The 144,179-nt window shown below is 40.6% G+C and overlaps 1 protein-coding gene across 3 annotated transcripts; it reads left to right on the top strand.

Annotated features, from left to right (window-relative positions):
* Positions 1-42,913: 42,913 nt before the first annotated feature.
* Positions 42,914-111,303, top strand: Satb1 (SATB homeobox 1). Of its 3 annotated transcripts, XM_035451731.1 has the most exons (11): positions 42,914-43,124; positions 46,750-46,926; positions 47,680-47,806; positions 48,554-48,677; positions 65,672-65,783; positions 68,375-68,829; positions 76,452-76,664; positions 83,779-83,934; positions 108,279-108,482; positions 109,019-109,114; positions 110,685-111,303. In XM_035451731.1, exons 1-11 carry the CDS (start codon positions 42,914-42,916, stop codon positions 111,195-111,197), a joined length of 2,388 nt encoding a protein of 795 aa, XP_035307622.1. In that variant the 3' UTR covers positions 111,198-111,303. The 3 variants fall into 3 exon arrangements, with proteins under 3 accessions (XP_035307622.1, XP_035307623.1, XP_035307624.1); XM_035451732.1 differs by lacking the exon at positions 109,019-109,114; XM_035451733.1 differs by lacking the exon at positions 83,779-83,934.
* Positions 111,304-144,179: the final 32,876 nt, after the last annotated feature.

Raw genomic sequence — 144,179 nt, forward strand, 5'->3', positions numbered from 1 at the left:
GGCAATGTGCAGTTCTGAGGTAGCAGGTCTAGGGTGTGGCTTAAACACCTTCCTTTCTCACTCTCTTCTTTTATCTTTTGTTGTTTGTTTTGTTTGCATAGAGTCTAGGATGTGATCCAGGCTGACCAAGAACTAATAACCTTCCTGCCCCAGGCTCCTGAGGGTTGGGATTACACCCACTACCTTTGACCAGGCTCCCCAGTTTGTGCTGCTAGCTGTTTTTGACAATCAAGGTTAACTGCAGAGATTCTTACACTTTCACCATGCTTGCTCCCCAGGTTTGGAGCAATAGGGGGGACAGAGGTGCCATAGGGAGGTGACAAACCAGCTACCTTTGTTTGATGGAAACTGTCCATTTCTTTCTCAGTTGGGTGTGCTGGAGCAGGCCTATAATTCCAGTGCATAGGATAGCCCCTCAGTGTAGACAACTGGAATACCTATGCCCTCACTGGCCTGGATTTCTCATTTAACAACCTCAGCTACTCACACCTGCTCCCTGGGTCCCACACAGGGACTTCTGAGTCTTCCTGTTCTGACTCATTTTTCCAGTAGGATAAAAGTTTTCCTGGAAGCTCATGTCTCCTCCAAGAAATGTAACCCAACCCCCACCCTAGCATGTTCTGCAGGCAGAGGCCTAAGGCTGCCCTATTCAGGGAGGCTGAGGTCTCTCTTTTCCACTGAAACTCCATCCTTCCTAGACTTTGCAGACCAAGCAGTGTCCCAGGGCCTGGCCATGCCTGCTCCCCTCTGGCCTAGGTGATCATGTGGATGTTATTTGGAATTAGAAAAATAAATACATTGTGTTCTCTAATGTTCCCATGCGGCTTTTGTTTGAATTGGGGTATCCTTATGCATCCCATGGGGGCCTGCAACTTGCAACCTGGAACTTCAATTGTCCTTTTTAAGTTAGACAGAGTACAGTCAGTGTCTTTTTAGCTATATCCTCCTGCCTGGAGAGCCTAAACATGACCTTGGCTGCGACCGCTCACATCTGAAAACCTCCATTAGCATGGAATTCACAGCACAATCTAACACAGAGATTGTGAAAGCAGACTGCTGTGCCCCACCCTGAGGGACAGAGTCAGTAAGTGAGGGTTATGTTTCTTTTAAGTCCTAGTGATAAGAATGCTTCAGGCCCACAGACCTCACTGCTGTCCCCTTCTGCACCTCTACATTCCTGACGCCCAGCTGTGGTTCACATTTCAGAGATGAAGTCCTCCTTCCCTGTTTTAACAGCAGCTCCCTACTCCTGGTTTATTTGGTTCACTCATTAATTCACTACTCATTCATGGATTCATGCATTCAACAGCTTAGTATTTCATCCAACAGTTCAAAAATGCTAATAACTTTTTAAAAATTGTGTCCATGTTGGAATAGGGAACAGTAAGTGTATGCTAAGGCCCATGTGTGGAGGTCAGAGGGCAACTTTCAGGAGTTGGTTCTCTCCCACCACCATGCAGGTCCCTGTCTGCTGAGCTATCTCATTGGCCCTCACCCCCCCCCCCACATATATATATATATATATATATATATATATATATATATATATATATATGTCATCTTATAGCCCTGGCTGGCTTGGAACTCAGGGACCCACATGTGTCTGCCTCCCAAGTGCTCGGATTAAAGGTGTGAACCTATATACCCAGCTCAAACAGTTTCTAAAGAACAAACACCCAACTTCAGCCTGACTCCACATGCTCCCTCTCCCATTGTTTCTCCACCCGGACACAACGCCATCAGGAATCATCCCTGGTAACTGCATTTACCAGTCTTTACCCTGTCTGCTGCCTCCTCTTCCTCCTTGTTATAACCAGAGCTCCCAAAGGTCTCCAGTATCCTTAACAGCAATGCCTCAGCCCTTCAGTCTCTCACAGGACACAGTTCTTCTGGAGCACTGCCCAGAAACAAGTGAAAGGAAGATGAGAACATCACCTCTTTCCAGACTAAGAGTTTTGTTTATCAGTTGGCCGTGATGGGAGGTTATTGACTAGTACAATTCCAGCACACAGGAGTCAGAGGCAGGCCATGAGTTCCAGTCCAACCTGTCTACACAAGATCTGACTCAAACCAACAAAAGCTAATCAATGGCAGGTGGCATTGTCTCATCTCAGAACAGTGTAGGAAAGCCAATCATAGAACCTGTTAAGGGAGCTGCTGACAAACCCAGAAAGGCTTCCAGGAAGGAGCCTGGAAAAAGTAATAGCTTTAGGAAAACACAGCATCCTGATATTAAAGCAACAGGCTATATATTGACCACAGTACAGAACTTAATTATTAGACAGATTAACCAAAGGGCTTATACCAATAATGCCAGTCACAGCACACCAGTGAAATAATGAACTTGCCTAGAGCTCACAGTAATTCTACATGGAATCTCTGGAAATAGCAGAGCCCTGCAACATCCCATAAACCCAACAAATTCATTAAAGGTGACTGTTGTTACAGGTAGAAGAAATCACTGTGTGAAACCTTCCTTTGTGATTTTGCAACAGACTCTGGTTAACATCAGTTAGTTTAATTGTTAATCAGTTAGTTTAATCAGAGTTGTTACAAAGTCTTACCATTTCATTAGCCAACAAGTCAGCTAGCCATAAACTTTGACATCAATAGATTTAAAGATATATATATATATATATATATATATATATATATATATATGTTTTGGTGAAACTGTTTCAAATAATGAGGACATGTTACCAAAAGCTTCCAAGACTTTCCATCTTCTACAGTGATAGAAAAAAGTGTCAAAATTTCCTGTTTTTCAGGTGCTCTGAAATATTCAATTCAGACACACTTTGATTCACAGCAAAGGTCTCACTTTTGTCTGTTTGTTTGTTTGTTTGTTTTTTGAGGTAGGATTTCTCCATGTAGCCCTGGCTATTCTAGAACTCTCTCTATAGACCAGGCTGGCCTCAAACTCACGTAGATCTGCTTGCCTCTTCCTCCCAAGTTCTGGGACTAAAGTTCTTAACTTTTTCAACAGCTTTTCCTGATACTAATTGAGCCCATCAGCTCTGGGTGCCAGCAGCTGGGTGAAGGCGAGTCCCCATCTAGTGCTGGTGGTATTGCTATGACACTGGCCTCCAGGTTGCTTCAGTCACTCATGTGCAGGTGCTCAGAGATAGGATGCAAGCAGACAGCACTGAATGCTTGCAAAACAAAACCCAAAACCCCAGATATTTGATTTTTGTCAGTTTTTTAGAATAAGTTCACAAACAGCCACTCAACCAATGGCAGGTTGGTTGGTTCCTAGAAACCTGTGTTGGAGAATTTATAGTATGCATAAATTGAGAAATATATAAAGACACAAAAGTTCTTTCTAATTGGTGTGCCTACCTGGGGACCAGTTGGGAGAATGGTCATTTCTGCCTTGTCACCAAGGTTCTCTAGAGAAAATAGGGTTTGCTTATAAAAGAACAAGTTAGCCTGTGTTAAGACCCAGGATGAGTTTTACACATTTGAAGATGGATTTATGCTGCAACTTTCTCCTTAAGTAGTTACTGAATAGTCTTCGTTTTTTCCTGTTAACATGGGAGTCTTAGGAATGAATGGTCACTTGCTGAGGTCATACAACAAGTCAAGGAACTCAAAAGCTATATACACCCTAAGCCCATGCTCTTGCCTAATATACTTTTATGATGTGCATAATACATGCATTTCCAATGTAAGAAATAAGAATTACTAAATTTTTGAGAAAAAGAAGTTGCTGTGTTACTGTCCTCATATTACCATGGTTAGCCTTTTCATATATTTTCTTTCAATCATATTTTTCCTATGTTGTAGCTAAAACCCAGGCATTATATGTCTTAGGCAAGTGATCTATCTTAGTGTAGGAGTATGTCATAGTTTTATGATTTTGTTTTTTTCTATTTTCTTTGTATTAGAAGCATCCCTCATTTTAATAAAAGTATTCAGGTTTTTCACTCCTCCTTCCTTCCTTCCTTTGAGACAGGAACAAGAGACACAAAGAACTGCCATTCCAGGTTATATGATAGCTTTGTTAGGGTTTCTATGGCTGCAATGAAACAGTATAACTAAAAAGCAAGTTCGGAAGGAAAGGGTTTATTCTGCTTACTCTTCCATATCACTGTTCATTGTCAAAAGAAGTCAGGACAGGAACTCAAACAGGGCAGGAACCTGGAGGCAGAAGCTGATGCTGAGGCCATGAAGGGGTGCTGCTTACTGGCTTGCTTCCCATGGCCTGCTCAGCCTCTGGGTCTTATGGAGGCATTTTCTCAACTGAGGTTCCCTACCTTCTAGATGACTTTAGCTGTGTCAAGCTGTCATAAAAACTAGTCAGGACATGTGGTACCAGAGATGGAACTTACTGCTCTGGGCATATCAATTGAACCCCATCTCTAGCCCTAGTCTCCATCTCCAGTCCATTTTTAAAACAAAAGACACACCGATTGGGTATACATGGTTCTTGTAGCAACTCTGGAGGTGCGAAAGTGTTTCCAAAAGCCTAGGGTGAATCAAGTGCCTCGGGAGCCAGGCAAGCCCTCCATCCTTGACTATATCTTCTTGATCAACTTCCTCAGTTTTCAGTCTCAGTTTTCTCTGTAAGATGGAGTTAGTAATGAGATTGATGACTTCTCTTTATGCCATCCTAGAGCCCTCATCCAGTGGCTGATGGAAGCAGAGACAGACATCCACAGATATACACTGAGCTGAAATCGGGAATTTAGTTGAAGAGAGGGAGGAATGAAGAGCGAAGGGGTCTGTACCAGGTTGGAGAAACCCACAGAAACAGTTGACCTGAACAAGGGAGAGCACATCGACCCCAGAAGCTGTCTGGGAGGCCAGTACAGGACTGATCCAGACCCCTGAACATTGATGTCAATAAGGAGGCCTCTTCACTCCAGGGAGCCTCTGGTGGTGGATTAGTATTTTTCCCTGGTGCAAGAAGGGACTTTGAGAGCCCATCCCACGTGAAGGGTTACACTCTGACCCTGGACACATGGGGAAGGGCCCAGGCCCAGCACAGGAAGATTTGGAGGACTCTGCAGAGCCCCTATTGAGGGCCCTACCCTGCCAGGGGAGTGGTGGGTGGATGGGGTGGGGGGTAGGTTGGTGGTGGGGGAGGAGGGATGGGGGTGAGGGGAAGGAGAGGGAGAAGGGACTTGCATGTGAAACAAGCTTGTTCCCTAACTTGAACTAATAAATAATAATAATAATAAAAGATGGAGTTAGTAACAGCAAATCCATATGGGGTTGTTGTGAGCATTAATGCACCAAGGGAGACAAGGGATGCCAAACACAGTCTTCAGAAAGCCCTTCCTTCCAATCAGGATTAGTATGAGTGGTTATCTTCATGCATAGGACATCACACAGTATTTCATAAGGAAATAGCTTAAATTTCTCAGAGATAAGTTTACTGAGTCAAAAGATAAGAAACTTTTGGTTGTTCTTATTGTTTAGTTGATTTATGTTAGTTCATTGGCGGTTGCCGTTGTGAGTCTGCCCAAGCTCATGTGTAATAAGTATATTGATCTTTTCTGTTATGTGCAAATGTTTGTGGGTAGCTACTTTTGCTTCTTTTATTTTGAAATGTAATCAAGTATATTTTATTTTCACTTTGTACATATTACAACATTCTAAGCCTATCAAACTAGCCCCATTAGACTTCCTGTACTTTAAGTTTTGATTCTTTATTATATATGTATATATATATATATATATATATATATATATTATGAGTGTAAACATTGACTTTTCTTTTTTGCAAATTAATCTGTCTGTATTTTGCAAAATGTTTATCTTGCCATTGATTTGTGCTCCTGTCACTATCAAACACTTCATTCTTTTGTAAATTTTATTTGGAACATATTTTTGCCTCATTAATCTATTTTACTGCCAGTATCACATGGTTTTAAATTTTATAACTTTATAATGCATCTTAATAATTTGGTAAGGATAGTCCTCCTTATTCTCATTCCTTCTCAAATCCTGGTTTTGCTATTTTTAATTATTTTCTCTATCATAATTCTATTAAAGTTTCCTTCACCACCACCCCAATCTATAGAGACAGACAGCTATCACGTTGTCACTAAATTCATTCTTTAGAAAAAATTAACAATATGAAGATATAGTTTAGGTGAGTGTATGGCTCATACTTTTAATCTAAGCACTCTGGAGACACAGGCAGATGTATCTCTGTGAGTTAGAGGCCAGCCTGGTCTACAGAGTGAGTTTCAGGATAGCCAGGGCAGTTACAGAAAAACCCTGTCTCAAAAACAAACAAATGAACAAAAGATAAATTTCAGGTGGGATGTGGTGCACACTGAGAATCCCAACACTTGGAAGGCAGAGGCAGGTGGATCTCTATAAGTTCAAGGCAGCCTGGTCTACAATTGTGCCAAGCCAGGCAGGGCTACACAGTGAGCCCCAGCCTCAAACAAACAAAATCTTTTAAACTTGGAGCCAGACTTTGGAGTAATTTAAGGTTACTATAACGCTTAAAATTTTTGTTTGGGTCAGGAGTGGTGGCCCACAACTTCAAGTCCAGCAGTGCAGGCTGATCTCTGTGAGTTCAAGGTCACCCTGGTAACTTAATTCCAGGCCAGCTAGAACTACCTTGTCTCAAACACAAAACAAAACAAAAAAAAAGCTGAAATAAAAGGACTTTTGTATCTGCAGGACACAGATTTCTGGGTTAAAATCAGTCATGGAGCTTCGTGTATTTTGTTGTGCTTGCAAAAATGAGTCTAAATTTTGTTCCAATTAATGGTTGCCCTTGTTTACAAATACTGTTGACTTATGTTAATATCTATGTCTTCTAATTTTTACTAATTTATTAAGTTTGTTCATGTTTTCATTAAGGTTTTGAACTACAATTTTTTGCAGTACATACTAACCAGCGGCATCATTTTCACTCTGGATAGCTCCTCTTTCATTTCTTTTATTACATTAATCAGGTTTTTTTTTTAATTCTATTAAGTAACATTGTGGCAAAACTTTTATAGTCCTCTTCAATAACATACTTCTAGAACTTTTGCATTAATTCTAATATTGATAACTACAAAACATTTTATTATCATGCTGAAGAAATATTTTATTTTTCTTATATTTTCCTTTCTATCAGGAATTGATGCTTTTAAGTATAATCCATCAAGGGCCAGTGAGATGGCTTAGTGGGAAAGGCACTTGCTGCCAAGACAGACCACCTGAGTTCAATTGCCAGGACCTACAGAATGGAATCAGAGCTAACTTCTAAAAACTGTCCTCTGACCCACGCACCTCTGCTTTCCCCACAAAAACTAAACATAATAAAAGGATTGTTAAATTCATCAAATTAATTATTTATGCTATTTCTTTAACCTATTGCTATTAAATAGCTAAGTATAATTTTGTAGCAGCTTAAATACACATTATTTGCTGTGATGAGCTCTAGTATATTTTTTAAAAAAAGAATAATGGGCTGGACACTGTGGCACATACCTTTCACCCCAGCACTGAGGAGGCAGAAGCAGGAGGATCTCTGTGAGTTCAAGGCTAGTTTGGTCTACAGATCGACTTCCAGAACAATCAGATATCTATGTAAAGAGAACCTATCTCAAAACAACAACAACAAAACAAAACAAAACAAAAACTGGATAATGGAAGACTGATCAGGCCTGAACAAGACATTGATACCATCTTTAATAAGGTTCAAGGACCAATCTGGAGGAGTCAGTGGAAAGAATGTAAGAGCCAGAGATAGGAAGAAGAGCTACAAAATTCATCTCCTGAGCTAATCACAATCATTACAGTCATGAACTCCAAGGCACAGCAACTAGGGATGGCTGCCCTGGGTGGGGAGCAGGAAACCATGCCTTCAGCTGTGTACCTACCACTGCTTACCCTACTCCAATAGTTCTAGTTCACTTGGATCACACTAGTTAAACTAAATGTGTAACAAAATAAAACAAAAGTCATGAATCTGGTAAAGGGGTTGGTGTGGATGGGGGAGGACAATAAGAGAAACAAGGAGAGGTAACAATCAGAATACATTGTGTACATGTATGGAATTGTCATAAAATTAAGAAAAGTTTAAGAATAGAATATGTAATTTATAGCCCGGTTGGTGGTGCATGCCTTTAATCCCAGCATTAGGGAGGCAGAGGCAGCTAGATGTCTGTGAGTTTGAGATCAGCCTGGTCTACAAGAGCTAGTTCCAGGACAGCCTCCAAAGCCACGGAGAAACCCTGTCTTGAAAAAACAAAAAACAAAAAAAGAAAGAAAGAAAGGAAGGAAGGAAGGAAGGAAGGAAGGAATTAATTAATTAATTTAAAAACCTACTACCTACGAAAGGTATCCATATGCATTCCTTCATTTTGCTATAAAGAACCTTACAATGTTAGCAGTTCTTTAAAAGATTTATTTTAAGGCTAGACATGGTAGCACACACCGTTAATCCCAGCACTCAAGAAGCAGAGGCAGGCAGATCTCTGTGAGTCTGAGGCCAGCCTGGTCTACAAAGTAAGTTCTAGGACAGCCAGAGCTATGTAGAGAGACCTTGTCACAAAAAATCAAACACAAATTTACACACACACACACACACACACACACACACACACACACACACACACACGAGTGTGTGGGGGTATGTACATATAAGTGCAGGTGCCCTGGAAGACCAGTGTTGGATGTCTGAGGGTTGAAGTTGAAGTTCCAGGCAGTTGTGTGCTGCCTGACATGGGTGCTGGGAACTGAACTCAGGTCCTCTGGAAAAGCAGCAAGTGCTCTTAACCACTGAGCCATCTCTCCAGCACCAGCAGCACAGTTTTTGTGCACAAACTGATGTCTTCTGTTGTAATTTTCACTATTTTCTTCCAGTTTGTCTGCTTAATTTTGGCGGGAGAATCCTTTATTTTACTCATAAATTCAAGACACACTTAAATAAAATACAAGTAGTATACATGATGCAATATGTTGTGCTAACCCTGTTAGTGGCAGGGTTGTAGGAAAGTGACATTTGCTACCATGAGGGAGCTCACATTCTACACTGAAACATACAACCTGTCTACCTAGGGTCCCTCTTTTTCTTTTAATTTTTATTTATTTCTTTTTAAATGACTCAGTCATTTTCCCCTCTGTACCTCTGATATCTACAGAAATTTACTTACCGTATTTGTCTCACTTATCAGGACCTATTCTTATTTTTACCTGTTCCTGCTTAATTAAAAACAATAGTCTCTCTTGCTACACTGTTCTAATCACATTGCTAAGAAGCCTCAGATTATCAAAAGGTTATTGCAAGACCAATTATTTCGCAGGGGGCAATGGCCCAAGGCTAAAGTTTCAATGATCAGATTTGTCTTTGACTACAGTCCTTCAGTAATGTGTCTTCACATGCCAACTCAAAGTATAGCTATTACATTTATAAAGCAGTAAGTCTTAACCATAACTAATCATATATATGCAACAGTAGATCTTAGGCAGAGTTTCTAGAGCCATAAAACAAGTTATGTCACAGTTTTGAACTGGTCACCATAAAGACCAGTGTTGAACAATTAACCATGTACATTGATCTGTTCCTGGTCATGGAGATGCTCAGCCAGGAAAAGCACTTGCTGCCAGGCTTGATGACCTAAATTCAATCCCTGGTATCCACATGGTGGAAGGAGAGAACCAACTCTCACAAACTGTCCTCTGGTCCCCACGTGTGCCTTGGCATGCCCCCAACCAATAAATAGGCAAATGTAAAAACAATTTAAAGATAAACCAATCTGTTACAATCTTTATAATGGAACACTCCATTTTCTACTTCAATAGTTCAGTTCTCATATTAAACTAACATCAAATACAGTGCAATTATTTCTCTTACTGAAATATCTCTATTTCTATGTCTAAAACCTGGGGACATCATATGACTGAACTCTCACACAGGAAGCAGGTGTAGTCTTGTGCTGTGCTGTGTTTACTGCTCCAGTGTAAGGAATCCCAACCTACTGTGAACAGCTGAAGAACCTCAATCCAATGCTTCCATGTGCACCAACCAAATAACATTCCTTTTTGGTTAAATTCAGAATACACTTAGCCTTCTACAACTGGAGGGCTGAGGAGAAAAGAACAGAGGGGCTAATATATTTCAATCTGCTGGCACACTTCATCTAGAAGTCCTCACATACTCGAATTTTCTGTCTGACCAGAAAGGTACAGAAATGCAGTTCCAGCCAGGGGCAGCTTGATTTTGCAGGCACAGGAAGTCCCAGGGCAGGTGAAGGGCCACAGGAACACACTGGAAGCCAAACTAGAGTTGAAGGAGCACATGTCTCATCTGCCCAACATCTAGAAATGCTTATTTCTTATATTTTTATTGCTGATACATAAAATGATTTTTCAGACGATTCTAAAGCTTTTAAAAAAGTGATTCAATAGAATAGTGTTCATAGACTGCAACTCACTTGGTATCTTTCCAGAAGTTCCCCAAATTGGAATCTTAAAATATGCTTACTGGGATGAAAAACCAGCTTAAAAACAGTTTGTCAAATAAGTCTGGGGTTTTTCATTCAATGAATGATTTTAAAAATTAGCTTCATTGTTTTTTAATTTACCATCTGTTAACTCAATAAATACGAGTTCTTAAAGTTAACCTAATTGTCTTGGAATTTGCTGGTTTTGAAGTTGATTAAAGTTATTTAAAATAATTTTATTGTATATTCAGACTGAAACAAAGCATGTCTGCACGTGGATAGATCTTGGCTAATAATTTGCAAATAAATGTGCCCATTTGTAAAATGAACCACTTATGTTTATGACTCTGAAGACATATCAGTCAATACGTGAAGATGCAGAAGGAGATGCTGATACCAGATCATCAAGGAAGCAGTAATAATAAGGCCTTGAGAAACTTCCACTATCAAGCGCACCCTTCCCCACAGCCCCTCTCTGCTGCAGAGGAGATGCAGAGTGAACATCAACTGCAAACGCCATTTTTAACCCTACCTTCTCATGGATAGAAGGTGCAACACGCCTGTCTGAGTGTCATCCTCCTCTGCAGTGTATTAGACAAAGGAGGACCATGGACTTAAGGTGCCTGTCAGATTCTTCTCTGGGCCATGTGAAAGTCAGGGAAAAGGCGTTTGCTCTCTGTAGCTAAACTGTAATGTGCAGCATGCGGACCAAGCACTCTTACCAATTGAGCCATGTCACCTGCCCCAAAACGTCTACATTTATTCTAGATTCTATGACAAATGGAACTGGAATTTGAAGCAATGTGGGGATCGAGCCATGCCCTGCTCCTCCCAGAGATCTAGCTATTCTACCACCATTGCTTGAAGATCTTCTCTTTGTTGTGTTGCTTTGATGAAGGTGGAGGAGTGGGGAGGCTGGTGTAGCAAAGTCATTTGAATCTAATCAGTTCTAAGAAGAAGACTATACATATTAATTTTAGAATGAGTTTAAGAAAACCACAGTACCGTCATTAACAAAAAAAGGGCTTAAAATTCATTGAGGGAATTTGCTTTTTCCATGAACTCCCAGGAAACACACAGCTTAGATGTGTCTGACAACAGGGAACAAGTACTGTTTTGTTCCAGACTGCTGTCTGCTTATCTGTTCACTGCTGAAGGGTCTCCTTTAGGTTCCAAACATGTAAAAGAACCAGGCATGAAGAGATACTATCTGGGGAGGATATTACACGTAATGGACTATGTCAGCCAACAATTATTAAATAAATTAAACAGGGCATAGTGGTACATGCCTTTAATTCCAGCACTTGGGAGGCTGGGCAGGAGAATCTCTATGAGTTCAAAAGCACCCTAGTCTCCGCAGTGAACTCTAGACCTGCCTGAATAATCATAACTAGAGCTTTGGTTGACTTTTCAATTGCCTAAACCTACTTCCAGGTTATTTATTTATTTATTTATTTATTTATTTATTTATTTATTTATTTTACTTGCATGTTTTTTAGACAGTGCTTCACTGTGGTTCTTAGTCGAGAACCTTATTCCTCTGCCTCCTAAGTCTGGGGTTACCTGTGAGTGCTATCTATCCTAGCTTGTGTGAGAGGGTCTCAAAGTAAGAATGAGTATCAAAGCCCATTGACTGGCAAAGCACAGATCACCAGGGGCTGTGCCATCTTTATGGCACATTGTGGTAGTTTAAATAGAAATGCCCCCATAGGCTCATATTTTGAATGCTTGGTCATCAGGGAATGGCACTACTTGACAGGGATTAGGGTGTAGCTATGTTGGAGGAAGTATAGCACATGGGGTAGGCCTTGGAGTTTCAAATGCTCAAGCCAGGCTCAGTACCACTCTCTTCCTGCTGCTGCAGATCCAGATGTAGAAATTACTGCTCCTCCAGCACTATGCCTGCGTGCCTCCAAGCTTTCCACCATGCTAACAATGGACTAAACCTCTGAAACTGTAAGCCAGCCCCAATTAAATGCTTTGCTTTATAGGAGTTTCTGTGGTCATGGTGTCTCTTCACAGCAATTGAACATTGACTAAGACACACACATAGAAGATGCTTAATGTTTACCCTCAAATGATGAGGTCAGCACTGCAGACTGGGAGCATCCCAGGCACTCTTCCTATCCTGAGTTTACTACTGCAATGAAGCCTTTAGGGCCTGTCTCATCTAAGTATGTCTCAAAACTGTGCAGCAGTGGATGGAAGACTGTTGGCTAATAAACATCCACTTTGCCATTTTTAGAAAAGTTTGCATTAATTTATTCTGGAAAGCAATCCTTATTGATTTAGGTAGAGTGGCTACACACCCTGGTTTCAGCTAATTGAGCCCTGACTGCTGGTAGGAGGACAGCAAGTGACCACAGTGGTGAGGGCAGGTGAGGACCACAGCACAGGAAGATGTTCCCAATCAGACACTGTTTAGCTAGACACACAGAGGAGGGGGAATGGAAGCTGCAACAGCTGCCAAGCTAAGAAAGACAAAAAAGTCAGCAGATTTTTTTTGTAAAAAAAAAAAAATGTAAATTTTGCATTCTGATCCATTATATGTGAAACTCTCGTTTTAATAATAAAATATCTCATCTAAAATCTTTACATAAAAAAATTTAAAAATGAGCTAGGTGGTGGTGGCTCATACCTTTGATCCCAATACTTAGGAGGAAGAAGCAAGGGGATCTCTGTGAGTTTGAGGCCAGCCTAGTTTACAGAGTTCCAAGACCGCCAGGGCAACACAGAGAACCCTGTCTCCAAACCCCCTCCCCGCCAATCCCCCACCCCCTGCTGCCCACACACAAAGAAAACCTCTCAGAAATGGTGGCTCTACTAAGTATCAGACTGTGTCCTCCAAGCACACCCTGGATTCATACTGGTAGCCCCACCCCCACCTTGTACCATATTCAGTTCACTCTGCTTTTCTTGTTCTGACCTTGGAATTCCATTTCCATTAGAAGAATAATGGAACCCAGAGCCAATGACCAAGGAACAGCTGTTGTCTTTGAGCTCAGCCTCCATGGCTGAAGCAATGTCTATCCAGCAGTTCCTACAAATCAACAAACCACTATCCCTATCATACTATGGGGAAACTGAGGCAGTAAGCAGCCTTGCTCAAGGGTACACAGGAAGTAACTAGGGTTTCAATGCAGGCAGTTGAACACCTTAAGCTGCCTTGCCCATGTATACTTATTTTATTTAAAATATAATTTGGTTATGTGGCCCTTCACCTTCAAAATTCATGAAACACACAAAGGGGATAGTTCTTACTATATATATTTTACACTATAAAAGTTGCCAGGCAGTGGTGGTACACGCCTTTACCCAGCACTCCTGAGGCAGAGGCAGGCTGATCTCTGTGAGTTTGAGGTTAGCCTGGTTTACAAAGTGAGTTCCAGTACAGCCAGAGCTACACAGAGAAATCTTGTCTCAAAAAAACAAACAACAACAGTAACAAAACAAAACAAACAAACAAACAAACAAAAACACACAAAGTCAACATCGGTGATGATTTTAAGTCAAAAAACCTGAAAAAAATTATGACCCTTGGAGCCAAGTAGTTAAGAATTAGAAGGCCCAGAGCTGAAGAGATGGTTCAATGGTTAAGAGTGCTTGCTGATCTTCCAGAGGGTCCACGTTCATTTCCCAGCACTCACACCATGGCTCACAACCACCATGGACTCCAGTTCGAGAGAATCTAACGGGCTCTTCTGGACTTCCAGGACACAAGTACACACATACACAGACACACACACACACACACACACACACACACACACACACACACACACACACACACACACAAAATCTTTAAAAGAAAAATAAACTTGGATATACTAAATTCACAAGAAACTGCAGAACATGCTCTATGAAGGCTGTGGTTCTAATATTTTAGGGTTCATGGAAAATGTGGGATGTTATCATACATTTCTGCTGTTTGAGTAGCTGATAAAGATAGCCTCAAAGCAAGAGAGAAGGAAAGAATAAGCAATTAATGAAATTACTTTTTTCTTGGTTAATTTTATTATTTGACTTTTTTTTTTTTTTTGGTTTTTTGAGACAGGGTTTCTCTGTGGCTTTGGAGGCTGTCCTGAAACTAGCTCTTGTAGACCAGGCTGGTCTCGAACTCACAGAGTTCCACCTGCCTCTGCCTCCCGAGTGCTGGGATTAAAGATGTGAACCACCAACACCTGGCTTATTTGACAATTTTATACATGTATATAACATATTTTGACTACTTTTTCCTTATCTCCCTTCCATGCCTGTCAAACCTCTAATCCCATTCCTATCGGTCCTTTCCTAGCTTTATGATTTTTAGTTTTACTTTGTGACCTGTCTAATTTAGCTAAGGCCATCTGTGGGGTATTGGATTGGTCCTATCCACTGAAGCCTGGAGGTGGCTAATCCCTGAATCTATCAATAGAAAGCAGTGCAGCTGTGAAGGGTGGAGATCCCTGAGTTCCCATCTCCACACATGTCTAACTGTTGAGGTATTTTTTTTTATTTATTCATTTATTTTTGCAATATAATTTTTATTACATTTCTTTATGTATGTAGTATGTGTTTATGAGTGTGTGCATGGACTGTGGTATATGTGTGGAGGTCTCCTTCTAAGGTATAGGTAGGACATAGGCATTCAATTCTGATGATAAGGCTTGGTGGCTAGGACCTTTATCTGTTAAGCCATCTTGCGAGGCCCTGAATCAATTTTTAAAATTAAAAAAAAATACACCCTCAAAAGTCTAGGGCATATGACTATAAGACAATCTGAAGTAAAATATAATTTGACATTATTACTGGAGAGTCCGGCCTCACTAGAAATGTACATATATAATCTTCACAAACATGTCTACAGGCCAATATCAGCCTAACATGTGTACTTTAACATGTAGTTAAGCTGACAATATTTATTATTTCAATTTCTCATATAAACATGGGATTTAGCTTATCTTTAGAAATTGGAAGATCTGATGTTTTGCTTGGACAGAGTACATTCTTCAGACCACTGTAATTCTTCCTTTGATGGTTAATCTTATCTGTCAACTTGACTGGATTTATAATCACCATGGAAACTTACCTCTCAGTGTGTCCATGAGATTGTTTCCAGAGAGGTTTAACTGAAAAGTGAAGACACATATTGAATATGGGCAACAGCAGACCATGGTCCAGGGTGCTGGACTGCATAAAACAGAAAGTGAGCTAAGCCCAGCATTATTCTTTCCTCCCTCCCTCCCTCCCTCCCTCCCTCCCTCCTCCTCTCCCTCCCTTCCTCCCTCTCTTTCTTGCTTCCTCTGCTTCCTGACTGCAGATGTCATGTGACCAGATGCCTCAAGCTCCTGTCACCATGCCTTCCCCATTGTGAGCCAAAAGAAATACTTAAGTTGCTTTTATGAGATGTTTTATTACAGCAATGAGAAAAAGTAATTAATATGCATCACTGTTTGTTATCTTAATTTGACCAGTTTTGTTCATTTTACATTTATGCTTCGCCAGGTGAAAATTAAGAAGTTTCGATCCTAGGAACATGGAATGATCAAACTGCAAAGCACATATGCAAACCCCTTCACAATGTAGACTACTTTGGGTTCAGTCTTTACATAACACTCAGTGAGGTTCTCTATTTACTGACCTCCTTACAGACCCCCAACAAGGGCTAGTGCCCACACTGCTCTCTGCTTCAGAGATCCTTCTCTCTATGGTTGTTGTTGTTGTTCCTAAAGGAATCCCACTGAGCCTCAAGACTTAATTCTTGTCAGTTCCTCTATGGAACTTTTTAAAATGTCTCCAGCTAGAATGTTCATCTCACCCTAGGTGTTCCCATAGGCCCTGGTTCCTCTATTAGCATTGCAATGACTTTTTCCTGCCCAATGGGAAAATAGGTTTTGAAGAGAACTCTTAATGTCTTTATCCCCAGCCCCTAACAGCATTCCTGATTTCTACAAGGTACTTAATGAATATTTATTGAATGAAGAAAACGTGAATAAATGGTGAATGAACAAATATTTTTGTGTTACATTTGATAATAACAATGTGAGATGTGATTGCTAGAGGTCAATGTTCAGATTTTGAAGTATAATGACATCTTTAGATAAATGTTGCTTACAGTTCTATTTTATCATACTTTTGCCAGGAAAACAAGTCTTGGGAAAAAAGAAAACGTATAACATTAGTCAGTATAAAAGACTAACGTAAAATTGACAGAACAATTCAGCTGGCAGTCTATCAGAGCAAGGGTCACAAGCTGTTTAGGAGCCCTTGAACACCACAGCTCCCTACATCATAATGGGCACTACCTTGTGATCACTCCGTGGAGCCACATGAGTCCTGGCAGAATAATGCTGAGCCCAAATGATGATGTCACCACACAAATGCCAGCATGCCACCCTCCAGATTGCTGTAGTAAAACATCTCACCAAAGCAACTGAAGGATTTCTTTGGGGTCACAGTGGGGAGTACCTGAAACTCTTCAGCTTGAGTCCTGGAGTGAAGGACACAGAGCAAGGAAGCACTTGTGGCTTATCACAGGCTACTAGAAATTTGAATTGTCACTCAAGACAGAAGCCCATCCTGTTGAATTTGCTCTATTCTGTTACAAATACCAGACTAAATAATAGCTGTGTTTCGAGAACACCAATTCTGTACAGTTTGAGAAAAAAAAAGGTACACAAAGATAGAATGAATGACCTTGAAAATTACTTACTCATTCCCATAATATTCTATATTCTGTGGTAAGCTCTGAGCCCCACATCCCTGCCTTATATGCACTTAAGACATCTGAATAAATGATCTCAAAAGGTTTGACAAGATGAATCAGCAATTAAACAAAAAATAAAAAACAAAACAAAACAAAAAACTTCTAGTCCAGATCCTGGGCCTTTATTTTCTTTTCCTTAAAAGAAAAAATTCAAGTTATACTTTTTTATTGTATGAGAAGGTAGGTGTGGTTCCTGTGTAGAGGTCAGAGGGTAACTTTCAGGAGTTGGTTCTCTCCTTCCACCATGTGGTACCTGGGGATCAAAGTCAGATGGGCAGGTTTGGTGGCAAACACCTCTACCAGCCATGTCAGATCACAGGCCCAAGGTAAGGGAAGAAGTCTCTCTCCTTGATTCAAAGCCTTCGCTGACTGACTCCCTCAGTTATCTTCCCATATTCTCAAGTCATTTTCCCACTGCTAAGGCCAGTGTGCCACAGAGAGGGCCTTACTGTACTGTCTTCTGAAACAATCAGTGAGCTCTCGGTATTAACTACTATTATCTGTCTTTGGAAGGTTTCAGAGTTACTTGTCTTTCCACTACTTACATGACATTTGGATTTGTTAGAGAACTTTGACGGGAGCTGCTGAGATGTTCAGTGCTTTAGAGCATCATCTGTTTTTCTAAAAGACTCAGGTGCAATTCCCAGCACCCACGTGATGGCTTGCAACCACCCACCTGTAACTGCAGTTCCAGGGGATGCAGTGCAGATACCCTTTTCTGTCTTCCACCAGCATGTTGATGGTGAACAGACATACATGTAGGCAAAAGACCAATATACATAAAATAAGATGATTAAAAATATCTTTAAACAAGTATACCGCTTCAGGTTGGCTGCTATAAAAAAAAACTTAGATTTGGTCATTTTTCTTAAAGGTGTGTATGTGCATTCCTGTGTGTGTGTGTACGCGTGGGTGTGTGTTTCTGTGAAAGTGTATGGCACCTCAGTGCGAGTGCCTTTACTCTGAGAGAGCCTAGACATTGCCTGTACACGACTCTTAGCAATGGAAGAAAGGAAATTCGGAATGTTGGGAGCAACATGCCCTCTTGCTTTAAGGTAGGAGAGATCTTGCCCTAAATTATGAGACTTAATCAATAATCTAAACTACTAGGTAAACACATGGGTGTATAAACAAGAAAAAGTTAATATATTTTTGAATATTAAATTTCTGTTAAGCCTCACTTCAGGGTTCCACAATAAATATCAGCAGAGGCTGAGCATGTTCGGCCTCCATTCCTATCCTGCTGCCCTCAGTGGAGACATGGAGTAGTTAGACAGTTCAGCATTTTGGCAAATAAAGGCAAGAGAATTTGATGTCACCCAGGATTTGTAGGGGAAAGAAAGTGAGTCAAGAAGGGGAAACTCTTTATTTTACTTTGTTTTGCCCATTGCAATCACTCATAGCTGTTTGCTTAGCTCTGGGGAGTGGGGTGGGAGTGAGGTGGGTGGGGTGGGGTGCAGTTTCCCAGATGAACACACCAGTTCATACTTGTTTATATCCTTGTGTCTTTGGAATGGTCTCTTGCATAAAATGATGATCAACTGAAAAAAAAAAAAGACTGGAGAATTCCAGGGAATTTAAGGATAGACAAGGGGAGGGGGCTCTCAGGAAGCAGCCGGCACTGTGCCATTTTGCTTCATTTAGAATGACCTCCTCAAAAAACAAACAAACAAACACACAAACAAAAGAAAACAGCACCACAACAAAAATTACACAGCACTGTCGAAGCGTTTGCTACCAAGGCTCAAATTGCTAGTCACCCACCCGTGTCGTGCTTTATTCACAGGCAGCCGACAGAGGAGGACCTGACATAGCTTTTAGGAAAAACTGAATTCTCAGCCCAGTCACTTTCCAGGAACTTCCCTGCAAACAGCTCTGCGCTGGAGGGTTGGAACTCCTAGCAATCTCAATCCCGCCACTAAATGCCTTCACTCCACCTACAATTATTTATGGGGACTTAATGAGAGAGCAAGCCTTATGTGAAAGAACTCAAGAAAGTGCAGCTGCTAAAAACAGACCTAGGCAGTTCTACAGTCCTTATTTTTACAACTGAGCTTCTTCAATTCCTGCCTCGAACTTAACAGCTCCACTCCTTGCCAAACACACAAAGAGAAAAGTAAAAACTGTTTTCGTTCAGCAACCCCCTTAACTTTGAGTAAACAGTAGTAATTTTCTGTCGTCATATTCAATGCAAATTTCCCAAAAGCGACACAACAGGAAACAAAAGACTTGTTAGTTGATAGCTTCTTTAGAACTGGGGGTGGGGGTGGGAAGGAGTGGTTGGGCAGTGGGTTAAAGTTAATAGAGTTCAATTTCTCCTTAGCTCTGGGGTCCCGAGCGAGCCTCCAGCTAGTTTGATCTTTCGGAGCTCTTTGGGTTTTCTCCACTTGGAAAGGTTCCTGGGCCTTGCCTCCCCTCCTGTGAAATCCGCATTTCTTGATCCCTTTGCCCATCTTTTGGGTGGGTGGTGGCGGAGGTGATTTAGACATCAGCTTAAACATCTCTTTCTGGTGGGTTGCATCGACCTACAGCTGCCGACACGAAAATGATATTGACACAAACAGCTGGGGCGGAGAAGGGGGTCTGCAAGAGGGTCCCTCATCCTCTGTCTGCTACCTGCTCCTCACTAGGGGTGCGGAGCTCCAGGATTGGGATACTCAGAGAGAACAGAATGGGAAGAAGGGAGAGCCCATCAGCTTGAAGGGAAAGAGGCCCCCTCTAGGAAAGATCTTCTCCATCAAACACTGAAGAGGGGGGAAAACTTGGCCCGCATGCCCCTACTGGGGAGCGACACACCCCACAAGGCTGCCTTGGTGGGAGGGGGGTGCTCAGGGCCTCTCACCTGACTTCCTCCTCCGCGGGCACACACACCAGTGCCCCGCGCACCCCCAAAGCCCAGGCAAACAACGGCAAGAGGAAGCAGCGGGCGGCAAGGGTGCGCGGCGGGGGCAGTGCAGGTGAGGGCCGGGGCGGTGGGGCTCCGGGGCGCGCCCACACTTACCCTGGCGGCGCGCAGGGCCGCTCTCCCGCAGCGACCCCACACCCGGGCGGCGGGCAGGGATGTGGCGGCCGCGGTGGCTCGGGCTCGGCTCGGCTCGGGCTCCACTGCGCGCTCTCGGAGCCACTGGCCGCCCAGGATCCCGCCGCCAGGGGGAGAAGCGGCCGCGGGCGCGGGGGAGGCAGGCCGGGCCCGGTCGCTCCCCGCTGCGGGGTCCTCGAGCCCCCCACGCGGGCGAGCGGCGAGTGCGCCGAGCGCCTCGCACGCGCGCCCCCAGGGCGGCGGTGGGGGCTCTCGCGGGGGCGCCCCGATCGCCCGTGCCGCGTTAGACACTGCGGGCTCTGAGCGGCTCCCGCGCCCCCCCGCGCCCGCCCCGCCCCCGCCCCTTCCCTCGGCCCCGCGCGCTCCCCGCTCGCTGCTCGCCGCGCTCTGCCCCCTTTAAACGCCCACTTCGGATGGGGAGAGGAGACAACTTGAAGTCAAGTTGCCATTAACTTCCGCGGCGGCCGCAGCTCGGCGGCGGGGAGGTGGCAGCAGCTGCAGCCGCCGCCCGGGAAGTCCGCCGCCCGGCGCGCCCGCGCGGGGAGCCGACCCGGCCTCGGCCCGCACCGCTGGCCCGCGCTGCCCGGGTTCCACGCCTGAGTGAGTCCCGCTCCTTTGCTCCTTTCCGGTACTGCTCACGCTCTGGGTCTCTTGCTCGGCTCGCCTCCGTTTTCTGCGGATGCGGAACCGATCCAAACTTCTCAGCGGCCCCGGCTGGGGCGGCTTTGCGCCCCTCACGAACCAGGGTCTTGTTGGCCCTTGTGGCGTGCGCGCAGGCACTCTGGAGGACTGGGCTGGTGAAGTGAGGGACATGGCCGGGACGCGTACTTTCTTGGTGTCCTTGCTTCTCTAGCGCACCTGCCCGGCAGACTCTGGTTGGACACTTTCGTCCAGGTCCTGGGGGCGGCCCTCTTTGGAGGAAAAAGGCGGAGTGGGGAAGCCCTAAGCGGGCGAGCAGGGGAAGGGGAGCCGCTTCGTAAGCCCGGGTGCCGGGAAGGCGGAGAGGTGCCGGGTGCAGTGGAAAGGTCGCGCGCCAGATGTGGAGTCCACTCAGCATCCTATCCCGGCCCATCTCCCCTTATCCTTGCCCGACTTACACTGCTTGGCTGGTGGCGGGCGGTGGTGGAGAGGGGCCCGGGAAGTTTGTGGCAACTTCTCTATCCCGGGAGCCACTCGGGCGCTCGGCGCTCAAGTTGGAGCCCAGAGTTTGAGAGCCGAAGTACAGCGCTTGTGGGAGCCCTCTCCGGCGATCGCGGGTCGGTCCTGGGGGGTGATCCGGGCTTGGGCTTGGGCAGGAGATCGGGAGACGTGCGTGCTGTCTTAGCTGGAGTTATGGCCGCACAGGTGCAGCCTGGGGTCAACTCTACGTTTCCCTGTGAAGGTTCACACTCTGAAAGCAGCGGCCTTTTCCAGTGCTCCTCCACTGCAAAGCTTCCAGGGCGGCCAAATTGGGGTTGGAGAGCCGAAATGCACGGCGCTGAGGGAGCAGGTGGCAGGTCCGGAGAGTAACACGTGTGTGTGCCGGGCAAAAGGCGCTAAAGAGGTCTCTTCTGGCATCACCCCAGAACACCCAGGGAGGAGAGTAGCATGGACTTCAGGGTAGGTTTTGGCCCTGGCCTCCACTAGGGCCAGATTTTACTTAACAAGATGTCAACCACGGGGTCATCTCTCAAAATGCCCGGTTGACAACTTTGACCTCTGCGTCCTTCCTGGGAAACTTTGTCTGAGCCATACCGGATTCCCAGGGTTAAGGCTTGGATTTCACTTGGTTAGGGACAGGGAAGACTCCTATTTCTCTGGAGATAACCTTTCTGCTCGCGATTGATTGACTGGGGTTCCATGTTTGATCTTTGGAGGCCAGAGCACCCAACTTTCCCAAGAAGACAGAGGAGGGGATTGAGTAAGAGTCAGGGGCTCTGCTTTGAGTCAGGTTTTGCCTTAGGCAGTACCTGGAATTTACAGCGTTTCAGCTGCTGACAGTATCTCAACCTTCCAAACTTGACTTAAATTTACACCTTATCCAAAGAGGATTTTCTGAAAGAGTGAGATTTATTCTGTAGTCAGATCCTCCTGCAATAAATGAATGAATAGATAAATAAATAAATCATGACCATACTGTAAGTCTGAGGAAAGCCAGAGTCGAGGTGTTGGTTCTGAAAACCTTTATGAATCTCCCATGTAGAACTTGTGCTATGACTTAGTAGCGGTCCTTTATTTCTATGGCATATTATTTTAGTAGAACAGTAGTAAGTGCATACACTGGCTGCTCCAGTCTGCTGGCAAACATTAGCATTCAAGCTTACATTTTTGACAAATGTGCAGACAGGAATAGCATGAATAGGCATCTTAAATATTAACAACCCAAGCATCTGTTGTGAAACAAATTTAATATATTTACTCAGTCTTTCTCACATTGTTAGGAAAGGTTATAATAAGTGCTTAATTTCAACTTAACTTAGCAGAAGTAACTGGCGGCATCATTCACTACCTCCCAAGCTTTAACACAGTCACCAGGCAGAAATACTTTAATTAACTTGGTTAAAGGCATTGTTAAATAAATATACTTTAAGCAATGTGCATACTATATAACATGCAACAGTAGCAAAATATTCATCCTATTTGTGTGCATTTTAAATGGCCCCCATCTTATAAATATACCAAGTATGTTTATTCTTCAACTCCATTCGACACATATTAGTTCATTTTTTTTCTAATGGAAACAATATTTTAAATGTAGAGTTGTTCAGTCCTATGTAATACATAATACGTAAACAGTAGCAATAAAATACAAAGCATTGTTAAATTTGAATATGGCTACATGTAACAAGGTTATGCAAGAGAAATAAAATCACTGCTCAATTTTGTTTTCCTTTCTGAATAATGAATATAGATGATGGATGACAAAAGAACAAATAGGGATTTCCTCCCTGAAGTAATAGCTTCTTTAAATATATGCGAGGTAGGGGAAGGAGAACAATGATGAAGACCTAGAGAACTTCCCAAATCCACACAGCTATTTCCAGAATCAATGCATTCCTTACTTTCCCACAAGCTGAAATATGTAATAAATAATAGTTCTTTGTATGTAAAAGTATTCAAAAGGAATGTCTTTTGTTCACTTGTAATAAATTAATATATTCTTCTTTGGTTGATAATCTACAAAAGTAGTTTCTTTGTCTCCTGGCATCTTAAACAAAAGCAACAACAAAATGAATATTAGTTTATTCTGCAAAGAAGTCTGTTGCCTGCTATAGGAACCTGTGACTGAATAAGATGCTGCTGCAGAGTAATGGCTGAGAAACACATTAAACTAGCAAGGTCTGAAAATCTAGGAGGGAATTTCAATTATTTTTTCATGTGACAGGTTGTGGGTTGTAAATTAGGCCTAAAAGGTCAGGTGACAGGCACCTGTTCCTCATTATTGTAGAAATCTTTTGGTTACAAACAATGTTAAGCTAAACACAACATAGGTATATAACAGGGGCCTCCAAAGCACTCCAGTGGTTTTCACCTGCTCTGTAAATTTCCAAACAGGACATGCATAGCTAGGCCCTGTTTATAAACACGTCATTTCTTCCATACATGTTATCTTGGATGATTGCAATTAATATTATATTAGTGCTTGGAATTGATGAAGTACATAAATGCATATGACTAAATCAATCTTCTAATTATGTCTAGACATTATAGTTGAATGCAAAAATATTTTCTTTGAAAAAAAAACACCTCTTTTTCCTTTGCAAATTACTGATTGGATATCAGAATTATGGTCATGTTTTACATGGAAGACCTCACCAAGGGCCCTTTTATACTTTTTAGGTGAATTCTCCTTTAAAATAATGCCACAAAATATTTTTCTCAGCACCTATATATAGAAGGGAAAATCAGTTGCCCTATATTGCCATATCTGTGTGCCACACATAAAATAGAAAGAAAACCACATTGCACACAAATGCTGCTAGGAAGGATCCTCAGACCTAGCTGTTCTCTCCATAGTCTTCAGAGTTTTCCCTGCCGAAGTAAGAGACTACATCTTAATTCCTATCAATAGTTTCCCTTCAGACGTTTCAGAGAGCAAACTATGCATGTATATGGAAAAGACCACCCTAGCATAAGGTGACAGAATATTAGTGGTGCCAGTTGCTTTTAATTAGCAGAGGAGGAAGATTTGGAGTAAAGTAAATAACTCAGGTTATTCAGTTCTGTCATTTAAATATGTTCTTTATCCTTTTTGCCTTTAAATAGCTTGTGCTTATTATATGAAGCATTCATTTTTAGTATTTGCTTTTGAAATTGATTTGGTTTTCATATTCCAAAACTCTGTGGTGATTTTTTTTTTTTTACAAATTGATTTACATTTTGGCAGAATAGAGTTAAGTTAATTAATAGATCAGGCACGAAAAGTAACCCACAGTAGGGTATATTTTCTGGTAAAATGAAAGTTATGTTTCAGCATGATGAGCACCAGGCTTCAGTAATCTGCTCCTCGTGTGCAATGAGCACTTCCTACTTTGAGCTAGCAGGCACCTACTGTTTATTTACGCTGCATTAAACTGACAGCTCAGCAATCAGAGGAAAAATATTACTTGCCTTCCTGAAGTAAATACCAGTTTATAGGTTAGTGCACGTATTTATATTCCTGTCACCACTAAATAAGGGCTCCGTCTCTATTCTAATATCTACCTGGGCTGTAACCCAGGGATTCACACTCTTCCTGGCTGGGAAAAAGGAGTCGAGAAGAGTTCCTAGTGGCAAAACTTTAAAGAATCATCTCATCTTCTCATTTCTGTCATGTGAAAACTAGTTGGGAGAAATGTTGGACACTTTTCTTTGCACTCCCACTGCAGCATCAAACTCTCAGCACGTTGGCATGCCACTGAGCACAGTCATCCTGAGGCATCCCCTGGACAGATGTGTTCAAGCACAGTCAAGTATGCGTTTACTAAATTAACTTTCTACAAAGTTCCAAATAGATCAAACTATCTGATTCCCTAGATCAGAGCTGTGATATGGGTTCTTCCTTTCCAGTTCTTGGATGGAATGCTTCAGTTTTTAGTGGAGTTCTGCAAATGCCTATAAAGCAGGGCTTTCCTGGTTAAGTGATTGCTTCTTAGCTCCCCTCTAAATATACTCTTGCCTTCTTATTTTTCTTGTTGTTAATCTGCCATTCTCAAAATAAGGGTTGTTGCTACTTTTATAATACTGAATATACTTGTTTCTTCTTCAATTCAAGGTCCCTCTCTTTCATGGTCCCCCTGAAACCTCAACATCCTGCTAAAGTTGAAAGCCCAAGCTCATGATTAACTTGAGAAATTGCTTATTGTTGTTTAAATTGTCTAAGGAGCTTTTGAGTTTATTGCCTGTACACAGTTGTCAATCTCTAACCACATACTCTACTACATCAGTGCTGAATATGGTCTTAGTACAGCAAGCATGTAAATCAAATCTGTTACACAAGGCTCCTTCCCTCCACTCTCCCAAAGAAAAAGCATCTCCTATGGTAATTTATATATCATTGCTAACTGCTGTTCTCAATGGTGAGTCTATTTAAACTTGATGTCTTCATAGTGTGATCAACACATTAACACACATTATTTTGTACTTTTGATCTTATGCCAACAGTACCTTTTGCTGTTTATTTTTTTAAAATCTTTTTAAAGATCAGATATTTCATTTTAGAGTAAATAGATACAGATTGTGTGTATATGTATTACGGGTGAGATTTAGTAGTTGAGCGTTTCTCTAGCATATTGGCCTATTTTTATTCCTTCAAGTCATTTTGTATCACTTGCACAGTTGTTGCTGTCTGAAGGCTTGTAATAGTAATTCTAACCACCTCCTTCAATGGACTTTCAAGCATGTGATTCTGTTAGTCGGGGATCTAGTTCAGTTATGAGGGTTGAAAAGCAGTTAACTGATATCCCGCTACTTTCTGCTGAAATTTTTTTGGTTCAATTATTTGACATTGAGTGGAGAAATAGCTTGTAATCAAACATTGAAAGTCTGTTCTGTTTCTGGGGGAGGGATGATCATGCTGGATAAAACATTTAATTGTATATTATTTTATTTTACCCATCATTCATTTTAGAGCCACTTATTGTTGAGTATATTTTTGGGTATCTATAGGTGCAGGTCCCAGTAATGAGGTGAGTCCCTTGAAGAGGAGGGAGATGTCTGGCTCCACCTGGTTGTGACTTTACTAGAATGGTTGTGGATCTAAGCCAGACTCCCTCTGCTGCTCCCTCCTCTCCCCCCACCCAGGTGTGCCGGAAGTAGAGGGCGTTGTACCCACATGAAGGGGGTGGACTCTACTCAGAGCTGTGACCTGATTTGTGGCGCACCCTCAGATCTGCAGACATGGTCCAGCCGCTTCCCAGGCAACTGGTAACCACCTCATTTGGGATGTGCCTGCCTTGCTAGCCTGCTAGAGAGAAGTTCAGCACTGTCACCCTTTCTTCTAGGGCTAGATTGGGAGGCCAGCCTCGAATTTGAGAGGGTAAGTGTCAGAAAAGTTACTACAGGCAGTCGGTTCCATGTGGAGAATCAGGGTTGCAGCCACAGTGACTGACAGGCTTTTTGCTCTGGGATGTTGTTGGGTATTTGTCTCTGTGGGATTTGCTTTTTTCCCAGCTGTGGATGATTCAGGATCAGGAGCCAAGGACAGTTTTTCAGTGGGCATTCATTGTTGGGGGCGGGGGGTGGTGGTGGTGGTGGTGGTAAGATACGCTAGTAGCCTCCACGAGGGAAATTCTTAGACCTTCTTTCCTTGAGGTATTTAAAGAAAAGCCAGTGTGTCATCTGTGTGGTGGGGAATTCTTCAGATGCAGTTTTCCTGGAAGCCAGAGCTGATGGCTAGAGATTCCTCTGTAATCTTACTCAGTGGGTTGTGATATACTGTTAAAAAGGTGTACATGACAGTTTGGCCTTTTCATGTTTAGTATAGTAAGGACTTTAAGGTAAAACAAGTTTTATGTCTCAAATATTTCATTGTAATACTTTTATAAATAAAATAACACTCACTGTATGCAGATATTTTTGAAATGAAGGTATCCTTGAGTAGATTGTTGCAATAATTAGCTGTTTGATGTTGAATGCAATTGGGTTTTCCTGTTCCAGTGAACCAGACAATGGGAATCACTAGAGATCAACAACAATTACTTCTATATGATTCTTGATATTTAGCAAGTCGTTCCTTCTCCAAGAAAATATTTTACCATTGAATGAAGGATAAAATACAAATGTTTTCAGTTTTACATTTTAAAAGATTTTGTCGAATCCACAAAATAATCTAAGTGAAACAATAGATGCCTTGCTTAATGGTAGAAGAGTTCCCTAGTCTGTGGGAGGCAGGAACCCTATTTTAATAACTATGCTTCGAAAACTCTGAGAGGTGAGCTACTTTTCTGATGGTTTAAGAGGACTAAGAAACAATTTAGAACATTATCTTAAAAGTTTAAAAATGACGGCCTTAGTGTGTATGGAGTCATTGTATTTTAATCATACTGTGTGCTTATTAGTGTTATTAGAGCAGTAGACAGTTAATTACAGCCTTTTTCTGAGACATGTTAACTGTATATTAGCAACCATGTTAAGAAAGAATGATGTATACTCTTGGATACAAGCTGATGCTTGCTAGATTCTTGAAAAATATCTTTTCAAATGTATGGAGTCACATTTTTGGTAAAGAATCATCAAAGGTTTTCACTAAGACATTTTAATTTTAAAACTTCTGCAAGAAATGGAATGCCTTTGCTTTTCTATTTTTCCATTAGCATTGGGTTCATGGCTTTTGCTCTTGGCATTAGATACAGTTACTGTACTACAGTGTTAGCTTTTCCATCCTGTATTTTGAGATGCCCACATTTTCTTGTTTCTCGATGACTTCGGTCAACACGGACCATTAGACACTTATTAAGTTGATTTAGCCTGATAAATATTTTTGTGGAATTGTTATAATGTCCCTTAGTCAATTTACAGTATTTTCAATTCCATATAACCCAATACTTAAGTACATTTCAACAGCTGACCACAGTGATGATTTTATTGTCTAAATCTCAAATCTAGGTTTTAGCTATGGCTTCTGCCACAGCAAAACAGTAAGTGATAGAAACCACAGGGTTTTAATACCTAAACACTTTCCATGGATTGGTTACCAATTCCCCTGATGAATTTGTAGACCTTGAAACTTCCTAATACAGCATTTAAAAACACAGGGGCATTCCTACTTATGTAAGTTTGTAGACACCGTTATCTATTGTCATACAAGGTATTAAACTACAAAAAGGAATTAAGTATAAGCTATATTTCTGTAACAGATAAAATAGGAGAGACTGAACATTAGCATTCTCTGTCTTGCATATAGTAAGCACTCATTTAAGGAGAGCAAAATTAATAATTGGGTAAATATTAAAGATAGTTCATGCTGATAAAGAGTCATCAAGATGAGGGACTTTTCTTTCTAGTTTTCTGCTGTGGCTGAAGTTATATGGGCATCTAGTCCTCCAATGATCCCAGTTTTGTAGATCATTGAATGCTTTCCTTCTTTAAGTCTGTATTTCGTCGTGTTTTGAACAGCAGCACTAGAGTTTCTGTTTTATCCTCACCAGCTTTCCTTTAGGATTATGTTAAGTCTTTGTTTAGGTTCATGGTCCTTTGATGTTAGGCTATGGTAACAGACTTTACCAGAATTAACCCAAAGCACTGCCCTGAATTTGCTGTTGGGCCACCACATTGGGTCTAGCTGATATTTCAGAGCCCAGCATATGTAGATGAGTGGCTTACTTCTCTACCTCCTCTTTCCAACTACAGTGATATTTTCTCAGGACCCCATTAAGAAGATGTCAGCCATGATGAATGCATGAAGACAAAGAACTGTAGTTATGTATCTCATTTACCAACAGGATAGGATTCAGGTCTTTATATGAGAATTTTCTTCATTCCTTAAAACTTAACTCAGAGTCAACAATAGGGCTCAGTAGCTGGTTGTTAACTTTCAGAAAGGTTACAGGCATGCACTGAAAGTTATCTAAAAAGGACACTTATTTTAAAATTTTTATTATCTTTTTAAAGCATGTGTGGGACTATTTGCAAGGCATTCCTATTTAGTGATACACAAAAAAATATTCTTAAGTGGTGCACTGCTGTGTGACCTATAGTGTTACCACACACATTCTGTCTCTTTAAAAACACACTCTCCTCTATCTGCCCTATTAATTGTTGATATGTTGCCATCCATGAGACAAAAATTAGAGCTGTAATTAAATAATCATGTGATGCTCCTTAGTGCCAGTGAGAGCAAACTCATTTTTCCAGGCCCTGATGGTCACTGATTATTGTATTACCACCGGCTTGCTTGATTTTTTTTAAACGTTTCTCTCTGTAGCTTCCCTAACCACTGTCCTTTTCAAAATTAAAGAAAGTAGCAGACACTGAGTCAGTTAATTGGCTGGAAGTCCTGTGGGATGTAAGGTAGGCTCACCTTCTTTTGCTTTTGGTCACCTGGTAGATTCTTTGGGAAGGCTACATCAGTAGTGTGGTTGCCTGCCATTTAATTTACACTGGTGTTTTGGCTGGGATGGAGGCATATGGGGAATGCCAGGAGAATTACAAAAGGAGCTGGGTATTAAAATTCAGAAATGATTAAAATTGAAATAAAAGGATGCTGCTTCTTTGCCAGTACTCTGGCAGTCATAATGACACATAGAGATTAGCTTCCACCTTCATCCTCTCCTTCTTTCTCATTTCCTCTTGTTTATTATTGACACATTTTCCTTATGTCTGTCTCCGGTCTCTGTATCTTTTGTACTATTATGTGTTTCTCCTTCTCTTGCTTTCCTTAAGCATGGAGAAGCCTACTTAACCTTATTATAACAATAACAGAATAGGTTATTAATATTTAATATGCCCATGATTAAAATTTCTCCCCCTTAAACATAGGTCAGCTGTATTATTATTAACCAGCATGTAATTTTTCATTTAAAATATTCTTACTCTGCCTTGCTGTTTCTGAAATGCCTTCTACTTTAGTAGTGATTTAATACATAATGTTTAGAAAACTGTGGTCGGCTACTGAGAAAAGAACTTACCAGTCATGGATAATCAATTATGCATGAATTCAAATGTAACAGATGGAATCTGGTGAGTTAAAGTTTCTCTTTGCCTTAGTGGCTTTTTTTTTTTAAATTTGTTTGTTTGACACCTGTCTCTTATATACAGATAAACATCTAATACAGCATGTGAGAAATTTCCTGTGTCTTTATTTCCTTTTAAAAGTGAACTTAGTTTTTTACATTAAAGGCAGAGACACATTGATCTGGCCCTAAGCATCTGTTTCTGTCCCTTCACTGTATAGATGTGGAATCATGCTTAGTGAATAGTTATTCAGCTGGACAGTGGAATGGGAAGGAAAACCCACTCCTGGCTTCCCTACCTTTTCTTCAGTGTTTTCTACTGTGTCATATATGCTTTCTGCGAGAGTTGCTTAATAGTAGGATGTTACACTAACTGGGTTTTAAAGAGTTTCTGATGAAAACAATAGCCTCCCACTTTTTAATTGAGTAATCAACTCTTGCATGTTATGCAAGTGCTAACTGTCCATTTATCGTGTTATGTACATTATATACATATGTACATATACACATAGAATGTTTACACATACTTGAATATTATTTCCGTTCTATTAAGAATACCACAAGAGTTGCTTGTATATCCTAAACTGTGGTCCTTGCCAGCCTCAAAGACACATTTACACTTGTTTTGAAGTTTTGTAAACTTTCAGTGATAAATTCCCTTTGTACAAAGTGAACTTAAGACTTGGTCTCAAGGGTCTTAATTACCTCCAAGGAAAAATCAGAAGCTTCATTTTCATTAAATGTACCATGAATGTGGAGCATTGCTTCTGCTGTAGAAGTAATGTGGGAGCCGTTGGCACTGACCATCCTTCTAGCAGTGTGGTTTCCAGACAGTTATGAGCTGGTCCCAATCAGAGTTGTTCATAAATATGCTGTTTATATGTCTGCCACATGTACATACATATATAATACACATGAAAAAACATTTACAAAGTAAGTGAAAATAAATGATTAAAAATAGCACCAAGGCTCTCTAGTTCTGTTTTTAAATAAATGATTTATTTTTATTTTATGTGCATTGGTGTTTGGCCTGCATGTATGTCTGTGTGAGGGTATCAGACATCCTGGAACTGAAGCTACAAATAGGTGTGAGCTGCTATGTAGGTGCTGGGAATCGAACCCAGGTCCTCTGGAAGAGCAGCCAGTGCTCTGAACCTCTGATCTAGTCAGCCCCCTTTAGTTCCTTTTTTTTGAAGTTATAGTATTATTTATAAATCTTTTGCTTCTTATCAGCTATAATATACATGCATGTATTTTTATAGTACATGTTAGTTACCTAATAAATTAAGCTTCACAATAAGCATTAATAATGAGGCACCTTCAAGACAGGTAACTAGGTCTTCTATAGCTATACTGTAAAGCTATTTATAATAATTAATGCTTTTATACATAATAAATATATCTTTAATTTAGATTCACTACATATTAATATTCCTTAGTCATGTGTATCAGAAAAATACATCTACCTAAATATGAACTTGAGTAAAATATAATTTATAAATTAATTTCCAGTTCATTAAAAATTCCACCATTAATTTAAAAACCCCTAATATAAAGTCAACAGAAATAGATGATATAATACTCTATCCAGGACAGCATAGCACAGGAAAGACTGTTTGTACTTGTTGGATAAGAAGTTAACTACTTTGATCCTTATCCCCTTCAGAGGTAACTGACTGAATTTGAAATTAAATTTATATTTAAGACTTTTGTTTTAAAAACTAGAGTCTAAAGTCTTCATATGCTAACAATGTATAGATTATTATGTAGACTACATTATACCATCCTCACAATGATGCTCTCCTATTTGGGCAACTGAAGGAAGATGTATTTCTTTATGAAGTAATTGTTATGCTTTTGAAAAAGATACACAGTTTGGACTGCCCTCACTTATTTCAGTCTCTCTCTCTCTTCCTCCTTTGCTAAGGTACTGGGTTGAGTAAAATATTAAGAGAGAAGTATCTTTTTGCAATGGAGGACCTTCAAAATGAATGAGATATTGGTTGGTGATCACTAGTCCAGGTTAATTAACCCTGGGGTCAGACACTCATCCTATGAATGAATTCTCTAGCACTGACTGAAATGTATCTGTTAGCAGGTAAGGACAAAGCCCTGTGACATTGGGGCAGGGGTGACTTGTTCAGTGTCACGGAGTTCATTGTTTCTCTGAGGTTGGCATGATGTGTAATGACAGTATATGTCTGCTGCTCTCGGGAACAGCTGATTGATTTGTTAACTTTGTTTCTTCTCATAAATATATAACCTAAAATATGCCATTTTGATGACACTAAGGATACAGTTTGGTGACATTGATTATATTCACAAGTTCTGAACAGCCGTCACCACCGTCTCTTCCGAATCCTTTCCGTCAGCCATGTATCATTGTACTTTTGAATTAACCTCCCCCTTTGCTTCATCAAATTTTAAGCACTAAAATGGAGTCTAATCATTTTCCAAGTGAGAAGGATTTGTCTCAGGTTGTGGTTTTCTTTGCAGTAGGCCATCCCCTGCTTGTGTGCTGTGGCATTTGTTGGCTCATGGCAGTACATGCCAGATACCGCTCTTGGCTGATGTCCCCACAGACATTATTTGGACTAGGATTTGGGCCTATTGTGGCATCAAACTCTTCATCCCTTCAACTAAACCAGAAAACATTAATGATAACATCCACATCTCTACGGAAGTCTGGTTATATGTCCTGACTAAAGGTAGGGAAGGGTTACTGTTGGAATTTGTTGGAATTCGAGTCTCCCCAAATTCCTGAGAACCCTCCTTTCTCAACCAAGGCTGGAGTGTTGTTCCTTAGTTAGCTTCAGGGCATGTACAGCATGAAAACTCCAGCTCGCCTAAAATGCAGGGACAGTCTGGAAAACAGAAAGAAAGTTTTCAATTATTTGAAAAGTACACTCAAGGTTAAATAGTGGTTTTGAGGGAAGAAAAAAATCACATTCAGATTTAGAGGAAACTTGGATAGTTCTGGCTCCAGTAAATAATAGACTGGTTGTAGAGCTGAGCTCCCATGTGTAATTTTGTGGTTAGTCGCTTATGTCTGTGATGATAAATCACATACCTGCATAGGATTTCTGGCACCCCGGTAAATCTCAAACAAGTGCCCAGATGCTAATTTATCACGGTTCCTCGGACAGCAGACCCCCTTTTACCAACTCGGTGATCTAATATCCTGTTCCCACCCCCGTATCTGTCTGTTTGAAACAAATGCCTGTACATCTACTTCGAATTTTGAAGCAGTCACTGCTGCTACCTGCAGCAAACCTGGCTTTCTGAGTGTCCCCAGGATTAGGTTAAAAACTTCAGTTCAGAGGTGTCCTAATGGGCCTGTTGGAGTCCCTGTCTCTAAATATTGCCTAAGTTAGTGGATGCCAGACCTGATCATTTATCAGAGACATCCTGGGAATCTTAAAACACTGCCCAACTCACACATTTTCAACTATTCCTTAAATTGCAGTGTGCTGTGATCCCCAGACCTGCTTTTCTTTCCTAAGACTCTTATGCCCTCCTTTCTGCAGTTCAGGGATTTCTTCCCATGGTAGTAGGCACAGTGAAAGAATCCAGGGATATACACACATGTAATAAATTTTCAGGTGCTTGAAGCCTTGCAGTTCGGAGCTACCAGTATAGAATATTGACCGGCACAGCGCTGGCGGGATGGGTACTATGATGGAACATCGGAAAAAGGGAAAATAAGCTATAACTATATAGCCATTGTCACTTTTTTCCTGCAGTATACTAGGTACTGGACAACAAGGCTAAACTAAGCTGTCTATTAGAGATTCCCAAGAGAAAGGAGCCTGAAGTTCATTCAACCCAGGAGCTATAATATAAAACCAGGCAGCTAGTTTTATAGGTGAAACTATACTACCTACACTACACTACCCAGTGGCAACTGCAGGAATCTTCCTCGATCTTTACTCAATTTTAGATCTGGGTCTAGACAGAAATAATAATTTATGAATTTATTTCCACTATACCTTGTCAAAGAAGGGTTCATATTAACGTCTGTGGAAGGAAAGGTAGTCCTAGAAACTTCTGTTCAATAAATCCACTAGTAAAAATTCATTTTGTACGTGTAGAGGCCCAGCATTGTAGTGTTAAGGACCTATCTATTGAAATATCACAAGTTACCTTTGGGCATTTACATCCATCCTCAGAGGAATTAGGGGGCATAATTTTGATCACTATTAGTCTGGTATAACTGAACCCAACTTCCTTGAGATCTGGATTTGAAGTTCATCATCATTATATTTTGCTCTCTCCTGCAACCTTTTCCAGCCTTTGACACTTTTGACTGCAGTGTACCAGGTTTTGGTAGCTGGATACTCTCCCAGTCTGAGTGGATATCTACAGTTAAGCTGTACAAAGATCCACAGTTATGTGGGTATGTGTTAGCATCACGAGGAAGAAGTAAGGGTGGAATGGCTGTGGTTTATAACTTTACATATATGGTATTGAAGCACCCACAGCAAGTAGCATTTATAATAACTGCATATTGTTACAGATATATTACAGGACCCTCTCAAGTGCAGACATGTCTGGAAAGTTATCTTAAATTTGTATTCAGTGGTATACTAGTCTCATTCCATGTAACATTACAGATCTATGGGCTAATTTTAAAATGGAAAATGATCTCCATTCAGACATCATTAGAATGTCTGAAAGCCAGTCAGCACCTGTAAGACTCCTTTGGCTCACTTAGTCATCTTTTACAGTTCTTTAGGTAAGTACTGTCCAATAGGACTTTCTGTAATGGAGAAGTAAGTGTTCTACAGTCTACACTGTGCAATCGTGAGAGCCACTAGCCATGTGAGACCACGGAACACTTGAAGTGGGATGAAAGAGCTAACTTGTAAGTTTAAATTAATGTAATTTTAATTAATCAAAAAGTAATGTAACAAATATCTGCAGTATTCCTGCTTTCTCACTTCTGTCATAATGTAAATATTTCAAGAGTACTATATTCAGTTCTTCATCTATGGCAATTAGTGACAACTTTGGCACTCATAGCGCTTGCAGCTGATTGATAAAGGAGATGTTTGCTTGACTAATAATCACTCAAATGGTTAGTTGATTAAGCATGTGATGATTGTTACAAAGGAGAAATACAGACTGCTACAAGAATATATACTAGGGCCCATAACTTCTTGTAGTCAGGGAATTTAGTAAGAGAAAATCATGCGGTGGTGCACTTGAACTTCCCCAAGTTCAAGGCTGGGTCAAGTTGGCTACTGGACCTGTAGATGTCAGAGTAAGCCAGTTAACACGTGCCCTTCCATGACCTCCAAAATGTGGGCTATAGCTATATGCAGACATAGAATGCAAACTTCTTTCTCGAAGAAAGCAGTTGTCATGATGTTGATCATGGATAATATGAGACAAGAAGCTGCAAATGTTTACAGGATATTGTGTTTTGATGAAGTTGTTTGGGCTGCAACCTCAGTGTTTCTTCCCTGATCTAGCAAATTGGTGTTTGGTCCATCCAAGAAATGATGTGGAAATCATTACTGACATCCCAGACAGACAAAATGAGACATATGACAGCAAAGCATATGGCTTGAATAGATATCCTTATATGGCCAACACAGACCACAGCCCCAGAAATGCATATATAGAAAACAACACGGGCAGCTAAAGCCAAAAAACAAAGAGATGACAAAAAGCAATGTGTTACATAGCTTGTTGCTTTGAGTAGAGGTAGCCAACTGTACTTGAATTGGAAAAGATAAAATCCAAAGCAAACCATGTCCGTAGAAAGTAATCTGCTGGTGAGTGCTGCGTCACCAACAGTCAGCAGAGGAGCTCAGGATCCGAAAGCACTCAGTTCTACATGCTTCCTCTGTTTTTTTTTTTTTTTCTCTTTCATGCCTTTGGCTAGCACCTGAAACATGCAGCAGTTCTTTTATCAAGTTTTTTTTTTTTTTTAACAGTCTTGTGTATTTGTTATGACGCTTCACGCTCATTTCCTTTGTGTATCCAATTTTGATGCCCTTTTCACATGAGAGAAGACAGATGCACTCTGTTCGGACTACATCCAAGCACTGGTGCCACAGGACTGAGGCTGTTGAACTTCTCCAGTTTGCTAGCACGATTTATGAATCTTATTCTGTTTTAACTTTTTCAATACTGGCTTGCATCTTAATGGCTAAAGATAAGATGTCCCTGTAGAATCAGTTAATGCCTGTCCCCACCCCCAATGTGATAGCTTATGCTCACATAGATCTTGGAAGGTGATATAATTATCCTTCTTTTTTTCTTATTATTTGATTGAGTTTTACTGGCCAATATTTGGTGGCTATCGTGAGTGTACTAAAGTATACACACTCTCATGAGCACTGTGGCATGTCACTAGGTATCTGCTGTGTGCCATTTTATCCATTCTGTTTTTAAAAACTTATAGTTTGGGGATAAAGAATGTGCTTTAGGGAAATGTGTGTGACTAATAGATTGATGATTTTACTATATCATTACTCTTTACAATAAAGTCATTATTAGATGCCATTATGCTTGTTTAGTCTATCATTTTCCCAAGGCCATATCAGTCCTTATTACATACTTGCATGAATAGATAGTAATTCCCGACTAAAAGGTGCTGTTCAAATTAAAATTTCCCAAGTTACATTAGCATTGATCAGGTCATCAAGAGACTGAGGTAATCAGGCATTTTGTCATATTTATTTGTGTAAAATTTTTGGAGAAACATTTATAGTATTTTCATTCCTGTGTTGTAATGTGGTATCTTAGAAAACTCTTGTTTTCAGTGTTCTTCTCTCTTAGCTCAAAGTCTGTTCTGACCAGCAGCTAGCCAAATCTGCTCCTTCCTGCTTTTTCTAAGAATTCAACTAAAGTACACTTGCAGGAGCAAGTGACATATTGCTGCCTTTGTAGGCCAGCATAATTTCTTTCTTTTTATTATTGTTTGTTAATCCATCCAGCATGACACCAGAACACACTGTACCTACTAAGAAAGGTCAGGTTTCAGGGAAACATGTCAGGCATTACCAATTGGAGGGACTGAAATTTTAATGCATCCTATTGAAAAACATCATTGTTCTTATCAAGATAATCATGTTTGTTCTTTTAAATATCAAATATCTTTCAAAATAAGTTTAGCCTCCAGTCACAATACAGACTCCCACACAAGTGCTATCTTTGGCTGTATTTGTATTTTCCTTATTGATTATTATACTGTAAATAGCCTCCACATTTCCCACACATTTCAACTTTTAAAAAATGTAGTCCTAGCCTTTGTGGTGAAGGTTGTTTAAATTTCTTCCCTTGTTTTAGATGGTATTTTTCTGTCGCACCATCACGTGTGCTTTTTTTGCTCAAGGCTTTGGTGCCAAGATTCACAGTTGCCTTCCTCGATTTTGACTAACCTTTCCGGTTTGTGGGTAAACCTGGGTGCTCTTGGAGCAATCTATTTTCTTTGTGCTTCTCCTAAACTCATTCTTCCCAGGAAGCCATAATTTTTTATATCTTCTGCTTTTTTTTTTAATTTCTAGTGTAAACAGAGTACCTTGGAGTGTATTGGTCGCTTTAAAGAGCTTCATTTGCATATCTCACCCTTATCTCTGCGGTTGTCCTAACTTGTTGCTTTTAAAAAACTATATCACACAGTGCTTTTTCAAACCTACATATTTCCCCTACTACTGCATTCTTCAAAATAGTTCTTCAAAATATAACATTTGGCTCTTGTTTGGTGAACTGCTTTCAAGTGGAACTAAAAACTTTAGTGATTAAATAATGCATTTTGTATGCGATGTTAAGTTGTTCATTTTTATGTGGATTATTTAGTTTCCTCTGATCACAAAAGTATTTATTGCTACAACAGATGCATTCACCAACCTAAACTTCCTATATTCGCCCGATGGGAAGTATTTTAAGAATGATGACATCTTCTCCTTTGTAATACCAAGTCAGGTGTGTTTCCAGTGACCCAAATTTAGTTTAACTCCAGCACTACGGGCCGCGTGTTTCAGAAGTCCAAAGTATCTGAGTATTTGTGATTCTGACTTGTTCTGAGAGCCCTTCCTCAGTTAGTGGATGTCACTCTAGGCAGTCTAGAGACCACACTCCTTAGAGAACAAGTACTAGAAGAGCGTCTCGCCTTTATTGCCCTACCACTCCTTGGGGCTCTCCACTCCAGCCACATCCGGCTGCGTGCGCCCACCTCTAGTGCCACCTGCATGCCCCCGCCCCGTTCCCCCGGGCCGCTCAGTGTCCCCGGGCTGCCCCTCCTCCGCACGGCCCGCACGCACCTGCCCAGGGCGCCCCCGCGTCCTCCCCGCGCCCCCGGCCGGCCGCCGGGCATTGTGTACACTCGGCCGGCCGCCCGCCCGCCTCTCTCGCTCGCGGCTCATTACGGATGCTCGCGCGCCCGGCCGCCAGCGCGCGCCCCACTCAGCTCTTCCCGGGCCGCCGCCGCCGCCCCCGCCCCTCCCCCGATCCCGGCCCTCCAGCCCGGGTTTTGAGCCCGGTCCCTCCCGGCCCTCCCGCACCCTGCCCCCGCCGCCCGCCCTCCCCCTCCCGCGCCCGGGACTCGGCGGCCCCGCCGGGGTAGCAGGCTGCGGGCGGCCGGGAGGAGGCTGCGCTGCCAGCCGGTGCCTCGCATTAAAATGAGGAGGAGGAAGAAGCGGCAGCCACAGCGCGCGGCGGCGGCAGCAGCGGCGGCGGCGAGGGCTGCAGCCCGGGAGGACGCGCGGAGCCCGGCGCGACGCGGCAGCGGCCACCGCGGCCGGGATGAGTCAACTCCTGGTTTAATGGGGGCAGAGCGGCCACGAGGGGACACGAGCGAGCGAGCGAGCGACGGGCAGCCGTCCGGGGAGCTGCGCTCACAAACGCGCGCAGACCCCCGCGCGCCTCTCCCGGGCCGCCGGCGACACCGGCCTCGCCGCCGGCGTGGGGACCCCGCCTGCAGCCGGGCGCCCACCGCCCTCCACGCAACTCCGCATCAGTTTTGGGGGGCCTCCGGGCGGCGGCCGCGTCCCCAAGTCCCACAGCCATTGTCGAGCTCCTTGTTTACCTCCGACTCGGGCTGAGTGAGAGCTTGGCGACTTTTGGGGGGAGGGGGCGGGGAGCGAGTGGCCGCCGAGGCGGCGGCGGGGTTGCCCTCGGATCTCCCCCTCCCCCATGCTCCTCCCTCCCCGTCGGTGCTCCCGGGCGCTCCGGGTCCCCGCGTCCATGGGTAGGGAGAGGGTCCCCGGGGCTGTTGTCGGCGACGCCGGCCTCCCAAGTGGCCTCCCAGTGCCTTCCCGGGGTTCTTGGCGCGACCCTCTACCCCTCACCCTCTCAGGCCCCTGCTAGACACCCTCGGTAGGGGTTCGAGGCGGTGGGGAAAAAGTTTAAGGTTTGTTAATCGCAGTCGCGATTGTTGAGGGGGGGAGGGGGCGGCTGGGAAGAAAGCGAGGTGGCCTTTCCCTGGCGCTCCGGGGTCTGGCGAGCCTGGCAGGGTGACACCAAGCCGACTTTACGCGCTCTCCCTGGAGCTCAGCAGGAGGGGGGCGAGGGTAACTTCCCCCCCTCCCCACTCTATTTGGGGTCCTTGTCCGCAGTGGTTTTTTTTTTCCTCCCCAGTACCACCAGTGTATAGCTCCTAACGGGTTCCGCTTTGTTTTTACGACTCCCCCCACCCCCAACGAATCACTTGTCAGATCAATTTTACCTTCTCCCTCCTCCCTACTTCCCACTCTCCCCTCCTCCCCTTCCAAACCCTGTTCTCTGAGGTTAGACATTTTACAAGCTAGCTATGCTGTTTTCCGAATTGTGACTTTTTAACACCCCCCCCGCCCCAATATCTACTCTTTAGCTGTTTATTTTTGCCCTTCCCCCGCTTAGCGGGGCGAGGGTAAGGAAAGAGAAAATAATACAATTTCAGGGGAAGTCGCCTTCAGGTCTGCTGCTTTTTTTTTTTTTTAAATAATAATAATAATAATAATAATAATAAAAAGGACATAGAAAACACCAGTTTTGAACTTCACTTCAAGAACCCGGGCTGCAAAGGAAATCTCCTTTGTTTTGTTATTTATATGCTGTCAAGTTTTGAAGTGGTGAGTTTCAGGTCGGTTTTGCTAATTTCACTCTGTAAAACTGCAGCTTTGCTGTTGCTAGATAGTAGTTTGTTTCTTTGTCTCTTTAAAAGGTCACAGCGAAAGCTTGGCCTGGATCGGGCCGGCCATATGGAATGGATAAGGGCACGGGTTCTTAAAATGTGCTTCTGGGGTTCTTTTGGGAAGAAACGACTCTAAGAGGAACTCTTTGAAAAGGGATCCCACGATGCAAAAAAAAAAAAAAAAAAAAAAGAAAGAAAAGAAAAAAGAATATATATATATTATATATATATATATATATATATATATACTTGAAATTAGAATTTTGCAATTTTTATTTCCTGCTTTTTAAAGGAAATAATTGCTGAGATGGAGTTCACCAGCTCGTTCCAGGAAGGCTCCCCTGTGGTCTTAATTTATGGACAGGGAATGCTTTCTGTGTGCCATCCATACACTGCTCTAAAATGGGTTTTAAAATACGTAACTCAAGCTCTTGAGATGGGCATGGTTGTGACCACAGTTAGTCCCAGCTGTTGTCAGTCCAGGCAGTGACTGGATTCAGCTCCAACCTGAGGTTTGATGAACTTACACGTTGGCATAGAGTTTAAAGGAGTATTAAATTGAGTGTTTTATGTGCATGTAATTTTGCTTTACAATGCAAGCCTCTTAGAGAGTGACTTAGTATCTGGTAGATATTTTAGGTGGGCGTTAAAACAACAGTGTCCATGACCTGTGTGATGTTTTGACTGTCAATATGTTACCTAAATTGAAGTGCACCCCCTTCTTTTGCTGTTCGTATAGCTCATGGTACTGCTGACCTCAGGACTACCTAATGTGTTCTGCAGTATTAACTTTGATGCTGTTGTGGATTCCCCTCCCCCTTTTCTCATAAGTTGCCCCAAGGGTTAAATTTTTTTCTGTTCATGTGTTTTAAAATTCCTCTTCTGCTCTAGGGTAAGGCAACCAATTTTAGAGAAATCAGCCTTGCATTATGATCCACATCAAACATAAAGAGTGTTTTGAATAACTTAATAATCATCACTCTAATTTTGGCTTTAGACTGCTGCTTAATATAATGGAAAAGAGTGATCTTGATAAAAAGTGGTTTAAAAAGATGCATTTATTGTTAATGAAACTCATAACCAAAACCAGATGGGACCTGGATCAAGGGTAAACCTTTAGCGTGCCACTCTTGAGGACAAAGACAAATACGTTATTATTTCTCCAACTTTGTAGTTCTTGGTTTGTCATTCTTAAGGTTGCTCTAAGCCCTCAGATCATATATGCCTGTTCCCATTTCTTGATTCTATAGCATGAAGTAAGAATGGACTTAATGAGAGAAAAATGTTTATAGAAAAGCCATGCTAACACAAACTGTCTCTTAGCTGATCCAGGTCCAAAGAGTTTGAGTATAATAATAATTTTTTAAAGTATATAAGATAATTCAAAATACTAGACAGCTGTCATATTCTCTGTAGCTTTCCTAAATATCCCCAATACTTCAAGGCTAATGAAAGTTTAGAGCATAATTCTGCTTACCTGCTCTGTTAACTGGCCCTATTTAAAGCTATTTAAATAGCTTTAATTTAGAAGTAACTTTGCTATATTGTACCAGTTGCTTTATTATGAGCAGTATTTAAAGTTGAAGCCTAATATTTAATAAAACTGAAAATTGGCATTTTTTGAAATTATGTTGATGCTAACTCCCTTGCATCCTGGTTATTATTATTTTTTAACATTGGATATTGTGTTTTGTCAATAGTATGGGGATTATTTTTTAAGTCAAGCTTCACATATGTACTTTTTGTGTGTATCACAAAATATTTTCAGGTTCTTTTCTACCTAAATTAACAGCACCCAGTTAGCAATGAACACCTAAATATTAACTCCAACAGACAAATTGTCCTGCTTAAAGCTATGAGACATTTAAAGGAGCCCTTCCTGTGTGCTTAGGGGTCACGTGCTTGTCCAGAGGCTTGAGATCTTTAACAGCTCGAAACTCTTGAAGCATAGCTGATAGAAAACTTCTCACTGCCTTAGCTCCTAAAGCAAGTGGCAATTTAAAATGCAATGGGTGTTTGCAGTGCTCTGCTGAGGTTTTCATTTGTAACATAGGTTTTCGAAGTATGTTAAAGTATGAGCTCCTAGTAAGATTGATGCTTTATACTGATAATCTTTCCATTCTTCATTAGAAGTATTGCAGTCATAGTCTTTCATAAATTTTTAATTTTTAAAAATTGAGAGTACATGAATATAATTTATTTTCTTTTTACCTTGTGGTATTCTTGTTCTGACAGTAAGCCTATTTTCCTCAGACTTTTAGCTGAGAAATTACTGTTTTATTCACGTACGTTGGTACAGATTCCCCAGTATTCTGTTAATTTATATAGAAACAGGGTCTTGTGTACAAATGTGTTTGTGGAGAGAAATGTCTAGGGATAAGACGTGTATGGGGCAGGCATCACTACAGCCCTCCACCCACTGATAACGTCTTCTTTTCCAGTTCTGGCAGGTGATCTGTAAGACAGTGACTGAGTATGGATCATTTGAACGAGGCAACTCAGGGGAAAGAGCATTCAGAAATGTCTAACAATGTGAGTGATCCGAAGGGTCCACCAGCCAAGATTGCCCGCCTGGAGCAGAACGGAAGCCCACTAGGAAGAGGAAGGCTTGGGAGCACAGGTGCAAAGATGCAGGGAGTGCCTTTAAAACACTCGGGCCATCTGATGAAAGCCAACCTTAGGAAAGGTAAATACTTAGCAGCCAAATCCTGGAAAGCTGCTTGGTGTCTGCCCAAGGCCACCCTATGTGGAGGTGTGGGACTGGAACATGCTGTGTATATTCTTTTTCTAGATCTCTTTCTGATGTGAAATTAAGTGATGTTCTGGGCTGTAGTGTCAATCATGTCTTAAAAGCGTGAGTGCTGGTTTTGAGTGGTGCCTCTTTTGACCCAAGACTGGAATATTGGAATATTTGAATAGTCTTCGTTTACACAGGTCCCTTCGTAGACACTGGTGCAGTTACAGATGTGCAGGTGGCTGCTGCTTGAACTTTGGCTGGTGAAGAGTAAAACTCAGAGGTTCTTAAGCATCATCGTAGTTTTTTTTTTTTTTTTTTTTTTTTTTTTTTTTTTTTTTTTTTTCCTGCGATTACTAACTGGAAGGGGATTTCAGGACATGGATCTGACATGAGATCAAAGATTTGTGATGCAATTTATTGTGGTTTATTTTCTGTAGAGCAAAGTAATATTTAACAGTGAAAAACTTGCTGATTGTAGTTGTTAATTTTTGCTATCCTTGAGTATTTTTGGTAAAGGAAAGGAAAATTTAGGCAAGTTTATAAAGGGGAAAATATAAACAAGTGATTTTCTACCAAAATTAAATTGATGGAGTTTTAACAACTTTGCCTGTGTTGGGCTTTGTTGTCCCCACAGGGCAGTTACTATGTGGGGTATCCCGTATGCCTCACAAGGGTCTTTATTTTGTGATTGAATAACACATAGGAGTCAGATTTTTTGGGTTTTGCTAAGCAAAGAATAAAAATGCCATCTTTTACCAACCACGAATATTAAGTAGAGAAAGTTAGGAGGCCGAGGAATTTCATTGTGTTTGATGCATAACATTTATCATACATACAATCATTTATTTTTTCCTTGGTTTGGCGAAAACAAAGAATATATTGATCCTGAAATAAACAGACACAGCAGTCCGTATTGTTAGATCTTTATCTATTAAAAATGGAAAAACAGCACTTCAGCAAATTCTTTGGCCTCTACTCATGATTACCCTATTTATTGATTGTTTGCCAAGAATGTATGCATCTTTAAGCCAGGGCAAGAGCATTAAAAATATAATTTATTATGGCTTTTCAAACAGAGTGCATTAATATTGTACTGTGTAGCACTGAGGCTCTATAAAAAAGACTTTCTGACGCCTGCAAACACAAGTTCCATAAATTCCTAAATAGGAGATTTCAGCTGTCTCTGGTATTATGTGATATTTGCACAGCAAACTTTAATGCCAGGACAGTTTTAGACAAGGATTCTACAGACTCCACTGCTCCTTATGGCAGCCGTGCTGTTTACACAGGCTCATAAACCTCCAGCAAAAGCCTCTAAGACTGCCTTCAGGTTTAAATCATGTGGTATTTTTAGCTTTCAGCAGTGACCAGTACTCTCCCTTTCTAATGCAGGAAGGCTATGAAGTTGCTGTAGTTGGAAGTCTGGCCAAGCACCAGCTCGAATAATCAGGCAGTCCAGCGAAGGCTCCTGTTTAACGTTACTCCCTCTAAGAGGAGGGCCACCGTGACAGTTCTCAGACGACCTAGCACCAGCTTTGTAATTAGATGACCCTGTTGCTACCTTATCTGTAGCCACCTTTATTATCTATAAGGCACCTTTAAATTTGATCAATAAAACACAGAGTCAACCCAGACTGTTTCTGTGGTTTGAAAAGGTTTCAGTTATTTCATAGAGCTGAGGTCTGAAAAGCTCCCTGCTTGAGACCTCTGTTTGATTCCATGAGAGGAAAAACCAATATACATGTTTTTGGCTTGTTAACCCAACTCCATAGATACCAGTAGACAGGGAGAAGGAGCCAGAGCAGGATCATCACATTCCTGCTCAAAACCTTCAAAAAAATGTATTACATTCGAAATTCCAAATCTTAAAAATACAGTTTAATTGTAGAAGGTTCTGAGCTTAATACAAAAAGCAAAAAATTCTAAGCCTTTCAGTAGTTTTTTTTTTTTTCTCTTTAAATCTTATTTTTCATGTGCATGGTTTCTGTTTGACAGGTGCTAGATAAAAATTGTGGCTAAGCTGAGAAAGCACTAAAAAAAGGGGGGGGGCTTGGGTGTTTTTATTTGTTTAAGAGATTTTGCCAAAATACCTTCAAGCCAAGGAAGAAATCACCAGTTTGCATATTGCTATTTTTGCTGCGGTCTCCCCAAGTTCTCTTCTGATCCCTGACGGGTTCTCTCTCTGGTATAAAACAGCTGAATGAATGACAAGAATATTGGCAAGCTCTGCGGCTTGTTTTTCATGCCTAGCCTGCTGGTACTTCCGAATGAGTTTGTGAGCTTTTCTAAGTAAACCTAAAGGGGTTTAATTGTCAGAGCTGGAATCTCTTGTGAACAGTTCACAAAGCTTTGGTGAAGACACACATGTGGAAAGATGTAGCTGGTTTATGGCCGGCTTTTGTTCAGCAGAAACGAGCAAATAGAGAATTTGTAAAGGGTCTCTCTGGCAATAGGAAATGCTGATCCGAAGCCTCGGTCAGAAGTTAGTAGGGATCTGCAAGTCCAGTGTGAGTCCAGGGTATGGAGCCGATACAAGCAGCGATACTGTAGAACTAATTGGGGATCCTGGGTGCCCTGTTAAAGTAACCCTTGTCATCATTTATGCTAAAGATGATACCCTCCTGGCAGTGTGCCACAGTACTGTTCAGATGCATCTGTTTTTAACCCTTTTCTGTAACTGTTGGAAATCTGACAGTGCACTGCCTTAATACCTTGAGTGCCACTGCAGCTGGCTTCCAGCTTCTAGACCAAGCCTCTTTCCCAACAGTGGTGTGGCCTGTGCCACTGAGTTACGGCAGTGGGTGAAAGTAAGGCATGGAGGAGCATCAGGCCCATGTAGTCTGCTTCTGGTGCAGCTCAATAAGGCTGGCTTTCCTTTTCCTCTCTGTCATTGTTACCATATTTACTGTAACAGAAACTGTTAATGTTAAAGACTCGGGCTGCTGTCATGTCTTTCCGCAGGTAGATGGAATGGGTAGTCCAAGAAGTGTAAGCTTTCTACATTATGTGCACTGAAACAATGTCTATGAGTGCTGGCTTGGTTAAGTTTTGTGTTCCTTTTTTGGAACCAGTTAGAGGAAATACTGAAAAGGGCAGAAAAATAATTGTATAGTCAGATAATTTGGACACAAGCAAGTGAAACCTGTTATTAGCAGAAGCCTGTATTCGGAATGAAGGTGGTCCTATGAAGACAAGTGCAATGAGCTCTCTTGCATCCTGTAAAGTCCTTGCAGCAAATTACACCAGACACTTATTTGTCTCTCGTCAGCATTATTGTCTGGTCAGAAAAGTAATTCTGCATTCACTGCTCTGGAAGATGAACTGTTAAAATGAGAGGCGAGCCCATGTTACTATAGGACCAAGTTCAAATAAAGGCAATTCAAGCATTTCCTTTGGAACTTTTAAACAGTGAACGGCTGCATGTTTGTGTGTGCCTGTGTCTCCCGAGACTGCCTGGGAGGCTCTGTCGATCCTCTCACTGTGGTGAGGGTTTATTTTCATAGCTTAGGTGTCCTCCTCTAGGCTGCTTCTGAAGATTGTTGGTTTTCTGTCTTTTTCTCTGTCTTTTTGATAGGAACCATGCTACCAGTTTTCTGCGTGGTGGAACATTATGAAAACGCCATTGAGTATGATTGCAAGGAGGAGCATGCGGAATTTGTGTTGGTGAGAAAGGATATGCTTTTCAACCAGCTGATAGAGATGGCATTGCTTTCTCTAGGCTATTCACACAGCTCTGCTGCCCAGGCCAAAGGTAAATGATGCGCTTGTGGGGCTGGGAAGTTCCTGGCCCTCCTGTTTGCCTCTCAGACAAAGCAGAGAACATTTTATTCAAAGAGCTGCAGCCTATGTTTAATGTTGGTTCCTTATAGACTGTGGCTTTAAAAATTGGCTTAATTCAGTTTGGTTTAGTTAACACACATTTTGCTCGTGTGGAATGTCGAGGTAAATTTTTTTTTTAAATTACTTCAGCTGAATCATTAGTATGCTTATTGACCTTAATAATCTGCTCCACTGAGGACCCACAAGGAAGTGAGGAGCGTATTTGAGCAGATGGACTGTTGAGAGTCAATTTGCATTTATGACTGAATATCTAGTTCTGTTTCTTTTATTCTGTTTCTGATGGTTTTATGGGCTGTAAAGTATTTTTCAATGTTGATTCCCACTGCAATAGGGAATCTTATCTAAATCATAAAGCCATTTAGAACCGGCTCAGCTATGTCTTATTAGAACTTCCTGTTAAGTTAGGACAATGTGGCCTGATGCATAGGTTTTATTGATGGGTATTTACTTCCAAAATAATAAACAACCCCTATAGTCATTTACATAATTTCTCAATTTGGAAAGCTAAGCTGGGAATATCTTCATTGACCTGCCTTTTGAGGGAAGGCAAATCATTCAAACAGAAATAACAATATTGTTTGTGGTGGGACCAGTGCAGAAGAGCACGGCACCCTTTTGCTAGGTCTGAGAGCCAGCACTGAGCGTGTCTCTTTATCTGCACTAGGGCTCATCCAGGTTGGGAAGTGGAATCCAGTTCCACTGTCGTATGTGACAGATGCCCCTGATGCTACAGTAGCAGATATGCTTCAAGATGTGTATCATGTGGTCACACTCAAAATCCAGTTGCACAGGTGAGTCCAGGCAGCAGTTCTAAGGGGAGATTTTTCTCCCTACCTGTGGACATAACCAGCTTGCAGTTTTTGTTTACTCAGCATTTGAGACATGCTAATGCAAATTAATTTGGTAACTTTACCCCTTCTGCTATTTTCTCCAACTTCAATGTATGACTTTAAAATCAACTCCCTCCCTTGAAATTTCTGCATTTTTTGCATGCTATCAAAAGATAAGACCTTTTTACTTTTAGTCAATTAAATGATGCATTACAAGAAGGCATTTTACATAAAGTTTACTTAAGAAAAAAATATTTTTGCATATCATGAACAGTGCCATCTGTGTACATTTTGTGAAAGAATGCTTTATTCGCTTTGCCATGATCTTATTTACTTATATCTGTATTTTTGCCATTTTAATTCGTATGAACAGAGTAGTGGGAGGAAATCAGTTAATACGTTAATGCTTTTCACAGTGGCTCGCGAGAAAGCAGTACACCTTAAATTGTCTTCCCAAGCGCATCAGAGCAGGAAGGTAGAAGTAACATGAAAAAATAGCCACCACAGGCAGCTGATGTATAATTCATGCATCGATACAGCAGATGTGTTGTATAAAGTAATTAACTAATCGGAACAATCAGGAGACCGAGAGCAATCTCCAGATGCATCTGTTTGATTCGCAAAATGAAATCTGTCTGTCTTAAAGGAATGTTCTGCAGCAGGATGCAATCCTGTAATAATCCCCTTTCTAATCTATGTCTCAAATAGTTGCCCCAAACTAGAAGACTTGCCTCCCGAACAATGGTCGCACACCACAGTAAGGAATGCTCTGAAGGACTTACTGAAAGATATGAATCAGAGTTCGTTGGCCAAGGAGTGCCCCCTTTCTCAGGTACTCAGCATAGTATGTCATAAATAATAAGACATTATGGGCAGCTACCACTTGAGGTCTGATGGGGATCCCTGGCTTCAAGCAACTGGTATCTGAAGCAAGAATTTGCTAAAAATGCTAAGTGATTTGACCACTGGTAACCTTTGAAAATCTGCCTTATCCATTCTGAAGAGTTTATGTCCTTTCTCCCTTGGGGCAAGGGAGGGGGCTGTGCCCAGGAAAAACAGTCCTGCAAAGGACACCAAACTGCTATCTCCTTTTAGATCCACTGTTGAGTACCCCAACCTGTCTGTAAGGGAGACTAGCAGGGGTAGGACCCCTTCAGCTTTGGTTTATGGGTGATAGAGTCAGTGTTTCTGTGCACTGCTTCAGCATGCTGCTTACATAAAATCATGGTACCATTATATGGTGTTTGAAAGTGTTTGCTGAAAATAATTGTAAATTATGTATGTATGTTAATTATAAATATAAGAAATCTCTTGCCTGGAACAAAAGGTCCATAATTATTGCCCATTAGGAGTTTATAACCAATTTTGAAGAATTAGTTCACTTTTTTTAAAATGTATTTTTTTTTCCTTTGAGATGCCTGTTTCACCATTAGGGATTTTTGAAACGAGACAGGTTTATTATTGTTGCATTTTATTTTCTGGAATGAATTTTGGTAGAGGGCAACTAAAACTCTAGGTTGTTGCCAAGTTTAAAATCAAGCATCCTTTTTGATGACACTGAGCTGGCTGGTGGCACCAGGGAGTGTGGTGTGGTATTGCTCCCCAGCATCCTCACCTCTGGTATGGTCATTTTAGGATGCAGTATTAATTGGTGTGCTTGTCTGAATATTCTTTTCATTCTAGTTTAAAATGTGATTGTGAATATTAGTCTACCAGTTGTTTGAACTTGTATTACTCTGCATAAGCTTTTCTGGAGCGAAGAGGGTCTCAGAGCTTGTTTTTATGACACTGAGTAGTAGGTATTTGTTCCATGTATTTTTAGTGCAAGGCTCATGAGGATTCCTGGGTACCTGGAGGGGAAGCCTGTGGGCCTCTGCTTCTGCTCCTAGCAGTTCATGCTCGCAGCCTTGCTCCATTATAGGCCTGCAGCTCTGCTTTGATGTTATTAAATGTTTGTTTTCTTGTGTTTGAGAGCAGACTTTTAAAAAAATCAATTCATTTATTCCATCAGCAAAACTATGTATCTTATTGTTCTCACCCTTAAAATAGAGAGGATGCGAATTTATAACCAGAAAATAAAAGTAATTTCAATAAGTTTATAGCATTTAAATCAATCTGATGGTATAATGAAGCAGAGTGACTGACTTCTGGGACTATGTTGTGAAGACAACTCCGCAGAACATGTTGCTTGCTTATTAGCATTTGAAAATTAGAAGAGTGACCTAGAATGAACCATTTTGTTGTTGTTATTGTTTTTACTCAGAATTCTAAACACCCCATGTAGCAGTATCCTGTGTCATCATGTGACCCAGTGTCCCAGTGATTTGGGAAGTCAGCTCAGGCAAAGACTAGAGGTCTGCTGTCTGAGTTGGGGACCAGGGTCCGGTGCAAGTATTTATTGTACAGTGACATTTGCCCAGTGAACTCCACCTCTTGTACCTTATACATCAGTTATGGATTTGCTTAATGCCACCATGAGAAATGACTTGAGCATAGGCAGTTATCACTGTAAGCAGAATGAAAAAGGAAATCCAAGGCTTAGTCTTGGAGCTGTATACTGGTGAATCAATCAATCTTCCTTTTCCTTTCCTTTCCTTTCCTTTCCTTTCCTTTCCTTTCCTTTCCTTTCCTTTCCTTTCCTTTCCTTTCCTTTCCTTTCCTTTCCTTTCTTTCCATTTGGTTTGTCAAGACATGGTTTCTCTGTGTAGCTTTGGTGGCTGTTCTGGAAGTTGCTTTGTAGACCAGGCTGGCCTTGAACTCACAGAGATCCACCTGCTCTAGTGAACTTCTAAAGAGAGATCTTCAGAGAGGCTGAAGGGCCCTTGTGTGGCTGGAGGACCCCATCACCATTGCTAAGTGACTGACCTGGGCTGAATTGCAACCTGAGCTACAGTGGCAATCTTCCCTTTTCTAAAAATATCATTGGAAATAATCATGCATATGTTAGCAAAGCAACAGATACTGGAAATTAGTATTTGAAAAGACTGAACTCAAAATGAAGTTGTTTTTTTTTTTTCCCTGAATTCTCCAACATCATCTTCTGTTTCTTTAGAATAGGTCCATGAATCTGTTATTCAGAAAGTTTTCATTATTAGCTACTTCCCTTTTGTTTTCGTGGTAAAGTTAGGAAAGATGAGTGATAAAGGCTTCCTAACACCTACCCCCAAAATATATACTGTGTTTGAAGAAACTCCTCTTTCCTCTGAGGTTTGGTGATATAAATACTATGTAGAAAACTGCTTAGCAAATAAATACTGTTCATGTACAAAATGCAGCCCGATTCTCCCATGCAGTTTTTGATTCATTAATGTGGAAACATTTAGCACATATATGTCACTATATGGACTTTAAGGGTTTTACTAAATATGTTAAAATAGTTAAATAGTTTAAAAACTAAAGGGTTTTGTTTTAATATGTTAAAATATTCCAGTAACGAGTGGCTACAAGATCCCTAAATAGTATGTTGAGTGGAAAATCTATTGCTTGTAGAGACAATGTAGGGGATGAGTACTGGGGAGCAAGCCCTACTTCCAGCATGCAGGAGGATTGGCTGATACTTGCTAAGCAAATGTTCTGTTGAACCTGGAGTCTTAGAATTAGAAGGGATTATCTTTGCATGGGCTCCTCCTTTGACAGTGTTGGATCTGGTGTCCCTATAGATTAAAGTCAAGCTGCACTAATGACTGACCCCATTTGCTCTGTCTGTGTCCTTGCCCAATGGTACATTTAAAAATAGGTGTTGATTTTTACAATGGGTGCTTAGGTTTTGGTGCAACAGTGTTTACTCCGATATTTCTAAGGGTTTCTCCAGCTGCAAAGAGATTCCGTAAGTGGTACGTGGCTTGATTTACAGCACATGCCTTTATTTCTGTTAGTACTTTCCTACCATAAATCTGTGGAAGCAGAGTGACATGTGTTTATTAAGTTCTCTGTATCACGTGCTTTTTTATTTTTGTGAAATGTTCTAGGATGTTGAAAATGCTTAGCTCATTATAGATCTGAGATTGGATGCTTTGTTGTTGCTTTTGCGTTTTTTTCCAGTGGATGTGGTTAGATAGGTCGGTTGTTGCATTCTGAATGGCAACTACATAGAAGAAAACAGTTTGATTCTGGAACAAAAAAGCCTGTTGTCATGAAACTTTTGAGGGTTATCGATTTAGGATGTAAATTGGGAGTTGTAAAAGTAAATATTTTGATTTACAATAAAACATTAAATCGGTTGCTTGTTTTCCCTAGAGTTTTAGATACTGAATTTAATCAAACATTAGATAAATATATACATTGCTACAAGGACAGATTATTTTGTGAAAGGTACCATAAGTAAAAGGTCATTTGTTATTCCTGACTTATTAATAATTCTTTCTAGAAATGTTGAGGTTGGACATTCCTGATTTTATTTCAGCCTGCTTTGTTGGATTTTTTTTAAAAACTCCCCTCCTCCATTCCATCACACTTGGTGGTGCTCACGTGCATGCACACATTGCTCGTTCCTTATTTTTTAAGGCATTGGGACTTCTGTTTCATTTTTTACCTGGAGAAAAGATAGCTCCAGGTCGCCAAGTCCTAAGTAAAATAAATTGCCATTTTTATTTTCAATTCACAAAGACATAGAAATAGGTTGAGCACTCCATCTAGAAAATCACACGAAGGGGATGATTTCTCAGCTCTCCTTCTCCTGACAGTATCTTTCCAAGAAATCTTGGATTTTCAAATTATTATTTTCAGTTGCTTTCAAGACAGACAGTAAAATACTGTCTTCTGACAGTCAGCCTGTAAGTAGGCTGGTTCCTTGAGCCTTGAGTCATCTCCATAGATATTTGATAAACTTAGCTCTCTTGGTTTTCTGTCAGCAGATAACACCGTGAATCTGGTGTTAAAGTAGTGTATGAAAAGAACACTTTTCTAAAGAAAAAAAACCAAAAAAACCTAACCCCTGTACTTTGTTTTTGTAGCTATATGGACTGCAATGACGTGTTTCTTAACTTTTGAAATATTAATAGTCATATTCTTCTCTGAGAGTATCATCAGTATTCATATATCACATTTCACATAACACTATGAAGTCTATTCACATATTAATACATTTGTTCATTCCAAAATATATATTAAACTTTTAAAGCATATTGACAGGCTGCCAGTGTGTCAGGCATCCTTCTAAGTAGCTGAAAAAGTAGTGTGTAGTTAACTCTGTGGTGTTTTTGATGTGCCCAGTGTCTCTCATGTCTAGCCCCATGTTGACATGAGGAACCTCAGGCACAGAATATTTGCATGGTGCCCATGGCAAGAATAGACGGTGTAGTAATTTCCTACTCAGACCCCAGGAGCTAAACCCAGGGTCTTTTTGGTTACATACACAGATAGTTCCAGGTGTTCACCACACTTTTGGAGTTCTGATACGTCTTTGAAGGAATCCACTGAGTTTACACTAACTGGGGAGAGTTTTCTCTCACAGGGTTTTGTGTCTTTGGGTTTTGTGTATTGGCTGTTTTAGGGCATGGGTGTGGGTGTGAGGGAGTGGTTTAGGTCATAGGGGTGGGGCTTCCGGGTGGGACAGCTGCTGGATAAGACTGTTTTGGGAAGGTCCAGAGTTCTAAGTGTACAGTCCTCAGCTCTGGTCACAACCCTTCTCATCTGCAGGGTCAGTATGTTTGGTTGAGCCCACGATGACCTTTGATTTGAAGCCCAGAGTTTAGCATTTTAATTGGATTGAGTAGGCAGTTAAATTTCTCAGATTTGTTGCGCAGTGCAAGCCTTTTGTCATCAGTTGGATCTACCCTGATGGACAAGGATGTAACTGGCAGCTACCTAAAGAACAGTTTTGTGCTCGGTGTCCTTGCCCCTTCCAAGTGCAGAGCCATACATCCGTGGCCGATCACTGTGCACCTTTTAGGGGACTTCCCTGGACGGTTTTCTCTCCTTTTTACAGTTACAGAGCTTCCCTCAATCTTAGTAACACTGGAATCTGCTCTATCTATCTATCTATCTATCTATCTATCTATCTAGTCAATCAGTCAGTTTTTGGAGATGGAGTTTCCCTTGTCATCCTGACTGTTCTAGACCTCACTATGAGGCTAGGCTGGCCTTGAACTCACAAGGGGACTCTGCGTATTAAAATTTGCTGTTAGAATTTGCTTTGTCAGATGCTGAAGTACTCAATAAACTAATTACCTGTTATTTGATTGTTAATTGGTAACCATCATTGCCAGTAGTGGGCTGCATTATGTAATTGGCAAGCTAGCTCTACATAGGTGATTGGCACAACTTTCATAATTTAACTTTTGTCCCCTTAAATCAGTCAGGACATCACTGTTTCCACGTAGCAATATTACAGTATGTCTAAACTACAAGAAAACATCCAACAAATTGCAAGTTTTCTTTTCTTATGACTAGAATCAGGCTCATTCTTAGCTGATTTCGATATGCAAGGTTTTTATAGAAGGTTTTTCTCTAACCTTCGAATCTATTAATCCTAAAAGCTAACCTTAACAAAGTAACTATCTAACTTACATGAATTGATCTCAAATATCTTATTGACTCTATCTTCGCAACAGTTAAGTATAGCCATGCCAATTTCATGTGTTTAATAGTGTGTGAGTACTTCATTTTCATGTAATAGATTTTTTTTAACCTATGAATAGGTCACCTTTGACCTTAGAATCACTAACACAGTATAATAACTATATCAGGAGAGCATGGCCCCTTTGCCCTCTGGTGTGTGAACTAGTAATATTTCCAAGGCTTAAGAGAAGACTGAGTTGGAGAGAATGACCATTAAATACTAGTTTCTAATTTTCTTTTAAGGACTGACAAGCAAATATTGCTAATCAAATTAATTTTCTTATTAAACGGAACTAGTTTGAGACTGCTTTTGAGCATTTGCCTTCTCAGTACTGAAATTTCAAGTTGGGCTTTATCCTGATTGACTTGTTTGATGTACTTCAGTTCAATGCCAGATTTGGACCCCTAACAAACTCATAAACAACTCCCTCCCTCTGGTTCAGAATACTCAAACAGATACACACACCAGCTTCTCCCTCTTTCCTGGGAAACTGCATGATTATAGCATGCTCTGAGTATGAAGAAACACAAGCAGGCCTTTAACATAACAGGAGAGTAGCAGCCTGGCTCTGCAAATCATTGCCAATTGAGTGTTGGGACTTTTAAATCTAGACTTAAAAGTTATTTGTTCTGTTTAGCATTTTCAAAACAGTTCTATTAGGAATTTATGTGCTTCAGGTTTTTTTGTTTGTTTGTTTGTTTTTCCCGAGAGAGGGTTTCTCTGTATAGCTTTGGAGCCTATCCTGGCACTCGCTCTGGAGACCAGGCTGGCCTCCAACTCACAGAGATCCGCCTGCCTCTGCCTCCCAAGTGCTGGGATTAAAGGTGTGTGCCATCAATGCCCAGCGTGCTTCGGTTTTAATTTTAACTCATAATGATTATAAAACACCCTGGGATGTGTGTATGAAGGGTGCTATAGAAATATAAGAGGACTGTGGGCTGGACAGTGCTGGTGCACACCTTTAGTCCCACTTGGGAGGCAAATAGAGGCAGGTCTCTTGAGTTCAGGGCCAGCCTGATCTACAGAGAGAGTACGAGGAAACCTTTTCTCCAAAAAGAAAAAAAAAGCAGGGAAGGAAGGAACGAAGGGGACTGTGGTCTAATACACAGTGTTATTTTGGGATAGTTCCTAATGTTGCAGAATTCCTCCTTGTAGAGGAGGATTGCTTTTTTTGCTGTCTTTTTCTTTCTTCATTCCCACTCTAAAACTTTGTTCTCTTTAATCATCATTTTCATTAGAAAATATTATTTCATACTGTAATGATTTCTCTTAGGAATGCTAATCTAATTTATTAGCTTACTCCCAGGCGTTAAAGAAGAAAACCAGATGACACCTCAGATGTAAATAATTTCAGCCTTAATTGCCACTGCTGGTTGCTATCTTGTTCTTACCTGTGAAATAAGACATGGTCTTTTTCTATTAGGCACCTCTGACTGTCCAACACTTGTCCTAGTATGTAGTGTTTGTTTTAAAAGTATCACAAATACGGGGTTGGACTGAAACAGGTGTGAACCTTGTGACATATTCCAGTAGAAACTGTGTATTGATGCCCAGGTGACTGACAGCCTGATTTCCCTTGCTTTTTCATTGTGTTGATTTTTTTAGACTAATGCTTTCCTCAGCTGGTCTCCTGTCTTTTTACATACGTGCTTCTGTACCACAGTCTCCTCCATCCCTGTAGTGAGCTAGCTCAAGCATCATGACTGTCAGAACCCTGAGCAGCTGACTTTCCATGCTCCGATGTCCTCACCTGGAAGGGAGGGAGAGAGTGGTATTGTTGCTGTGAGAATTAGTGAACACCCCCAGACCACTGAGAGTAGTTAATTCTCAGTTCAAAAGTGGACAGAAACTTGAGTGGTTTGTCTAAATGGCATGAGTGGCTTGCAATCATGTGGTTTAAGAATAGCTTGTAGCCAGGTAGTGGTGTCTCACACCTTTAATCCCAGCACTCCAGAGGCAGAGGTGGGCAGATCTCTGTGAATTTGAGACCCACCTGGTCTAAAGAGCAAGTTCCAGGACAACAAAAACTACACAAAGAAATCTTGTCTTACCTCTCCCCCTCCTAAAAAAGAAAGAAAAGTTTGTTGCTGTATATATTAGATATATTTTGATTCAGGCTTTTTCCTTTTTTACTAATGTAAACAATCACAAACTTTTGTGGAAAAACTAAAGATATATATATATATATATATATATATATATATATATATTTCAGATACTTTTAGTATCACATATAAAATCATTATAAAATTGTGAGATTTTTAATGTAAGTGAGGGGAGATAGAAACAGCATTCATCAATGTTCATTTGCAAATTAAGCAGATTTGATACCTTAGACAATACAACATCAAAGCGGATGTTAACTGGTTAACTACTTTCACCCCTTCTCCAGCACCCCAGCTCTCCTTCACCCTTCAGCCCTTCACACACTAAGCACTCCAAGCTGTTCTGAGACCCGTGAAGTAATGACTGTACTGTAATTGACTGTGTCAACAGACCTAAGTTGTTTCTTTGTTTTGTTCGAGGAGGGATCATGCCATGGTACTTACCTGTAGGTCAGAAAACACCTTCCTGAAATTGCTTCTCATTTTCCACCACACGGGTTCTGGCCTTGGACTCAGGTCATTAGCAAGTACCTTTCCCACAAGCCCATCAATCCTAGATCCTGGCACATGGCAAGAATTCAGGAATTTTTGCTACACTAGGACATCATTATATTATTGCTGTACACTTATAAGTGATATTAGCAATTTTATTGGTAGATCTTTGTAGACATTCTTATCTACAGTATCCTACCTTGCAAACTGTTTCCTGATTGTTCTTAGTTATGCCTGTGAAGTTTTCCTAACCCAGAGCAAATGACTCCTGAGCTTGGAATAGGAGAGCTTACTGCATTGCAGGTTATCTCATATTTTTGTTTTTGATAGATTGCAGAGCTTATCCATTTTTAAGCAGAACAGTATGAAAAATGCTAAAAATGAGCTAATGGTATATCACAGTGAAGCACAAAACTTTGTTGGCATTTCTAGCATTATTACATGTGCATTTAGCTTTCTCAGGGTAGTTTCAATTGTGTCATATTCAAGATCCACATTTTTTCCTTTTAACTGTTACTTTCATGTGTTCATTTTTGTCTCAAATTTAAGGGAAAGATTAGGGAGGTGGGGTGGTTTCAATAACAACCCGGTGATTTAGAGGTGGGCGCTGATGCTGCCAAGTTGGAGGCCTCACTCCATCTTGGCTCATGACTCCTCCGTCGATGCTCTAAAGCCAGTGTCTGGCATGGCAGTCTTCATTCAGAGCCCTAAACATACGATCTGCATTTGGCTATGCAAAGGTCTAGAGTCCCCTGCTAGAGAGAACTGCAAATGTAGATAACTGTTCAGTCAGTCTGTAAAGAACCTCGGGGACTTACGCCTCCACTCATCCTTGGGCGGACCCTCCACAGTAGACTCCCTGCAGCATGGACAGAGCTCTTTATTTTGTGCCATGCAGTTCATCCCAATATTGTTGTGTCATCTCACTGTGAGGTGATGACCAGAGGCATTTTTCCTAAACTGAAGGATTTTTCTAACGTTGATGGGGATGAAGCCAGATCAGTGCTATTATTTTTCTTTATTTTTAATCCAGAGGTGACATTGGTTTACATTTACGAAGTAGATATGGGAAATCTTGTCTGAGAGCTAACAGTGTTAAGTAAAATATGGACATCAAGGGCAGGCTTTCTCTTTTAGTTTCCTGTGATTTAACAATCATGACAATGAAGTGTGTAGACCCATAGTAGACTTGGGAGAGCCTGAGCAGACTGGAACTCATGACCCACTTTGTTGGGGAATGAGTAGGGTTTGCTCAAAGGGCTGCTGAGGTCTTGTGGCTCCATACTTGGTGTATGCTGGGAATACCCCCCATACACACACAACCAGTGTTTAAGCAATGTGGTTGTGGACAGTTTCAGAGTCTAGCACAAATATTTCTGCTTAGAAAAGTGAATTATTCAAAATACTGGAGTTGTTTTTACTTTGCACTTTAAAGCATTTGCAGGTGCTGTATGTAAGACCTGCGGAACTGATAATGAGGCTGGTTTTTCCTCCATAAGTTCAGAAATTGTTTCCTGTGAAGATGAGCGTTCATACATCCACACAAGGGCATCACAGAAGAGTCTAAACCAGATCTAACCAAACAGGCATATCTAAAGAAAGTGCTCCTGTAAAGTCTACTAAGATCACTGTTATAAGTAACCCAATAACATTTATATTTTTAATAATTATATCAGAAGCAAGAAACCTTGAGCTCCCTGCAGACACAGCTCTAGTTTGCCATGTACGGGGAGCGCTTGAGAGTGATGTCTGTACAGCACAACTGAATCTCCTCTGGTGTGTCTGGAAAGACAGTCCCTTTACAGACTTTCACCAGTGTTGGGACAGGCAGTGCTGACTACCTTTCAATTTTCCCTGTGTTATGTACACTTATTCTGAAATACCACATACACTTACTACTAACACTGATAATACACCTTTTGGCAAATACCTTACAATTTAAGCTCTGCATATTTATGTAAGTGGTTTGAAGATTTTGTTGTAGAAGAAAAGAGGACAGGATGGAGAATTTGGTCAAATGCTATATTATTTGGAGTTGATATAAAATTACTTTAATTATATGGAAGAAACATAGTAACTGTGCTAGCATTTTCTTTAAAAGCTACAACTGGTGTTAGTAGATAATTAAGATATCTGTGCTTTGCAAAAATGATGATGTTTTCACCTTTCGAAAATGTGTTTGGGGGGAATGAGACCAGAGACCTTGGTATTCCTTCAGAACTTTATAATGACTTTTCATTTTTGGTGGTGTGTCCTGGCTTCTTGGGATGAAAATGCCATTTCCGGGCAACAGGATTGATCAAGAATGTCAGGAACTCCAGAACTTTGACAACCCAAGTTTAAGTGAAATTTACAAAGTCTTTTCCTAACAAATTGAGATTTCAGATGTGCTCTGGCTATATCTCCCAAGAGAATAGCTTAGAAGGTAATAGAGGCTCCAGAGGGAAGAATTTGGGGGATATCAACTAACAAGCACGTTAGAGAGTGTAAGACATACTTAGTGATCCTGTCACTTGCTGTCATAAACGGAAGCCTATTGCCATCCTTCTCACCCTCAAATACCAGATGGGTACTACCTGCTAATTTCCAACACTTTCAGGCCCTGTTACCATCCCATTGGATGTGCCTTTTTAAAAGAAAAATCCTGTATGTGGGATTTTATATCCTTTGGGATTCAAACAAGGCTCCAATAGCAAAGAATCTCCATCACAATAGTATTTGTATATGGAGCTGATTCAGCTGTGTTTGATGCCAAGTTCAAGTCCACAGACATATAAAGAACTGTTAAGAAAATTCAGCCATAGGTCTTGCCTAAGGAGGAAACTTGGGAAATTGTGTTTCTCAATAATAATAATAATAATAATAACAACAACAACAATAATAATGAGCTCCTAATTCAGCATATTGTTCAGAAAAAAGTACATTTTTTTTGAAAATTACAAAAAAGGTGTTTAATTTCTCCTTGCCATTAATATAATAAATAAAAAGGTTATGTCAAGATTAGTGTTCTAGCACTGTAAATAATGCATGAGTTTCCACAGCATCTGACTAGACAGGAATTAAAGGTCATTTTTTGTTTTTGTTTTTGTATATTTTCCATGTGTAGGTATTCCTTTCAGACAACAGTTATTTTCGACTTTACACTGAAGACATTAGCCATGATGTGCTTTCCAACCCAGGTAGAACAGATACATTCTAGGTGAGGTAAAACCATGAGATTGACCTCACTGAATCATGCCAGTGTCAGATTATTCCCCTTGTTATCTCTCTGCAGATCTCCAATTCAAAACATACCTTTCTTCTTACAGGAAAAAGATACTCTGAATCCTTAGTTGAAATTAATTAGCATTCAGAAACCAGATCGCATGTTTTTGGGTATTCATGAGATCTCTGTTTGAAAAAAAAAATGTTTTTAACTTGTAGAAATGTGTTGCAACACACAGATGGGAAGAAAAAGAAAAAAAAAACCTCTTTAGCAAGCACTGTGTGTAAAAGGAATATTACATTTTACACGCTCCTGATTGCTCTGTGTAAACAGTTTTTGACATCTGTCTTTATAGTTTCGAGGAGAGGAAGACTTTGTTAAAAGAATCATTTTTATACAGCAGCCACCATTTCAGTCTTGCTTTACCTGTATTATGAAAGCAGATGGTCTGCATGTCTTTTGAATATTTATAACTATCAAAAACAATCTCTTGCTATTCACCCTTAGGCTTAGGAGATGTCAGGACTGTTCTGGTTGGAAAAAAAAATCATCTTGGGTGTTTACAGAAAGAGGATTACATTAAGCTGAAATGACTATACATTTTCCAGTTTAATATTTGTCCATCAGCTGTTTAATCGTATTTAGATAATTGTGTAAATAAGATGTGCTAGCCCTTGCCCTCTCTGCTGAAGGAGCCGGCAAGCTTTCAACATGGGTGAGCCACCATTTTGTAGAAGCTGCCTCTCTCCTCCCACCACAGTTAACCCAGACTCAAGTCCCAAGCAAGTTAGAATCCTGGGATCGAAGTCCTGTCCAAAAAGCCCCAGCCCCAGCAGAAGGCCAGCATAGAGACCTCAGAAACACTAGGGAGCTGCTAGCTGCCAGGCCTCTAGGAGTGTATTGTTGTATGCAAATGCTGAGCAGCGCCTACCTCTTGAAAAAGGGTCTGGCCTCCCCCCCTTCTCTGTAGCTTGCCCTGTTTTGGGTGTTTTGGAAAAGTTTTGGAATAGTGGGGGTTAACTGGTTTTTTTGACTGGAAGCTGAGCAATCAGAGATAACAGATTTTGCTGTGGTTGGTTGATTTGGCAGAAAAGCATGAACAGTTTTGGTTTAAATGATTGAATAACCTGATTAGCATTGTTTTGGGGTGTTTTTTTTTGAGGGGGGTTGTTAAAGGCACAACAAAGCAATTTTCAGGGTAATCAGATCACCATCCCTCCCTGGTGGACAGTCCTGTTCTTGAAAAGGCTGCATTTCTCCCACACCAGTCCCCATTGGCCACTAAGATGACCAAGCTGAACAGTCAAGCCCACCTTCTTTGCTTTCCAGTGCGTTCTACATATACACTAACTATATCGTGTGTGAATCCCTAGCTGGGGCTTGAAAGATAACATTTGGGAAAATTATATAACCTCAACCAGTTCCTTTCGGTTTTTCTGTTTTTCACATTGAGAGACCTGCAGATTTTCGAGCAAAGGTTCCGAATGTTCCAACAATATGTAAGTCAGGCTTTAGAAAAATTCCACCCTTACCTTTTCACAATTAGAAAGGTTATAAATAATGTATTTGGCTGAAAAGGAGGCTCAGCCTGTGGCAGATGGTATCCTTCTAGAGGGCTGGGGTTTCTGGGAAGATGGCATCCTTACAGATCGGAACTTTAGCAGACTCAGAAAGAGCCAAGCTCCTCATAGGGAGTAGACATGTGCTTCATGGATCTTAGAAAAGCTTACAACTTGGCTCCTAGGATGAGAATATTGTGTCACACAGGGGTTAGGAGACCCATAGCCAATTTCTGCCAACTTTTTTAAATTCTATCTCCCAACACTGGGATCCTCGGCCTGTGTTTTGGTTGGTGTGCCCTGCAGCAGCATTTGAACTCAGAATTTCTAGCATCAGAGATTTAGTCAGTTGGGTTCATTGACTCCCAGAACGTTGATGTTTTTACCCTACTGGCCACCGACTGACTAGAAAACTTGCCACAGAAACTGTGTCTTTCAAAGCACTTACACAAATAGATACCAAGGGAACAGAGCAGCAACCACCAGCCTCTTTGGAGACAGCTGTGGGGTTGATTTGAAAAACCTGGAGAGGATTGCTTGCAGATTATTGAACAGAGGCTCTTGTGGCTAGCAAGTTGGGATTTAAAGGTTCACTTGACAATAATGCTGTTGCTTTTAACCTTGAAGGATAAGGGGGAGGAGGATGTCCCAGTGACCCAAAGTTGGCTTCTTTCGGTGGCCTGCCATCACCAGGTGTGTTCAGCCGTATGCTGAGCATCCAGGCTGTCTGGAGATAAGTCTAGAGAACTCTCAGTGTAGGGAGTGGTAGCTGCAATGGCTCAGCCTGTTTTAATTCAGGAAGGTGGAAAGGCCTGGCAGAATCAGCCTTAGAGCCTGAAGCTCCTAAGCTGAGATGGAGGAGCCTGGCACTTCGTCCAGGTGTGAGGTTTAGGTGCGTCTTCCTGGTATGTGCTGTGAGATGCACCCCAGCTTCACTGAGCTGAGGTGTAGAAACAAATGGGAAGGTGTTCCCTTCTGTTTGCCCTGCTTTCCCTTGCCCACGTTTAATCAGTGCGTCCTTCAGTCCTGTGGAGATAGGGAGACGTCTCAGATGGTAATGTGCTTGTTGCACACGCACGAAGACTTGAGATGCATCCCCAGCGCACACATGAAGAGCCTTGAGCAGCAGCTTGCAGTTCCAGTGCTGAAGGGGTGGAACAGGGGGACCCTGTGGCCGGTCAGTCAGCTGAATCCATGAGCTCTAGATTTAGTGAGAGACTGTCTCTGGAAATATGGTGGAGGGTGCCTAGGAAAGACATCGGATACTAACCTCCAGTTTCCACATATCCACATGTACACAAAAAGACTCATTTTGAAAGTTCTATCTGTTACTCTTCTGTTATTTAAAGTGTCCTAATTGTGTGTGTGTGGGGGGGGAGGGGGGTCACAGGAAAATGTCTAGGATTCAGTTGTCTGTTATGTAAGTCCTGAGGATTGAAGCCTTCTAATCAGGGTTAGCCGGCACCTTTGCTGCTAGGCCTTCTCAGTGGAGCATTGAAGGCATCTTTTGGCAGCTCTGCGCTATCAGATAATAAAAGCCAGTGAGGAAGTAAGGAGGGAGGAACAGAGGGTATTTTTACAAACAGAAAAATCACTTAGGACATAGCCTACAGATTAGGGTTATGAGGGGCAGTGGAGCTTTGAAGATGGGGCACATATGGATGTTATTTTCTACATATGGATAATAATGAACTGCATAACACTTTTGCATATGAGCTTTAATTTTATTGAAGTATTTCAGGATGTTTTTCACCCACATTAAGCACTCTCCCCTTTCCTCCCACTATTGGTACAAAGAGTCACATTCTATTGAAATGACCTAATACATCACCTACTTCCTAATAGGTGACAAACTTTTGGGGCAGAGGCTGTGAGGCTGTGTCTTACCCAACTTGTGTCCTCTATATCAGCCAGTGAATCAACAAGCATATGTAATATGTAGAACTCGGGAAACAAAGTAGAACGGGTACTAAGTGAAGACCTCTGCAGAATATAGGAAGCCTGTGCGTTTCCAAAAGGATGGCCTTCCATACTGTGTTGTAGTAACAGGAAGGTGTCAAACTGACTAGGTAAAGAGTAATAATGTTTTCAGAAATTGGGTCAGAGTGAAAGAACATCAGCTGTCATCTGTCTGCAGACTCACTTTTATCTACCAGTGATCACAATAGTTTTATTAGAGCCCCACATTATTGATCCCTTGATACAGGAGAGTAAGTGAGATGGAAGCCAGTGGATTGCTCACCGTGTCAGGTAGTCATCCTCTCTCTCTGGTTTTGGCACCTTGCTAAGTGTCTTTTTGCACTGTGGACTGGGGGAGGCTCTTAGTGAAATTGCAAGCTATTGGATTAATGGCAGGTCTTCGAGAGCACATTAAGAATGTCTTTTTAGAGAAATAAAATGTAAAAATGACGATAAAGTAGAAAGTGTGGGGGGAAAAGCTATCACGGTGCCTCATTGGAGAGATGACTGTGTTTTACATAAATAATGCACCTCTAGCATATGTATCACTCCTAGTTCTTTAGAAGACCCCCAAACTTACACATTACAGGAATGTGTGTGCTACTAAATTAACGTGGTGACGGATGTCAGAGTTAATAATAGCCCAAAGAGCTTTACATTTGAAGTAGCTTAAAGAAGATAATGATATAAAAATATTCTTGTCCCCAAACTGGCTTTTCAGGTTGTTCGTTGCCTCCCAACAATGGAGTTCTCTGTAAGCTGTTTCTCTGTAGACCAATCAGGTCTGAAATGTAAGCTCTTAAGTTTCTGCTGTCAGGACCAGGAGGCTTGATGCTTCAGCCTCACTCCTAAGACTCAATAGGGAGTTAATTTAGCTATTAGAGACTCTAGGTGAACTAGGAGTTAAGTCACAGAATTACTGTAGCCAAAATTATCTGGAAAAATATGCTTTTGTTTACTGAAAATGTGGTTGTGTTTTTTACTCTTTATTTTAAACATTAGTGATACATTAACATCATTGTCTCCTATTTTTACTTGTTATATGGCTGGATATTTTCAATTCTGTTATATTTGTTTCTTTGAGTCAGGGTCTCATTATATAGTCTGAGCTGGACTGGAACTTAGAAGTTTGGGTTGCTCTAGTATTCATAGAGATTTGCCTGCCTCTGCCTCCCAAGTGCTGCAATTAAAGGCAAACACCACAATGCCCAGTTATTCAAGGCTTTTTTTTCCAAGAGAAAAATGACAAATACGCATTTCTTTTTCTTTGTGGATGGGACTCTTAAGATGTTAATCAGCACAAAATGTATATATTTTCTGATCATTTGAAATTCACAACTCAAGCTTTACTAGATAGAGCCAGCCATCAAGTCTGAAGATGCTGGTCTTCTGAGATAGTTTGCCTCTCAATGTGTGACCTTTGAGCACTGTAACCTCACCAGCAGCTGAAGTCCATACAGTGAACATGAAAATACAAAAACCATTTCTCCTACCTGATCATGTCTAGCCATGCTGAGGGGTGTTTGTGAGATCCAGATGTTGATCGGGAGGTCGTAGCAAGAGCTCCAAACTACATTTCAGACAAGCTTCCCAGCAGTGTCCATGGCTCTGGTGCCTGGACTCTGCTTCAGGTAGCAAACATCTTGGGTTCAGTTACCATGCTACAAAATATCCTAATATCAGTTTTGTGAGTTTGGATTAATTGGGATGGGTGCACATTTGTGTGGATGAAGATTGGGCAAATAGTGCTAGAGCAGACACTGGTGTGGGGGCTGCTTGCAGCTTAAGTAAGCTTTTGATGATCTATATAACGAATTCTAAGAAGCTGAAGCTTTGGTCCCAGATGATTTGGAGAAATTGGGAGCAGGTATAGCTCTGCACAGCTAAAGTTGTGGTACCCGCCTTGTGCCATGTGAACATTATACATGTTATTCCCTCTCTACACAGAGTATGATCTCCTCCATTGTGAACAGCACGTACTATGCAAATGTCTCAGCAGCAAAATGTCAAGAATTTGGAAGGTGGTACAAACATTTCAAGAAGACAAAGGATATGATGGGTAAGCAAAAAAAAAAAAAAAAAAAAAAAAAAAAAAAAAAAAAAAAAAAAAAAAGGAAAAGAAGAAAAGAAAAAGCCCACCCTCTTGCCGTGGCAACATACCATTGCATGTCATTTGGGGGTTTATCAAAGTCACATCGAAAGCCAGATCTTTTGATTGCCCAATTAGAGATCAATTTAGAATGTTTCTTTGGGGGTGGGGGAGTGGGTATGAGTATAATGAGATAATTAAATTCAATAAATGTTTGTGTTTAAATCAGCCACACTGACTTGGTTGTCAGACATGCAGGAAATCGAGGCGTGAGGAGGGGAGCTGTCATTTTGTAACATCTCAGTGAAGACCTAACCAGGCCTTGAATAACTAATATCAGCTGTGATTTCTCACAGAGATAATCATGCTTTAAGGATTTTTGCTTTTGTTTGCAAAAAAAGAGGAAGGGCCTGTTTTCACACCAGCTTTTGAACGATATTTAACTGCATTCAACTTACTAAACACTGTTCTGTTTTTACCATTGAGATGGAGTGGTTTTTATGGCTCCAGATCCCATGGGTAGGCCCTTTAGTGACCTCACTCCTTTCCTATCTGGAACAGAACCAACACTGTCATTTCTGAACTTTCAGTTCCAGCCTAGCACCCTCTCTGAACATGCTGCATTAGGTCAACATTTGTTACATAAGACATGCATCAGGATGAGCTGAGGTGTAAAACGACAGGTCACGGTTGCATGCTGTGCTGATCGTTTGGAGTCTGGCATTTTCTCTTTGTGAGTCAGTCAGTGCTGCAGGAGCAAACACTATGCTTAAGGTTAATGTACCTTCTTCTTTCACAAAGTGTACCTTCCAAACAATCCATCTTAAAATTAAACAGAAATAGGGTATTTCATATACAAAGCAGTATGCCCTATTATAAATCTTTATCACCGTTCCATTCACTTAATAGTAACAACAATAATAACTTTTCCTAAAGACTTAGCGACGAGACCCAAGTTTTGAGCATATTTTAGCTTTTAATATTTGAAGAAAGGCCATCCATCTACCAAAACAGATTCTTTGCCTTTTATAGCTTAGGGCTATAATGAAGACAATGCATCAAGTTTCGGAATAATTGCTTGAATTACTGTTTCATGTGAATGGCCCGCTTGGGCTGATATCACTGGTAGAAACTGAAGGTTTCTTTCCCTTCTCAGTTATATTCTGCATACATCTTGGAGTAAAACAATATGACCAGTTCCTCTGATTATAAAATCTGCACATTTAATGAAAAGAGAAATGAGTCTGTCCATAAGAAGGGTGGACATTTGAAAAGGCTTACCTGTTTATATTACACTCTCATTTTAGCCTCCCTCCAGTCTCTTATGTGTAACAGCACAGCGTTTGGCACACTTAGAGCTGACTCCTAGCCAATCCACACAAGTGCTCTAGCCAAGGGAGAGGAATTCATTCTGGGGAGGTGGAAATAAATTACAGAAACGTGACAGCATCACCATTGTACTAGGACAGCTCTCTGCCCCATCCTTAGCATCTGGTGAGAACCACACTTCTATTAAAAGCATTCAAGCCTTAGCCACACCGGGTGTGCTGGCTTACTCTATGTCTTCGCTTTGTCCTGAGAAGTATTTGCTGATACCCTTGTGTCCATGATTGGACTTAAATGAAACAAACCACATGTGATTCCGAGAGTGGCAGCCAGCTGTTGTGCCCACCTTATTACACGCTTATTTTGTAGCCTTCTTCTTTCTTTTGCCTGGATTGCTAGATTTAACATAATATGGAAGTATATCCAATATTTTTGTGTTTTAATCATAGTTTATCCACTTTTAGTTTAGCTCACGGTTTCTCGTTGCTGTTAAGCCTACAATATTCTTGTAGCCATCTTAAAAGAAACAGTCATTGCTTGTAAGCCTTCTTGTACTTGTAACTGAGAATCAGTAATAGTTTGATCCCTAAGCAAATATAAAAATGTGGATGTAGTAATTTTATGCCTTGAATGGGTGGTTCTCAACCTTCCTAATATAGTTCCTCATACTATTATGACCCCAATCATAAAATTATTTTTTGTTGCTACTTCATAACTGCAGTTTTGTTATAGTATTGTAAGTCATTTTGGAAATAGAGGTTTTCCAAAGAGGTCTCGGCCCACAGGTAGATAACCACTGCTGTAAATTTAAGCTGCATTTCAAAACAAGAACAGGAGCGCTGTCCTGCCCTTAGTGTGTGGGATTGTCTGTAGAGGGAAACACAGCCGTGGCCTGGGAGCTTGTGTCCTTAGTTATCTTGGCACCATTATTCTTCACTGCGCTCTCTCTCTCTCTCTCTCTCTCTCTCTCTCTCTCTCTCTCTCTCTCTCTCTCTCTCTGTTTCAGACAGGGTTTCTCTGTGTAACAGCCATAGCTGTCCTGGAACTCACTCTGTAGATCCAGGCTGACCTCAAACTCACAGAGATCCACCTGCCTCTGCCTCTGCCTCCCCAGTGCTGGGATTAAAGGCATGTGCCATCACCACCCGGGCTTTCTTTGTATTTCTCATGTTAGGAAATGATCAGAAAGTTTCTTATTGCTGTCTGAACTTGATTTTCCTTTTTTTCTACTTTAGTTGAAATGGATAGTCTGTCTGAACTATCTCAACAAGGCACCAACCACGTCAATTTTGGCCAGCAGCCGGTCCCAGGGAACACAGCTGAGCAGCCTCCATCTCCCGCACAGCTCTCCCATGGCAGCCAGCCCTCTGTCCGGACCCCTCTTCCAAACCTGCACCCTGGGCTGGTGTCAACACCTATCGGTCCTCAGCTAGTCAACCAGCAGCTGGTGATGGCCCAGTTGTTGAACCAGCAGTATGCGGTGAACAGACTCTTAGCCCAGCAGTCCTTAAACCAACAGTACTTGAACCACCCTCCCCCTGTCAGTAGGTCTATGAATAAGCCTTTGGAGCAGCAGGTTTCCACGAACACGGAGGTCTCTTCAGAAATCTACCAGTGGGTGCGGGATGAACTGAAGCGAGCGGGAATCTCCCAGGCAGTGTTTGCACGAGTGGCATTTAACAGAACTCAGGTCAGTTTTGTTCTGTTGTTCTACTGCCTCCTCTTGTGTCTTTGCTGAGCCCTATCTAAGCTCATGTTTTTCCTTTACTCTTTGTCAACCTCTGTTAACATGGCACCTCTGTTAAGTGTGGTCCCTGTGCCATCACTTCTGTCCCTGTGCCGTGCTCCTCTTCCAAGGGCACATCCTGGCATTGTCTGTATTCTCCTCATGGAATGGTAAGCTGTTAGTAATAGAAGGTGAGGAAGTGGCTAGCCTAGTGTTGTTTCTATGTTTCTGTTCATATCAAGCTTAAATACATTAATGTGCTTTGTTGAAATTCTTCAACTCTTTTGATACTATGCAGCTTAATAGTGATTGCATTTAATTCTCTGCAGCCGTTTCTTAGCCTTCTTCCATGATTTGTTCATGTTCTCCACACCTCATTCTTATTTTCCCCCATGTTTGTGGTAGAGTTATATGCATTGTACAAAGTGTGGTTTCTTTTCTTTCTCGCAGAGATCTGCCTGCCTCTGCCTCCCCAGTGCTGGGATTAAAGTCCTGTGCCACCACAGCTACCACTGCCTCCCAGCTGAAATGTGGGTGTTTATTTTTTTTATTTTTTATTTTTTTTGGTTTTTTGAGACAGGGTTTCTCTGTGGCTTTGGAGGCTGTCCTGGAACTAGCTCTTGTAGACCAGGCTGGTCTCGAACTCACAGAGATCCACCTGCCTCTGCCTCCCGAGTGCTGGGATTAAAGGCATGCGCCACCACCGCCTGGCTCTGAAGTGTGGTTTCTTATGGTACTTTGTGTACACATTGTGAGGCTTGGCCATGCTTCTAAGCACCTCTTCTTCTGATGCCCTTTTGCCCTTTGTCCAGAGTTCCTGGTTTATTTTGACAGATTTTACCTCACACCAGAGAAATCATGTTTCTTTCTTTTTTTTTTATGTGTCTATATAGTAAATATTTGAGGTCATAAACTCTGATCACACTGTAGATCACTAGCAATGGACAGTGGTGGGATGGGTGTGGCTTGGTGGCAATTCACTTGTGTCTATATCAGGCCATGTGCTGGGTTGGCTGCAGGCATTTAGTTTAGACTTCCCATTGAGGCCTACAAACATCCCCAGTGTTTACACTTTTTCCCTCCTGGGCAAATTCCTGTGAGACACAATCTTCTCTGCAAGAATAGTATCTCTAGTATTTATAAAGGTTTTATTTGTTTAGATGTTAACATAATACACGTGATGTTTATTTTTAGCCAAGGCACACTAAAATAAGAGGAACATTTAACTTTGAGGCTGTAATGTCTTCTCAGTTTTCTTGTTTTTACCTTGTTTTTTTTTTCTTTTTCTTCCTCTTCCTCTTCTCTTTTTTTGTTTTTTGTCTGACTCATTTTCCTTTCATCTTCAAGTTTTGTTTCTTTTCATCTTTATTTTGTTTATTATGATTGTGAGGATACAATTCTGATACAAAAGTAATTTAGTATTAATTCCTTGTTGGCAGTTGCTGAGCCTAGGAGAATGCCAGCTGTGATTTGTGTTTGACTGGCTTTGGTTAGACTGAGGGTCAGAAGACATGGTGGGGTTTTATAGGGCTCCTTCAAATTTTCTACAGCTGTTTTTCTAGTCATTATTGTTGTTTTTAAAAGGGTGGCTTTTGCACTGTGTTGTCTTAGGTTAAAACTTTGTATTTTTTAACTAAGATCTGTGTTTTTACAGCTTTAAAATTGTGTTCATTCTTAGCTGGTAAATTTAATATGACCCTTTAACTCAGTTGGGAGCAATAATTTTAAAAAAAATCAGTGAATCAAAAGCCACCCTCTAGAAATTCTGATTTGTGGTAGCATTCTTTATTTTGTAAATACAGTAATTACTAGTAATGCTTAGTCCTGGACCAAAAACTGCGACTCTACATAAAAGTCGGGTAATGTTTGTTGAATTCAATTAAAGGTCTTTAGACAAAGACAGCACTGACACAGAAGCAGATTATAGATTTACTGATAAGCCCTTGAAAAATTGAGCAAATAGTTGTATACTAAAACACACAGGATATGTGGTGTGTTTGTGTGTGTGTGTGTGTGTGTGTGTGTGTGTGTGTGTGTGTGTGTGTGTGTGTATGTGTGTGTGTGAGAAGAGTGGAGGGGGGACTCGGCACACTTCCTCATCATGGCTGTGAAGTGCTATCTGTCTGTCTGTCTGTACTTGGTCCTTACACACAACATTTGTGGTTATCTGTAGGATTTATTGCAGTAAGTGGTGAATTTTCTCTGGTTGTATGAATTAGTGTCTTTAAAAAGGCTGTTTTCTGTGCTTCCGATGAGGATTAGTGAGTTCATTTTTCTGAGCATGGACAACATGGTATAGTTTCATCCAGATACCACTTTTTATGCCTCTAAATGGACAATTTATAGAAAGAAAAGTTACTGTCCAGAATTATTTGTTAATAAATAGGTTTAACCTTTTTGTATTAGTAGTTGGTATTTCTCAGTGGAAGATATTGGGCCTTGTTTGGAGCTGTATTTATTTGTTTATTTATTTATTTATTTATTTAAATATGAGTTGTTTTGTGTGGGTATTTAGATGTTCATTGAACCAGCTTTTGCACACGCAAGCATGTATGTATTTTTCAGTGGTCATACTTAAAAATCATATACACGCGCCCACACACAGCTGCATTTAGTTCAGTGATTATACATTCATATGAATGCATGTAGTGTGTTTATTTCAGAGTGTATGCATTTCAATAAAAGCAGGTGCAGAGTGAGAGTAGGGTGTGAGTGTGGAGTACGAAAATACACACACTGATGCATATGTAGCGACAAGAGCTCTGCAGTTACATCGCACAGCTCAAGTCGGTGTGCTGTTTTTTCAGTAAGCACTTCCAACCCGAGTTCAAACATTACTATAAAATGTGGGAATAAAAAGGTAAAATTCTGATATGGGTAGAGAAAGACACTGCACTCACTGCACCCGATACAGACTATGGTAAAACACTGGTGTAATAGGTGGCATGGTTAGGGACTGAGGATTTTTTTAATCATTGACAGTTCTGAGTAACTTTCAAACCCTGGACTTCCTGTTTTAACTCATGAGAATCCCTCATTATCTCAAACGGGTTCCCAAATTAAACCACAGTCCTCTCAAGACTGTCTCATGGGACGTTCAAAAGTCTACCATTTCTGAAAATGTATGGTGAAATGTATATAATTGCTTGTTTTAGGTGATTCTCCCTTTCTGAATGATGGCATATGTTATTTAATTGCTACTGAAGATAGTAGCTTTTAGCATATGCTGCTCATTCACTTATGTCTACTTGATGTCTTTGTAATGGAAACCTATGGCCTGAAGTGAATTTCAGTCACCTCTCTGGAATACTGTCCTTTAAAGGGTATGATACAAGCAAATGTATTTCTTTAAAAACTTACATAAACCCAGAGTTTACCCTGATCCTGCTCAGTGACTTTTCTCACCCTTTCTCCTCCCTCCTGTCTTTGGCACACTTTATTTTCCAGTAAAATAAAGAATGAAGATGGATTATTCAAAACTGATAACAGTAATGGACCATCATATAATGTTTTATTGAATTTGAGCTCTGTGAATTATGTGGTAGAGACAAATTCGCCTGCTTAAGTATAACAGAAATCGCTCCTGTGTTCCTATAATTCTACAGTGTAATTTAAGAAAAGTCCACTGCCCATATCGCTATTGACTAAAAGGTAAAAAGCTACCATTATCTGGCGTGACAGCTCTTGATGAGTCTACCAAGGGACCGAGATGAACGTGTCTACTTATAACTTGCTTGGCATGATTCCACGAGCAGGTGGAATTTGGAAGTAGTCTTTCACCTGGTCATGTGATCGAGAGCTCACCAAACAGGCTGGTACCCTGGAAAATATTCTGTCTTTCTCTTCAAGAGAGAGGTTTCTTCAAATTATTATTATTTTTTTCTTTCTGAGGGCTTTGAAGTTCCACGGAGCTGATAAAATCTATTTTAATCAGTGATTATGTTCAGAGAGGAGACAAGCTGGAGGCCAGGCAGGCTTTTTGTTCAGATTGGCCATCGTCTCTTGCACTTATCTGCTGTTTTAAAGAACTCTTAATGAGCTTTGGAAGTCCTGATAATTTTTATTGGAGGCTTTTTCCTTCTTTTACAATTACTAATGAATTTTAATTGTAATAAGTTTTATAACTCTTGTTGGAATGTGAAAAAGAGAGGTTTAGGAATTTATCAGTAAATGAATTCTTTAACTGAAAAAAAAGAGCTTTCACTTAACGACTAAGTAATGACAATGCAGAGTAATTTGACCTTTTCATGTATACAACACGCATCTAATTATTTGTAAGATGTGAAGTCCCAAAGAAGGCAGCTTCTTATTTCCAGTGAAATTAATATCCATGGCATGTTGGGAACTCCCTTCACAACATAAAAGTTTTTGGATTCTGTTTAGAAACAAGGTTACTAATGATTTTACCTAATTTAGTTCAGTGCATTTATTGAGTACCTATGGTACACAGAGTGGGTATACTTTAATTTGGTACCTCTGTGATGTGACAGGGAGCATGGTCTTCACATACTATTTGTGTAGTGTGATGAATTGTTGGTAATGATGTCTGTATCAGTCAATCATGAGGAATTAATACAAATGACCTTTGGCCTTTCCTGGCCTGTCTACACTAGATCTGACTGATACAAAATAGAGAAAGGGACTATATACATACTGAATTCATTAGCCATTCAGCAACCTGAACAGGGCCAAGGCATGCACTCCAGTATCTGAATTATAATAGTAGTTATTTGCATCCAGATTATTCTACATTACTCTTAAGTAATTTTTAAAATTAACATTATCATATGGTTTCTGACAATATTTTCAGGCATTTCCACCAGGGGGCACTCCCCTCATTGAAAGCTCTGGGCCAAAAAAAAAAAAAAAAAAAAAAAAAAAGAAAAAGAAAAAAGAAAAGAAAGAAAATTCTGAACCAGTATACTGTCTACACTGGCTGCCCGGAAGCTCTCTGAAAGCCTGGGGTTTGGAACACTGTTGGGAAATAGGCATAGTCCAGGCAGGAAACCTGCACCCACTCCAAGGGATGATTAAGTTTGGGGGAAAGGGTTCCACAGAGGCAGCACTCATGTACTTACACATGGGGACGTGTGCTGACTTCACACCAAATTTTCTCCCAAGTGATAATCTGTCTTTTAGCTGAGCCACACCCGAGCTCAGTGTTCTATTCACAGGACTTAAGAGAAAGTGCTTCTGTGTTTTTTTGTTTTTTCCCATGGGTTTGACTTTCACTATAGTTCTCTGCTGTGGAACATTTTTTAATAGAGATAGAGATATGGAATATATTACTTTGTCCTCTTGAGATTTTAGATGTCTAATTTCAAGAGGTCTGGTGTAGGAAAAACCTAAATATTTACAAGGTATCTTTTGCCCTGATACATACATACATACATACATACATACATACATACATACATGTTTTACTGAATAGCCAGTAGCCTTATAAAGATAGATGTTTTACCAAGTACCATGCAATGGTGACTTTTTAGTGATGGCCCTGAGTGGCTTGGCTGAAAGGGCCATGGCATTGCTTTTGTAGTAATGTTAGTGGTAGCTTGTCATGACCACTATAATATACTCTAATGTTCTTTTTTTTCATTTCTGCAGTCTATATCCATATAATTGTTTAGTATTATTTATAACAGAAGTATAAGACATTGGGCTAAGATGACAGAAGTAACTATATTCTTATGCTTGAGGGTTTCGTGACATTTTGTACACACTCAATGCTCCTGTCTGCTTCTGCATTCCTATACAGTTGCTATATATTGCTTTACTAGCCACATTTTTTTCTTGGCTTCCTTTATTTATTTATTCATCTATTTGAGACCAGGTCTCACTGTGTTGGCCTTAAAAGCATGGCCTTACTGTTTTGGCCTTCCTGTGGATAGGATTACAGCCATGCCACCATGCCTGGTTTCAAAGGTTTGGCTGCTGCTGTTTGTTTTTTAAGTATAGAATATTTTGCAGGAGCAATGACTGTTGTGATTTGTGTATTCATTTCTATAAGACATATCCCAGTACAGGTTAAATAGCTGGATGGCTGCCTGCCTGTCTGAATCTAAGTTCAGTTTGGTTCTCAGTAGACACAGACCTAGTCGCAGGTACTAGTCGTGACCTAAAGGACAGTCTTAAGTGACATTTCTTATGAAAGTTCAGATATCATGTCCAGGCTTTGGTTGCAGTAGACCAATTGAGAGATTTATTTATGATTGACTCAATTTCCCAGAGCTTGCTGGAGGTTTCTTTTCCTCTTAAACACCAGCTTAGAAATCAAATGATTATTTTAAATGGGCAATGTTCTTATCCTATCTGTATCCATGTGCTATATCAGGCAACATGACTTGAGAAATTTGGAAGAAAACCAGGTTTATACTTCCAATAAACCATAACAATCCTCAAATATTAAAACTTTGGGGTGTCCATTTTGCCTTCTCTCACTCAAATGCACACATTTGACCATTTCTGCAGAGTTTTGGTGGAGGTGGCTTGTCCAGTCATTCGGAAGTCTTGATTGTGACTACTGTGAGTTAGTTGCTAATGTGTGTAAGTAATGGAAGCAGGGCATCTCAGTTTCCCACACATTACTGCATGTGTGAAGTTGAGGACAGGGAACTACTTAGTCTTATCACGTGACCAGAGTAGCCTTTGTGGTACATCTTCTTCATACTGTCCTCCAGATGCATTGGAAGGACACCAACCATTTAAAAAAACAAATTCTTCCAAAGGAAAAAGAAAACTTTTAATAATACTACATTGTTAAGGGAAGAAAAACACCTTAACTTAAGGTGTTTTCTTAAACTTAAGGGAAGTTTCTAGTAGTTTTTGAGTTTCCACTGTTACTAATAGTGATCTTTAGTTTTCAAGAGATTTGATGATACTCTCATCAATATGTCAAATTTTGGGATACAATTTTACAGTGTGGAAGAGTGGTTGTGTATTTCAGGCATGATCTGAGGTTTTTGAAGTTCAGATTTTTCAACCTGTTACCTACTGGAATGGTAAAGAACATTTTACAATTGCTTGTAGTGGTCTGTTTCTCTTTGAACAGCAAATTCAAATGGCCAGCTGTGACACTTTGTTATTTGGAGATTAAGGAATAACAAATTGAACAAAGTTTTAGTAGTCTTGGGTGATGTGTTGCAGCTTCATTCCTGGTATCTTCCTCAAGTGCTCAGTTCGTTCTTCTGGAAATGGCTTTGTGTCTGTTGTTGGCTGCCTGTGCCTTTGTCTGGCAGCTTGAAAACTGTACCATTCAATGCTGTTTGCTCTGGAGATTTCACTTACTCCTAACTTCCTCTGCCATCTTTCTATGAAAGATTTCACAGCAACTTAAGCTACTCAAAAGGAGGAGACCGATTAGGCCGGCTCAGTTTCTGCTACATGTAAAGCAGATGCTTCATAAAATGAAGGATACAATCGAGGCTCTCTTCTCCACCATTGCTGTTGGAGCTAATAGATTCCTAGAGAGAGATTCAAAGCCTCTGACTGCCCCCTTTCTGAGGGGCATGGAAAGGGGTAGGACACTCCCCTCACCCTGGCTGGAGCAAGCAGCAAGCTCACCTTGTGTCTCTTTTCCCCTGTAGGGATTGCTTTCTGAAATCCTCCGAAAAGAAGAGGACCCCAAGACTGCATCCCAGTCTCTGCTGGTAAACCTTCGGGCTATGCAGAATTTCTTACAGTTGCCAGAAGCCGAAAGAGACCGGATATACCAGGATGAGAGGGAAAGGAGCTTGAACGCTGCCTCTGCCATGGGTCCTGCTCCGCTGCTAAGCACCCCGCCCAGTCGTCCTCCCCAGGTGCTCTCACCTCTTCCTTGCAGTTCTTTGTCCTGTCCTAAAAATTTTTAATGATGACTCTCAGCAAGAAGTTGCATAGATATTTTTAAAAGTTCCATAGACTTGCCTGGGAATTTCATCCCAAATCACTAGTTTTGATGAAACACAGTCCATTCCTAATTAGGGAAAAGAAAACTGCCTTGTGTTGCTACAAGTCTTTGGGTTCTTGAGGGTTGAAGAAACAACATAGCTATCTCTACTGTTGTCACTACAGACACATTCTGTTCACCTCAGAACAGAAATAGTACTACCTGGTTACTGTCACTAGTTTGAGGATTGCCATTTGAATAGTAAATAAAAAATAAATAATTTCATTTATATTTATGCTTTCCAATACAGACTGCAGCTGGTACCAATTACATTATCATCTCATTTGTAATCTTTCATAATTAAGTTTAATACAATCCTTGAAGGGAGCTTTTAAGTGAGACTGATAAAGAATTCTGTGTGAATTCCCAGAAATGGGCACATTTTCATTTTCTTCAAAATGTTCCACTTTTTAGGAAGGAAAATTGAATCTACCTTCTAGTTAACATTATTGTGCATTACTGCTTTAAATCAAGTGTTAAACTTACTTTCACTACAAACCATTAGATGAAAGTTCAGTAGCTTAGACATAAACTCCACAAGCAAATATATTTTTCCATGTTTAGTTTGTGGCAGGTATAACCCATACAACTAAGATCAACTTTCAAAGTTGTTTAAAAAGTTGAGCGTGAGCGTGGAACACAAATTCAGAGTACTCATGGGATATAATGTCATAGTCATGCGTAGATGATTTCATCAACAATCAACACAGCATAGAAGTATAGAGAAATGAAGCTGTGACAGGAACTCTGCAAATGAGGACCAGGCACACACTCCAGCTATTGGTGGAGGTTCTTTAACTGCTGACAGAATGTTTTAAAGAAATTATTTCTAAAATCTATTTTTAATGGAAATCAATCTGTCTGAATGTCTGTAGGCTGTGATAAGTTAGTGCCATTGTGTGAGAGGGGTCACCATGTTCATGTATAAGCTGCCTTCCTACTCATACTGATTGATAACTTCATCTATAAAATATTTCCTAAAATACAGAACTAGGAACTCTGTGAGTATGTATATGACTTGGTTAGGTCATTAGATAAAGAAGTTGAAGACTTTTGGTGTTCTCCACACCCTTACTCTTTTGTGGAAACCATCCAGATGGTGACTCTGCACCTGGGGACACCAGCCTGGCCTTACCCTTTCTTGTTCTGAGGTGTCTAAAATTCTTCTTTAATAATAATGTGACTCTTAGCAAGACCATCTTCTCTTTTCAATATGCCCAGTTAATTTGTCTTTAAACAGCCTTCATCTTGTAGAATATGAGAAGTCTTATTTTCTACATATGGTTCTGATGATCATGATAATCTGTATTCATTGTTTTCTGAGCCAAAGTTGTATTAGTTCTTAAGTGATATTTCTTTTCATACAATCTTAAGATACTATTCAATATATCAATATTGAATATATTCAATATATGATATATATTCAATTTACTGTGTGTGTATTTATAAAAACACTATATGTCATGCTATATGGGATAGAAAATGTATGTAATTTACTTTATCCTAAGTTTAAGGTTTCCTAGTTGGGACACCCTTCACAGTGTTTGTTTGTTCTCATCGGGGGTTAAGACTAACCAAACTTGTAGTTGGGGTGAACACAGGAAGTGGGTAGGCACTGTAGCTCCCTGGTGAGAAACTTCCAGATTTCTCCTAGTGTGGTTTGACTGGCTGTCTCACCAGATCCAGAGGTGAGTGTCCTGTCTCTTCCTCTGTCACTCGGTTTGCTTTACTCAGTGTTATATCTGTGCCACTGCCAATTGGTTACATTTTACTGTTAAAGCAACACAGCAAACTACAAAAGATGATCTATTTATCTCCCTGCATGATGTCAAGCTTGGAGACTTAGAACTGTGTTGAATTGGCCATTGAAGTTACAATTGAACCCCAAGAGAGGTTCATGTGCCCAATACAGGTAACTAAACTGGAGCAAAAAGGTGGGAAACACCACAGAGACAGCCTCAACACTGTCTTCAGTTTTATACATTATCAAGAAAAAGTCTCTGTGAAATCACTATGCATTTGGAACCCATTTTGAGACAAATCTGGGCTGGGACCTGAACTCTGATTCCTTCTGAAAACAAAACTAAAAATCCCATCAGAGGTGAAAGGAGAGGTCCTTGGTGACTCATGGGACACACAAGACAAGGTTAAGCCTGGGAGACTGCAATCCCTTCTGCTCCTACAGTATGTAGCTCACTCACATTTTGGGAAGAGTTTTACAATGTTCTTGGAGTATCCTAGACCAAGGAGCTAAACTATTGTGAGGAACTTAGATTTTAAGTCATCTTGAATATGGGACTTCCTTGGATAGTCTCCACAAAGATGTCCTACAAATACTTACTGGGAGATGGCCCAGCTATAGGAAACAAAGCTCACAGCTGACCCAGCCATGGCATGATCTCCCTAGTGCAGACCTATTTTGGATAATCCAGTAGAGGCAACCATGAAGGTCATTGTCCTCTGTCTGAGTCTGGGCCAACCCCAATTGTCAGAGGCATATTTTCCTAAGTTTCATGCTGTAATGAACAAAGAAAAAAAATACCTTGTAGTTGCTAATGGTTCACAGCTCTCTAAGCACCTTCACATACATTAGTTCATTGAATCCTAATACCAACCTTTTGCTAGGAGAAAAATGAAAAAACTGAGTGAAGGGTTTTAATTAAAGTTTTCAAATCCTAATTAAATTTGTTGCATTTTCCTTTACCTCACGACATCTCATCAAAATACACAGTTTTAAGAAAAGGATGGAAGTCAGAGAAAATGGGAATTTGTGTTGTTAGATTAGAAGGAAGAATGTTCGAGAATATTGTCTGGATGAAACAAATGTTTGACAAATGATCTATTTGGAATGACTTTGCACAGTGATATTTCTGGTATTTTAAAGAAAACCCATCTTCGAAACCTTCATCATAAGAAAGGACATTATGGTCTGTCTTACAGATTTGATTTCCGGCTATGTTGTGCAAAGTTGCTTAATGATTTTTAATAGAGGGATTTTTTTTTATAAATAAAAATGAATGATTATTTCATGGGGATGATTTGTCCTGCAGAACAGATAGGCTTAAGCTAATGCCCTCTCCCTTAGGCCTTATTTGTAGGTGTTACTTGTGTAATTTTATACATGTTGACTCTTGGAGCTAATTGCCCAATTTTAACTTCTGTAAGAACCATCTGACAAGTTGTGATTTTTAAGTGAATTATACCGTCCTTTAAACTCTTTTGCATCTCTTCCTGGGATTCTTTAGCTTCTTCCCAAGTAAGGTGTGATGTTTCACAGAATTGTATTAGGAAATGTACTAGGTCCATGTAAGGATCGTGCAATTCATCTGGCCCTGCATTGCTCTATCATTTCACAAGGAATCCCTCATGGTATGATGAAACATAGGCTCATCTTGGCTCCAGGTCCAGTTACAGGCATGAACTCAGCACATGAGGAGAGTGTTTCTTGTTGTGGATTCCTGGGAAAACATTGACTTTTATGTACTTGGGGATTGCTTCCCACTAATGATTGTCTTGTAAAGGGTATGACTTTTTCAGGTCTAGATTTGAAAAATAATATTGTTTCTATGAAAGAAAGACAGCTCTAAAAAGTTCAAACCATGACTGAAAGCAGTGTTATATAGGACTGTTGTCCATCCAACAGAATTATTAAGAGGAGGAATAAGTATACATTGGAAAATAAATTTATATTAGACTTTTAATGTTAATTATAAACCATTAGCTTCTAAAACTTAGAACCTAATGACTAGACTTAGCAAAGGGCTTCTGCGAAGCAGGCCCAACAAGTCTTGGTCTCTAGAATGTTTTCTAAATAACAAGACCCCACAGAAGAACATACGCCAATAACTCCCTGGTCTCTGAGATAAGCACAGATTTCAGCAAGTTTAGAGTTTAGCCGGGAGCAGGAGGCAACTTACTTTACCTCTGTTATAACATTTCCAGTTTTAAAATAGAGTAATGATAGCAACTACTGTGTTTCTCTACATAGTTCAAAGGGCTAAGATACGTTCACACATAAAGCAGCCAGTGGATATCAGTCTCCGGTCTCATAATTACTGAAGAAACATAAAACTTTCTTCTTGTATGTGTAAGAGCCGTATGCTCTACAGGTACAGCACACTTACCCACTCAGACCAAAGGGTATCAGTCTCATAAGTCTGAAAGTATGATGCATTTGGCAATCAGTGAAGAAGCAAACTAGAATTTTCATGTACAATGTGTGCTCTGCGGCGCAATTTTAGTGAAATGAAAAGCAGACCCCAGTGCTGCAGCCTGTGCCCCACACGGGAGGGTAAATAGAAGCTACGGATCTTAACCACTTCCCTGGCGCCACCGTAATAATGGAGTAGTGTGCCCTACCTTGATAAAAGCTATTCCGATTGCAACTGCATTTATTTCACCTCCTGTGCTATTTGTGGAGAAGAGTGAAGAGTAGTTTGTTTTGCCTGGGATGAACTACTTTATGAATTTTAATGGATGATATAATATTAAAAGCTAAACCAGGATTAAAGATGACTTTTTTTTGTACTAAGCAAAAATAGTACTTAGTAGAGTGGAGTAGAAAAGATTTTTGTTTCCATTTTTTACCTGGGGAAAAATTCAGCTTTCATATTTTGAAAAGCTGCCCAAGTCAGTTCCCCTTAAGCAGTAGCTTGTGTTTAGGAAAAAATGTGGTTCTAGAATTCTAATGGCTTATCTGTGATAAGATGCATATCTGGGCAGCAAGAAGAGCTTTGCTAAATACTTTTTAACTGAGTAATGCAGCCAGGTACTAACTGTATATTTTTAAAAATTTCCCCACATTCCTTTCTCTTAATGCTTCTTTGCTCCTTCCTCCCCATGAGGAAATGAGTGGTTTTTTTTTTTTTGGGGGGGGGGAGTTGGGGATTCTTGCTTCTTGGTTCAAGTTGTAATTGCTTTGTAGAAAACTTCAAGAAAATTTTAGAAACAGAAACTTAAACTCTCCAATTTAAATTTTACAAAAAAAGTGAAAATTGTAAGTCCAGGTGAAATCCCAAGATTCCTAAAACCAGAGCTGTTCCTGTTGCTACACAGATTGCTACCCGGGAACGGGTAGCAATTGTCTTCCAGTGTGATGGACTTTGGGGCCCCCATTTCCATAACATTCAATTTTAAAAGCAATTGAAATGGCTTTTCTCTTTCATTTAAGCAGTGAGAAAAATAGGTATTAGAAGGGACCCCATGGGGTGATCAAATGTATCCCTCTGCCTCAGAGCAAGACCACCCCAGAGCAAAGTTTCAAATCTCACCAAAGCAACTTTGTAGGCAATTTATGGTAATGTGTTAACTCTTCTGCTCCTAAAGTGCTGTTTAGAAGATTATGGCTTCAAAGCCCTGTGCGTTTTTTTGTGGCCTCCAGTCTTAATGTACCCCTTGCTGGTATAGACCCAGAACTGGAAAAGGAGCCCTGGAGATCTCTTGCCACTCCCACTGAGAACAGGTGACAGTGTTACCCATCCTGTTGTATTTGTCACTTCCTGAGGTGCAGCCAGCCATTGCACAGCCTGATACTTTCCTTCCACTGCTGGGATTGGGGTGGAGGGGGTCTTGTTTTGTGTCTTGCTTCTGGAGGTAAGTCAGGGACAATGACTTTGCTTCCAGGCTAGATGTTTGAAGGATTCAGAAGGTACATTTCAAGGAACCTATATTTACTTTCAAGAACTTAATCTCCTTCTGGGGCAACCTCTGCTAACTTTCATGCAAACTGTTTTTGAGGGGAACAGATAGAAATTAACTCGGAACACCACAGTTTGATATTTATTATCTGTGCATCCACCTAATGTGCTTCATTTTTCTGTTGTTCAAAGTTTACTTCACTCTCTGGAGAAACCTTAGTCTCTCCATAGAAGGCCCTATGAGTGAGTTCCTTATTGTTTCTCTTGGCCAAGAAGCATGATCCTGTCTCTATACTAAGATTTCCACTACATTTTCACCAGTTTCCTGGGAAAATTTCAGCTAATTGTTCATAAGAAAATTTTCAAGACCATTTCATTCAAATGCATGATAAAAATTAAAATTGGAATTAAAAATAATAACACTATCATTTTAAGGTTGAGATTTGGTTTTCAAACCACTAGTCTTTGTTGGTTGAGATTTGGCTTTCAAACCACTAGTCCTTGTTGGTTGAGGACTTTTTTTTTTTTTAAACTATCTCTGCTTGGTACAAATTTTTGAGTGATTATACATTTTGAATATATTTGTAGAGTCACTAATGATATAGTTTAACTCACAGAAATGTTCAATTACATTCTAAGAAACATTTTCTTCTTGTCTAGTTCTATAAGTCAAAAGGAAGTCATTCCTAGCAGAATGCCAGGAAAAGATGAAATAATCAGACAGAACAGCTTGGACATCATGTGTGAAATGCAACCAGCCTTTACGATAATTGAGCAAGGCTTTCTACCTGTTCATGGATGGATAGAAGATTTAAATATGCAGTTCTGTAAATGGCTTTATTATGGAAGATTTTTAAAATGAAACATAAGAGGGAAAGGCATTTTTAAAAAGTCTAAAATTAAAAAGGCCATAGTATATAACGGCTATCAGTGAGGTAACTCTCTATTAGGCACTGGGCACCCAGTGAAGACACAGCACTGTGCATTATGATTTTAATTGTGAATTTCCTTTGTTAGGGCTGGAATGGGAGGTAATTGGGAGACAATTAGTTTAGTGTTTTCAAGTCCTTGAAGCCCCTCTCTTTTCCAGAAAACTTACTTTATGGCATTATTTTTCCTGGTTGTCATCTGGCAGTTGCTGTCACATTATGGATGCAATCACCTGTGACAGTGTGACTTCCTTAACTTAAGCAATCTGATCTCAGGGCAATAACTAATGTCGAATGACCGCACTGTTGATCACCTTGATCATAAAAGGAGTAATGGTGCCCAGCTTGGATGCTGGGCCTGAGAAGCTTTGAATCAATTTGGCTAATGAAAAATGACAGCCATGTTCAAAATGTTTTGTAGGTGAAAACAGCTACTCTTGCCACTGAGAGGAATGGGAAACCAGAGAACAATACTATGAACATTAATGCCTCCATTTATGACGAGATTCAGCAGGAAATGAAGCGTGCTAAAGTGTCCCAAGCACTATTTGCAAAGGTTGCCGCCACAAAAAGCCAGGTCAGTACCACTATCAGGCAGCAGAGTGTTTATCTGCCATGCCTGTACACAGTCAACGAAAGACATGTTTGTTCGCTGGGAGGCTGCAGCCTCCTGTACTATGTAGAGAACTCTGCTGAGCAGTAGTGTTGGGGTGTAGGTTGTAGACACTGGGTTCCCTGGACCCCCCAGCAGCCACTCCTAGACCAAGAATTTCTTGGGGGGGGGTCTCTGAGACAGTTAATAGTTGCTTTCAGAAGTGGACTATCTTGTACAGTTTACTAGGGTAGAGTTTCATAATAGAACATGTAAATTACTATTGCTTCATCATTCCTCAGATGGTGTTCAATTTTATTCTAAAAGCATCATACAACTTCTTTTACAACTAGTTTACCTGTGGCTGTTTGGTAGTTACTAAAACAAACCACTTGCATATGAGTGATTTTAGTTTAAACTACACTATACTCACAAAACTTGTCCATCTCTGATGACTGCATAGAGTTAAACTGGCAGTCACAGACCTTTTCAAGTTTAAAAACAACAGCCAGATCATAGAGCCTATTACCAGCTCTCTTATTTAAATAAGACTCTCCTATATTGGTAATTATTTACTCGAATCATCTGCTAGAACAAACTCGCATTGTGTCTTAGCCCTTCACTAGAGCCAGGAATACTTTTTAAAAGCTTACAATACAAAACTCCCTTCCCTTTCACCAAAGGACTTGGTAACACAGAGGTGGGACTTAAGGGCACACAAGGGCTTGGGTGAGACTTGGAATGTTACATAATTCTATTTTCACAATTATTAAATGCTTTTTTATATAACATCCTAACTGTTGTCAATATGTGATAAAATGGACAATTCTGGGAGTACTTACATCGTGAAAATTTATAGCACAATACTTTTTGGCGTTTCCTAAAATTTTACTCTGTCTGCGTTAATAATGGTACTTAATTGGGGTTTTACTTTAGAAACATGTTGCTCCTGTTTAAGTTGTAGGCCGGATGAATACTTAAGGGATATCTTGGAAATGTTATATAAAAATGATTAAACTCAAGCTGTGGACTGTAAAAAATTATAGCTTTATAGGCCGCATGCCTGCCTTACCCTTCAATCACTGTCAAAGTGATAATTTCTACAATAATATGTTTCTTTTATTGTGAGATTCTAAACATCAAGTACTGTTTAAACATTAAACTGAATTGTTTATGTTACTGCTGTACTCAGCGTGTCATACATCAGGCCACCGCAATCTCTCATGGAATGTAAAACTCTGTCATGAATCATGGCTTGCATATCGGAAATTACTGTAATTTTGATTGGAAATTACAGGGCTCTTGAAATGTTTCTAATTATGATAGAATGTTAGAACCGCTTCAAACCTGTGTGCATCTTCAGATGTCTTCATTTACATGCCAAGACTACGCGTTAAGGAGAAATGTCCTGTCTCACTCTCCCCACCCACCCCAACACTCTTGTTTTGACTACTTAGTCTAATTATGATGAGGATCTCTTATTTAAATATATATTATTTTGCCTTTCTTTCTGATCCTACACCCCCCACCCCACCCTGGCCTGTCCAGTTACATAATAGACTGCCTTCCTATAAAGGCCAGGCACTTTCTCCAAATCTCCAAAATGGAGGAGCTAGATACACATTTTTATAATCAGGTCAGCCATGAAACAAAACTAACGAAAATTTATATTAAAGCTTTCAATTCGCATTGTTTAGTTGCCTGTCACCTGTCATTGAACTCCATCTGCTACTTCTACCCCTCCCTGTTTCCTTTGTGATAAGTGCTTAGCCACCTGTGGCTTGACTCTTTCTTAAGTGATTGCAGAGAATGCCTGTGTTTGGAACCATGTTGGCTAGTGGAGGTCTGCTTGATGTCCGGTGGTGTCTTTAAGCCTCTTTTTCATTCTTACCTGTCGTTCTTTGAGCCGCACATCTACATTTCTATAGTATTGATGAATATCTTCTGAGCATCTTCCATCTGTCTGTGTCCCAAGAATACCCCAAACTTCTCTTCCTATTAGTGGCTGAAGAAACTCCAAGAAGCCAGGTAGAGGCTGTAGGCCAAGTGGTCATGTGACTCTCATCCCCTTGAATGGCTGTTCCCTATCACTAATGTATTCTACTTCCTGCAACATTTTTGTAGTTTTTCTTGGTTATTTAGTTTAGACATTATACCACCCTCCTTGTGAGTGAGAATTCAAAGATTGTATGTATCATAACAGGAAATCTGACCAACAAAGGTATTGCTGAATTTAGGTTTTGTTCTTCTGCTCTCATGTTTCCTAAAGCAAACAGAAAAGCTTCAAAACTGACCTTTACATGGTAAAAATTTGTAACTTCTAAGAAAATTGTTTACTTCTCAGATAAGTGATCCTGAGCTCATCAGAAGAAAATACCATCCTCCAGGAGGGTTGTGTATAAAATACAATGTGTGCATATCAGCCTTTAGGTTATAGAGTGCTATACACAAATGGACAGTGTTTATAATGTAAGAGATTCAGTCCTCTCCATGCCGGAGGATGATTTATTTATCATGTATTTATGTATTTGGAATATCTTCCATTTTAAAAGGAGAGCACACTCTACAGTGACTAATGCATGAAGTATTTTGTCTAGAAGGAACCTATCCATGGTGATTCTGCCTTTTAGCCAGTACTACATCTCATCTCATCTCCTTGATGAATAATAGAAATGAGATTGTTTTAACGCTAAAAGAAATGTCTAAATGAAATATGTGGGTGAAGACTGAAGGTAGGCCACTTTTGTGCTTGGTTAGAAAAGCCAGCTACTGCAAACCTGAAAGATGATGTTTCTTGAACATAATGCAAACAGCTATAAGAATATACTTTTTATTTGGGACATTCAAATAGGCAGCCGTTTTCCCGGGTGAGTCAGATTGGAATTTTATCAAACATTTAGTCTGATAACATTCAAATTATTATGTGAGCAGGATTTGCTAATTTTACTGTTTTAAAAAAAATAGTTGATTTGGGTAATAACCATTACCGTGTCAAGGCTCTGTTACCGTTCATTGGCTTCAGTGTTTTCATATGGGAGATGGAAGTGGAGTTTTTTTCCTTAATAGTGGCAGATGTTAGAATCTAATTTTATTCCACAGAAACCCCTGGAGGGCTCTGAGACTTCAGGTGTGTGTCCAGCAAAGGGACATTAACAGCACCATAGGCCTTGCCTTGTACATGTAATTTTCACATTGATTTTGTGTTTGTTGAATAGAGCCTGCAGACCCAGCTGCATGGGCAGAGTCGGGGGCTTCTGCCATGTCTCCATCCTCATCAGGAAATGATTCCTCTCTCTTGCTTCAAGAGACAGGGTATTTCTAGGTGCAGCAGGGAGCTAGAATGGTTACATCTGACCGGACACACTTGTGCATTGTGATCTTTTTCAATCTCCAAAGGGATAGGACTCTGGCTATAGTGGGTTGGGCTGGATTCATAAGGAGAGTTTATTTTTGTTTTTTAAGCACACAAAAGAGGATTTTTACTGCAGAATATCATGAAATTTAGAATAGACCAAATAATTTAAAAAACATCTGTGTTTCTTCTACCAATTTCAGACACTTTTGTCTGTGAGATGAAGAGATGTAGTGTAAATTAGAGGAACTCAGGTCTTCAGTGTTCCTTGGGTTTAAAAAAAAAAAAAATCCAGCATCACTCTGATCTGTAGGTTTGGTTAGTTGAGATGTCTTAAATAAAATCAAACTGTCACAAATAAGTGGGGCTAGAACTAGGGCTGAAAAATGTAGTGTATAAAAGAATTTATAGTAACAACTCCTAGAAATAAACCAGAGAACCTATGACACTATATCCTATCATGTTAGGGAAGGCACCTTTGCTTTTGTTCAAGCAGAGTTGAGCTGGATAGAAGCTGGGTAGGTGTTAATTCATGCTTTTAGGATGTTGGCGTCACAGACTTTGCTGTGGCACGATTTCACCTGTGAAGGCTCCTATTTAAGGCACCCAGGAAGCCCCACAGACATGTGAGTCACAGTTTCTCTTATTTCTGGTGCCACATCTCTTGGGAGCATCCTGTGAGATCCCTGCACTTTGGCCTCAGAGCCCATCTCCTACATGTGCAGAGAGAGGCCCCTCGATGGGAGCTATTTCTTTGCAAGCTGTTCCTAGTCCTTTGTAGCTGGGTAGAGCCAGACCCAGACTATTGGCAGCTAGGTTTCTCAGGGTTTGCTTGCCTGCAGGAGGAAGGGCCAGAGGAGCATTGATGAGAACAAAGGAGAAAGCTCAGAGCAGACCTTACCCCTGCAGCTCCTATCTCCTACTAGGTCAAGTTTAGCACATGCTTGACAAAGCCCTGTACTAGATTTTTGAGTAGGAAGGAAGAGTTTGTTGGTCTCCTCTTTAGGGTATTGTTGGTAACAATTGCTGATAATGTCATTCGTGTTAGTGCTGGGAATCCGTATACTTTTTGTTACACTTTTCCAGAACGTTGATCTGTCTGTCAATTTCTAGTTGAATGCTAAACCAGGCTATTGGAATCAATGGCTCTAAGTGCCAGCCAGCATTGTCAGCATGGCAGTCCATTATTGCATGTCAGATGATGTTTTTCAGGACTAGTTAAATTTGTGGATCTGAATAAGATTGGATTTCTGTGCTCTGAAACAAGCACATGTTTTGGTAAGTCTAAGGTTCGATCTCCCAGGTCCAGCATTATTAAGTAAACTGTGTCCTTGCCCAGGTTGTGCCTAAAACGTTCCATAAAGGGATATTTTACCCCTTAAGTATTGTTCCTACCAAAGTCAAGCGAGAGACCTTTGGCTCTCTTGTTACTATTTTGAAATGATTTAAAAAATCTCACTTTTTAACTTCTAAAGTTGATTATATGAAAGTCATAAATACATTTTTTTGCAACCAGTTTATTAGGTTTAATAGTTGCAATTCATCGAGTGCAGTTTCTGCATTTGTAAGCACTTTAGGTATAATTTAGAGAGAAAGAACTCTGAACACTGGAACAGCACCGTAGAGGGTCTTAGGAAGGAAGTGAGGAAGACCACGGTGTGTGGCCACTCAGCAGTCACTCATCCCGTTACAGAGCTTGAGTACTGTTAGAATCTCCTCTAATACAGGCCACCTGTCATCGTGAAATGATAGCAAAAGCCACAGAGTGTTGTCGGGGACCCTCAGGGAGCCATACTAGAAGCTTTTGGTACTTAGGTTTCGGTCAGGTCAGCTCTTAGGATAGACAACATCAGCAAAGATGGAAGGGAATGGGCACCCTGAAGCAGGGTGGCTGACAGTGGGCATTCACTTGAAGACTGCCATCGAGTTAGACCACACAGAATGAAATGCAGGTATGGTCTTCTGGCCAGTGATCTGCCTGAAAGTGGAGTTTCTTTCCGGGGGTTCCACTTATCTTTATGTTTTGGTCAATGAAGGTTTTAGTTTAGCTTCCAGTCCCCCCACCCTTCACATGAGGACTGAAAATAAAGGCCACATGAAATGGACAATGAACATGAGTTTACGCAGAATGACAATAGGAAAATAACTCTGGAAAAAACTACACATCTGATTTTCCCATCAAACAGGGATGGCATGGGAGGACAGAGAGCCTGGGCAGAGAATTCCACCCACTTTCCTGCCGTTAGCATCCCAGAAACTAACCTTAGCAGCTTAACAGTTTTTAAAGAATTTGTTCTAAGTATTTTTTTGGATTGAGTTCTTTTGCTTGGTAAAATGACACAAAATCATGAATCACCTACTAAAAAGTAAATGTATGTGTTTTAAAGACATGTAGGAATAGAGCCATTCTATAATTGGCTGCCAAATAACTTGTAAAATACCAATTCCAAACCATTTGTGGAGTTGATTTCTAATTGTTTTTTTTTTCCCTAAGTCTTAGTTAATCTACTTCTGTTATAGGTTAATAGAAAAAAATCTATTCTCCTTTGATTTTTTTCAGTCAGCAATTCCAGTTGCTTTTGTGTTGTTTCAAACAATTCCCTTTTCAAGCAGTATACTTCAGGAATTGGGTTTCAGCACACTGTTTCATAAACTGCCAGCCTCCTCGGCTGCCCCAGTGCCTCTGATTCTGTAAATCGGATCATAGGCAGCATGCTGTCGTATAATAAGGTGTCTGATCCTTATTACCAGTTTGTTGATGTACAGACTCCTTCAAATTGACCATCGCAACACATGGTTTCCCTGGAACTAGCTGTGATAATTAGCGTGGTTCTAATGAGACAGAATGTCACTGATCTTGTGCTGAACTGTCGAGTAGCGACACTACGGATGGGAACTGTCAGAGCCCGCCATCTGTGACAGCGCTTGGCATATTCCAGTGGCAAGGTAGAGCGTGCTCAGTAGAGTATTTTCAAACAAATGGCCCTTTTCTTCACGAGACTCTGCGATCTGCTCAACTGGAAGAGAATGGATGACCCAACTTTGTCCTACGTGAAGCCTATTTTGACATTCATGTAGGAATATTGGCTGTGTTCAGTGTTTATGTAAGAGAGGAATCTTTTGTTTAGCAGGTGATTTTCCCTGTTACGTGTGCATCTGTGTGTGTGTATGTATATATGCATATATGCATGTGTGTGGTAGCCTCTCCCACTTGCCCCATATTGTCAGCTAACAGTAAACCAGTCACTTCAGATACTTTCCCCTGATTTTAAAATTGCCTTGTTTAGGAGAGATTTGTTGGGGAGCTGCAGATGGGTTTTAGTAATGAAGTGGTCTGAGTCAACAGAGGGAGAGGAGAAGTGGAGAGAATTCAGGATGTGGGCAAGAACACACAAGAAGAATTAGAGTGGACAGGACGTTGAGACTGCAGACTCCAGAGAGGAAGGACGTTTTACTGGCGTGGAAGTCCAGCACTGCTTATCATTCCCGAATACGCTTTGTTGCTCTTTATTTCCTCCTCTCTGCAGACCACACAGGGCTTGTTCTTCAGAACATTTTCACTAATCTGATCAGGCAGCCAAATACGCCGGGAAAAGTGCCTTAATGATCCCACTAATTACCTCAAGTCAATATGAACTGTATTATTAGACTGAGGGAAAATATTCCATTAGGTCTCCCCCTCGGGAGTTTCTCTGCTTTGTGATGTCACCGAAGCCTTCACCCTCTCGCTTGTAATTAATTTTATTTACACACGCAGGCACGCACAAGGTCACACCTGCAGAACCAGCGCTGGCCAGGGAGCTTGTGGTACTCCGGCTTAATCAGATCTGTCATAATTACCATTCTGCGTGTTTCTGACACACGCTGTGAAATATTTCAATTTAACTGCCGCTACCCGCACAACCAGATGTAGTGCGAGTGTGGCTGCATTGGAAATATTATTCCGAAGGATAAACTCTCCCCTCCTCCTCCTCTTCCCCCCCTCCCAGCTAATGTGGCACGGAAGCTGATGTATCCTGTAAATCTTGAATGCAGCGCTAGATTGATAACAGGCGATTAGACAGTTTAACCACAAACAGCTTGTTCATTTTTCACAAATGAAAACCACATGTGGTGTAACTAAAATTTCAGCCGGCTTTTTTTTTTTAAGGGTTTGGGTGTGTATATTTGTGTAAAATGTCCTTAAATAAAAATAAAATGCAATGCAAAGAAGTTAAGTGCTTAGAAAGATGGAGCAGTTACCTAGTTTGGTTTTTATACAGATTATGTATCACAACTTCATCAAATTCCTTTTTTTTTTGCAAACAGAACAAAACTTAAGTGGGAAAAAAGACTGTGGTCTCCAGCGAACTTTCTGGGCATTGTTTTTTAAAAATATTTCTTCTTTTGCACTGTGGGCATGTAATAGTCCTTTGACCTTATGCCTTTTTTTTAAAAGAGTTAACCCTCTTTAAATGAAAATTTTGAAAGAGTTTCTAAGATTGAGCGTATGTAATTTTCCAAAACCAGCTTTCATTGTTACTTTTGTAGTTAATAAGTTGTTACTTTGGTCTTTGTGGTCAGATATCAGACGATTTTCAAACATAATGGTCTCAGCCAAGAAATGCATCTCCTAGATCCTTGCTGGCTCACAGTCATTTTGAAAGGTAGGGTTGGAGAAGAGTGGCTTCTGCATTGGACACCAGAGAGCCCTGGAGGAAGGTGCAGGCATGGCCAGAATGCCCACCAGGTTCAGGATCACCCACTCCCCACACACATACACACAAGTATAGAAGCCCTGTAGAAGGCAGAGCTAGTGGGAAAAGAAGGGCTCAAAAAAGAATGGAGGAACCCAGGTAGCATAGAAACAACTATTGCTCCATTCAAAGCAAATATGGCTGAGTTAAAGCCATCCCATGCCAAACAAAATACACTTTTTATTTTTCTGCTCTGCTACTTTTCCCACAGAGCTCTCTGGGCTGTGTGGTAGTTGGCTTGTCTTACCAATCTGGTCCCTTCCTGTAGAGCATTGTCTTCCCTCAGCACTGCATCATTCCTTCTCCCTCTTGCTTGGAAGTTCTCTGAGATCACTGGAACTCCCTTCCTTTCTAACCAGGCTGTTGGGTGTTTCCTGTTTTTTTCTGTTATGTCTCCAGCTCTGAAATCTTTACATTTTTTCCCTGTCCACATGTTCTTTTGGCCTGAGTGTCATGCAAAATGGAAAATTAATCATTCAGAAAGAATTTGCCTGTCTTTATGTTTCAGCTGTTTAAGATGTTCATTCTCAGAGTTAATTTAGGTCCTATCCCCCCTCTCTGTACCCTTCATCTATCTTTGTAGATTCATTAGTTTTCCTTGTTTTTGTTTTTGCAGTCTTAATCTGCCTTTGTAGTCAGTTTTCAAAGGTATCGTTTGTTATTATCAAAGAATGGATCCAACCTCCATCTTTCATGCCACCTACCTGAGTCTAGATGTCACCTGGTATCCTTCTTGAAACAAGAGTGGAGGCCCTCATCCCATCAGTGAAAAACTCTGTCCCTGCTGCAGTCCACCTGTAATTTAAGATTCCAAGAAGGGATAGGTACTGCATTGGAGTTGGGGACAGTTAAACTGGGAACATTTGTTTTGTTTTGTTTTCTCCTTGTTGAAGTCATTGATGTCATGATAGTGTAGCTTAACACTTGCATTCTTAGCTGAAGAAATTAGAGGACCTGGCTCCTGACTAACTGCACCTGATGGGAAAAGGGTATCAGTAGCTGCTGGCAGATGTACAGGATTGTGAAACACCTGAAACATGAACTTCGTCTTTCAGAGGAAACCTTAAGTCTTGAAGAGATGTGGCCCAATTCCCCTATAAATCAATGTGCTATGTGTTTCCAGGCAAGTTTTCAGGAAGTTAAAACAGCTTGAGTTATGTCTAATGTCCTGTGTAGAACCCAGTTATGTGTCTCTGAGACCGAGACAGGTGTACAGTGTAAGTAAAGATGCTGTTTTGATAGACAGTACTGCCCATAGAGGGTCTGGCTTGAGAATAAATTACAGGAGAGATATGGGGTCAAATAACGGGAAGGCTTTACTTTGGGGGGAAGTGCTATTTTGGTGGCTGGTGTCTTTATCTGAGACTTGTTAGGGAAGACTGAAAGGGTCCAAGCAAAGAAGAGCTGTTGAATTCAGTTGGAGAATGGGCATGGTTTCATGGGTGCTGGAACAGTGAGTGAAGAATCAGGGCAGTGTGAAAAACCCCAGGTCCCTGAAAAAACACAGGTTTGGGAGCGGCTGGGAAAGGAGAAAACACAAACTCAAAGGGAACATTGGAGACTGCTCCCTGGGGAGGAGCCTTGTAACCACATTTGCAGGCACATGATTTGGAACATGGTGTGCATTGACCTGCTGAGAAGTGTCCCTCCCCAAATGGTTCCTTTGAACCTTTTACTGTTTTACTCCCAGCACCAACATGAGTGCTCCTTGTCTTGGGTGCTACTTGGCTACTTTGCTGAAGTTTGATGCTCTAAATGAAATGCAGATTTACTTTCAATAAGGTCAGGGAACTAAAGGCTGTATGTAAAATATAGACTCACAAACGAATGCTCTTAGAAAATCCAGTGTAGTCCATGCCAAGCTGTTATTGCCTAAATTGCCTTCTTTCTTCCTGGCTGGCAATTAATTTTTGTTTCTGTGTTTAGAGATTGGGGGAAGGGTAATAGCCTAATGCAGAATAATTTTATTTTAGTAATTTTGATTAAAGAAAGTAAGTAACTTGGGCCCTGGATAATCATAAAGACTAAAGCTATATCCATCAAGCTAAATTTCCAGACAGTTTGTGTTTTTGTTGCTGGGTAGATTTTACACGGGTCATCGTTGTGATGTAAAGTTAAAAGATGGTTGTATGCTCTGTTATTTCCTCCCCTCTGCCCCAATTTTCATCTTGATTCTTCACTTTCTTTCCCCTTTCTGTTGGACTAGTTTTCTGTCATGTACTGTAATTTGAAAGGCAAATATCGGATGTGCACTTGCTCCATAAGAACTGAACTGACTGAGCAGTTAAGTGCCCCCATTTCACAGGCAGCCTCCTGTCGTTTACATAGCCCCTCTTCCCTGGAGATACCTTGCCTTTGATCCCTTCTATGCTGCCTCTCCTGTGTCTGTCCTGTTCTCTTCCCTTATGTTTGAGAAACCCTAGTCTGTGGGGAGCCATGCTTTTAGGGCTTCCCCAGGCAGGCCAGCCGTTCTCAAAGGATAGCCCTCAGATTAAGGTCTAAAGCTAACCAGATTAGAATGCTGGTGCTACAGTCGGAGTTTGTAAACTCATTCTCCAAGTTCATGAAACGACCAGGAAAATAGTGTGTTATATGTACATTAGTTCAATTATCCACTGATACTACTTAAGACATAGACATATTTTATAGTGATCTTCAGTAGAACTGAATATATAAATCTGATAATTCTCTCCCATTGGACTAACCTGAAAATTGGATGTTGTGGGAACTGTTTTATTACCCACTGCCACACACACACCATCCATACTCATCACCCCCCCACACACACACCATCCATACTTATCAACCCCCCTCACACACATTGTCCATACTCATCACCCCCCCACACATCGTCCATACTCATCAACCCCCCTCACACACACCGTCCATACTCATCAACCCCCCTCACACACACTGTCCATACTCATCACCCCCCCACACACACCGTCCATACTCATCAACCCCCTACACACACATTGTCCAAACTCATCACCCCCCTCACACACACTGTCCATTCTCATCACCCCCCCACACATCGTCCATACTCATCAACTCCCCTCACACACATTGTACATACTCATTACCCCCCTCACACACATTGTATATACTCATTACCCCCCTCACACATTGTACATACTCATTACCCCCCACACACATACATATTCATCAACCCCCAACACTGTGTACATGCTCATCAACCCCACCCCATACACACACACACACAGACACACAATACAAACTCATCAACCCCCCACATACATACACAGGTACACACTATCCATATTCATCAACCCCCCACTATACATACTCACCCCCCCACACACACACACACTATCCATGCTCAAAGGTACAGCACTGAAACACCTCTCGTGGGAAGCTGAGCCTCCCGAATGTAGTCATCCCACTCGTAGTAACTGTTTAACTCTGCCCCACCTCTTAAGAAACACGTTCCCTTGGAGTGGGAGGGAGGGAATTTGTTTCACAAATCCAAAGGTAGTGTTTCTAATTTGCTGGGTCCTATCTAGATTCGTTGTAAAACTATTTGAAGTATGTGAGTATATATTTGGTGTATGTATGTATGCAGATGTACATTTAAGGTCAGGGACCCATCCTATTCAGGGGTTCTTAGCATGTGTTCCACTTTTCCTAAGAGGACAATGACTTGAAGGGGAAGAAATTATTTATTTTGTGTGACTTCTGCCTGGAAGTTGGTGTTTCATTCAGTCACCAGCAACAAATCTAGCAGCATTTGTAGTACAGATTTGCCAGCAGCAAATCCCATCTTCCTAGCATGTCATGTCCTGACAGAACTCTTGAAATAGTCTTTTTCTGGCTCATCACTAGGAATCTGCTGCTCTAGATTGGAGTTCAGTGTGTTAGTTTAAACACACACACATGCATGCATGGACAAGCACACACACAAATACACACACACATACACACACATACCCCTCTTACTACATCAGAAAATTTTGATAGATTGGCTTAGTCCAGTCCATTCCCACCCCCTTGTCTAAGTTATCCATAAACCAATTATGTATATTAGTATAATTTGTTTTCTTTGTAATCGTATGTATTTTACTTCAAACATGTCAAAACCTTCCTCTGAAAAGGCATCCATGAGCTTTACCCAGACTGCCAGAAGGGTCTATGGCACCAAAGAGATGAGATCAATGATAAATTGAGCAGAGGGAACAATTACATGTTTAACATATTAGCCTAGGAATTTTTGAATTTACCTGGGAAACATTTTCTTCCAATTTGTTTATTGCTTTCTGGTGTGCTTATTTTTCAAGGGCTCGTCACTCTAAAGTATAATAAGAGGGGATTGCAATAATTGCAATAGCATCTAAAACAAAACCCGAAACTGTACTAACAGCCTTGTTTCTAGCATAGATACCTAACAGCAAGTATGCTATACTGGATGAGAGAATGCCTTCCCTGCAGAGGAAAAGGGTTTACCAGCTGGGCACTGTTCCCTCCCTCCCTCCCTCCTTCCCTCCTTCCCTCCCTCCCTCCCTCCTCCCTCCCTCCCTCCTTCCTTCCCTTCCTCTTTTTCTTTCTTTTCTTCTTTCTTTCTTCCTTTCTTTTTTGTTTGTTTCTTGAGACAGGATTTCTTCATGAAGCCATGGCTGTCCTGAAACTCACTCTGTAGTCCAGTTGGCCTTGAACTCAAGGTCTGCCTGTCTCTGCTGGGATTAAAGGCTTATGTTACCATTGCTTGCAAGCTACAGTTTGAATAACAATGCAAACCTGAATTGTGAATGGTTTTTACCTTATTGGATGAAAAATGTTAGGAGAAATGCTTCCCAAAGGTCTGTGTGCTCATATCTTCCCTTCTTCTATACCATGGCTGGCTAGGACCTGTGGAAGAACAGGGTGACTTAGAAGTAGATACTATCAAGTCTTGTATTCCTAAAGAATAGGGAATAGTGAGAGGATGCTCAGAGTACAGCAGGGTCACTCTCCACTCCTGCCTGCCTCTCCTGACATTTCTGCACTGGCTGTCTCCAGCTGTGCCTAGGGGTTGTGAGGAATAATAGAGACAGGCTGTATCTAGGCTTAACCTCCCTGGAGTGGCCATTGCCACCCTGACCCACATCATGCTTCAGGAATATTCATGCTTTCTGTCTTTAATGGCTACTTGTGAATCACAAGATTTTATTCTCTCAAATTAGACAAACTTTGGATGAACAGATTTGCAGACTGGACCATGAGATGCATGTATCAGCAAAACTATAAGAAAGTTGGAAGCTCATAGTGACCATGACAGTTAGTTATGGAATGTGACTACCAAGACTCATAAGTCCCAAAGTGCCTTCTCCTGGCTTAAAACTTCTTTCTAGAACATCATAGAGGGAAAACTTAAAATTTTAACTCCCTGATTTTAACTAAGCATAATGAAGACTATAGCTCATTCCTGAGTGTCTGCTGTATTGAAAAGTTTTATTATAAATCATACAGAAATATTTGTTTAAAACAACATAGTGGTAAATTAATTGTGCAAACTAACAAGCTACCCTATCAGGTAAATTACCTAAAAGGTTACTTATTTTATGAATCCCCAATTTCATAATGTTTTTCTTCTCACACATGGCTCGCACACTCAGCTTCATGATTACTCTTCTTCAGACTTTCAATGGGAAAGAAACACTGGAAATTTAATAATGATTAATAAGCAGTACAATAAAAAGTTTACTTTGTAAGTGTGCAGATGTGCTTGAGTTGAGGTTTGGGAAAGCCCAGTTTCCTAAGTTTTCTTTTTAAGAGTGTCACATTTATCTGCCTTAGGGTCTTTTGTTGGTCCTGTGCCACCTCGAGGCTAAGAAGCCAAGTTCAGTTCAAACTTTATTTCTTTTAAGTAAAGCATCTTCCTTGTAAATTTACATTGCTGAACTTTTCAGTCATCTGTGAGACCCCAGGAATGTCAGAGGTGTACCCAGTCTTAACATGGCCCAAATTGGGTCATTTTTTTAACTTCGCCTCACAACTTACTGGCACTCCAGTTTGTCATGGGGAGTCTTCTGCCAAGTTTTACAGTCACTGTGTCTGAGCCTTGGGGTTTTTCCAGGTCCCTTGGGAGGAGTAAGGGAAGAGTTTGCTACTGCAGGGCAACATGTATTCACATCTATTGGTAGGGTTGGGAGTGGGCTGGAATAAAGAAGCCAGAGTGGAAGACTGGGACCAGAGCCGTAGGTGTGGAAAAAATCCAAGAGGCCTTCCTGAGGGCTAGAGTTGATAGGAACTCACATCGGTTATAGAGGGGACAGACAAGAAAAATTAGATTTTTAATTAAAGCCATTTGCTATGCATATTTTTATTACATAGTCACTACAGAAAAATCAGAAATAGAAGCATAAGGAAGAACATAAAATTATCCATAATCACAATCACCTAGAGATATTCTGGTTTAATATCCTGATTTAGGCTCTTTATATACACAGACATGTACTTGTGTACATATGTGTGTATCGCTGTATATGTGTGTTGTGGCCATTTGCATATTGAAGTAGCCACCAATTTCCTATCAGTGAATTTAGGTTATTTTCAACTTTTGCTGTCACAGATAATGTGAATGTAAACATTTTTATTTATATGTAGTTTTTAGTATCTTTTCTTTAGAGAAGCATTGAAAGTGAGGTTGCTGGCTTAGGAAAGGAATTTGTCCTTTACAGGTCATTGCCAGACATTCTTACCTCTGCGTTTTCACATTTCATAAGTGTCTTTTTATTCTTCAGGTATCAGTTACGCTCTAATATCCCAGCCTCGGGATGGATGGAGTTGGTAGTCAACTGTTAACTGAGCTTTGTTGTTTAACATGTAGCTTGTGTGGCAGGAATATGGTAATAGCTATTCTCTTTGGCTTTCTTACTGTGTTCCAGGCTCTATGGGCTGATGAAAGTTTGATAGTGTCAACAATAATGTATGGCAGCAATAGTTGACATTGTTACTGTGTCAAGTCCTTTCCATCTCTTTTAATTCTCAATATACTACAAATAGGTGATAATATTGGACTTTCTCTTACAGAGGAGATATTTGAGGTCTGAAGAAGTTGAGGAATCTGTCCCAGGTTTCTGTCAAGCTTCTTAGACAGACCTTAGAAGCATAGTGTGTAGATGGTTAGAGGTTACAGAAACTTAGTCATTTTCTCAAGCCAGTATGGTAAGGGCTGGGGGAAGCATCATCCATTCCAAAGCAACTAGATTGATGTCTCCCACCCTTCAATGTGCCCTATTCTTTAAAGCCAAGCCAGTACTGCCCTTACTGGGGAGACACCCTTCTTCCTTGCCTCCCTCACACCATTGCTTCTTCCTCTCCACTTCTGTCACGCTTGGTGTCTGCCCCTCAGTGACCTTTATCACAACTGCTTTAAACTAATCAAATGGACTATGAGTTAAGTACTTTTATTCAACATCTTTGCAGCATTCTGTAGTTATCTCAGACCAGGCATGAGACAGAATATATTGTCTCATCTGTATCAGCCACTGTGAGATTAATACCATTATTACCCATATTTTGTAGAGGAGGAGTCTTCCCAGAGGCTCAGAAAGGTGATTTGCTCAAATTGGTATAGATACTTTGCTACCTACTGTGTGCCTTTTCTTCATTCTACTGGAGTGCTTGACTGTGACTTGAGGGAGATGTAGTATTTGAAGGGAAGAAAAAAAAGCCTTTCTCCTAGAGTAAAAGAAATAGAAAACAACATGAGACTGTGTTAGGCAGTAGCTAATAATTATTGCAGCTGAGTGTGAGGGGGGTGACCAGGCATAGGACTAAACACAGGCTGTGAGGGCATGAGCTTTGCTGCTGGGCTGTGAACCTCGAGAAGTCACATTGAACAACAAAGAGGTACGGACAGCCTCTCAAAGATGGTCAAATGGATTCAAGAAAGCTAAGCCACCCAGTCTGTTTGTCTGTCTGGAAGCTTTCAGAGCTCTGAGGTACTCTCAGCCAGCAGCCCACAGGCCTTGTGTGGCCAAGGATGGCTGTGGATGGAGTCCAGCACAGAAATCACAGATCACAAACTCATTTAGAAGACGAGGGTCTCTCTGTCTGTCTCCCTCCCTCCCTCCCTCCCTCCCTCCCTCCCTCCTCCCTCCCTCCCTCCCTCCTTCCCTCTTCTTTCTCCTCTCCTCTCTCCCCCCTCTCTTTCTTTCTCTTTTTTGTAGCTCAGCTGGGGAATTTCAGGTGTAGACTTTGTAGATGACATCTTTGTGTCACAGTGTCTAACAGGAGGGCACACCTGCCAAGTCTACAGACTGAATTAAGAATCAATTAATTTTCTCTTTGAAGGACTTCATTAGATGTAGCTGGTAGTTCTTTGTTGAATTTTCCACTGCAAGTAATTGAAAGAATTTGGTGCCTCCAAGAATAAATTAAGGAAGAGGTATCCCAATTTGAAGAATCCAGTGGTAGATAGTTCTTGATGCTGGAAGTGGAGGCAAACCTTGAGAAGTTACAGCATGAATCTCAGGTGCTCTCCATTCTTCAGACACCCTTTATGAAGAATGAGAATGGAAACTTAGAGAGTTGAAGGTCAGGTGTCAAAATAGTAGAGAGGCTAAACCATTCTACTAAAAGTTATATAATGTCAAAAATGTCATTGGCTGGTGTGTGTGGGGACAGGTGAGATGGTTTTTCAGAGTTCATATTCATGTGTCAGGCATATAAGCCTTAGATTCTTGCCTTAGATTTGGAGCATATGTAAAAATCAAACTTTTATGGTAGGCATCTTCAATGTCTAATGCTTTAAAAATAAAATCCAGGTCTCCTTTTGAAATCTTATATTTCCATCAAGTGAAATTGTCTTTTTCAGACAAATGGTTCTCAACCTTCCTGATGCTGTGACCCTGTAATACAGTCCTCATGTTGTGCTGACCCAACCATGAAACAAACTACTTAATTGTTACTTCATGACTGTAATATTGCTACTGTTGTGAATTGTAATGTAAACACCTATTTTTTTCCCAATGGTCTTAGACCTAAGGGGTCACAACGCACAGAGAACCACTATTAGATATTTTAGTAGGTTGTTTAGAATTTCACACATCTCTTCATTCCTCTTTTTTCACCTTCTCAACTTCTCTCTTTATAAAATACCTTTAATTTTGGAGATTGCCTCATCTGGGAACATTTTAAAGTAAGAGCCATTTGTATCTACTCTGGCCAAGAAGTTGTTTGATACTCTTGCTATGAACCGAACAATCTGTGTGGAGCCAAAGGGAAACCACTATGTTTATGTCTCCCATGTGAGTGATCTAGAGAGGGAAAGGGAGAGGAGGAAATACAAACAGTAGAAAGCAAATAATACTTGTTTTTTTTTTTTTTTTAATCTGATTACCTTGTAAGCACAATTGAAAGCTAAAGATGATTTGCTAGTGACTCTGAGAGCCCTTCTAACATCACTAAATTTCAAGAGGTCTTCCTAGGCCTGTGTGAGTATTATTTTTATGCTAATAATAAATCATCTGAAGCTATGCTAGAGTTGCTTAACCTCTTAATAACAAAGGGGCAAAAGGAGGAGCTTGTAGACAGTCATTTTAGGGCCTATTATTACCCCAATATAGAAACCCACAGATTTTTGGCTAAGATATTATGTCCCTTAAATAACTGGCGAGTCTGGAAGGAGCTCAGAAGTCTAAAACACAGTAATCTCGAGGGTCTAAAATAGCAGTAGTTTAAAATATTTTCATTATTACTTTTTTTCTTTTTAATGAGTGTATCAGAAACCACACCTTGAAAATGAATATCTCAGAGGGCACATGAATATTTAAGCTGCATTTCCTTTAAAACCCAGCTTGGAAGAAGGTGACCATATCACGCCCCTTTCAGTGTAGAGATGTTTTTTACTGGTACATCTCTGTTTGGATTTATTCTCCATGCTTTCTTTAATAAGATGAATGTTAACCAGTCTCTGCTTAGACTCCCTGTGCTACCATCGATATTAAATGGAAGAGGGGGACGGTGTACTCCCACTAATCTATGGAGGAGAACCTGTCCTTTATTAATGTTGATGGCAGAGTCTCTTGTTAGGCCATCAGAAGGTTTCCCTTCTAAAGAATTTCATGTCATTTAGGTTAATATGTTAGGTAAAGAACACTATCCTAAGACAAGTGTTTTTATTACAGGACATGATGGGATCCTTTTTATTAAATTATATCATGATTTGAATTGGGAAAGAAGAAAAAGCTCATCGCCTCATACCCTTAACTGTAATGCCTTTAATCAAATAACAACCTTCTGCAAACTAGCTAATTTAAGCATTTGGAAAGATCAATACCACTCTGCCACCAAAAAAATGGCCTAGATGATGAAATCTGATGTATTTAAAGTATCATTTCACCCTTTTAACCTAGTAAATAATTTAAAATGCTTTCAGTGTTGCTCTTCCATGGGTTTGACTTCAGTGTTGGGACGGTTTGGGTTGGAAGATGTCAACTTGGCTTGAGAGGCATCCAGGCCTCACTCTTAGATCTTGAGTATCTTTGAAGTGAGACTGCCCAAAATGATGTGTTTAAATACCACATTTTGGGTACAATGATAAAAAATAAAAGATATGAAAGTGGGTCTTTCTATAAAGTGAAAGGGGTGGTTTAAAACACAGCAATCATGTGACATCTTTTGTTACATGTAAAGCCTTTATGCTAAAGGTGACAGACTCAGTAGCTCTGACAATTAGAACCCATTTCTTCCCTAGCTCATAGGAGAACACTGATGTGCAATTACCCTTGAGTGCCGGCAGCTTTGTAAATAAAAAAAAAATTGCCCTCTGTTAGCAATGTTTGTGGGCAGATTAAAAACTGTCTTCATTTGCATAAGTAACACTTACAGATTCTTTTAAAAGTAGGAAATTATTTCCTGAATGATAAATTGCAAGCTTTATAGTTAGTTGTTGTTGAAAATGTACTCATTCAAAATGCCTAGTGTAGTTTAGTCTACAATGGTGAATTTTTTTGTTGGAAGTACTGTTTAATGGATTATGTACTCTGTTCTTGTTCCCACTACTTACAAAACTGTAATTCATGCTTTGCACTAAAATGTTTGTATCAAATACTTTCCTATTTAGATTGATTTCTTTTAATATCATATATTACACGATATGCCCCAGAGATTGGAAGAAAATACTCCTGCAAATAACACATAAAAGATGAGGGTGAGGGGGATAGGTGCAGACTTTAAAATGTTTTGCCTTTTAGAACTCAAATTACCATTCGATTTTTTAAATGTATTTTCCTTCTTAGGTGCAGAAGGAAATCGTGTCATTTTTCTTTCTCTCTTTATAGCTCTTAGTTTTAAAATGTATATGTACATAATGCCATTATATACATATGCATATTGCATTAAGTGCCCCCACCACATAGTATCAAAGTCTGTTTTCCCCTTGAAAACTAGTTGTGTTAGGAACTCCCAGCTTTGTTCCAGACCAGGCCTTGTAAACATGTCTGCGTATGGAGAATTTGCAGGTACAATGTGCATTTCTTAGGGGACATTGGTTTCCTGCCTCAGTCACTGGGTAGCCCTTCTGTGTTAAGATGTAAGCACTGAACTGACTCGAACTCGTTGCTCTAAAGAATGGCATGGAAATCAGAGATTGAGTTTGGTTGGAAATTAGCAGCTGAGAGACGAAGGTGCCAGGGTTTTTATTTAAATGTGGCACAACAAGATCTTGTCAGCAAGCACATCATTAGAATATTGAGTTTGGAACTGCTAATTTTTCCTTTAAAATGAGCACACAGTCGTGTGTTTCATGGACCATAATAAATTGCCATTGTGTTGTCACTGAGTTTGTTTTGATTTTTGTAACGCGGGTTTGGCAGTCACTCTGCTTTTTCTGTTTCCCATTTCTCCCCCATCTTACATTTCCTTATTAGATCCCAAACCAAAACCAGTCAAAAGGCTGTTTCCTCAATCCCCTTTCCCGCTAACCTCCTCTGCACCATTTTCTTGCTTACGGTAGCAAGATATTTGCAGATGGCTGTTGGTTACTATAAAGAATATAACAGTATTTCCTTTGTGGCAGATGGATTTAAGACTTTTAGTTCTCAATAAATGTAGGTTTACAATACATAACTTTACAGGATTTGTGTTGTATATAACAGGTTTGAACATATTATCTCAGAATTTATCTGCATGGCATTTTCAGCTTATTCGGGGTCCATGCCAGTTTTTTTTTTTTCTTCCTGTCTTTTTTTTTTTTTTTAAGTAATAGGGAGTGCTGTGATTGATAGCAACAGCTCAAGGCGTGATTTTGAATAGAAACAAAGGGTTTGGAACAGAAGGTGTCAAATTAAACTCTGTCAGTTTGAAAAGTAGTAACATTCTGAAACTTGTACTAATTTATTTACATGTGGCTACTGTTTATATTTTGCCCTTGTTAGATGCAGTGTGATGTTGCTTGGCAAATTTACTACATTTAAAGTTTAGGTTGTTCCTTGTACCATTTTAGTTTTCTGAGAGCTTCTTGGTCCCATCATTTGATGAAGGCTTCTTAGGCCTCCATCTTTTGTACTGTTCAAAGCGTTGCGATCTCATTTAATTTTGAGAGTAGTTCCCTGATCCTCCTGCATAGCACATCAAGTCCCAGAGACCTCCCCTAAAAGGATAAAGTTCTCATTTTACAACAAAGCACTGCTTTTCATTCTTATCTCTCTGCCCCTGAGCATTGTGGGACTTCTGGGGGGTTCTCGGTTTTATTTGTCTGATGTCAGCAGCATCCATGCCTCTTCATCAGCTTCCTAAATGCATCCATTTCTAATGTTTAGGGAACTGGTCTAAGAAATGGCATTGGGGAATTGGAAGGCATTTATGTCCTCTTTAGTTCCTTTTTTCAAATCATAGATGACTGTCATGACTGATGGACTGAAAAGCAGTAGGATTTGAGGTAGCCACAGTACTCCAAGGTATTTAGTGTAAAGACAGGTTGCCCATCCTAATTGGGAGTTTATAAGTCTACTTCTATTGTGACAAAGGAAAAAAAAAGGTGTCAAAAATGCATATTCCTGTTATTTAAGAGATCACACTAGCACAGCCGCCTTGTCTCCTCTCTCGTTCTTTTGAACGCCCTTATAGCTTTTTAACAGTTCCCAGATGCACCATCACATATTTCTGTATGAAACCTCTGATGCTAGTTGCTTCAGCCTGGCCCTGACTCTAAAAGGCGGAAAGGAGCTCCAACTTCAGGTTCATTGAATTATTTTTAGATAAGAAATTAGAAGTATTATTTAAGGGCAGAGGTTAATAGCAAAGTACTGGAAGTGTTACGTTAGTCATGGGCAATTAATAAAAATAAGGATCTGTCTGGGAAGTACAGACACACAGAAGTGACAATATAGGCAAAATGTTTGTTGAATGAGTCAGAGTTCTCTTTCTGAAATATTTGTTAAACCCACATGAGTGTGATTATTTAGGAATTAGCTGTCATTATTAGCTGTATTAAAAGAACTAATGATTTTCTTTTCCAAAGAACATCTGTGATCCACATGTTTTCTACTTATATCCCAGTGCCAAGTGATCTCTGCCTTCCTTGCAGAAGTTCCGAAGGATGTGAGACCATCAGTGTTTTTAGCACTCTCCAAGAAGCTTTTCTGACACCAATCATTCTTAATTTAACTTTTGGCAATTTTCAGCTACTTGTATTTATATCTAAAAAAAATAAAAATGATAGCAGCTCAGTGTTCAGTACTCACAGGGACCAGCCAAGTTAGGAAACCCTTCCTCTGTTCTTGGGTCTTCTCACTTCTCTGGGGAGATAAATAAGACCACATTTTTCAGGCATCCAGGTTGTGTCAGAGGTCAAGGTGGTTAGGAAAAGTAGTTAATCACTTCACACTCAAGCCTCCAGGGAGATGACCACATATCTAATACCTATGCTGCAACATAATTTAGAGACATGGTGTAAGGAAATAGCTTGGATCTAGGAAAATGGATGATATTTTTATGACTTGCTCCAAATAGCAAGAGTGTACATGTAGAACAAAATAATATCTCCTGGGCAGGTGTGTCTCAACCACTGCAAATACTCATGGTCAGCTTCATAGTTTATGTTCTATTTGCTCAAGTAAAGCCCAGCAGTCTGGACGAACATACATGGGGATCTGTGGTCAGGTGAAAGGCAGGCTCCAGGGCTCCATCATCACAACTGAGATTTGGTTTGTTTCCTTTTCAGTGGCTGTTCTTTCAGATTAAATCTTCAGTGTACCACTCCTTCTCATCTCGAATTGTGTGTTCAGTGGCATTGAATGAGAGCATTATCACATGATCATTCATATATGTGGGTGAATGTATATACACACAGATATGTGAGCATCCATATATGTATGAACATTTGTGTGTGTGTGTGTGTGTGTGTGTGTGTGTGTGTGTGTGTGTGTGTGTGTGTGTTTGCTTAATTAAAAACAACTGTTAAAGGATCCAAACTTTCTTGGAGGCACTTGGCTGGTGTGTGTATAGCCCAGTTTTATACTGAACCCAAAAAGAAACCAGCAATAATAAAGCCTGTATAACTGACCCAGAATCATGAGTGTTCTGGCTGGCTAATAGGAAATTAATGTGTCAGCCCCCATCTTTTCTTTTGCAATATATGAGACCAATTCCAGGAGAAGAAGGCCTTGTTCTCTTTCATCATTATCACAAATAGAAGTTTCTTTTGAATGGCCCATTCAGTTTGAAAATAGAAAGCCATATAGTTGTGTGGGTTCATTTCCTAGTAACATAAAAAGCAGAACCCTATCTGAATAGATCTAAAATTCACATGATAGAGATACAGTGCCCTATCCAACCAGCTTCCTGGAAATTTCCAAGAAAGCCCTTCATTTCCCCAAAACAGAGCCCCAAATGGGTTTCCTCCCCAAAAGGAATGTGGGGAAAAAGGGAGGGGAAAGGACTTAGGATGGCCTGAGGAAGAACATCTCTGGGGAGTGCTGTCCGTGGTACAGGAAAGACACTGTCCCAGTCTGTATGCCAGTCACAGGTCACACTGGGAGGAATGGTGCCCTTGAGGGAGTGAGTGGAGCTGCCTTCTAGGGTGTCCAGGTGAGCTGTCTCCAGACAGTCCAATGAGCTTTCAGCAAGCTGTGCTATAGCTTGAAAGGGTGGCAGTCTTGGCTGGTGGGGTCCAGTTGGACACTGTCCCTCTCTCTTTCCTACCCCATTGCTTCTGATCTAGCCAATGAAACTTTAAGAGCACACAGAGTCAGATTGTGGCCTTGACTGAGTTTGTCCTTCACTCTTTACCCAGAAAACTTATTAAAGTTCTTGACTGACAAGTCATATACATGTGCTACAGCTGACAGAAAAGAGGGACTCTAGGTTCCCTTTAAGAAACTTCCCTGTTGAAAAGATCTCCTAATGCCCATGGTAATAAAGCCATATATATTCATGCCCAAGCATGTGGGCACTTGTGCTCACTGGTGCTCCCCCGTCCTGTGTGTGTATGTCTTTCTATTTGTCTCCCTTTCTCCCTTTCCCTCCCTCCTCCCTCTCTCTCTCTCTCTCTCTCTCTCTCTCTCTCTCTCTCTCTCTCTCTCTCTGCTTCCTATGTAAGCTTAGGAAAGCCTTTGGGGACAGGTGATTTCTAGAACTCTGACTTGCCACCTCAATGCCCTCAGTGGTCACTGGCAAACAAGAAGGTTGGGCAGGAATTATCCCTGCCCTCACCTCTGTTTCTAGCCCATCACTCTTACTTCAGAGTATGTGAGCACTCTCTTACTCTTGGAGTCTGAAAATGTCTGTCCTTACTTTCTTTGAGAGAGAGAAGAGAGAGAGAGAGAGAGAGAGAGAGAGAGAGAGAGAGAGAGATTGTGTATGCGTGTGTCCACGTGAAAGTTTGATGTCTGATGTTTTTCTTTATGGTTCTTTCTCCACCTTATTTTTTGAGTCAGGGTTTCTTATTGAAACTGGAAGTCCCCATTTTCATTAAAGTGTCTGGTAAGCAAGCCCACAGTGTCTGTCTCTGTCCCCCCATCCCTGGGGTGACAGGTAACACGCTTTTATATGGGTGTTCTAAACACAGATTTTCATACGTGCAAGGTAGGCACTGATTCACTAAGCCATCTCCCCAACCCGTGGATCTGCCCATCAATCTGAACATTGGTCAGAAACAGAACCTGCTTCCCCCATAGCTACAGCTATCTTCTCACAATGGATTTAAAGAACAGAAAAATTAAAGCCTACTGGAATGTGATGAGTGGGTGAAAAAGTTAACTGTTGGAGCACTAACTGACGTGTCACCCTCTCCTCCTAAGGGATGGCTGTGTGAGCTGTTGCGCTGGAAGGAAGATCCTTCTCCAGAAAACAGGACCCTGTGGGAGAACCTGTCTATGATCCGCAGGTTCCTCAGTCTTCCTCAGCCTGAACGAGATGCCATCTATGAGCAGGAGAGCAATGCTGTGCATCACCATGGCGACAGGCCGCCCCACATCATCCATGTTCCAGCAGAACAGATTCAGGTTCGTTTACCTTGGCCAATTCCACGCAGCACTAAACAAACAAAGCCTTCAACTTAGAGGGAAATTAGTGGTTCTCTTCCCCCTGCATGTAGGCTTTCTACAGGAGACGGCAACACACTGCCATCTTGCTTAAGGGATCAAAGGAGGATAAATACAGTGTTTCCAGCTGGGGTGTTGTAGTCTCTTTACTCTAATGTGGCAGGAACCGAACCCCTTTTTGGACCGCTAGTTTAGTAAGGTATCTTGGTTAGCACTGGGTTTTGATTACAAAAGCCTAGAACATATCTTTTGGTGGGTTTTTAAAAAATTCAAATTGAAAACATTACTTTTCTAACTAAAACCATACTGCCCTGAAGGAAAGGAACCACCACTGTGCTGCCGAGGACAGTCACATAGTTTACTCCTTGGATTCTATCCAGAGTGAAGGGGAGGGGAACCTATCTTACTTTATGCTCCTCATCCTGCCTTCACCTCACAGTCTTCCCACCCACCCCAGGGCAGGACAGGGTGAGTCATGTCTGTTTGTCTTTCCTTAGAGCCCCTCTCCCAGCACCCTTGGCAAAGGAGAGTCTAGAGGCGCTTTCTTACCAGGCCTGCTGACCCCCGCACCATGGCCCAATGCTGCTCCTCAGGTGAGCGGGCTCCAGATTCCTGTGCCAGGAGAAAGGGAAAAGAGATATCCTTGAAGGCCAGCTCCCTCAGCCAGGGTTTTCAGATGTGTAAAGGACGGTGATGGAAGGGCCATGGCTCTGGCCAAAACGCACAGTGGCTGCACTTAGCCTGTGTGGGCACAGCCTATGTGTGAGCCAGCTGCCAGGGAGGAACTTGATTAGAGGTTATGAACCAGACCATATTGGGGCTCTCTTGGCTTCAGGAATTTAAACATATTTTAGTTGAATTTAAGCTGTGTAACTTATTTCTGCTAAATCTGAAGGTTGTTTTTAGCCTTCTCCTTTAAGGGAAATTCCATTGCCCTTAGGGTCCCAGAAACCTGCCTAACATCTTTGTTGAATCACCCACATTCCTTCCTGGTATTGCTGTCTGTGAAAAATACAGGTATCTGTAGCTAACATAATAGAGTTATCCATCCACCAGGAAAGAAATCCTTGAGTATTTATTAAAGATAAAACAAATTGAAAAAGAGAACCCCTTAGGATATTAAGCACTAAAATAAGTGTGAAAGCCTGAAAAACCAACTGTTTCAGCTAAAACAAAGACAAGAAAGATATATGTTGAGTAATAAAAATAGTACTTGTTTGAAAATGTAAATTGTTTTTAATAAAATTGCTTCTTAGGGGGATAAGAGGGAGTGCTTAAGCACAGGACAAATGTTCTAATACAGTGCCGCTTTGAGCAGCCAGGGCTGATTGGCTTGGCTGCTAAGAATTATGGATGTCGAGTGCACACTAGACACATGCCACACGTTTGTTACGTATAATTGTGTACAGGAATTACAGCACATATGCAGATACTAATTATGAAAAAGTGTCTGTATACATTAAATTTAAAGCCTAATCACATCGTAGTTTACTATAGACAAAACAATTCTCCAGCTGGTGTAGAATGGAGTGAGCCTTTATTTGGTGGGGGTAAGGAAAAGAACATAGTATTAGCTTAATGCAGTTTGGTAGGAAAGTGTGTGTGTGTGTGTGTGTGTGTGTGTGTGTGTGTGTGTGTGTGTGTAAGAGAGAGAATTGGAACTGTCTGACAGAACATTCTTGCACCTCCAAGAGGTGTGCAGAATGAGGGAAGCCGCTGCCATGCTGTCCTCAGGGTGTAGCCACAGAACACAGCGTGGCCAGGCACCCTGCTTTCCCTGTGGCTGGGTAGCTCAGCCTTCTGATGTTGCCTCTGGAATCTAAGGATTCTTTTAAGTTGTTGTTAATTAGTGACATCATGATGTGTTTTGCTGGCCTCCTTGGGTGAGAACCCTTCTGAGAGAGTGTGAGGCTCACATTTTTCCCCAGCTGTTTTTCTCCTTCACAGACCCTGATAAGTGAGCACAGGGACCCTGCGAGCTGCACTGCTTCCTAGCTGTCCAGCTCCGAGCTCAGATGTGTATTTGCTTATTTGATAAAGGCCATGGGCTGTTTAACTGGCCTGCTCTTTCTCAGACACTGCACAGGCTTGGCAAGTGCCTATGCTCACTCCAGCAGGCTCTGAGCAGCTCTGACTGTCTGCTTGTTTGTTTGTTTTTTGCAGCAGCAGCAGCAGCAACAGCAACAGCAGCAGCAGCAGCAGCCGCCACCTCCTCCTCCACAGCCGCAGCCTCAGCCCCAGGCAGGCCCCAGACTGCCCCCGCGGCAGCCCACAGTGGCCTCATCTGCAGAGTCCGACGAGGAGAACCGGCAGAAGACCAGGCCACGAACCAAAATTTCTGTGGAAGCCCTGGGGATCCTTCAGAGCTTCATCCAAGATGTGGGCCTGTACCCGGATGAAGAGGCCATCCAGACTCTGTCGGCACAGCTGGACCTCCCGAAGTACACCATCATCAAGTTCTTTCAGAACCAGCGATACTATCTCAAACACCATGGAAAACTGAAGGACAACTCCGGCCTGGAGGTGGATGTGGCAGAATACAAAGAGGAGGAGTTGCTGAAGGATTTGGAAGAGAGTGTCCAGGATAAAAATGCCAACACCCTCTTTTCAGTGAAACTGGAGGAAGAGCTGTCGGTGGAGGGGAGCACAGACATTAATGCCGACTTGAAAGACTGAGGCAGCTTTACTTTCAGCCGTCCACTGGTACATACTAACAAAATGAAAGTCCACCTTGTGTTTATTGTTTGGCCAATGAATCTTCAGAAACTTGCACAAACAGGAAGTTGGGAGGACTTGACAGACAGCACTAAAGGTTTTACTGTTTTCCGGACTGCGTGGCAGCCCCAGTGAAGCGTCAAGGGTTGTCTGTTGGTAGAATTTGTGTTCAAGGGCTGCACCACAGTGTGCAACCCGTCAGCATGATGCCAGAGATTGGTTTTCCTTTTAATTATTATTATTCTGGAGCCTCAAATAAGCATTATAACTTCTGTGATTATGATTGCCTTTCCTTTAATTATTTCTGTAACACTCCACACTGGTCTTTGGAAACTGGCCCCTTATTTTAAAGAGAAAAAGGAAAAAAAAAAGAGTTTGTTACTCGATTGTATGTTAAAAAAGAACTATAGACTGTGGAATGCAGTTTAAAGATGACATATGCCAACAAATGCCTTGTATTATATGGCACTGCCGTAATTAAAATTTGTTTTTTTATTTTGGAAATAAAAGTTCACTGTATTTTTTTTCATTCTCATTGTTACATGATTTTTTTAAGGAAAAGAAAATGTGAAACACAATTTAGTCCTTGTTATTTATTTGTAGATCCTGCAGCATCATGTTGTAATTAAGTTTTTGGAAGTTTCTGTTAAATGTAATGTTGCTTCTCTTGTTACCATACTGATTTCCTTTCTATTTATAACTGTATTTTGATGGGCAGTAAAACAAAGTGTCTTAAAAGTTTTAAATAGAGAAAATGTGCTTTACACAGTTGCCTATAAAAGTCTATGTTATCCAAGCAATTCACTCTAGGAGCTTCACTCTTGTTGTTGTATGCAATTTTTACTATCATGCAAATAAGCTTAGGTAAATAAAACTAATAGATCACCTTAGAAAATTATGCAATTAATGTGAAAATAATTGATGTTTGCAATGTGTCTTCCTTTGGTTTACAATCAATTTTAAAGCGACATCTGTATAAAATTTCTGTATAAAGGTGTCTTTCTTTTTTATGAGTTTATGACTATGAAAACACCAGCTATTTTGTTACAGCTGCTGTTTTTATAAGTGTATCACAATTTTCTTTATGCAGAAATGTGCTGATTAGGAGTGGTTATTGACTGTAACTACACAATTAAAATTGTTTGTATAGTATGCCATGGCAGGGTTTGTCTGCTTATGTGACCAAGCTCGAGGACAGTTGTGTCGTGTAGGTGCATGGACACTCTCTTGATGACAGCCTGTAAAAGCAACTAAACACTCACCTCAAATACTAAATTCAAGTCCCACACATGCTCAGTTTTAAGCAGGTATGAAATTTCACAATGCAGATGATAATCTGGAGTCAAAGACTCCAGTGGAGAAGTGATTTACTCGTAGCTGTTCAGTACTTGGAATGGTTATCTGCTTTTTGCCTCTCAGTCCTTCAATTATGGCAATACTTTTCTTTAAGCGAGGGTGTATTTGTCAAAGCCATTAATAGCATAAATAAGGGAACAAGTGGACCTTCTGTGTGAGAACCCTTCATACTGACTGTTTTAGGGGAGGGGGTTGTTTGGCTTGGTTTTGGTTTGTTTTACAAGTGATAAGCAGGGAAGGTACAATAACCCTGAGTTCACTTGGCTTCCTTTGTCAAAACTGAGAACTACATGAAGAAAGTAAAAGTAACACCCTAGAATTCAAACACCATCTTCTAAACTTGCACCATACCCCAGCAGCAGTCAAGGTGTGTGGTTCTAGGGAAACTTCATTTTTTTATCTTTTCATTTTGTTTCTCTGTTTGTGTTTTGTATCCCTTTGTTAGGTCCCCTAAGTGTTAATGGGGATGTGTGGGTACATGGAGCCAAGGCTCTGAGTTACCCTTTTCTGGAGGAGCATTTCCTCAGGCCTGGTGAGCTCATAGAGGGGACTATGTATGGCATGTGGCTCTAAAATGAGCTCCTTGGAGACCCCTCTGACGCTTTGTTTGGAAACGCAGCTGAGCAACTCGGAAGGCTGCTGTCTTGTTGCAAACTAATTTCAGTTCTTTTTATTAAATGAGAAAACAATGCAAACTCTCTTGTTTGCTGGAGTTCAGAAAAGTAACCATTTAAGCTAAAGGCATGTGAATTAAGATGATGTAAGCTAAATTTCAAATGTTAAAGGGAAAAATTAAAAAAAAAGCTAGCATGTCACAAACTGAAAATTATCACCCACAACCTCCCCCAAGTTTTTTTTTTAAAGAGTTGACAGAGAATCAAGTAGAAATTGATGCACTTTTTCATGTTAGACATCCCATCACTTACGACATCAAATAGGTATAAAATCTGATAGTAGTTTGGAAGGAGAGAATCAGGCTGCTAGTAAGATTTTTCCCATTTCTAACAGTCCAAACTCTTTTGAAAGATATTCCCTAGGAAATGAGTATGTTGGAAAGCAACACCATTGTGCCAGCAAAAATATCAGATGTTTTAACTTTAAGGTCAGCATGGTTTTGTTACATCAGGATAAAGCTCGTGTTAGCAAATGGTGATGGTCATGATGGAGTGGGCAGAGTTGTTGAAGATAGCATATTTTGAAAGCTTTCTCCTAGTGATCCATATCACTCCCTCAATGTCATTGTCACCCATGTCTCTCTTCTTCCTGTTGCCTATGGCTATTGGTAAAGTTTCTTTAACAAGCTTCATTGTGTCCCAGTATATCAGAGATGTTTAAACACTGGGCATGACATAGTGCTTCGTGCTGTTAAGACCTTAGCAGAGTCAGGTTGTTTACGGCTAATATTCAACCGTGTGCATCTGAGTCTGTCATGGATTCCTTCACTCAGCACTTTGCCACTAATTTGTATTACACTCTGTGGCCATATAATACTTGCACATTATGCAAAAAATGATGTTGATAGTATCTTCTTGCCACACAATATGCAGAGTTGACACATAACCTTTGAAAACCAAGGTAACTAATATGTGTGCCCTACTTGTGTGGCACTTGGTAACAAAGTCTGTACATATGTATAAAATGTGTATGACTGGCATTTAGTACTAAGAAATCTAAACTTAAGTGTCCACCCCTAGTAGTATCTATAGTTAACTATGCTTATCTAAACTACATAGCTTGAATAGGAAAAATTTAAATGGTTCAGGAGTGACTAAAATGAGTGTCCCACACATGCTATCAAATTCTTCCCTAGTCTCAATTGTTCACATTTGGCTAATGACAAGGTCTTTGATTGTCACAATATTTCAATAAATGAGATATTATGAACTGCCTGGTGATATTTCAACAAGTCAATTAAAATGTGTATGGCCTGTATTATAATAGCTATGGGGATGAGTCTATTGTGCTAATGCCAGCTAGAAATGTGGATGGCAGCATGGGAACCCAGCAACTCCAAACAGGAGCCATCCAAACTGTTCCTAGAAGGAATTCTCAGAAGGGGCCTATTCTTGGATTCAGCATCTGCTCTGAAGCAACACTTTAAATGTAAATAGTGGATACCTGCATGTCTTTAGACAAAAGTTGAGCTACAATCTATTAATACGCACAATTTTTGATAAAATAAAAATGCCCTCTAACGAAATGTGGTGGAAGGTGTGTGTCGAGAATACTATACCTGTTTAACAATACTATATGTTAAATAAAAATAGTTTGGAATTAATGTTTAAAATATGAGCCACATTTTTAAGCCTTTCTCATATTCCTCTATATAGATGTATATTTATACACACAAATACTTTCATACACACATTTAATTTTATGAAAAGAACGCTACTAAAATTCAGCTATGGCTATTTTCCTTTTGCCAAAGATGGGTACAAAGTCATCTTTTCCTATGGGATACTTGCAGCTATGAGCACACCTCACTGTAGCCAAAGCACTTGACTTGAAATTGTCTTTAATTGTGGCTGGTGAGAGATCCAGTGGAGTGTGCAAGGTAAGAGCAGAGAAACTGCAAAGTGATCTCTTTTGCACCAAGTTAAATGCTAAACAACACTGTGAGCTCAGTCAGAAATGCATTCAGATAAGTTTCATTCTAGTGACAGTCTTTACCCCATGCCTTAATATCTTCCTAGAAAAAAGTGATGTGCTGAAAGATCTGACGGTGCCTCCTAGACCAGAGTGTTCAAGTACACATTTAAAGGTGTGTGTGAATGCATTGCCTCTGTAGCACCACCATCGGAAGAAGCACCATCCTGTTCAGAGCACAGTCCTGCTAAACAGCATCTCCATGTGGGGACAAGTGTCACCCCACTGGTTTGCAGTTTTATATAAAGGCAGCCTTCCTGCTGAGGCCTCTCTGCTAGCGTTGTCTTCCAATGTATTTAAGCTGACAGCAACATTTGAAGAGTGCTTCATTTTATAAGACATCACCGTGTCTTATTTAAAGCTCTCCACCCCACTAGGAGGCACTTACAGCAGACACTAACATCCCCACTTCAAAGGCAAGTGAAAAGCGAAAGCTCAAATAGGTTAACTGACTTGCTCAGCTATAAAGTGGCCACATTAACCTCAAATCCAATTCTCCCATTTTCTCAATAAATTCCTCAAATACAGTGCAATTCAGTGCTTTCCCAGATACAAAGCATCATGGAATTTGTTAAAAGAAAAAGTTGAACACTGATTTAAATCGAGTATATGAGATGTTTCACCCTGAAATAATAACCCAAAATTCTGCTGTCTGCATATGATTGAGAGTTATATACAATTTTTTTGTTCATGAACTATTAGAAAAATTGTGAAAAACAAAAACACAAAGAAAGAAAACATGGAAAAGAAAAATGAATGAACCATAAAGACATCCTTCAACTCAATGATTTTAATGTTTTTCTATTAATACTTTATGAAATAAACTGAAATTAAGACAAAAACACTAACAAAAGGAAGCTAGCTTCCCATGGATTTGCCCCCATTATAATACCAAAACATCATGTTAAATTTTTGCCAAGTAATGGATCTTCTTATTTCTAGAGGAAATTTAGAATTTTTATTTTTTCCCCCAAATTTTCCTGAGAATTTTCAAAAAGCCATTTTTAAGAGGCAAACCTGGGAAAACCCCACAAATATGTGTCAGAGGAAAACCAGAGGCAAGCCAGCTTCTCTTTATTTATAAACAGTCCGTGCTTTCAGAGCATTTTGGAGACTAAAGTACATAATTTTCAGTTCTGCATAATAAAATATGTAATTAAGCAACATTCCATGGTGGATTAAAGAATTAAAAGCTTCAGGTGCAGAAAAGAATTTGTTGGCATTTTCGTTTTTCAAGGCAGCATTTTGAGGTGTTGCCTTTGGCTTTCCTTTGACATCTTATACACAAATAAGTAGACAGAAGCAGGTGAGAGGCAGAGAAAATGAAGAGTTGGCTCCACTACAATAGAGCCGAAGAAACACAGGGAGGATATTTGTAACATGCCCAAGAAAAGGAAATTAAAAAGGACAGGAATCTTCCTTGCCTGAGGAGAAAAAATAAATAAATCTTCAAACAGGTTTGTGTATCAAGAAACAGGAATCCCACAGTAAGAGATGAGCAGGGCTGGGCAGTACCTCCATCCATTCTCACGGCACTCATGAATTCACACACCAAATGGTAGAATTCAGAAAACTTAGTTTTTGAAACAAGAACTCAATTTCATTAATTCTGTGCCCCAGATACAGAAGTTCATGGAGGCATTTGACATTTTTCTTATCTTTAAAGGATAATGTGTCAAACACAATCAAATCACCCAGATATCAGAATTCAGCCTTTAACATTAGTAGGGTTTCATGTAATACATAAACTGTAGCTATACAAAGTTGTTCATTCAAGTAAATTACTATCAAAGTTTTGCATTTTCAAATCCTGCCACAGAAATACATTTGGTGGAGCAATGAGTGAATAAATTAGTGAATGAATGAGATTAGACAATGAAGCAAAAATTTGGATGACACAGAAAGGAATAAGAATCACATTCTATAGACAGTCCCCTTCATGGTTCATTTTATTGTTTTTTAAAAATTGTTTATTACTTAGGTATTTTTGTGTGCTTGCATGAATGGTACATCCACACACATGCACCATAACACATGTGTGGAAGTCAAGGTCCTCAGACCATGGGTTGGAAGCGAGGGCCTGTGTTGGCCGAGCAGCTCACAGCTTTCACATGTCTTTTAGATGGACGAATATAAAGAGGCTTCCTGAAGTCTGAGGACCCAAGGGTGGAAACTAAGACTGTCAAATAGATCAGCATGAAATAGGGTGTTTAAAATTAATACAGAATTTGGACAGAAAACACAAAAAGGTAAAAGGCAAAAACACAAAAAGGAAAAAAAAAACATAAAGGTGACTTGATACAGAGAAATACATGAGATCCTATACAATTTATTAATGGGAACTATCAAATTTACAAAGGTAGGTATAACTGACATACAATAAATGTACCTATTTGATGTATAATTTGGTAAATTCTATGTTGTGTGTATAAAAACTCTACATAACATGTGTATGGACAATCATAGTGCTAGTGGTATGAGGGACATATCCACCATCGGGCAGCTCCCAGTACCCTTTGTGATAATCCTGCCTGCCCACTCTTTCCATTCTCAACTGCCACCATCCTCAAGAAATTGGCCTGTGCCCTCACTCCATTATTAGGTCTTTATTAATATTATTGAAATTTGACAATCCTTTCATATATTATGTGGTTTGCTATTATTTCCCATCAGACTATGGCCTATCATTTCTTTCTTCTAACTACCCTTGGAAGGATCTATGTCCTTCATTTTCCAGACAGGGTTTCTCTGTGTAGTCCTGGCTGTCCTAGAACTCTCTCTGTAGACTAGGCTGGCCTCAAACTCAGAGATCTGCCTGCCTCTGCCACCCAAATGTTGGGAATAAAAGTGTGTGCTACCACTCCTAACCCAATTTAATATTTTTAAAAAATTTTGCTTTTGATGTTATGTGAGTTGCCTAGATTAAAGCCACAGAGACTCTCCCCTCCATCTTCTGTTTTAAAAGTTTTATAGTTTTAGGGTTTATATCTAAGTCTCTGGTCTATTTTGAGCTAATTGCTGTACATGCTATGCTATATCATCTATATCACAGCTGTCTGCAGTCTCTTTCCAGTTTCCCTTCTAAACACACACACACACACACACACACACACACACACACACACACACACACATCATACGAACACACTTTAATGGCTCCTGTACATTTTGTTTAAAATATTATTCTTCTTTCAAGAATTAAATAGCTTTTCCATCTTTGTCAAAAATTGATCGAGTGTGCACATGTGTCTCTCTGAGGTCTCTCCATCTTGTCTTCTTGCTCTTTGCTTTTCTACCTGGTCCTGCCTTGGCTGCCACACTTCTGGAATCAGCATTGAAGCTGGCATGTCTGTACCTTCAAAGTTTCTTCAGCATAATTTCTGGGATCCGGATTCTCAGTTTCCTGTCACTTTAGGTTTAGCTTGTCAGTTTCTACCCAAGGCAGGGTGGGACATGCCAGATTTTAATGAACTTCGGAGATCATTTTAGAGAAACAGGATAGGATTGTTAACAATATGACTCTCCTAAGCTTATAAAATCAACTCATCTCTTATTTATTCAGATCTTTGTTTTGTCCCTCCTCCCCCAGTGGGCAGTGCAGTGGGCGGTCCTACATCCTTTCTCAGGTTCATTCTTAATTTATTTTGTGTTTGTATTTCAATACAAGTGGTACTTTAAAAATTATTTTCAGTGGTTTAATCTAAATATAGGGAAACACAGTGTACATGTGTGGTTGAACTTTTATTTATTCTAGGAGCTACTCTAAGATCATTTAATAGGTTTATTTTTGTAGATTCCATTAAATTTTCTACACATTAACATCAGTTTACAAATAAAGACAGTTTAATTAATTAATTAATTTATTTATGGGTTTGTCAAGATAGGATTTCTCTGTGTATCCCTGGCTGCCTTGGACTCTCTCTGTAGATCAGGCTGGCCTTGAACTCAGAGATCCACCTGCCTCGGCCTCCTGAGTGCTGGGATTAAATGCATGTGCCACCACTACCCAGCTGACAAATTTACTTTTTTAAAATTTCCAATATAAAAACCTTCTGTATTTCTTTTATTTTCTATAATTTCCTATACAAAGTGGAATAGAAAGAGTGAGAGCACTTACCTTTGCTCTGCTTGAGAAGTTATAATGTGACCCTATTTAAACCTTTGCTGTGTGATTCCTTCAGTTTGTATACTGTACATACAGAGGCCTGGGATCTGGGCCAGAGCCTGAGACTTAGATGAAGTCAGGGGGGCCACACCATAGCAGGGGCCATACAGATATGGATGGTCTGTGCTACCACCCTGGGGCAGGGTATTATCCAGTCCCAGACTGTGACTGAGGGCCATGTCTGGGTCTGTGGCCCTGTAGGGGCCACGGTCTGGATTGACATAGGTGGCACTGGTTGCCACTGAGTAAAATCAAGAAGCCCAGAGCCAAACCAGACCTCTGAGTCTGGGTTGGTAACCAAGGACCAGGATGCAGCCATGTCTGAGTGACCTGCACTGATACTCAATGATAAGGCGAAGTCTGGGCCTGAACTGCAGCTGAGGCCCATGGCAGGGTCTGTGGCCCAATTGCAGCCAGGGTCTGTGCTGATGTCTGATACTGCTGTTGCCATCGAAGGCCATGCAGACAGACACCCAAGATCAAGGGCCAAGTTAGTGTCTTGGGATGGCAGTGGTGACATCCAGACCCAGCTGCTGCTAAGGACCATATTGGGGTCCATTGTCCTGCTACAGCTGGGGCTTTGACCTCAATTCCTCTACTGCCACTAATGGTCACATAGAGTTCCAGGGTTAGGGCCACAATCTAAGGCCTTGGTGGTGTCTAGCGACCACAAGGCTACTGGAAACATTCTCACCTGAGTGGCCGTTCCCTCCACCATGAGCCAGAATGTCATCCGGGCCTAAGCTGCTGCCAAGGGCCATGTATGGGTCTATGGTCTAGCTGCAGCTGGGGTCTATGTTGATTTCTGTGGCAGTGGCACCTTAGAAAGCCTTAGGGATCATGCAAAGTGAAGTCAGAGGGTTATAGTGAGCCAGTCCAGCCCCTTTGCTGCCCTGGGAAAGCTGGCTTTGCCTCTTGCTATCGGCTACAGCAAGAGGGCTTGCCCCTGCGCTCGGGAGATTGACCTGCCTGGCTAACACCCAGGCCCACAATTGAGCCTTGGGTTGACCCACCCGAGCATCTACCCCACTTAGGTCTCATCTAGGTTTGTGAAGGGACTGGACCTGCAAAATGATACCTGAAAGATCCCCAAGGCACAGCATACCCCAGAAGAGCTTCGGTGAAGATCCAGTGAGGATGGTATACCAAAAACCAGAGGCCTTGAACCAGACCAGCGACTCATTGCAATGAACAGCTGCCAGTCAAGCTGATGGGACAAAGGGGATAAAGAGGTGGTGGAGAAGCAGGAGAGAAGGAGAAGCAGAGAGATTTTTCTGTTTCAGATATATTTTTGTTTTGTTCTGTTTATTTATTTATTTGCTTGCTTATTTACTTTGTTTTGTTTTGTTTCCTGGAGGGAACGCAACAGGGACGAGGGGAGCTATGGAGGGGTCAGGAGGTGAACAGACTTGGAGTGTATGATGTGAACCATCTAAAGATTCAGTAAAGATGTAAAAATAAATAGAAGAGTGAAAGGGAGAAGACACAGCTAGAAGCACAAGCAGAAAAGCAGGAGGCTGCATCAGAAGACAGGAAGCAGGCAGAAGCAGATCACACGCAAAGGGGGCACAGCTTCGACAAAGCTCATTCTCGTGCAAAGAACTGCTGGGAACCACAGCCAAGGTGATTTCTTTTCCTGCTTTTAGACGAATAGCCTGTTTAGAAGTTTGCTCTAACGTGGGGCAAAGTAGAATATTTCTGTATGTAACAGAGGAGCTGAAATGGTCAGATCAGGGCTCTAGCTCAGGGTGTGTCATCTCCCTGCCACCCACATTGCAAACAGAGTCTTGTTGTATCATCTCTTCACCATCACTTTCTCTGTAACTGCTTTTGTGCTACAGAGGAGTCCAGGTGCTTGTACAAGAAGAGACTGTGTGGCCCACCAAGCCTGTGACATTTTCTCTCTGGTCTGCCACTGACGATATTTGTTAGCCTTTATACGAGTCATTAGCCTAAGCTGGTCTGGATAACTTGAAAAACAAAAAGAATAAAACAATCACTTCAGGATTTCTTCTGAGGAGTTGGAGCACATATGAACTAGAAAATCTTTCTGCTCTCAACTCTCCATCTTACTTGATGTGCATAAAAACAACTTGCTCATTTCTATTAATTACCTTGGCGTCCACATGAGGATAAGGCCAGAGCCCCTACACCCATTGCTCACCAGTAAATATTCTACAAATTTAGAAAATTATTGAGTTGAAATGTCACCCCCCTCTTGATAAAAGTCTAGAAGTGTTAATATTCTTGGCAAAATTATTTTTGCACTAATTGCTGTATCCATCTGCTCTGTGAGATTGATGAGACTGTAAGAGCATTCGCTCACTCCTGCAATCATCCTTCCTGTCCCCATGGAAGCTGGAGCCAGTTCCCTTCCATCCCCAGCCGCCAGAACCATGGACAATTGCAAGCTTTTCCTTGGAGGATCTCAGATGAGACTGACATGTGGCGTGGTGGCCCTCTGGGGGGAAAACAGGCTAGAGAGCCCTATTGGCATAAGCGCAGGCTGGAGATCCGAGTTTCTTCCCTGTTCAGAGAACTTTTTCTCCACAAAGGTTGTGCCCTGTGAGGGGGTGCCACATACTGGACAGTGTTCCTCAGACTGCTGGAGTCAGGAGGCAAAGCTAAAGGCTCTGTCTTTGTTTAATCTCGGCTCTGCCTTCAGAAACCTGAAGACACAGATTGACTTATGTTGTCAGTATGCATGTCTGACAGAAAGCAGTTGCAGAGCCTAATTTCATTGGGATTGCACTCAAAATTTATTTAATTTTAATTACTTATATATTATTTGCTTAAAAATACACCTAGCACAATATACCCTAGGTTTAATAGTTGTGTGTGTGTGGGAATAGAAGCACAAGAAAGAAAGATAAAATTTTACACAAATATAGCAGCAAAAGGGATGGAAAGAGCTCAGCAGTTAAGAATATGGGCTGTTCCAGAAAACCTGACACTCATAGACATAAAAAATAAAAATTAAAAACAAATTTCTGCCATTACACTCTTCCTCATGGGTATAACTTAAGGTCTACCCTCTTGGACAATTATTCTAGAACCTGGGTTCATGGAGGTTAGAGTTCTGCACAGAAAACTAACTCATGTTTAGAGATCAAACGTGAGAAAGAACTTCTCTGTGGCAAATCCCACATCTCATTCAAAACTGTAGACTCTCCTTTCTACTAACAGTTCTATCACCACTGTAGGCAGGTTGTGAGAGCGGTGCTCCTGTGTGTTTCTTCATTTCCTGGATTACCACTGAGTACCACAAAGGTGAGAAAAGTAACATTTTCTGATCATGCCACACTTGCACATTTGAAAGGATAGCACTTTCTTTTGAGGTTTCTGACTTTCGGGTGCATGCATGTGTGTGACAAAATGCTCTTTGGTGAAAAGATGCTGATAGATTAAGAGGTGGCCATATGTTTTCTACTGTGTTCAGGTGGCTCTGTTGGTGAGAACAATTTTATTGAGATCACTTCTAAACATCTTTTTGTGTTGTTTCATTTTATCTACTCACAAAATCCTATACCTAAGAATTCTTGAATTCTCAAATCTACTGATTTTAGGATTTCTTTATATTCTTAAAAATGCTCAAGGCCCAGATATATGGCTTAAGGTATCTGCCACTGCGACTGACAACCTGAGTTGGACACAGCACCCACGTGATTAAAGGAGAGAACTGACTCCTGCAAGTTGTCCTTTGACCTCCATGTATACATTGTAGTGTCTCACACACAATAAAATTAATATATACATGTAATATTTTTAAATGAGGTGCTTATTTATTTGGGAAAGGATGAGATGCATTTTCAATGGCTGTTGTTGTTGTTGTTGCTGTTGTTTACTGAGTGCAGCTGAAGAACCGGAACCCTGTGGAAAGTGAGCTTGCCAGGGGAGGGCAGAGAGTTAGGGACTCACGACCAAGGAACAGAGTAGTCCTGGGTTCCTGGGTTTTCTTCTTCCTTTTTACCCAAATATTTACTTTTACTTTATATGTGTGTATGTTTTTTCCTGCATGTACGTCTGTGTACCACTAGGAGAGGGTGGTGAGGCCTTAAGAACTGGAGTTAAAGACATTTCTGAGCCACTGTATGGGTGTTGGGAACCAAACTCAGTTCTTCTCAAGAGCAGCCAGTGCTCTTAACCACTGAGCCATCTCCCAGCCCTCTTTGGGCTTTATTTTCTTCTATCTCAGACTTCTAACAAAGAAATCAACAATTCAGAAATACAATCCAGAGAGGCACACCAAAGAAGTCAGCCAAACCCACTCTCTCCACCCTAAGAAAAGAGACAGCCTAGAAAGACAGGAAACTACAAGGTGACCACACTACTCCACCCACACACCCTGGGGAGAAGAGTAGTCACTCCCCTACTCAGGCCAGGACAGCACCATGGAGATCTAGATTTCCACTCTAGAGGCTGTAAAAGGTGCTTCGGGATTCAAAGGATGGTACTGAAGTTGTTCTGGTACATAGTCAAACCTCCTGGGCTTTTATTTCTGTCCCAGGAGTGTCAGAGGAAGCTGTCAAGAGAGCAGTGTAGGTACTTCCATGTCAGCCAGTCAGGAAGATGCCTACAGTCCTAGAGGGAAGCTGGAACTGTTGACCCCACCTGGCAGTGACAAAGTGCCATCTTGCCAGAGTAGCATCTCAAGAAATCTAGTGAAAGCAGAAGATCTAAGCAAGCACAGAGTCTCATAATGAAATGCCCCAGCCATATTTAGGGGGAAAATCATAACAATATCTAAAATATTCTCAACACAGATATAAAAGATAAGTCAATAAGACCTAGGGAGAATGAAGAAGGAACAGGTAAAGCACACAGGCTTCTGTGGCAGAAAGCTCTACTGAGCACTACATATCAAATACACACTTGAAAATCTGTCCAAAGCCTAACATGTGCAGCACTACAATGACGCTTGCTGTGAATGACCGACTTCCAGTGTCAATGGCTTGTGTGATGGGCGACATCTTTATTGTCAACTTGACTGGCTTTGGAATCACCCAGGAGACACACCTCTGGGTTTGCCTGTATGTTTCCAGAGAAGTTAAAGTGAGGAGAAAAAGCCCTGACAGTGGGCAGGGCAATCTCATGGATTAGAGGAGAACAAGAAAAAGAGAAGGCAAGATGAGCACCACTATTAGTCACTTTCTGCTTGCTCTCTGCAGCAACATGGCCAGCTGCCTCATACTGCTGCCAAGTTCCTGTCATGATAGACTACTTCCCTTCTTAGCCAAAATAAGCCTTGCAACCCTTAAGTTGTTTCTGTCATGCTCTGGGGCAAGGTGGGGAGAGAAGTGCCTGATACCATGTGTGTATGTGGGTTCCGACATTAACAGTGGACTACTCTGTTGTAGGATGCGAAGGACGGATGTGTGCAGAGGACACATCTGTACCCCACACTCACTTTTGCTCTGAGCCTAAAACTGCTCTAAAAATGAAATTCTATTAAGCTGTTTAGATTCAAGTAAGTTTGAATTAAATTCAAGTTGCCAATAGACAAGATTTTAATGTTTTTCATGACTTTCAGGAACAATGAACGATCTCTCGCTTTAAAAAATAGATCTGTTGTGGTCACTGTATCTTCAAATAAAAAAAATATAAAGTACAGGATATAGTCATTTTATCTATTTTTATAAAAAGGATTGAAATTGAAAGAATTTAAATGTAACTATTGAAATCACATTTTAACAAAATAAATACACTAAGGACTAAAAGACAATGTATATATAAATAATGTGATTATAGAGATATTAGAATTGTCTAATAAAAATTTTTGTTTTCTTGGTCTAACCCAAGGCGTGCTGGAAAATAGTCCATCACTAAGCTGTGTCTGTCACCCCAACAATGATTTAAAGCTGCAGGATAATGCTTCATTAAGAAATTACAATCTTGGTCAGGCATGGTGGCACATGCCTTTAATCCCAGCACTTAGGAGGCAGAGACATATGAATTTCTGTGAGTTCAAGACCAGCCTTGTCTACAAAGTGAGTACTAGGACAGACAGACCTACAAAATGTAGAGATCCTGTCTCAAAAAAAAAAAAGCGCCCAACAAACAAATAAACAAAACAAAAAATTACAATCCTGCTTGGAAGAAATTTGAGCATAACAAAGAATAGACAACATAAATGAGAAGCAAATAGAAACATTAGAACTGAAAATACAAAACCAAAATAAAAAATTGGAAGGATGGCTTCACAAAAAAAACGATACTAGAAGAGACCAAACACAACCACATCTTAAGGATGATTTTTTTTTTCAAGACAGGGTTTCTCGGTGTAGCTTTGGCACCTGTCCTGGCACTTGCTCTATAGACTAGTCTGGCCTTGAACTCACAGAAATCTGCCTACCTCTGCCTCTCAAGTGCTGGGATTAAAAGTGTGCACCACCACTGCCCAGCTAAGGTTGGATTTTTAAAAACTGTAATAGAAATTATCTTCAATTCAGTAAGGAAGAAAGGGTACTTTACTTGCAGGGAGCTATGTGAACAGCATGGATTTCTCATCAGAAACCACAGAAATCAGAAGGAATTAACACACTAGTTTTTAAGTACAAAAAGAAATGGCTTGTCACCAAGATGTGTGAAGGAGGAAGAGAGGAAGTGGACCAAGCTATAAAGAGAACCACAAGGGTCTCTCTCTCTCTCTCTTGAGTGTAACAATAACAACCTTGTTTTGTGACATTGTGTTGTCTCAAGATGTTTCCCTGGGGTAGAAATGGGTAACAGGGACACAGATATCCCTGTATTCTTTTTAAAACTTTTATTACATCTATTTATTTGTTTGCTTGCATGGTGTGCATGCATGTGTGTGTGTGTGTGTGTGTGTGTGTGCACGCGCGCGCGCATGGACATGGCCACAGCTTGCATGTAGAAGTCAGAGGACAGCTTTTGAAAGTTGGGTCTCTCCTTTCACCTTGTGGATTTTGGACTCAGGTCATTGGGGACAGATTTAATCATTAAGACATATCAACAGCCCTGTTTATTGTTTCTTTGGCAAATCTACAATCATCTCACAATAAAACTTCAAATAAAGTATTATTGGGCATGGTGGTCCATACATGTAATACCAAAACTTGGGAGGCTGAATCCAGAGAATCACAAGGTCCACTTGGGCTACATAGGGAAATTCAATGATGATAGATAAGGTAGAAAGAAAGAGATAGAGTTCTAGTTTCCTTTACATTGCTGTTATAAAAAGCATCTGGTCAAGAGGACCCTGGAGAGAAGTATTTATTTGGCTTATACTTCCAGGTCATACTCCATCACTAAGGGAAGTCAGGACAGGAACTCAGGATGAATCTTAAAGCAGAAACCATGGAGGAATGTTGCTGGTTGGTTCCACTGAAGGCCCAAGCTTATCTGGCTTTCTTTCCTTTCTTTGTTTTCTTTTTTCCTTTTCTTTTTCTCCCTTCCTTCCTTCTTCCTTCCTTCCTTCCTTCCTCCCTTCCTTCCTTCCTTCCTTTCTTTCTTTCTTTCTTTTTTTTCTTTTTTTTTTTGGTTTTTCAAGACTGGGTTTCTCTGTGGCTTTGGAGGCTGTCCTGGAACTAGCTCTTGTAGACCAGGCTGGTCTCAAACTCACAGAGATCCACCTGTCTCTGCCTCATGAGTGAGTGCTGGGATGAAAGAACCACCTGGCTTCTTAGCTAGCTTTCTTAAACAACCCAAGCTCTCCTTCTCAGGAATGGTGTTACTTAAAGTAGTTTGCCCGCTACTCCATAACAACTAACAATCCAATCTAAACAATTTCTCAAGAAAGAGTCTCTTCTCAGATTACTCTAGGTCAGAGGTTCTTAACATGTGGGTCATGACCCCTTTGGGGGGATCACATATCAAATATTCTATATATCAGATATTTATATTATGATTCATAAAAGTATCAAAATTACAGTTATGAAGTATCAACCAAAAAATTTTATGGTTGGGGGTCACCACAACATGAGGAACTGTGTTAAAGGCCACAGCATTAGAAAGATTGAGAACCACTGCTCTAGGCTATGTCAAGTTAAAGCTAACTAGGATGAATGGAAGGAGATAGACAGAGTAGCTCCACTAAATCTCAATTCTATGAACATAGTTTTGACTTTGCAGATCCATCAAAGGATATAAGGTTCTTGCAGGTTTCAAATCACACTCAGATAACTATTAAGTAATATCATTTATCTCTGCAACATGGGGCTGGCAATGCAGAGTGGTACAGAACACATAGTACAGAACCTAGGACCTAACACGTCAATGCCTAGCCCCCTAAAAATAAAACCAAGACAATCTTCAGAGGCTTGCAGTAGATTTTTGATCAAAATTCTTGACTCTAAGATGGTCATCTTTACATCTATGTGCTTTCTATGACTGGGGAGTTGGCCAATCCCCACTTCTGCATTTGCTAACGTTAGCAGACTTGAGGCATATGATGGCTAATATTGATTGCCTATTTGACAATCTAGAACCATCTGGGAGACAAACCATCTGGGAGATAAACCTCTGGGAATGTCTGTGAGAGATTTTCTCAGTTAGGTTAATTGAGGTAGGAGGACCCTAAATGTGGGGAGCACAATTTTATAGGCAGGGGTCTGAGACTGCATAAAATGAAAAGTGAGCTGAGTATCAACACCCTTTCCCCTCCTCTTCTTGACTATAGATGCAATGTGATGAGCTGCCTCAAGCACCTGCCACTATGTCATCCCTGCCATGATGCTCTCAAACTGTGAGCCAAAATGAACACTTCCTTCCTTAAGTTGTTTTTCTCAGTTGTTTTGTCTCAGCAACAGAGGCTTACACATCCTCTTCCTTTTGACTGATGCTCCATATAAACAAACAGGTAACAGCTTCAGAGAGAAGCCTGGATGAGTTGGACACCCAGACTGGCACAGACTGTCTGACAACCACTGACGTCACACTCATGGGGATAGGGATATAAAGAACTCAATCTTGGATGATATTGCATTCTGGGTTAATTTATTTCACTGTGTGTATGACAGACTGATTAGAGCCACTCTATCAGTTGAATGGAGGAAGCACAAAGGTTCATCAGACAGGAGGAATAGAAAACTAATGGGCAATATGATAGTCTAATTAAAAAAAATGAAACCACAAATGTTGTCTTGAATGGGGTCAGAATAAAAGAAAAATAATAACCCAAAGCACAACCACAACACAGTATAATTAAAGATTTCTCTAAATGATGTAAGGAGACCCCTTTCCTTTCATGGGAAACAACCATGGATGACTCTCACTAAATAACCTGGTAGGATGGGGCTCAGAATGCCCTTTAAGGGGTAGTGTGCCATCAGGCAGGGGGATGACACTGCATGTACCCATTGATTTCTATCTTATATTGTTAAGTACCTATCTTATTATAGTCATTCTTAAGCTAACTCTACTGACAAAGAAATAGCAAGAAATACTAAAATGTGATTGGACCGGAATAGGCTACAAACACATTTAGATAATCACTAAACTGTGGAAACTTGACAAACTAAGCAATGATTAAGATATATCCTCCATACTATGATCCAGAGAAGAATGGTCTTGGGGCTTGTAAAACAGAAGATTCCAAACCTCTGGGGGTGACCCATATCAACAAAATGCCAAGACCTTCCTTCATGCTAAAATTCAAGGGTTATGAATTGGAATGGATGCTTCCACACCTCTGTTGAGAGTCTGTTAATAAGAAAAGCACAGAGTACCAGAGAAACTGTAGAGACTAGAGCAGTGGTCCTCACCCTTCCCAGTGCTGGAACCCTTTAACACAGTTCCTCATGTTGTGGTGATCCCAACCATAAAATTATTTTGTTGCTACTTCATAACTATAATTTTGTTACTGCTATGAATCATAATGTAAATAAATACCTGGTATACATAATATATGATATGTGGCCCCAAAGGGTTTATGACACACAGATTGAGAGCCACTGGTCTAGAAGAATACCAACTAGAGTTTACTAATTTGTGGACTATCATGCTACACATATACATCAATAGAGCTTAATTTATTTCCCCCACAATGCCAACGGTTTGGGAACAATAAGAAATACATATCAGGACTTGAAACTGAGGAAAAATTATGCACTTAAAATCTTATAAGGAGGGTATCCAGTGACAAAAAAATTTTTTTAGGACACTCACTCCAAATCTTTCTTCCCAAGAACATTTCTAGGTTAAGGATTTTGTTGTTGTTGCTTTGTTTTAACCATCAAGTTCCTTCTAATGCTGTCAAAAATGAGAATGATAAAGGATGAGTTGTGTTGCCTGAGAATCCTAGTCACAAAACAGTCTATCATATATTTGATTCTAAACATCAGGCCTCTCATATTTGAAACTTAACTTGGAAACATTTTGATTCAAGATAACTAAAGCAAATAAAATAACCTTCTTTACTAACATTCTACAAATATATTCTTATTACTAAGACATAGGCACCATATTGACCTGGTTTTCATCAACTTCAGTTCATATTTTCACATTTAGAACACTTGTTTCAAGTCAGTGGAGAATATCGACTAAGTAAGATTATTGAAATTTTACCAAGTGCATCTTGAGCCATAACAGGATTAACTATAAAAAGGTAATAGAAATATCTCCAAGTACAAGGTAAACTAGGACTTATAATAATCCATGAATAAATAAAGAAGTCTCAAGGGACTATAGAAAATATTTTTGAAGTATACAAAAACAAAATACACTGCAATTAAACAAGTCCTTGTGTTAGAAAAGAAGGGAGTTCTCAAGGTAACTCATCCTTAAAAACTGTAGAAAAGAAAAGCAGACTAAATGTTATTGAGCTGAAGGAAGAAAATAATGAGCAGAAATCAATTACAAAGCAATGAAGAAGACAAGATTGAAAGTTGATTCTTTGAAAACAGCAGTAAAATAGCAAGCCTCCAAGAAGAATGGCAAAAGCAGGAAGCAGAAAAAATGAAAGAAAGAGCCATTGCACATATGAGAAACAAGGAAGAGACATCACTACAGACCTTGCAGATGGTAAAGGAGTACAGTGATCATTTTCACACACATACATTCAATAAGTTAGATGAAGTAGGTAAATCCTCCAAAATCTGTATGCCATTAAAAACTCAAGTAAGATAAAAATGGATACCTGGAATTAGTAAAGAAATTTAACACGATTTTAAACCTTAAAAAAAACTTCATGATGTTGACAGTAGCTTCAAAAAAGGTAAACATTTAGGTATGTATCAAAATGCATACAGGGTCTAGTCCTAAAAACTATAAAATAGTGATGAAGAAAAAGTAATAAATATTTTTTAAAGTTTTTTATCATTTTAAATTGTGTGTGTGTGTGTGTGTGTGTGGTTTGTGTCTGTATAAGTGCAGGTGCTCACAGAGACCAGAGGTATCAGACCCTCCTGGAACTAGAGTTAAAATTAATGTGAGCCCCTAGCATACGTGCTGGGATCCAAACTTGAATCCTCTTGAAAAGCAATGCACTCTTTCTAGTTCCAAAATTCAAAAATAAATTTATAAGTAGAATGGGAAATTCTCCCAGTTGATCTGTACACTGAAACCAATAGCAATCAAAATCTCCTGGGGAATTTCTATATATTTAAATTATAATTTCAAATCACGCTATCCAATTTTCATTCATTATAGTTATGACAGTCAAACCTGCGCCATATTGACAAAAGGAAAGACACTTAGTTCAATGGAACACAATAAAGAGACCAGAAAGAGGTGTGCAAGTATTCCTATTTTTTAAATATAGTGTCACTGTGTAGCCCTGGCTTCCTGGTACCCATTATGTGCACCAGTCTGGCCTTGAACTGATAGAGTTCTACCTACCTGTACCTCCTGAGTATTAGAATTAGAGGTTTGTGCCACCAAACTCAGTTTTCCCCACTGATCTTTCTCTCCGTCCTTTGAGAATTCCATACAATGTATTTTAATCATATTTATTCCTTTCCCAACTCCTTCCAGGAAAACCCCCTTTCCTACCCACCTGACTTAGTCCCCTCTTCCTTTCTTAAAAGAGCATCAAGTACAGTTTGCACCACCCTTATAGCTCCAGGAGTAAACCAGACAGATTTCTCCATGTTCTCTAGTGTGTGGTGGCTTCAATAATGGAGTCTTACCATCAGTTCTGTAGGGCCACCAAGAACAAAGGCAATGTCTTATAATGTTTGGTTTCCCACCTTGGCATTTGGTCTTTTATTAGTCTGTGGAATTTAGTAAGAGGGCTGTTTTCATGTTATAGGGTGATGCTAGTTATGTTCTTTTAATGCACGTGTGTGTGTGTGTGTGTGTGTGTGTGTGTGTGTGTGTGTGTGTGTATGCATTTTAGGAAGCTTTTGTATAGTTTGGCTTATTTATAGTTTGGAAAGGTCTTTACTGCTATTTATCCCTCATCATATTCCCTTCTCTACTCTGACCTCCAATCCCCTAGCCCAGTTTAACCTTTGCTTTCTGTTATTCCCTTTAACCCATTATACAACTGCATTCTATCTCTCTTCCCTTGACATTCCCCTCCTCCCCATAGTCTCTTAGTAAGTATGGCCTTGGTAGACATAATAAATAAACACATATCTGGATTCAAAGCTAACATCCACAAGCGATCAAAACATAACATTTGTCTTACCTAGCCTGGGTTATCTCACTCGGAGTGATTGTCTCCAGCTCCATCAATTTACCTGAAATTTTTATAAGATCGTTTTTCTTAACAGCTGAATGATATTCTATTGTGTAAATATACCACATTACCACAACTCATCAGTTGATGGATATTGATGTTTTTTTCATCTCCTGTCTATTGTGAGTAGAGCAACAATGAAAATGGGTGAGCAGGTATCTCTATAGTATGAAATAGATTCCATTGGTTTAGCTGGATCGCATGGTAGATCCCTTTCTAACCTTTTTGAAGACTTCCTTAATAACAGTATTCCAGCAGTGAATAAGTGATGCCCTTTCCTTTCATTCACGCCAGCATCTGTCTTTTCATTTGTTTGTTTGTTTTAATCTAGGGTAAGATGAAATTTCAAAGTAGTTTTAATTTTCATTTCCCTGATAACTAAGGACAATGAGTATTAAAAATACATTTCTCAGCCATTTTTATTTTGTCTCCGAGAACTCTGTCTTTAGTTTCATGCTCCATTTTTCAACAGGATTATTTGTTTTCTTGATGTTTAGGTTTTGTTTGTTTATTTTAAGTTCTTTGTGTATTTTAGACACTAACTTCTGTCAGGTTCACAGCTGGTAAAGATTTTTTTTTTCCAGTCGGCTACATCTTCACTTTAATGATGATGTCCTTTGTTTTACAGTAGCTTTTGTTTCATGAGGCCCATTTGTTAATTGTTGGTTTTATTGTCTATGCTACTTGACTTTTGTCTAGAAGGATCTTTTCTGTACCAACAAGTTCAAATGTATTCCCTGTAGTGATATATTATTTATAATTTATTAAAGCTTGCCGGAGGATTCAGAAAGCAAAGTCAGACACAAGCCATACAAGCCAGGCACACACCTTTAATTCCAGTAGTCAGAAACTAGGAGGTGGTGGTACACACCTGTAATCATAGGACTCAGGATTAAGAGGTAGATGGATCTCTCTGAGTTTGAAGCTACCCAGGGATACACGAGACTGAATCAGTCTAAAGGAGTAACAGAGGTCATGCCTTAATCCCAGCACTAGAGAGGTGTATAAGACAGGAGCAAGGTTTCAGTATCAGGCATTGATTCTCCAGCCACATTGAGGATAGAGATATTCATTCTCCAGCCACATTGAAAAGAGGCAACAGTTTAAGGCTTGATGAAGAGTTCATAAAGAGCCCTTTCAGCTTGAGTTAGAGGTGAAAACTAGTGGCTGGCTGCTTTGCTTTTCTGATCATCAGTTTGAAGTTTGAAACCCAATATTAATGTCTGGGTCATTTATTTATCTTGTTACAGTTTCCTATTTCCTCCTCTATCAGATTAAGAGGATCAGATCTTATCTTGAGGTTCTTGATCCATTTGGAGTAAGTTTTGTGCAAGGTTAGAGACAAGGATATAGTCTCATTCTTCTACATGTAGCAATCCAGTTTGACCTGCAGGATTTGATGAAGATTTTTTTTTCCTTCAATGTGTGTTGCTGGCCCATTTTCCAAAAATCAGTTGGGTGGTTGTGGGATAGTTCAGCAGTTAAGAGTGCTTGCTGCTCCTTCTCAAGGACCTGATTTTGATTGTTTGTTATTGTTTTTCTAAGGTTTCAGCTGCATCATTAAGTTATTAATTTGATAACAGCTTTAGATGAGCACCTAATGCTGCAAACTTCTCTCGTGGGTCTGTCTTCATTTGGTTCATAGATTTTGGTATGTTGTGTTTTTCATTCAATACTAAGAATTTAAAAGTTTATTTTTTTCTTCCTTAACAAAATTTCTTTCAGAAGTGTGTTATTTAGTTCCTCTGAGTTTGTGTGCTTTTTATGGTTTCTAGTGCCAGTAATATCCAGGTTTATTGCATTGTGGTCAGATAGCATGTAGGGTGCTGTTTTTCTGCTTTTATTGAGACATTCTTTGTGTCCTGCATGTGGTCCATTTTGGAGAAAGTTCCATGGACTGTTCAAAAGAACATGTGATGAGGGATGTCCTTCTGTATGTTGTGAATATATGTTTCTCTGATTGGTTGGTGAATAAATGCTGATTGGCCAGTAGCCAAACAAGAAGTACAAGTGGGGCTACCAAACAAGGAATGCTGGGAAGAGGAACACAGAGAGAGAGAGTCTCCGGTGAGACACCAAAAGAGTAACATGCTGGACAGAGCATTATGGGTAAGCCACAGCCTCATGGCAATGCATAGAAATAATTAAGAGAGAGCTATCTAATAAGGAGCTTGAGCCATTGGCCAAACAGTTTATAATTAATATAAGCTTCTGTGTATTTATTTGGGACTAAACAGCTGTAGGACTAGGTGGGACATAAAATTTCATCTTCAAACATGTATTCCTTAGTGTTTGGAAGGGACTTCTATAGATACCTGTTAGGTTAATCTGATTTTTTATGTCATTTAATTCTAGAGTTTCTTCATTTAGTTTTTTTTCCTAATGACCCATCTATTGGTAAGAATAGAGTATTGAAATTACTCATTAACAGTTTTAGATCTAATAGTGTTTCTTTTATAAAATCGGTACCCATGTGTTTTGTTATGTATGTTTAGGATTGTAATGTCCTGTTGGCAGATTTTTTGTTTTAAGGAAAATGAAATGTCCCTTACTATCTTTTCTGACTAATTTAGTTTGAAGTCAATTTTTTCAGATATTAGAATAGTGATGCTTGCTTGTTTTGCTTCCATTTCTTGGAACAACATCCTTTGCAAACCTTTTACACTAAGGTGATGCCTATTGTTGTTGGTGGTGGTGAGGTGTATTTCTTGGAGACAGTAAAAACATAGATCCTATTTCCAATCCAAACGTTTTAATTGCCTTTTTACTGGGGGAATTGAGACCATTAATGTTCAGAGTTATTATTGAAAGATACATATTGTTTCCTGTCATCTTATTGCTTTTGTGGTGTTTTCTCAAATTTCTTTTGATTACCTGTCCCAAAATTATTTATTCCCTATGACCTCTTGGGGTGCTTATTTTTCTCTTCAGATTGAAATATTTCTTCTATTATATTCTATACAGCTGGTTTAGTAGTCATAAAATCCTTTAGAGTTTTTAATCATGAAAATTTTTTATTTCTCCTTCAGTTTTAGTAGATAGCCTTGATGGATATAAAGTTTGCATTGGCAGCTGTGGTCTCTCAGGATGTGAAATACATTAAAAGTGCAGAATAAAGGAAGGGTATTGAAAGCTGTTAGAGGGTCAAGTCCCTTAAAAAGTCAAGGCCATTAGAACAATTGCTAGTCATATGATTGAACCCTTTAAGAAGGATTTGTAATCTCAGACCTTCAGTAGATGGAGGCAAGAGGGTTGAAAGTTCAAGTTCATCCTCAGCTACAGAGTGAATCTGAGTCAGACTTGGCTCACCTTGTCTCAAAACAACAACAAATTACTTTTAGGACTGTTAGATGACTATATGGCAAGAGAAAAATCTTCCTAATGTCCAGGTCAAAATTTGGGAAGTAAGGTCATATAAGAGATGGAGAGGAAGTAGTTGACTGAACTGATAGGAGAGTCACTGAGATCAGAAGCCACCCTGGGAGGATTAAGGTTTTCTCTGGTGTGGCTGGGCAGGAATAATTTGATCAGAAGACACAGAAGAGAAATTTCCATTCTGCTCTCACCCTCCTTTTTTAGACAGTTCTGTTCATTTTCTTTGAAGAAAGATGCTTTCTTGGGGGAACTAGAAGCTTAGGGATAATGTAAATAGAAAGATACCATTACTAACTTCTCGAAATCTAAGACATGTGATCCAGCCATTTCACTCCTGGAAACACACCTGCAAGAAATGGAGGTGCCATCCTCACAAAGCCTTCAACACTGGTGTTCAAACAGCTTTATTTGTAGCAGTGCTAACCTAAGTGGCTATCAACTGGGAAATTGGTAAAGGGACCTTGTGGTATATCCACAATATGAAATACTACTCAGCAACACAAAGGAATGAATTATTGATATGTTTTACCAATATAGACGAGTTGCAATAAAAGCTAAGCACATAAGAATACATGCTGTATTATAACTGGAAAAATCAGTCTATGGTAGAAGAATCATGATTGCCTGGGGCAAGCATGGACTGTTAGCTACAATGGGACATGCAGGAGTCTTTTGAGTGAGGGAAGTGTTCTACTAATCATGACCGTAGACACACTAATAGAAAAACTTGCCAACGCTCATAAAAATTGCTACATTTAAAATGGGTGCATTCAGTTTATATAAGTTATATCTCCTTACTGTTGATCAAAAAGAAAAATGGCCGCCATGTTTCCCTAATCTCTTCTACCAGCCCAGAGCTATCTTCTTGTCTTCCTTCCCCGCTCCTTCTTCCCCTCCTCCCTCCCTTCCTCCTTTTCCTTATTATTTTAAATTAAATACCCTTCCAGATAAATCAAGATATGGTGTTACATGCTTATAATTTAGGCATTTGGAAGGTAGATTAGAAATTCAAGGCCAGCCTGGGTCACAGGAAGCCTTACCTCAAAATGAAGTAACATAGGGCCTGGGAGAAGATCAGAGGTTAAGGGTGCTCCCTGCTCTTTCAGGGGAGCCACACTTAGTACCCCGCACCAAGATCTGGTGCTCCACAACTTCTTGTAACTCTAGCTCTGGGGATCCCATACCTTCTTCTGGCCTCTGGGGGTACTTGTGCATACATGGCATATACACAGAAAAATCAAAATAAAAAATTAAAATAAAACTGCAATCAAATATTCTTGGGTAATAAGGAAAACAGTGTCTTCCAACCAAGACCCTTGCACACAAACCAAGGATTGACAAAAATCCTGATGTTCTTTGGGGTGAGATGTGGCAGAAACACTGTCAACCAGCTGACTGAAGGCACATATTAGATTTCTGTGTGTATTTACAAAAGAATCTCCATCCAGCTTGGCATGAAAATGTCACACAGACTCTATGCACTAGCGTCCCCTGCAAAAGTCAGTGCTTGGCAGGGAAGGTGAGCGCTCCTGGATGCTAGGCTTGGTCACTGGTGCTGTGTCACTTGAACTATACTGATAGAAAGACAAAGGAAGATAGAGAGCACTTGCTTTTCTCTTTTAATTTCTTTTCATGTAAATTTAAAATTAATTTTTAATTTAATTTTATGAGAGCATACACATTTAAGTGTGTAAGAGTTTCCTGCTGCTAACGAGTGACGGTTGCATCTTGAAAACAGCATTCACTGCGGGCTTGAAATGACTTCACCTGTGCTAGCTACACCTTTCCAAACAGCTGAAGAATAGCCCCCAAGTTAACACGGTATGTGATAGGATGAGAAGGGCATTTAGCCAGCAGATTCACAGTACACTGACAGAGTTGTTTTGAAAAGTAAAGTCTATCATCACCATAATAACAACAGAACTACTTTCTGTTTCATGTATCCCCTTCCTGTTGGCCTAGAGAGATCATACATCTATGTCTATTGCAGCAATGTTCACAATAGTGAGGTTGTGAATCAGTCTAGGTGTTAGTCATGTTGGGAATGGGGAAAAGTGTGGTGCATATATGCAATGGATTTTCATCTGACATAAAGAAGGATGCTACAATGTCATTTGCTAGGAAACAGATATAACTGGAGACCATCATATTACACATATTACACAAAATAAGACAGACTCAGAAAGATAGACATTACCTTTTCCTTTCATTTGCATTTCTGAGGCTTTTGTTTGTTTGTTTGGTTAGGTTTTTTTCTTGTTTGTTTGTTTATCTTTTTTGTTTTATTTTTTCAAGACAGGGATTCTTTGTGTAGCCCTGGCTGTCTGGAACTCACTCTGTAGAACAGATTGGCCTCAAACACAGAGATCCTCCCACCTCTGCCTCCCAAGTGCTGGAATTAAAGTTATGCACCACCACAACCAGGCAGAATTCTAGATTTTTACAGATCTATAAAACCATATATATGTGTGTATGTACTCTGAAGATGAGAACAGCTGGAGAGATGGCTGAGTGTTTAAAAAACACTGGCTGCTCTTATAGAGGACCCAGGCTTGGTTCCCATCACCTACATGGCAGCACACAGCTGTTCTTTACTTAAGTTCCAGGGGGACCTGCTGCCCTTTTCTGTTTCCTGTGGGCACCAGGAATGCATGTGACACTCATACATGTAGGCAAGATGCTCATACACAGTAAAATAAAATAAAATTTTAACAACTTAAAAGTATGTGTTGTGAGCTGGGTGTTGGTGGCGCACGCCTTTAATCCCAGCACTTGGGAGGCAGAGGCAGGCAGATCTCTGTGGGTTTGAGACCAGCCTGGTCTACAAGAGCTAGTTCCAGGACAGCCTCCAAAGCTACAGAGAAACCCTGTCTCGAAAAACCAAAAAAAAAAAAAAAAAAAAAAAAAAAAAAGTATGTGTTGTGTAGTTGTTCTAGTATATGCTGAGAAGCTGGGTAGTGCATGATGGACAGCTGTCAATCACTCTTGGTTCTTTCTACACACATGCTTTGCTCAGAGCTGTCTGTCTGTCAAGAAGCCACACTTGCTAGGCATGGTAATGTCAGACCTTAGTCCCAGCTTTTGGAAGGCTAAGGGAACAAAACTGAAGCTGAGGTGAAGAATAAGTTCAAGGCCAACCAGTTTAGAGAGTAAGATCCTGTTTCAAAAAAACAAGTCTGAAATTTTGCTCCATCTGCTATTGCTCACTGAGGAAGTTTGCCTTCAACATTTGGGAAGTCCCAGGCTTTGTATTAGAGTGTTTGAAGAAAGGGATGACTAGCTCTCTATCCATGCCACACTTTGTCATGTAGCCCCTGATATCTTCCCAGAGTTCTACAGGAGCCACACAGTCTGTGGCACATCGCCAGAGAGAGTTGGGCAGGTTCAAGGTGTACACTCACTATTCAGGGAAGTTCGCACCTCCCTGCATTTTGTGAATCCACTCTCACCAAAATCTTCCCTCCTACCTTGCTTGTACATCGTGGCAGTTAACACTAATGTGAGGGCATTCCACCTGGTACTGACTGGGGCTTAAGGGTGAGCATAGTCTGTCTCCACTACTAGATTTCAAACCAGAAAATGTCCTGCATTAATCCTGCATTGAATAAAATGCATTGGCATCGTGGTATCATTTATTGTCATTTTAAATGACAGGAATTTAAATACAGATCTACCCTTTTCTATTTAAATGCCAACCATTGATGTTTTCCCCTGGAGAAACAGATTCTGTGAAGAAAGAGAAGTCCAAAGCCTTGGTAGGTGTGGTCCACAGAAAACATCAAGGACCATGAAATTCTATCCCCAGTAGTCCTTAGAAATAATCAGATAGGATACAGATTTCAAACAAGTTAGAATTTGGTCAGCAGAGTTGGGACAGTTCCAAGACTAACAATAGTTATAGTCCAAAGCTAATCACATATTGAATCAATGTATCAAAATCTAATAGGACTTTTGCTCCATTTTTTTCAAGTTATCATGCTCAAATAACCAAAAAGTTAAAAATGAGGGCATTCAATATAGAAATTTTATCCTTTACTGGGAATTTTCTTTAATATAAACTTATATTGTGATTGTAGCTCCCAAATATGTTTTTTTTAATAAGAAGCAATAATGGTCAGTGTCTCTTGTGTGATTTAAAGACACTAATTCTGCTAGCTCTTGTTAAACTGAACTGCACTAAAGGCATACATCCTCAGAATGGCCCACTCCTCTTGGGTTAAGATGGGCAGCTGCACGGCTCCCAAGAGTCTCATTATCAGCTGTCTACCGAGACTGTACAGTTAGGTAGGGTGGCGGTAATTACTCTACAGACTGAAAGGGGAAGAGGAGCTGCCAAGGAAGTGGGTAAAGGCTCCTGATGCCGAGCAACCTGCGTTCCATTTCCAGAAGCCTCCTGGTGAGAGGAAAGAACCAACTCTCACAAGTTGTCCTCTGTTGTCCACATGTTTCCTGCCTTTTCCAGACCCCTCCAAAACGAATAGAAACAAGTAAATAAATAAATGTGAGAATTTGTTTTAAAAAGGGTGCTGCTTAGTTTTAATTATCAATTTGATACAACCTAGAAGCGTCTGGAAAGAGTCTTACTGAGAAGCTATCTAGATCAAGTTGGCTTTAGGCTTGTCACTGGTGTAGGAAGACCCAGACCCTTGCAGGCAACACCATTCCCTAGTCAGGGCTTCCCAAAGACTGTAAGAGACAGAAAACCTGCTGAGAGCAAGGGAGCAGGTAGGCCTGAATGCATTCACCATCTCTGCCCTTGACTGTGGCAGTGATGATTAGATGCTAACTTCCTGCCTTGACTTCCCTCAGTGACAGACTGCAGCCTGGAATTGTAAGATGAACAAATTCTTTCTCTCCTATTTTTTTTTGGGGGGGGGAGTCAGGATATTTTATCACAGCAATAGAAATGATATTAGAACAGAAAGAGCTGGAAAACAATCAAGGATTTAAAGACACAGAATTACATAGGGACACAAGGTGGCATATAAACACCCATAGCTCTAGCTCCGAGGGATCCATGCACTGTCTTCTGGCTTCCACTGACACCTACACACACAAATTAAAAAAAAAATTAGACATGGAGTTGAGCTTAGAACACTTATTTCTGGGTCATGCTTTCTCACTGTCCATTTTTGGGGAGAACAGGATGACCTGGGTACATGGTACAGTACTGAAAGTGGTCACTTCTGTAATTAAAAGGTTAAATAACAAACCCTAAGGCAAACCCTTGGTATGCTTTTAACTTCTTTTATCTTTGCAGATTTTTTTATTTGAATTAGAAACAAGATTGTTTTACATGTCAACCCCAGTTCCCTCTCCCTCCCCCTGCTTTTAACTTTTAGTACAGAGTTTATGAGGGTACAAACAGCTTTTGTTAATCCACTGGGCAAGAATAAGACCACTACTACAAATGTTGATCCAAATTTGAAACAAGCTTTATTAAATACTGTCCAGTATGATACACACAGGCCAGGTCTATACCAGGGATTCCCAGAGAATAGCCTCAAATTATATTAGCCAGGGGTTTATAAAGGCAAAATCCACAAGGCTAAGTATGTACAGCCTTTGTCCAATCAGGGGCAAGCACACATCCTGACATGCTTCCTGTCTGTGTAGCTCCTGCCTATGAGTCATCAAGCGCACCCTGTGCAGTTGAGGCAACCATCTTTGTTTACAGAAGTGAAAACACATGGCAAATTATCTTACATGAATGCCCCCAGCATTCCAGGAAGTTACCTGTCCTTCTAGGTTAGAGGCATGTTTGTTTTATACATCTCTTAAGCATAGTCATTTAACCTTCAGACATAGCATCCACCCTCACACTTTCTGCTCAGGAATCAGTGGTAGCACCCTGACTTTTGCTAAAACTCTTATTTGTTCATTGTGCAGAAAGAGGAAGTGAGCACTGGGCCTCACACACTGGACAAATGCTCTGTCACCAAGATATTCACAGATCCTGTTAAAGGGATTTTGTTTTTTGAGACAGGGTCTCAATAAGTTGCATAGACTAACCTTATACTTGCTTTGTAGTTGAAGTGGGCCTTGAACTTGAAATCCTCCTGCCTCTACCTTCTGAGTAGCTTGGATTAGTGGCCTGAGCCTCTGTGACTCACTAGCCAAAATCTTGATGCTTTTCTTTGAGGTCATACAGTTATGCTGTATTACCCATACTTGCCTCAAGTTTAGTGTGTAAGCAAGTTCTAACCAGTGGTGAGGGGAGTTAAAGTGACACAAGCTGCTCTCAGACAGGGCTTTTAGGAACTGACTATTTCTTTTTCATAGTCTCCCCTTCTTCTGTAGACAGAAAGTAGACATTGAGAAGATCTTGTAATCTAGTAGACATTGAACACCTAGAAGTAAGTTACAACACAATTAGATAACACAACGGATGTGCTAGTTATGGCACCAGGAAGAGTTTGCAGAGAAGTAGATGTTTGAGTTGACAACAGAGTAGATTCCTGAGGAGTCATTCCACCTGAAAGTAAAGGGGGAAAGGGGACCCACGAGGTGGGGTGGGGGTGGTGAGTGGATGATTCACTAATGTGAAGGAGTAGAGTAAAATTATGGCAATCACAAGTGTGTGTGTGTCAGGGCAGGGGTGGCGTGCCTGTCCCCACCATGAGGGAAGTCTCCCACTGCCAAGCAGTGCAGATGGATGCAGGAATGTCCTCAGTGGTGATTTTGAGTGTTTAAAGAATGACAGTGAGGTCACAGGGATCGTGTAGATAAGGCTGCATCTGGTGCTGCCACAGTTCAGCTAAGCTGCCTTGCTCTTCCTGTTCTTCCAGTTCCTAACCATCTCCCCAACAAATTCATTAGATATAACTACAGGAATTATACCTAAAAAGATAATTATAATAGTTTAAGTGTAGGAGTTCTACCTGAAAAAGATAATTCCCATGGTTTAAACATATAGCTAAATGAGAAAACGTGGCTTCAGTAAAGTTAACTCCACATGTACTCACTACTTCCCGCTGCTGTGGCAAGACACCCAACCGAAGAACTTAAAGGATGAATGAGTTAACTGTTCATGGTTGCACTTGACCCTGTGAGCTTGGACAGAACATCATGGCAGTAGGGATATGTGCTAGGGGCTGGTCTTAACTTACTGGAAGACATGAAACAGAAAGAATGAGGAGGTAGAAAGTCTTCTCTCTAAGATGCAACCCCAAGCATATTTCCCCAGTGACTCAATTCATCCAACTCTTCCTTTTACCTCTCCCAATAATCCTATTGTCTTAGGAGTTCATCAAGGGACTAACCCATCAATTAGGTCTCAGTGGTCATGACCTCCTTGTCTCTGGAAATGCCCTCACTGCCACACTTACAGGGAGCTTTACTTGTCTTCCAGGTGTACCTTAATCCAATCCCAATGCAAGCTCAATTCAGCAGCACACTGCTGAGGGTCACATGGTTACTGAAGAGATGGGAGTAGAAATCTCTTTGAGCTTCTGGGTTGTTTTTCAGGGTTAGTTCCATTGACTTTGCTGTACATTCAGTCACTAGAGCTGAGATGGTCTTCATTACATCACCCAATGGTCACACTCCCTCTTTTCAACTTCTATATTTCTATTGCAGCAAAGGCCACATAAAATGATTCTGCTCTCTGGCTTTCCTTGTAGGTAAGTCAGTACAGGATGAGAAGACACACTCCCACCTCCAGGTTGGTTGTACTCTTGACAGTGAGCTATGGACCACATAATTGAAGTCAGAGTATCTAAGAGGGAAGGTAGGTCAAGGTTGATGCACATCCCAACAACCTTGTGAAGCAGAGCTGCCCTAATGGCTTGGAGAGTCACACACTCCATGGCAAACCCCTCCAATTCCTGCACCTTTAAGCCACTGAGATTTTAGATCACAGTGCTACAAAGGCTGAATCAGTTGTATTCAACACATCTATCCTAACCTTGTTTCCCTTTCTCCTCTAAAGCACAATTAAAATATAAGAGGTTTAGGTTCTTTTCACCTGATACCGAGTAGAAACAACTCACACTGAAACTTGGGGTTCAAAGTCCAAGAAGGTCATTTGCTGTATCCTGTTAGTTAGCAAAGCCAAGTTGATGAAAACTCACACATGTAATGTGACAATTCAGTGGATGAGGAGGCCAAATGAAATCTATTTGGGGCAATGTGCTCAGCTGAGATCTTGGTACTTAAACAGCTTAACAGAAAAATAAAGAGAAAAAATAAGTTATCCCTCTTATTCTTATTTATTTCTGGAAGATAGGTGTGTATAAGTGGGGCAGGGGGATAAAGATCAAGGATGGGGCATAAACATTTGAATGGATTCTTGCACATATGAAAATAAAGATTTTTTATTCAGGGTCTGGCTGTTCCACCTGGTGGTGAATGAAGAATTCAGGCCAGAATGTTTAAGTTTTATGTTTAGCAGATCATAGAGAGTGCTATAAATGATATTTACCCCAATTCACAAAAGCTTGTAATTCTTATGAAACACACTTTATATGAAGATAAATTATAATGCTTAATACTTATCTTCTAGAGATGCACAGCTTCAGTTAATGGCAAGAGATAGTGCGCCTGCAAGTACCTACACACACACACACACACACACACACACACACACACACACACACACACACACAGTACCTTATAGATGGTCATCACCCTAAAAATCGCTGGTCTAGAGTTTGGTGAAAAAATCCTGTTTCAGTGATTTGATGGCATGTTATTTGGAGCAAAGTTTTCTTTAGTTTATTTTAAGGGTTTATTTTATTTTTATTTGTGTCTGTGTGTATTT

This window comes from Cricetulus griseus (genome assembly GCF_003668045.3).
Source record: "Cricetulus griseus strain 17A/GY chromosome 1 unlocalized genomic scaffold, alternate assembly CriGri-PICRH-1.0 chr1_0, whole genome shotgun sequence".
Taxonomy (NCBI): Eukaryota; Metazoa; Chordata; class Mammalia; order Rodentia; family Cricetidae; genus Cricetulus; species Cricetulus griseus.

Bases quoted from the DNA above. Each gene is read 5' to 3' on its own strand.
- Satb1 (XM_035451731.1), top strand. From the start codon at position 42,914: ATGGATCATTTGAACGAGGCAACTCAGGGGAAAGAGCATTCAGAAATG. The intron at 43,125-46,749 runs GTAAATACTTAG...TCTTTTTGATAG, and splicing joins GAAAGCCAACCTTAGGAAAG to GAACCATGCTACCAGTTTTC. The intron at 47,807-48,553 runs GTGAGTCCAGGC...TGTCTCAAATAG, and splicing joins CTCAAAATCCAGTTGCACAG to TTGCCCCAAACTAGAAGACT.